Source organism: Schistocerca serialis, chromosome 3 (genome assembly GCF_023864345.2).
Source record: "Schistocerca serialis cubense isolate TAMUIC-IGC-003099 chromosome 3, iqSchSeri2.2, whole genome shotgun sequence".
Lineage (NCBI taxonomy): Eukaryota > Metazoa > Arthropoda > Insecta > Orthoptera > Acrididae > Schistocerca > Schistocerca serialis.
This window is the reverse complement of record NC_064640.1, coordinates 1,077,284,473-1,077,428,651: the sequence shown is the minus strand read 5'-3', so window position 1 is coordinate 1,077,428,651 and position 144,179 is coordinate 1,077,284,473.

Genomic DNA, 144,179 nt, shown 5'->3' with positions numbered 1-144,179 from the left:
GAGACAGTCTACTTGTACTTAAGTCGGCATTGAGCCTTTTGTATTTGATTCCGATTCAATTTCTGTGTTTGATCGTCAATATAAGGTCAGAGGGATACAGTAGACCTGAAGGGATGCATCAGAATCTATAACTAGTGTCACAGGAATGGTTCAAAACATAGACAGTAAGAAGAGTCAGTTTTCTTGTACAAAAGTCGGCATTGTGCCTTTTATATTTAATTCCGATGCAATTTCTGTGTTTCATCGTCAATAAGAAGGTCAGAGGTATACAGTAAACCTGAAGTGAAACATCGGAATCCATAACTAGGGTCACAGGAATGGTTGAAAACATAGACAGTAAGAAGAGCCAGTCCTCTTGTACTTGAGTCGGCATTGTGCCTTTTGTATTTAATTACGATGCAATATCTGTGTTACAACGTCAATAAGCAGGTCAGAGGGATACAGTAATACTGAAGTGAAGCATCGGAATCTATAACTAGTGTCACAGGAGTGGTTCAAATCATAGACAGTAAGAAGAGTAAGTTTTCTTGTACTTAAGTCGGCATAGTGCCTTTTGTATATAATTCCCATGCAATTTCTGTGTTTCATCGTCAATAAGAAGGTCAGAGGGATACAGTAAACCTGAAGTGAAGCATCAGAATCTATAACTAGCGTCACAGGAATGGTTCAGAACATAGACAGTAAGAAGAGTCAGTTTTCTTGTACTTGAGTCGGCATTGTGCCTTTTGTATTTAATTCCGATGCAATTTCTGTGTTTCATCGTCAATAAGAAGGTCACAGGGATACAGTAAACCTGAAGTGAAGCATCGAAATCTATAACTAGTGTCACAGGAAATGTGAAAAGCATAGTCAGTAAGAAGACTCAGTTTTTTTGTACTTAAATCGGCATTGTGCCTTTTGTATACAATTCCGATGCAATTTCTGTGTTACATCGTCAATAAGAAGGTCAGAGGGATACAGTAAACCTGAAGTCGAGCATCCGAATCCATAACTAGTGTCACAGGAATGGTTCAAAACATAGACAGTAAGAAGAGCCAGTCTTCTTGTACTTGAGTCGGAATTGTACCTTTTGTATTTAATTATGATGCAATTTCTGTGTTTCATCGTCAATAAGAGGGTCAGAGGGATACAGTAAACCCGAAGTGAAGCATCGGAATCAATAACTAGTGTCATAGGAATGGTTCAAAACATAGTGAGTAAAAAGAGACACTCTTCTTGTACTTAAGTTTGAATTGAGCCGTTTGTATTTAATTCCGATGGAATTTCTTGATTTTATCGTCAATAAGAAGGTCAGAGGGATACAGTAAACCTGAAGTGAAGGATCGGAATCTATAACTAGTGTCACAGGAATGGTTCAAAACATAGACAGTAAGAAGAGTCAGATTTCTTGTTCATAAGTCGGCATTGTGCCTTTTGTAGTTAATTCCGAAGCAGTTTCTGTGTTTCAACGTCAATAAGAAGGTCGGAGGGATACAGTAAACCGGAAGTGAAGCATCGGAATCTATATCTAGTGTCACAGGAATGGTTCAAAACATAGACAGTAAGTAGAGTCAGTTTTCTTGTACTTAAGTTGGCATTGTGCCTTTTCTATTTAATTCCGATGCAATTTCTGTGTTTAGTCGTCAATAAGAAGGTCCATGGGATACAGTAAACCTGAAGTGAAGCATCGGAATCTAAAACCGGTCTCACAGGAAATGTTCAAAACATAGACAGTATGAAGAGCCAGCCTTCTTGTACTTGAGTCGGCATTGTGCCTTTTGTATTTAATTCCGAAGCAATTTCTGTGTTTCATCGTCAATAAGAAGGTCAGAGGGATACAGTAAACCTGAAGTGAAGCATCGGAATCTATATCTAGTATAACAGGAATGGTTCAAAACATAGACAGTAAGTAGAGTCAGTTTTCTTGTACTTAAGTTGGCATTGTGCCTTTTGTATTTAATTCCGATGCAAATTCTGTGTTTCGTCGTCAATAAGAAGGTCCAAGGGATTCAGTAAACCTGAAGTGAAGCATCGGAATCTATAACTAGTGTCACATGAATGGTTCAAAACATAGACAGTAAGAAGAGTCAGTTTTCTTGTACTTAAGTTGGCATTGTCCCTTTTGTATTTAATTCCGATGCAATTTCTGTGTTTCATTGTCAATAAGAAGGTCAGAGGGTACAGTAAACCTGAAGTGAAGCATCGGAATCTATAACTAGTGTCACAGGAATGGTTCAAATCATAGACAGTAATAAGAGTGAGATTTCTTGTACTTAAGTCGGCATTGTGCCTTCTGTATATAATTCCGATGCAATTTCTGTGTTTCGTCGTCAATAAGAAGGTCCATGGAATACAGTAAACCTGAAGTGAGGCATCGGAATCTAAAACCGGTCTCACAGGAAAGGTTCAAAACATGGAAAGTATGCAGAGCCAGCCTTCTTGTACTTGAGTCGGCAATGTGCCTCTTGTATTTAATTCCGGTGCAATTTTTGTGTTTCATCGTCAATAAGAAGGTCAGAGGTATACAGTAAACCTGAAGTGAAGCATCGGAACCTATACCTAGTGTCAAAGAAATGGTTCAAAACATAGACAGTAAGAAGAGTCAGTTTTATTGTACTTTAGTCAGGATTGTGCATTTTATATTTAATTCCGATGTTATTTCTGTGTTTCATCGTCAATAGGGAGGTCAGAGGGATACAGTAAACCTGAAGTGAAGCATCGGAATCTATAGCTAGTGTCACAGGAATGGTTCAAAATATAGACAGTAAGAAGAGTCAGTGTTCTTGTACTTAAGTCGGAATTGTGCCCTTAGTATTTAATTCCGATGCAATCTCTGTGTTTCATCGTCAATAAGAAGGTCAGAGGGATACAGTAAACCTGAAGTGAAGCATCGGAATCTATAACTAGAGTGTCACATGAATGGTTCAAAACATAGACAGTAAGAAGGGTCAGTTATCTTTTACTTAAGTCGGCATTGTGCCTTTTCTATTTAGTTCCGATGCAATTTCTGTGTTTCATCGTAAATAAGAAGGTCAGAGTGATACAGTAAGCCTGAAGTGAAGCATCGGATTCTATAACTAGTGTTACAGGAATGGTCCAAAACATAGACAGTAAGAAGAGTCAGTTTTCTTGTACTTAAGTCGGCATTGTGCCTTTTGTATTTAATTCCGATGCAATATCTGTGTTTCATCGTCAATAAGAAGGTCAGAGGGATACAGTAAATCTCAAGTGAAGCATCGGAATCTATAACTAGTGTCACAGGAATGGTTCAAAACTTAGACAGTAAGAAGAGTCAGTTTTCTTGTACTTAAGTCGGCATTGTGTCTTTTGTATTTAATTCCGATGCAGGTTCTGTGTTTCATCGTCAATAAGAAGGTCAGAGGGATACAGTAAACTTGAGGTGAAGCATCGGAATCTATAACTAGTGTCACAGGATTGGTTCAAAAGATAGACAGTAAGAAGTGTGAGGTTTCTTGTACTGAAGTCGGCATTGTGCCTTCTGTATATATTTCCGATGCAATTTCTGTGTTTCGTCGTCAATAAGAAGGTTCATGGGATACAGTAAACCTGAAGTGAGGCATCGGAATCTATAACCGGTCTCACAGGAAAGGTTCAAAACATAGAAAGTATGAAGAGCCAGCCTTCTTGTACTTGAGTCGGCATTTTGCCTCTTGTATTTAATTCCATTGCAATTTCTGTGTTTCATCGTCAATAAGAAAGTCAGAGGGATACAGTAAACCTGAAGTGAAGCAACGGAATCTATAACTAGTGTCAAAGAAATTGTTCAAAACATAGACAGTAAGAAGAGACAGTTTTATTGTACTTAATTCAGCATTGTGCATTTTGTAGTTAATTCCGATGTTATTTCTGTGTTTCATCGTCAATAAGGAGGTCAGAGGGATACAGTAAACCTGAAGTGAAGCATCGGAATCTATAGCTAGTGTCACAGGAATGGTTCAAAATATAGACCGTAAGAAGAGTCAGTGTTCTTGTACTTAAGTCGGAATTGTGCCCTTAGTATTTAATTCCGATGCAATTTCTGTGTTTCATCGTCAATAAGAAGCTCAGAGGGATGCAGTAAACCTGAAGTGAAGCATCGGGATCTATAAGTAGAGTGTCACATGAATGGTTCAAAACATAGACAGTAAGAAGAGTCAGTTATCTTTTACTTAAGTCGGCATTGTGCCTTTTCTATTTAATTCCGATGCAGTTTCTGTGTTTCATCGTAAATGAAAAAGTCAGAGGGGTACAGTAAGATAGAAGTGAAGCATCGGAATCTATAACTAGTGTTACAGGAATGGTCCAAAACATAGACAGTAAGAAGAGTCAGTTTTCTTGTACTTAAGTCGGCATTGTGCCTTCTGTATTTAATTCTGAAGCAATATCTGTGTTTCATCGTCAATAAGAAGGCAGAGGGATACAGTAAATCTCAAGTGAAGCATCGGAATCTATAACTAGTGTCACAGGAATGGTTCAAAACTTAGACAGTAAGAAGAGTCAGTTTTCTTGTACTTAAGTTGGCATTGTCCCTTTTGTATTTAATTCCGATGCAATTTCTGTGTTTCATTGTCAACAAGAAGGTCATAGGGTACAGTAAACCTGAAGTGAAGCATCGGAATCTATAACTAGTGTCACAGGAATGGTTCAAAACATAGACAGTAAGAAGAGTCAGGTTTCTTGTACTTAAGTCGGCATTGTGCCTTCTGTATATAATTCCGATGCAATTTCTGTGTTTCGTCGTCAATAAGAAGGTCCATGGGATACAGTAAACCTGAAGTGAGGCATCGGAATCTAAAACCGGTGTCACAGTAAAGGTTCAAAACATAGAGAGTATGATGAGCCAGCCCTCTTGTACCTGAGTCGGCATTGTGCCTCTTGTATTTAATTTCGGTGCAATTTCTGTGTTTCATCGTCAATAAGAAGGACAGAGGGATACAGTAAACCTGAAGTAAAGCATCGGAATCTATAACTAGTGTCAAAGAAATGGTTCAAAACATAGACAGTAAGAAGAGTCAGTTTTCTTGTACTTACGTCGGCATTGTGCATTTTGTATTTAATTCCGATGTAATTTCTGTGTTTCATCGTCAATTAGGAGGTCAGAGGGATACAGTAAGCCTGAAGTGAAGCATCGGAATCTATAACTAGTGTTACAGGAATGGTCCAAAACATAGACAGTAAGAAGAGTCAGTTTTCTTGTACTTATGTCGGCATTGTGCCTTTTGTATTTAATTCCGATGCAATATCTGTGTTTCATCGTCAATAAGAAGGTCAGAGGGATACAGTAAATCTCAAGTGAAGCATCGGAATCTATAACTAGTGTCACAGGAATGGTTCAAAACTTAGACAGTAAGAAGAGTCAGTTTTCATGTACTTAAGTCGGCATTGTGTCTTTTGCATTTAATTCCGATGCAATTTCTGTGTTTCAACGTCAATAAGAAGGTCAGAGGGATACAGTAAACCTGAAGTGAAGCATCGGAATCTATAATTAGTGTTACAGGAATGGTTCAAAACATAGACAGTAAGAAGAGTCAGTTTTCTTGTACTTAAGTCGGCATTTCGCCTTTTGTATTTAATTCCGTTGCAGTTTCTGTGTTTCATCGTCCATAAGAAGGTCAGAGGGATACAGTAAACTTCAGGTGAAGCATCGGAATCTATAACTAGTGTCACAGGAATGGCTCAAAACATAGACAGTATGAAGAGTGATATTTCTTGTACTTAAGTCGGCATTGTGCCTTCTGTATATAATTCCGATGCAATTTCTGTGTTTCGTCGTCAATAAGAAGGTCCATGGGATACAATAAACCTGAAGTGAGGCATCGGAATCTATAACCGGTCTCACAGGAAAGGTTCAAACATAGAAAGTATGAAGAGCCAGCCTTCTTGTACTTGAGTCGGCATTGTGCCTCTTGTATTTAATTCCGGTGCAATTTCTGTGTTTCGTTGTCAATAAGAAGGACAGAGGGATACAGTAAACCTGAAGTGAAGCATCGGAATCTATAACTAGTGTCAAAGAAATGGTTCAAAACATAGACAGTAAGAAGAGTCAGTGTTCTTGTACTTAAGTCGGAATTGTGCCTTTAGTATTTAATTCCGATGCAATTTCTGTGTTTCATCGTCAATAAGAAGGTCAGAGGGATACAGTAAACCTGAAGTGAAGCATCGGAATCTATAACTAGAGTGTCACATGAATGGTTCAAAATATAGACAGTAAGAAGAGTCAGTTATCTTTTACTTAAGTCGGCATTGTGCCTTTTCTATTTAATTCCGTTGCAATATCTGTGTTTCATCGTAAATAAGCAGGTCAGAGGGATACAGTAAGCCTGAAGTGAAACATCGGAATCTATAACTAGTGTTACAGGAATGGTCCAAAACATAGACAGTAAGAAGAGTCAGTTTTCTTGTACTTAAGTCGGCATTGTGCCTTTTGTATTTAATTACGATGCAATATCTGTGTTTCATCGTCAATAAGAAGGTCAGAGGGATACAGTAAACCTCAAGTGAAGCATCGGAATCTATAACTAGTGTCACAGGAATGGTTCAAATCTTAGACAGTAAGAAGAGTCAGTTTTCTTGTACTTAAGTCGGCATTGTGCCTTTTGTATTTAATTCCGATGCAATTTCTGTGTTTCAACGTCAATAAGAAGGTCAGAGGGATACACTAAACCTGAAGTGAAGCATCGAAATCTATAACTAGTGTTACAGGAATGGTTCAAAACATAGACAGTAAGAAGAGTCAGGTTTCTTGTACTTAAGTCGGCATTGTGACTTTTGTATTTAATTCCGATGCAATTTCTGTGTTTCATCAACAATAACAAGGTCAGAGGGATACAGTAAACCTGAAGTGAAGCATCGGAATCTATAACTAGAGTGTCACATGAATGGTTCAAAATATAGACAGTAAGAAGAGTCAGTTTTCTTGTACTTAAGTTGGCATTGTACCTTTGCTACTTAATTCCGATTCAATTGCTGTGTTTCGTCTTCAATAAGAAGGTCCATGAAATACAGTAAAATTGAAGTGAAGCATCGGAATCTATAACTAGTGTCACAGGTATGGTTCAAAACATAGACAGTAAGAAGAGTCAGGTTTCTTGTACTTAAGTCGGCATTGTGCCTTTTGTATATAATTCCGATGCAATAACTGTGTTTTGTCGTCAATAAGAAGGTCCATGGGATACAGTAAACCTGAAGTGAAGCATCGGAATCTATAACTAGTGTTACAGGAATGGTTCAAAACATAGACAGTAAGAAGAGTAAGTTTTCTTGTACTCAAGTCGGCATTTCGCCTTTTGTATTTCATTGCGTTGGAATTTCTGAGTTTCATCGTCAATAGGAAGGTCAGAGGGATACAGAAAACCTAAAGTGAAGCATCGGAATCTATAACTAGTGTCACAGGAATGGTTCAAAACATAGACGGTAAGAAGAGTCAGTTTTCTTGTACTTAAGTCGGTATTGTGCCTTTTGTATTTAATTCCTATACTATTTCTGTGTTTCATCGTCAATAACAAGGTCAGAGGGATACAGTAAACCTGAAGTGAAGCATCGGAATCTATAACTAGTGTCACAGGAATGGTTCAAAACATAGACAGTAAGAAGAGTCAGTTTTCTTGTACTTAAGTCGGCATTGTGACTTTTGTATTTAATTCCGATGCAATTTCTGTGTTTCATCAACAATAACAAGGTCAGAGGGATACAGTAAACTTGAAGGGAAGCATCGGAATCTATCACTCGTGTCACAGGAATGGTTCAAAACATAGACAGTAAGAAGGGTCAGTTTTCTTGCACTTAAGTCGGCATTGTGTATTTTGTATTTAATTCCGAAGCAATTTCTGTGTTTCCTCGTCAATAAGAAGGTCAGAGGGATACAGTAAAGCTGAAGTGAAGCATCGGAAACTATATCTAGTGTCACAGGAATGGTTCAAAACATAGACAGTAAGAAGAGTCAGTTTTCTTGTACTTAAGTCAGCATTGTGCCTTTTGTATTTAATTCCGATGCAAATTCTGTGTTTCGTCGTCAATAAGAAGGTCCAAGGGATTCAGTAAACCTGAAGTGAAGCATCGGAATATATAACTAGTGTCACATGAATGGTTCAAAACATAGACAGTAAGAAGAGTCAGTTTTCTTGTACTTAAGATGGCATTGTACCTATTCAATTTAATTCCGATTCAATTTCTGTGTTTCATCGTCAATAAGAAGGTCAGAGGGTACAGTAAACCTGAAGTGAAGCATCGGAATCTATAACTAGTGTCACAGGTATGGTTCAAAGCAAAGACAGTAAGAAGAGTCAGGTTTCTTGTACTTAAGACTGCATTGTGCCTTTTGTATATAATTCCGATGCAATTTCTGTGTTTCGTCGTCAATAAGAAGGTCCATGGGATACAGTAAACCTGAAGTGAAGCATCGCAATCTAAAACCGGTCTCACAAAAAAGGTTCAAATCATAGACAGTATGAAGAGCCAGCCTTCTTGTACTTGAGTCGGCATTCTGCCACTTGTATTTAATTCCGGTGCAATTTCTGTGTTTCATCGTCAATAAGAAGGTCAGAGGGATACAGTAAGCCTGAAGTGAAGCATCGGAATCTATAACTAGTGTTACAGGAATGGTCCAAAACATAGACAGTAAGAAGAGTCAGTTTTCTTGTACTTAAGTCGGCATTGTGCCTTTTGTATTTAATTCCACTGCAATAACTGTGTTTCATCGTCAATAAGAAGGTCAGAGGGATACAGTAAATCTCAAGTGAAGCATCGGAATCTATAACTAGTGTCACAGGAATGGTTCTAAACTTAGACAGTAAGAAGAGTCAGTTTTCATGTACTTAAGTCGGCATTGTGTCTTTTGTATTTAATTCCGATGCAATTTCTGTGTTTCAACGTCAATAAGAAGGTCAGAGGGATACAGTAAACCTGAAGTGAAGCATCGGAATCTATAAATAGTGTTACAGGAATGGTTCAAAACATAGACAGTAAGAAGAGACAGTTTTCTTGTACTTAAGTCGGCATTTCGCCTTTTGTATTTAATTCCGTTGCAGTTTCTGTGTTTCATCGTCCATAAGAAGGTCAGAGGGATACAGTAAACTTCAGGTGAAGCTTCGGAATCTATAACTAGTGTCACAGGAATGGTTCAAAACATAGACAGTATCAAGAGTGAGGTTTCTTGTACTTAAGTCGGCATTGTGCCTTCTGTATATAATTCCGATGCAATTTCTGTGTTTCGTCGTCAATAAGAAGGTCCATGGGATACAATAAACCTGAAGTGAGGCATCGGAATCTATAACCGGTCTCACAGGAAAGGTTCAAACATAGAAAGTATGAAGAGCCAGCCTTCTTGTACTTGAGTCGGCATTGTGCCTCTTGTATTTAATTCCGGTGCAATTTCTGTGTTTCGTTGTCAATAAGAAGGACAGAGGGATACAGTAAACCTGAAGTGAAGCATCGGAATCTATAACTAGTGTCAAAGAAATGGTTCAAAACATAGACAGTAAGAAGAGTCAGTGTTCTTGTACTTAAGTCGGAATTGTGCCTTTAGTATTTAATTCCGATGCAATTACTGTGTTTCATCGTCAATAAGAAGGTCAGAGGGATACAGTAAACCTGAAGTGAAGCATCGGAATCTATAACTAGAGTGTCACATGAATGGTTCAAAATATAGACAGTAAGAAGAGTCAGTTATCTTTTACTTAAGTCTGCATTGTGCCTTTTCTATTTAATTCCGATGCAATTTCTGTGTTTCATCGTAAATAAGCAGGTCAGAGGGATACAGTAAGCCTGAAGTGAAACATCGGAATCTATAACTAGTGTTACAGGAATGGTCCAAAGCATAGACAGTAAGACGAGTCAGTTTTCTTGTACTTAAGTCGGCATTGTGCCTTTTGTATTTAATTACGATGCAATATCTGTGTTTCATCGTCAATAAGAAGGTCAGAGGGATACAGTAAACCTCAAGTGAAGCATCGGAATCTGTATCTAGTGTCACAGGAATGGTTCAAATCTTAGACAGTAAGAAGAGTCAGTTTTCTTGTACTTAAGTCGGCATTGTGCCTATTGTATTTAATTCCGATGCAATTTCTGTGTTTCAACGTCAATAAGAAGGTCAGAGGGATACACTAAACCTGAAGTGAAGCATCGAAATCTATAACTAGTGTTACAGGAATGGTTCAAAACATAGATAGTAAGAAGAGTCAGTTTTCTTGTACTTAAGTTGGCATTGTACCTTTTCTATTTAATTCCGATTCAATTGCTGTGTTTCGTCTTCAATAAGAAGGTCCATGAAATACAGTAAAATTGAAGTGAAGCATCGGAATCTATAACTAGTGTCACAGGTATGGTTCAAAACATAGACAGTAAGAAGAGTCAGGTTTCTTGTACTTAAGTCGGCATTGTGCCTTTTGTATATAATTCCGATGCAATATCTGTGTTTTGTCGTCAATAAGAAGGTCCATGGGATACAGTAAACCTGAAGTGAAGCATCGCAATCTAAAACCGGTCTCACAATAAAGGTTCAAATCATAGACAGTATGAAGAGCCAGCCTTCTTGTACTTGAGTCGGTATTGTGCCTCTTGTATTTAATTCCGGTGCAATTTCTGTGTTTCATCGTCAACAAGAAGGTCAGAGGTATACAGTAAACCTGAAGTGAAGCATCGGAATCTATAACTACTGTTACAGGAATGGTTCAAAACATAGACAGTAAGAAGAGTAAGTTTTCTTGTACTCAAGTCGGCATTTCGCATTTTGTATTTCATTCCGTTGGAATTTCTGAGTTTCATCGTCAATAGGAAGGTCAGAGGGATACAGAAAACCTAAAGTGAAGCATCGGAATCTATAACTAGTGTCACAGGAATGGTTCAAAACATAGACAGTAAGAAGAGTCAGTTTTCTTGTACTTAAGTCGGTATTGTGCCTTTTGTATTTAATTCCTATGCAACTTCTGTGTTTCATCGTCAATAACAAGGTCAGAGGGATACAGTAAACCTGAAGTGAAGCATCGGAATCTATAACTAGTGTCACAGGAATGGTTCAAAACATAGACAGTAAGAAGAGTCAGTTTTCTTGTACTTAAGTCGGCATTGTGACTTTTGTATTTAATTCCGATGCAATTTCTGTGTTTCATCAACAATAACAAGGTCAGAGGGATACAGTAAACTTGAAGGGAAGCATCGGAATCTATCACTCGTGTCACAGGAATGGTTCAAAACATAGACAGTAAGAAGTGTCAGTTTTCTTGTACTTAAGTCGGCATTGTGTATTTTGTATTTAATTCCGAAGCAAATTCTGTGTTTCCTCGTCAATAAGAAGGTCAGAGGGATACAGTAAAGCTGAAGTGAAGCATCGGAAACTATATCTAGTGTCACAGGAATGGTTCAAAACATAGACAGTAAGAAGAGTCAGTTTTCTTGTACTTAAGTCAGCATTGTGCCTTTTGTATTTAATTCCGATGCAAATTCTGTGTTTCGTCGTCAATAAGAAGGTCCAAGGGATTCAGTAAACCTGAAGTGAAGCATCGGAATATGTAACTAGTGTTACATTAATGGTTCAAAACATAGACAGTAAGAAGAGTCAGTTTTCTTGTACTTATGTTGGCACTGTACCTTTTCAATTTAATTCCGATTCAATTTCTGTGTTTCATCGTCAATAAGAAGGTCAGAGGGTACAGTAAACCTGAAGTGAAGCATCGGAATCTATAACTAGTGTCACAGGTATGGTTCAAAACAAAGACAGTAAGAAGAGTCAGGTTTCTTGTACTTAAGACTGCATTGTGCCTTTTGTATATAATTCCGATGCAATTTCTGTGTTTCGTCGTCAATAAGAAGGTCCATGGGATACAGTAAACCTGAAGTGGAGCATCGCAATCTAAAACCGGTCTCACAAAAAAGGTTCAAATCATAGACAGTATGAAGAGCCAGCCTTCTTGTACTTGAGTCGGCATTCTGCCACTTGTATTTAATTCCGGTGCAATTTCTGTGTTTCATCGTCAATAAGAAGGTCAGAGGGATACAGTAAACCTGAACTGAAGCATCGGAATCTATAACTAGTGTCAAAGGAATGGTTCAAAACATAGACAGTAAGAAGTGTCAGTTTACTTGAACTTAAGTCGGCATTGTGCCTTTTGAATTTAATTCCGATGCAATTTCTGTGTTTCAACGTCAATAAGAAGGTCAGAGGGATACACTAAACCTGAAGTGAAGCATCGAAATCTATAACTAGTGTTACAGGAATGGTTCAAAACATAGACAGTAAGAAGAGTCAGTTTTCTTGTACTTAAGTCGGCATTGAGCCTTTTGTATTTCATTCCGATGCAATTTCTGTGTTTCAACGTCAATAAGAAGGTCAGAGGGATACAGTAAACCTGAAGTGAAGCATCGGTATATATAACAAGTGTCACAGGACTGGTTCAAAACTTAGACAGTAAGAAGAGTCAGTTTTCTTGTACTAAGGTCGGCATTGTGCCTTTTGTATTTAATTCTGATGCAATTTCTATGTTTCGTCGTCAATAAGAAGGTCCATGGCATACAGTAAACGTGAAGTGAGGGATCGGAATGTAAAACCGGTCTCACAGGAAAGGTTCAAAACATAGACAGTATGAAGAGCCAGCCTTCTTGTACTTGAGTCGGCATTGTGCCTCTTGTATTTAATTCCGGTGCAATTTCTGTGTTTCATCGTCAATAAGAAGGTCAGAGGGATACAGTAAACCTCAAGTGAAGCATCGGAATCTATAACTAGTGTCAAAGAAATGGTTCAAAACATAGACAGTAAGAAGAGTCAGTTTTCTTGTACTTAAGTCGGCATTTTGCATTTTGTATTTAATTCCGATGTAATTTCTGTGTTTCATCGTCAATAAGGAGGTCAGAGGGATACAGTAAACCTGAAGTGGAGCATCGGAATCTATAGCTAGTGTCACAGGAATGGTTCAAAATATAGACAGTAAGAAGAGTCAGTGTTCTTGTACTTAAGTCGGAATTGTGCCTTTAGTATTGAATTCCGATGCAATTTCCGTGTTTCATCGTCAATAAGAAGGTCAGAGGGATACAGTAAACCTGAAGTGAAGCATCGGAACCTATAACTAGAGTGTCACATGAATGGTTCAAGACATAGACAGTAAGAAGTGTCAGTTATCATTTACTTAAGTCGGCATTGTGCCTTTTCTATTTAATTCCGACGCAATTTCTGTGTTTCATCGTAAATAAGAAGGTCAGAGGGATACAGTAAACATGAAGTGAAGCATCGGAATATATAACTAGTGTCACATGAATGGTTCAAGACATAGACAGTAAGAAGTGTCAGTTATCATTTACTTAAGTCGGCATTGTGCCTTTTCTATTTAATTCCGACGCAATTTCTGTGTTTCATCGTAAATAAGAAGGTCAGAGGGTACAGTAAACCTGAAGTGAAGCATCGGAATCTATAACTAGTGTCACAGGTATGGTTCAAACAAAGACAGTAAGAAGAGTCAGGTTTCTTGTACTTAAGACTGCATTGTGCCTTTTGTATATAATTCCGATGCAATTTCTGTGTTTCGTCGTCAATATGAATGTCCATGGGATACAGTAACCCTGAAGTGAAGCATCGCAATCTAAAACCGGTCTCACAAAAAAGGTTCAAATCATAGACAGTATGAAGAGCCAGCCTTCTTGTACTTGAGTCGGCATTCTGCCACTTGTATTTAATTCCGGTGCAATTTCTGTGTTTCATCGTCAATAAGAAGGTCAGAGGGATACAGTAAACCTGAACTGAAGCATCGGAATCTATAACTAGTGTCAAAGGAATGGTTCAAAACATAGACAGTAAGAAGAGTCAGTTTTCTTGTACTTAAGTCGGCATTGTGCCCTTTGTATTTAATTCCGATGCAATTTCTGTGCTTCATCGTCAATAAGAAGGTCAGAGGGATACAGTAAACCTGAAGTGAAGCATCGGAATCTACAGCTAGTGCAACAGGATTGGTTCAAAACATAGACAGTAACAAGAGTCAGGTTTTCTGTACTTAAGTCGGCATTGTGCCTTTAGTATTTAATTCCGATGCAATTTCTGTGTTTCATCGTCAATAAGAAGGTCTGAGGGATACAGTAAACCTGAAGTGAAGCATCGGAATCCATAACTAGTGTCACATGAATGGTTCAAAACTTAGACAGTAAGCAGAATCAGTTATCTTTTACTTAAGTCGGAATTGTGCCTTTTCTATTTAATTCCCATGTAATTTCTGTGTTTCATCGTCAATAAGAAGGTCAGAGGGATACAGTAAGCCGGAAGTGAAGCATCAGAATCTATAACTAGTGTCACAGGAATGGTTCAAAACATAGACAGTAAGAAGTGTCAGTTTACTTGAACTTAAGTCGGCATTGTGCCTTTTGTATTTAATTCCGATGCAATTTCAGTGTTTCATCAACATTAAGTAGGTCAGAGGGATACACTAAACCTGAAGTGAAGCATCGGAATTTATAACTAGTGTCTCAGGAATGGTTCAAATCATAGACGGTAAGAAGAGTCAGTTTTCTTGTACTTATGTCGGCATTGTGACTTTTGTATTTAATTCCGATGCAATTTCTGTTTCATCGTCGATAAGAAGGTCAGAGGAATACAGTAAACCTGAAGTGAAGCATCGGAATCTATATTTAGTGTCACAGGAATGGTTCAAATATAGGCAGTAAGAAAAGTCATTTTACTTGTACTTAAGTCGGCATTGTGCCTTTTCTATTTAATTCCGATGCAATTTCTGTGTTTCGTCGTCAATAAGAAGGTCCATGGGATACAGTAAACGTGAAGTGAAGCATCGGAATCTAAAACCGGTCTCACAGGAAAGGTTCAAAACATAGACAGTATGAAGAGCCAGCCTTCTAGTACTTGAGTCGGCATTGTGCCTTTTGTATTTAATTCCGAAGCAATTTCTGTGTTTCGTCGTCAATAAGAAGGTCCATGAAATACAGTAAACCTGAAGTGAAGCATCGGAATCTAAAACCGGTCTCACAGGATAGGTTCAAAACATGGACAGTATGAAGAGCCAGCCTTCTTGTACTTGAGTCGGCATTGTGCCTCTTGTATTTAATTCTACATCTATATCTACATCTATACTCCGCGAGCTACCTTACGGTGTGTGGCGGAGGGTACTTATTGTACCACTATCTGATCCCCCCTTCCCTGTTCCATTCACGAATTGTGCGTGGAAAGAACGACTGCTTGTAAGTCTCCGTATTTGCTCTAATTTCTCGGATCTTTTCGTTGTGATCATTACGCGAGATATATGTGGGCGGTAGTAATATGTTGCCCATCTCTTCCCGGAATGTGCTCTCTCGTAATTTCGATAATAAACCTCTCCGTATTGCGTAACGCCTTTCTTGAAGTGTCCGCCACTGGAGCTTGTTCAGCATCTCCGTAACGCTCTCGCGCTGAATAAATGTCCCCATGACGAATCGCGCTGCTTTTCGCTGGATCATGTCTATCTCTTCTATTAATCCAAACTGGTAAGGGTCCCATACTGATGAGCAATACTCAAGAATCGGACGAACAAGCGTTTTGTAAGCTACTTCTTTCGTCGATGAGTCACATTTTCTTAGAATTCTTCGTATGAATCTCAACCTGGCGCCTGCTTTTCCCACTATTCGTTTTATGTGATCATTCCACTTCAGATCGCTCCGGATAGTAACTCCTAAGTATTTTACGGTCGTTACCGCTTCCAATGATTTACCACCTATGGCATAATCGTACTGGAATGGATTTCTGCCCCTATGTATGCGCATTATATTACATTTATCTACGTTTAGGGAAAGCTGCCAGCTGTCGCACCATGCATTAATCCTCTGCAGGTCCTCCTGGAGTACGTACGAGTCTTCTGATGTTGCTACTTTCTTGTAGACAACCGTGTCATCTGCAAATAGCCTCACGGAGCTACCGATGTTGTCAACTAAGTCATTTATGTATATTGTAAACAATAAAGGTCCTATCACGCTTCCCTGCGGTACTCCCGAAATTACCTCTACATCTGCAGATTTTGAACCGTTAAGAATGACATGTTGTGTTCTTTCTTCTAGGAAATCCTGAATCCAATCACAAACCTGGTCCAATATTCCGTAAGCTCGTATTTTTTCACTAAACGTAAGTGCGGAACCGTATCAAATGCCTTCCTGAAGTCCAGGAATACGGCATCAATCTGCTCGCCAGTGTCTACGGCACTGTGAATTTCTTGGGGAAATAGGGCGAGCTGAGTTTCACATGATCTCTGTTTGCGGAATCCATGTTGGTTATGATGAAGGAGATTTGTATTATCTAAGAACGTGCAATTTCTCTGTTTCATCGTCAATAAGAAGGTCGGAGGGATACAGTAAACCTGAAGTGAAGCATCGGAATCTATAACTAGTGTCACATGAATGGTTCACAACATAGACAGTAAGAAGAGTCAGTTTTCTTGTACTTAAGTTGGCATTGTCCCTTTTGTATTTAATTCCGATGGAATTTCTGTGTTTCATCGTCAATAAGAAGGTCAGAGGGTACAGTAAACCTGAAGTGAAGCATCGGAATCTATAACTAGTGTCACAGGAAGGGTTCTAAACATAGACACTAAGAAGAGTCAGGTTTCTTGTACTTAAGTCGGCATTGTGCCTTTTGTATGTAATTTCGATGCAATTTCTGTGTTTCGTCGTCAATAAGAAGGTCCATGAAATACAGTAAACCGGAAGTGAAGCATCGGAATCTAAAACCGGTCTCACAGGAAAGGTTCAAAACATAGACAGTATGAAGAGCCAGCCTTCTTGTACTTGAGTCGGCATTGTGCCTCTTGTATTTAATTCCGGTGCAATTTCTCTGTTTCATCGACAATAATAAGGTCGGAGGCATACAGAAAAACCTGAAGTGAAGCATCGGAATCTATAACTAGTGTCAAAGGAATGGTTCAAAACATAGACAGTAAGAAGAGTCAGTTTTCTTGTACTTAAGTCGGCATTGTGCCCTTTGTATTTAATTCCGATGCAATTACTGTGTTTCATCGTCAATAAGAAGGTCAGAGGGATACAGGAAACCTGAAGTGAAGCATCGGAATCTATAACTAGTGTCACAGGAATGGTTCACAACTTAGACAGTAAGAAGAGTCAGTTATCTTGTACTTAAGTCGGCATTGTGCCTTTTGTATTTAATTCCGATGCAATTTCTGTGTTTCATCGTCAATAAGAAGGTCAGAGGGATACAGTAAACCTGAAGTGAAGCATCGGAATCTATAACTAGTGTCACAGGAATGGTTCAAAACATAGACAGTAAGAAGTGTCAGTTTTCATGTACTTAAGTCGGCATTTCGCCTTTTGTATTTAATTCCGTTGCAATTTCTGTGTTTCATCGTCAATAAGAAGGTCAGAGGGATACAGTTAACCTGAGGTGAAACATCGGAATCTATAACTAGTGTCACAGGAATGGTTCAAAACATAGACAGTAAGAAGAGTCAGTTTTCGTGTACTTAAGACGGCATTGTGCATTTTCTATTTAATTCCGATGCAGTTTCTGGGTTTCATCGCCAATACGAAGGTCAGAGGGATACAGTAAACCTGAAGTGAAGCATCGGAATCTATAACTAGTGTCACAGGAATGGATCAAAACATAGACAGTAAGAAGAGTCAGTTTTCTTGTACTTAAGTCGGCGTTGTTCATTTTGTATTTAATTCCGAAGCAATTTCTATGTTTCATCGTCAATAAGAAGGTCAGAGGGATACAGACTACCTGAAGTGAAGCATCGGAATCTATAACTAGTGTCAAAGGAATGGTTCAAAACATAGACAGTAAGAAGAGTGAGTTTTCTTGTACTTAAGTCGGCATTGTGCCCTTTGTATTTAATTCCGATGCAATTACTGTGTTTCATCGTCAATAAGAAGGTCAGAGGGATACAGTAAACCTGAAGTGAGCATCGGAATCTATAGCTAGTGTCACAGGAAAGGTTCATAACATAGACAGTAAGAAGAGTCAGTTTTCTTGTACTTAAGTCGGCATTGTGCCTTTAGTATTTAATTCCGATGCAATATCTGTGTTTAATCGTCAATAGGAAGGTCAGAGGGATACAGTATACCTGAAGTGAAGCATCGGAATCTATAACTAGTGTCACATGAATGGTTCAAAACATAGACAGTAAGAAGAGTCAGTTATCTTTTACTTAAGTCGGCATTGTGCCTTTTCAATTTAATTCCGATGCAATATCTGTGTTTCATCGTCAATAAGAAGGTCAGAGGGATACAGTAAGCCTGAAGTGAAGCATCGTAATCTATAACTAGTGTCACAGGAACGTTTCAAAGCATAGACAGTAAGAAGAGTCAGTTTTCTTGTACTTAAGTCGGCATTGTGCCTTTTGTATTTAAATCCATTGCAATTTCTGTGTTTCATCGTCAATAAGAAGATCAGAGGGATACAGAAAAACCACAAGTGAAGCATCGGAATCTATAACTAGTGTCACAGGAATGGTTCAAAACTTAGACAGTAAGAAGAGTCAGTGTTCTTGTACTTAAGTTGGCATTGTGCCTTTTGTATTTAATTCCGATGCAATTTCTGTGTTTCATCGTCAATAAGAAGGTCAGAAAGATGCAGTAAACCTGAAGTGTAGCATCGGAATCTATAACTGGTGTTACAGGAATGGTTCAAAACATAGACAGTAAGAAGTGTCAGTTTACTTGTACTTAAGTCGGCATTTCGCCTTTTGTATTTAATTCCGTTGCAATTTCTGAGTTTCATCGTCAATAAGAAGGTCAGAGGGATACAGAAAAACCACAAGTGAAGCATCGGAATCTATAACTAGTGTCACAGGAATGGATCAAAACATAGACAGTAAGAAGAGTCAGTTTTCTTGTACTTAAGTCGGCGTTGTACATTTTGTATTAAATTCCGATGCAATTTCTGTGTTTCATTGTCAATAAGAAGGTCAGAGGGATACAGTAAACCTGAAGTGAAGCATCGGAATCTATAACTAGTGTCACAGGAATGGTTCAAAACATAGACAGTAAGAAGAGTCAGTTTTCTTGTACATAAGTCGGTATTGTGACTTTTGTATTTAATTCCGATGCAACTTCTGTGTTTCATCGTCAATAACAAGGTCAGAGGGATACAGTAAACCTGAAGTGAAGCATCGGAATCTACAACTAGTGTCACAGGAACGGTTCAAAACATAGACAGTAAAAAGAGTCAGTTTTCTTGTACTTAAGTCGGCGTTGTACCTTTTGTATTTAATTCCGATGCAATTTCTGTGTTTCTTCGTCACTAAGAAGGTCAGAGGGATACAGTAAACCTGAAGTGAAGCATCGGAATCTATAACTAGTGTCACAGGAATGGTTCAAAACATAGACAGTAAGAAGAGATAGTTTTCTTGTACTTAAGTCGTTATTGTGCCTTTTGTATTTAATTCCGATGCCACTTCTGTGTTTCATCGTCAATAACAAGGTCAGAGGGATACAGTAAACCTGAAGTGAAGCTTCGGAATCTATAACTTGTGTCACAGGAATGGTTCAAAACATAGACAGTAAGAAGAGTCAGTTTTCTTGTACTTAAGTCGGTATTGTGCATTTTGTATTTAATTCCGAAGCAATTTCTGTGTTTCATCGTCAATAAGAAGGTCAGAGGGATACAGTAAACCTGAAGTGAATCATCGGAATCTATAAGTAGTGTCACATGATTGGTTCAAAACATAGACAGTAAGAAGAGTCAGTTATCTTTTACTTAAGTCGGCATTGTGCCTTTTCAATTTAATTCCGATGCAATTTCTGTGTTTCATCGTCAATAAGAAGGTCAGAGGGATACAGTAAGCCTGAAGTGAAGCATCGTAATCTATAACTAGTGTCACAGGAATGGTTCAAAACATAGACAGTAAGAAGAGTCAGTTTTCTTGTACATAAGTCGGTATTGTGCCTTTTGTATTTAATTCCGATGCAACTTCTGTGTTTCATCGTCAATAACAAGGTCAGAGGGATACAGTAAACCTGAAGTGAAGCATCGGAATCTACAACTAGTGTCACAGGAACGGTTCAAAACATAGACAGTAAAAAGAGTCAGTTTTCTTGTACTTAAGTCGGCGTTGTACCTTTTGTATTTAATTCCGATGCAATTTCTGTGTTTCATCGTCAATAACAAGGTCAGAGGGATACAGTAAACCTGAAGTGAAGCATCGGAATCTACAACTAGTGTCACAGGAACGGTTCAAAACATAGACAGTAAAAAGAGTCAGTTTTCTTGTACTTAAGTCGGCGTTGTACCTTTTGTATTTAATTCCGATGCCACTTCTGTGTTTCATCGTCAATAACAAGGTCAGAGGGATACAGTAAACCTGAAGTGAAGCTTCGGAATCTATAACTTGTGTCACAGGAATGGTTCAAAACATAGACAGTAAGAAGAGTCAGTTTTCTTGTACTTAAGTCGGCATTGTGCATTTTGTATTTAATTCCGAAGCAATTTCTGTGTTTCATCGTCAATAAGAAGGTCAGAGGGATACAGTAAACCTGAAGTGAATCATCGGAATCTATAAGTAGTGTCACATGATTGGTTCAAAACATAGACAGTAAGAAGAGTCAGTTTTCTTCTACTTAAGTCGGCATTGTGCCTTTAGTATTTAATTCCGATGCAATTTCTGTGTTTAATCGTCAATAGGAAGGTCAGAGGGATACAGTATACCTGAAGTGAAGCATCGGAATCTATAACTAGTGTCACATGAATGGTTCAAAACATAGACAGTAAGAAGAGTCAGTTATCTTTTACTTAAGTCGGCATTGTGCCTTTTCAATTTAATTCCGATGCAATTTCTGTGTTTCATCGTCAATAAGAAGGTCAGAGGGATACAGTAAGCCTGAAGTGAAGCATCGTAATCTATAACTAGTGTCACAGGAACGTTTCAAAGCATAGACAGTAAGAAGAGTCAGTTTTCTTGTACTTAAGTCGGCATTGTGCCTTTTGTATTTAATTCCATTGCAATTTCTGTGTTTCATCGTCAATAAGAAGGTCAGAGGGATACAGAAAAACCACAAGTGAAGCATCGGAATCTATAACTAGTGTCACAGGAATGGTTCAAAACTTAGACAGTAAGAAGAGTCAGTGTTCTTGTACTTAAGTTGGCATTGTGCCTTTTGTATTTAATTCCGATGCAATTTCTGTGTTTCATCGTCAATAAGAAGGTCAGAAAGATGCAGTAAACCTGAAGTGTAGCATCGGAATCTATAACTGGTGTTACAGGAATGGTTCAAAACATAGACAGTAAGAAGTGTCAGTTTACTTGTACTTAAGTCGGCATTTCGCCTTTTGTATTTAATTCCGTTGCAATTTCTGAGTTTCATCGTCAATAAGAAGGTCAGAGGGATACAGAAAAACCACAAGTGAAGCATCGGAATCTATAACTAGTGTCACAGGAATGGATCAAAACATAGACAGTAAGAAGAGTCAGTTTTCTTGTACTTAAGTCGGCGTTGTACATTTTGTATTAAATTCCGATGCAATTTCTGTGTTTCATTGTCAATAAGAAGGTCAGAGGGATACAGTAAACCTGAAGTGAAGCATCGGAATCTATAACTAGTGTCACAGGAATGGTTCAAAACATAGACAGTAAGAAGAGTCAGTTTTCTTGTACATAAGTCGGTATTGTGCCTTTTGTATTTAATTCCGATGCAACTTCTGTGTTTCATCGTCAATAACAAGGTCAGAGGGATACAGTAAACCTGAAGTGAAGCATCGGAATCTACAACTAGTGTCACAGGAACGGTTCAAAACATAGACAGTAAAAAGAGTCAGTTTTCTTGTACTTAAGTCGGCGTTGTACCTTTTGTATTTAATTCCGATGCAATTTCTGTGTTTCTTCGTCACTAAGAAGGTCAGAGGGATACAGTAAACCTGAAGTGAAGCATCGGAATCTATAACTAGTGTCACAGGAATGTTTCAAAACATAGACAGTAAGAAGAGATAGTTTTCTTGTACTTAAGTCGTTATTGTGCCTTTTGTATTTAATTCCGATGCCACTTCTGTGTTTCATCGTCAATAACAAGGTCAGAGGGATACAGTAAACCTGAAGTGAAGCTTCGGAATCTATAACTTGTGTCACAGGAATGGTTCAAAACATAGACAGTAAGAAGAGTCAGTTTTCTTGTACTTAAGTCGGTATTGTGCATTTTGTATTTAATTCCGAAGCAATTTCTGTGTTTCATCGTCAATAAGAAGGTCAGAGGGATACAGTAAACCTGAAGTGAATCATCGGAATCTATAAGTAGTGTCACATGATTGGTTCAAAACATAGACAGTAAGAAGAGTCAGTTTTCTTCTACTTAAGTCGGCATTGTGCCTTTTGTATTTAATTCCGATGCAATTTCTGTGTTTCATCCACATTAAGTAGGTCAGAGGGATACAGTAAACCTGAAGTGAAGCATCGGAATCTATAACTAGTGTCTCAGGAATGGTTCAAAACATAGACAGTAATAAGAGTCAGTTTTCTTGTACTTAAGTCGGCATTGTTCCTTTTCTATTTAATTCCGAAGCAATTTCTATGTTTCATCGTCAATAAGGCGGTCAGAGGGAAACAGTAGACCTGAAGTGAAGCATCGGAATCTATAACTAGTGTCACAGGAATGGTTCAAAGTATAGACAGTAAGAAGAGTCAGTTTTCTTGTACTTAAGTCGGCATTGTGCATTTTGTATTTAATTCCGAAGCAATTTCAGTGATTCATCGTCAATAAGAAGGTCAGAGGGATACAGTAGACCTGAAGTGAAGCATCGGAATCTATAACTAGTGTCACAGGAATGGTTCAAAGCAATGACAGTAAGAAGAGTCAGTTTCCTTGTACTTAAGTCGGCATTGTGACTTTTGTATTTAATTCCGATGCAATTTCTATGTTTCATCATCATTAAGTAGATCAGAGGGATACAGTAAACCTGAAGTGAAGCATCGGAATCTATAACTAGTGTCTCAGGAATGGTTCAAAACATAGACAGTAAGAAGAGTCAGTTTTCTTGTACTTAAGTCGGCATTGTTCCTTTTTTATTTAATTCCGAAGCAATTTCTATGTTTCATCGTCAATAAGGCGGTCAGAGGGAAACAGTAGACCTGAAGTGAAGAATCGGAATCTATAACTAGTGTCACAGGAATGGTTCATAACAAAGACAGTAAGAAGAGTCAGTTTTCTTGTACTTATGTCGGCATTGTGACTTTTGTATTTAATTTTGATGCTATTTCTGTGTTTCATCAACAATACGAAGGTCAGAGGGATACAGTAAACCTGACGTGAAGCATCTGAATCTATAACTAGTGTCACAGGAATGGTTCAGAACTTAGACAGTAATAAGAGTCAGTTTTCGTGTACTTAAGTCTGCATTGTGCATTTTGTATTTAATTCCGACGCAATTTCTGTGTTTCATCGTCAATAAGAAGGTCAGAGGGATACAGTAAGCCTGAAGTGAAGCATCGGAATCAATAACTAGTGTCACATGAATGGATCAAAACATAGACACTATGAGGAGTCAGTTTTCTTGTACTTAAGTCGGCATTGTGCTTTTTGTATTTAATTCTGATGCAATTTCTGTTTCATCGTCAATAAGAAGGTCAGAGGGATACAGTAAACCTGAAGTGAAGCATCGGAATCTATATTTAGTGTCACAGGAATGGTTCAAAACATAGGCAGTAAGAAGAGTCAGTTTACTTGTACTTAAGACGGCATTGTGCTTTTTCTATTTAATTCCGATGCAATTTCTGTGTTTCGTCGTCAATAAGAAGGCACATGGGATACAGTAAACCTGAAGTGAAGCATCGGAATCTAAAACCGGTCTCACAGGAAAGGTTCAAAACATAGACAGTATGAAGAGCCAGCCTTCTTGTACTTGAGTCGGCATTGTGCCTCTTGTATTTAATTCCGGTGCAATTTCTCTGTTTCATCGACAATAATAAGGTCGGAGGCATACAGAAAAACCTGAAGTGAAGCATCGGAATCTATAACTAGTGTCAAAGGAATGGTTCAAAACATAGACAGTAAGAAGAGTCAGTTTTCTTGTACTTAAGTCGGCATTGTGCCCTTTGTATTTAATTCCGATGCAATTACTGTGTTTCATCGTCAATAAGAAGGTCAGAGGGATACAGGAAACCTGAAGTGAAGCATCGGAATCTATAACTAGTGTCACAGGAATGGTTCACAACTTAGACAGTAAGAAGAGTCAGTTATCTTGTACTTAAGTCGGCATTGTGCCTTTTGTATTTAATTCCGATGCAATTTCTGTGTTTCATCGTCAATAAGAAGGTCAGAGGGATACAGTAAACCTGAAGTGAAGCATCGGAATCTATAACTAGTGTCACAGGAATGGTTCAAACATAGACAGTAAGAAGTGTCAGTTTTCATGTACTTAAGTCGGCATTTCGCCTTTTGTATTTAATTCCGTTGCAATTTCTGTGTTTCATCGTCAATAAGAAGGTCAGAGGGATACAGTTAACCTGAGGTGAAACATCGGAATCTATAACTAGTGTCACAGGAATGGTTCAAAACATAGACAGTAAGAAGAGTCAGTTTTCGTGTACTTAAGACGGCATTGTGCATTTTCTATTTAATTCCGATGCAGTTTCTGGGTTTCATCGCCAATACGAAGGTCAGAGGGATACAGTAAACCTGAAGTGAAGCATCGGAATCTATAACTAGTGTCACAGGAATGGATCAAAACATAGACAGTAAGAAGAGTCAGTTTTCTTGTACTTAAGTCGGCGTTGTTCATTTTGTATTTAATTCCGAAGCAATTTCTATGTTTCATCGTCAATAAGAAGGTCAGAGGGATACAGACTACCTGAAGTGAAGCATCGGAATCTATAACTAGTGTCAAAGGAATGGTTCAAAACATAGACAGTAAGAAGAGTGAGTTTTCTTGTACTTAAGTCGGCATTGTGCCCTTTGTATTTAATTCCGATGCAATTACTGTGTTTCATCGTCAATAAGAAGGTCAGAGGGATACAGTAAACCTGAAGTGAGCATCGGAATCTATAGCTAGTGTCACAGGAAAGGTTCATAACATAGACAGTAAGAAGAGTCAGTTTTCTTGTACTTAAGTCGGCATTGTGCCTTTAGTATTTAATTCCGATGCAATATCTGTGTTTAATCGTCAATAGGAAGGTCAGAGGGATACAGTATACCTGAAGTGAAGCATCGGAATCTATAACTAGTGTCACATGAATGGTTCAAAACATAGACAGTAAGAAGAGTCAGTTATCTTTTACTTAAGTCGGCATTGTGCCTTTTCAATTTAATTCCGATGCAATATCTGTGTTTCATCGTCAATAAGAAGGTCAGAGGGATACAGTAAGCCTGAAGTGAAGCATCGTAATCTATAACTAGTGTCACAGGAACGTTTCAAAGCATAGACAGTAAGAAGAGTCAGTTTTCTTGTACTTAAGTCGGCATTGTGCCTTTTGTATTTAAATCCATTGCAATTTCTGTGTTTCATCGTCAATAAGAAGGTCAGAGGGATACAGAAAAACCACAAGTGAAGCATCGGAATCTATAACTAGTGTCACAGGAATGGTTCAAAACTTAGACAGTAAGAAGAGTCAGTGTTCTTGTACTTAAGTTGGCATTGTGCCTTTTGTATTTAATTCCGATGCAATTTCTGTGTTTCATCGTCAATAAGAAGGTCAGAAAGATGCAGTAAACCTGAAGTGTAGCATCGGAATCTATAACTGGTGTTACAGGAATGGTTCAAAACATAGACAGTAAGAAGTGTCAGTTTACTTGTACTTAAGTCGGCATTTCGCCTTTTGTATTTAATTCCGTTGCAATTTCTGAGTTTCATCGTCAATAAGAAGGTCAGAGGGATACAGAAAAACCACAAGTGAAGCATCGGAATCTATAACTAGTGTCACAGGAATGGATCAAAACATAGACAGTAAGAAGAGTCAGTTTTCTTGTACTTAAGTCGGCGTTGTACATTTTGTATTAAATTCCGATGCAATTTCTGTAATTCATTGTCAATAAGAAGGTCAGAGGGATACAGTAAACCTGAAGTGAAGCATCGGAATCTATAACTAGTGTCACAGGAATGGTTCAAAACATAGACAGTAAGAAGAGTCAGTTTTCTTGTACATAAGTCGGTATTGTGACTTTTGTATTTAATTCCGATGCAACTTCTGTGTTTCATCGTCAATAACAAGGTCAGAGGGATACAGTAAACCTGAAGTGAAGCATCGGAATCTACAACTAGTGTCACAGGAACGGTTCAAAACATAGACAGTAAAAAGAGTCAGTTTTCTTGTACTTAAGTCGGCGTTGTACCTTTTGTATTTAATTCCGATGCAATTTCTGTGTTTCTTCGTCACTAAGAAGGTCAGAGGGATACAGTAAACCTGAAGTGAAGCATCGGAATCTATAACTAGTGTCACAGGAATGGTTCAAAACATAGACAGTAAGAAGAGATAGTTTTCTTGTACTTAAGTCGTTATTGTGCCTTTTGTATTTAATTCCGATGCCACTTCTGTGTTTCATCGTCAATAACAAGGTCAGAGGGATACAGTAAACCTGAAGTGAAGCTTCGGAATCTATAACTTGTGTCACAGGAATGGTTCAAAACATAGACAGTAAGAAGAGTCAGTTTTCTTGTACTTAAGTCGGTATTGTGCATTTTGTATTTAATTCCGAAGCAATTTCTGTGTTTCATCGTCAATAAGAAGGTCAGAGGGATACAGTAAACCTGAAGTGAATCATCGGAATCTATAAGTAGTGTCACATGATTGGTTCAAAACATAGACAGTAAGAAGAGTCAGTTATCTTTTACTTAAGTCGGCATTGTGCCTTTTCAATTTAATTCCGATGCAATTTCTGTGTTTCATCGTCAATAAGAAGGTCAGAGGGATACAGTAAGCCTGAAGTGAAGCATCGTAATCTATAACTAGTGTCACAGGAATGGTTCAAAACATAGACAGTAAGAAGAGTCAGTTTTCTTGTACATAAGTCGGTATTGTGCCATTTGTATTTAATTCCGATGCAACTTCTGTGTTTCATCGTCAATAACAAGGTCAGAGGGATACAGTAAACCTGAAGTGAAGCATCGGAATCTACAACTAGTGTCACAGGAACGGTTCAAAACATAGACAGTAAAAAGAGTCAGTTTTCTTGTACTTAAGTCGGCGTTGTACCTTTTGTATTTAATTCCGATGCAATTTCTGTGTTTCATCGTCAATAACAAGGTCAGAGGGATACAGTAAACCTGAAGTGAAGCATCGGAATCTACAACTAGTGTCACAGGAACGGTTCAAAACATAGACAGTAAAAAGAGTCAGTTTTCTTGTACTTAAGTCGGCGTTGTACCTTTTGTATTTAATTCCGATGCCACTTCTGTGTTTCATCGTCAATAACAAGGTCAGAGGGATACAGTAAACCTGAAGTGAAGCTTCGGAATCTATAACTTGTGTCACAGGAATGGTTCAAAACATAGACAGTAAGAAGAGTCAGTTTTCTTGTACTTAAGTCGGCATTGTGCATTTTGTATTTAATTCCGAAGCAATTTCTGTGTTTCATCGTCAATAAGAAGGTCAGAGGGATACAGTAAACCTGAAGTGAATCATCGGAATCTATAAGTAGTGTCACATGATTGGTTCAAAACATAGACAGTAAGAAGAGTCAGTTTTCTTCTACTTAAGTCGGCATTGTGCCTTTAGTATTTAATTCCGATGCAATTTCTGTGTTTAATCGTCAATAGGAAGGTCAGAGGGATACAGTATACCTGAAGTGAAGCATCGGAATCTATAACTAGTGTCACATGAATGGTTCAAAACATAGACAGTAAGAAGAGTCAGTTATCTTTTACTTAAGTCGGCATTGTGCCTTTTCAATTTAATTCCGATGCAATTTCTGTGTTTCATCGTCAATAAGAAGGTCAGAGGGATACAGTAAGCCTGAAGTGAAGCATCGTAATCTATAACTAGTGTCACAGGAACGTTTCAAAGCATAGACAGTAAGAAGAGTCAGTTTTCTTGTACTTAAGTCGGCATTGTGCCTTTTGTATTTAATTCCATTGCAATTTCTGTGTTTCATCGTCAATAAGAAGGTCAGAGGGATACAGAAAAACCACAAGTGAAGCATCGGAATCTATAACTAGTGTCACAGGAATGGTTCAAAACTTAGACAGTAAGAAGAGTCAGTGTTCTTGTACTTAAGTTGGCATTGTGCCTTTTGTATTTAATTCCGATGCAATTTCTGTGTTTCATCGTCAATAAGAAGGTCAGAAAGATGCAGTAAACCTGAAGTGTAGCATCGGAATCTATAACTGGTGTTACAGGAATGGTTCAAAACATAGACAGTAAGAAGTGTCAGTTTACTTGTACTTAAGTCGGCATTTCGCCTCTTGTATTTAATTCCGTTGCAATTTCTGAGTTTCATCGTCAATAAGAAGGTCAGAGGGATACAGAAAAACCACAAGTGAAGCATCGGAATCTATAACTAGTGTCACAGGAATGGATCAAAACATAGACAGTAAGAAGAGTCAGTTTTCTTGTACTTAAGTCGGCGTTGTACATTTTGTATTAAATTCCGATGCAATTTCTGTGTTTCATTGTCAATAAGAAGGTCAGAGGGATACAGTAAACCTGAAGTGAAGCATCGGAATCTATAACTAGTGTCACAGGAATGGTTCAAAACATAGACAGTAAGAAGAGTCAGTTTTCTTGTACATAAGTCGGTATTGTGCCTTTTGTATTTAATTCCGATGCAACTTCTGTGTTTCATCGTCAATAACAAGGTCAGAGGGATACAGTAAACCTGAAGTGAAGCATCGGAATCTACAACTAGTGTCACAGGAACGGTTCAAAACATAGACAGTAAAAAGAGTCAGTTTTCTTGTACTTAAGTCGGCGTTGTACCTTTTGTATTTAATTCCGATGCAATTTCTGTGTTTCTTCGTCACTAAGAAGGTCAGAGGGATACAGTAAACCTGAAGTGAAGCATCGGAATCTATAACTAGTGTCACAGGAATGTTTCAAAACATAGACAGTAAGAAGAGATAGTTTTCTTGTACTTAAGTCGTTATTGTGCCTTTTGTATTTAATTCCGATGCCACTTCTGTGTTTCATCGTCAATAACAAGGTCAGAGGGATACAGTAAACCTGAAGTGAAGCTTCGGAATCTATAACTTGTGTCACAGGAATGGTTCAAAACATAGACAGTAAGAAGAGTCAGTTTTCTTGTACTTAAGTCGGTATTGTGCATTTTGTATTTAATTCCGAAGCAATTTCTGTGTTTCATCGTCAATAAGAAGGTCAGAGGGATACAGTAAACCTGAAGTGAATCATCGGAATCTATAAGTAGTGTCACATGATTGGTTCAAAACATAGACAGTAAGAAGAGTCAGTTTTCTTCTACTTAAGTCGGCATTGTGCCTTTTGTATTTAATTCCGATGCAATTTCTGTGTTTCATCAACATTAAGTAGGTCAGAGGGATACAGTAAACCTGAAGTGAAGCATCGGAATCTATAACTAGTGTCTCAGGAATGGTTCAAAACATAGACAGTAATAAGAGTCAGTTTTCTTGTACTTAAGTCGGCATTGTTCCTTTTCTATTTAATTCCGAAGCAATTTCTATGTTTCATCGTCAATAAGGCGGTCAGAGGGAAACAGTAGACCTGAAGTGAAGCATCGGAATCTATAACTAGTGTCACAGGAATGGTTCAAAGTATAGACAGTAAGAAGAGTCAGTTTTCTTGTACTTAAGTCGGCATTGTGCATTTTGTATTTAATTCCGAAGCAATTTCAGTGATTCATCGTCAATAAGAAGGTCAGAGGGATACAGTAGACCTGAAGTGAAGCATCGGAATCTATAACTAGTGTCACAGGAATGGTTCAAAGCAATGACAGTAAGAAGAGTCAGTTTCCTTGTACTTAAGTCGGCATTGTGACTTTTGTATTTAATTCCGATGCAATTTCTATGTTTCATCATCATTAAGTAGATCAGAGGGATACAGTAAACCTGAAGTGAAGCATCGGAATCTATAACTAGTGTCTCAGGAATGGTTCAAAACATAGACAGTAAGAAGAGTCAGTTTTCTTGTACTTAAGTCGGCATTGTTCCTTTTTTATTTAATTCCGAAGCAATTTCTATGTTTCATCGTCAATAAGGCGGTCAGAGGGAAACAGTAGACCTGAAGTGAAGAATCGGAATCTATAACTAGTGTCACAGGAATGGTTCATAACAAAGACAGTAAGAAGAGTCAGTTTTCTTGTACTTATGTCGGCATTGTGACTTTTGTATTTAATTTTGATGCAATTTCTGTGTTTCATCAACAATACGAAGGTCAGAGGGATACAGTAAACCTGACGTGAAGCATCTGAATCTATAACTAGTGTCACAGGAATGGTTCAGAACTTAGACAGTAATAAGAGTCAGTTTTCGTGTACTTAAGTCTGCATTGTGCATTTTGTATTTAATTCCGACGCAATTTCTGTGTTTCATCGTCAATAAGAAGGTCAGAGGGATACAGTAAGCCTGAAGTGAAGCATCGGAATCAATAACTAGTGTCACATGAATGGATCAAAACATAGACACTATGAGGAGTCAGTTTTCTTGTACTTAAGTCGGCATTGTGCTTTTTGTATTTAATTCTGATGCAATTTCTGTTTCATCGTCAATAAGAAGGTCAGAGGGATACAGTAAACCTGAAGTGAAGCATCGGAATCTATATTTAGTGTCACAGGAATGGTTCAAAACATAGGCAGTAAGAAGAGTCAGTTTACTTGTACTTAAGACGGCATTGTGCTTTTTCTATTTAATTCCGATGCAATTTCTGTGTTTCGTCGTCAATAAGAAGGCACATGGGATACAGTAAACCTGAAGTGAAGCATCGGAATCTAAAACCGGTCTCACAGGAAAGGTTCAAAACATAGGCAGTATGAAGAGCCAGCCTTCTAGTACTTGAGTCTGCATTGTGCCTTTTGTATTTAATTCCGAAGCAATTTCTGTGTTTCATCGTCAATACGAAGGTCAGAGGGATACAGTAAACCTGAAGTGAAGCTTCGGAATCTATAACTAGTGTTACAGGAATGGTTCAAAACATAGACAGTAAGAAGAGTCAGTTCTCTTGTACTTAAGTCGGCATTTCGCTTTTTGTAGTTAATTCCGATGCAAATTCTGTGTTTCATCGTCAATAAGAAGGTCAGAGGGATACAGTAAACCTGAGGTGAAGCATCGGAATGTATAACTAGTGTCTCAGGAATGGTTCAAAACATAGACAGTAAGAAGAGTCAGTTTTCTTGTACTTAAGTCGGCATTGTTCTTTTCTATTTAATTCCGAAGCAATTTCTATGTTTCATCGTCAATAAGACGGTCAGAGGGATACAGTATACCTGAAGTGAAGCATCGGAATCTATAACTAGCGTCACAGGAATGGTTCATAACATAGACAGTAAGAAGAGTCAGTTTTCTTGTACTTAAGTCGGCATTGTGCCTTTGTATTTAATTCCGATGCAATTACTGTGCTTCATCGTCAATAAGAAGGTCAGAGGGATACAGTAAACCTGAAGTGAAGCATCGGGATCTATAGCTAGTGTCACAGGAATGGTTCATTACATAGACAGTAAGAAGAGTCAGTTTTCTTGCCTTTAGTATTATATCCGATGCAATTTCTGTGTTTCATCGTCAATAATGTCAGAGGGATACAGTAAACCTGAAGTGAAGCTTCGGAATCTATAACTAGTGTCACATGAATGGTTCAAAACATAGACAGTAAGAAGAGTCAGTTATCTTATAGTTAAGTCGGCATTGTGCCTTTTCTATTTAATTCCGATGCAATTTCTGTGTTTCATCGTCAATAAGACGGTCAGAGGGTTACAGTAAGCCTGAAGTGAAGCATCGGAATCTATAACTAGTGTCACAGGAATGGTTCAAAACATAGACAGTAAGAAGAGTCAGTTTTCTTGTACTTAAGTCGGCATTGTGCCTTTTGTATTTAATTCCGATGCAATTTCTGTGTTTCAACGTCAATAAGAAGGTCAGAGGGATACAGTAAACCACAAGTGAAGTATCGGAATCTATAACTAGTGTCACAGGAATGGTTCAAAACTTAGACAGTAAGAAGAGTCAGTTTTCTTGTACTAAAGCCGGCATTGTGCCTTTTGTATTTAATTCCGATGCAATTTCTGTGTTTCATCGTCAATAAGAAGGTCAGAAAGATACAGTAAAGCTGAAGTGTAGCATCGGAATCTATAACTAGTGTTACAGGAATGGTTCAAAACATAGACAGTAAGAAGTGTCAGTTTTCTTGTACTTAAGTCGGCATTTCGCTTTTTGTATTTAATTCCGTTGCAATTTCTGTGTTTCATCGTCAATAAGAAGGTCAGAGGGATACAGTAAACCTGAGGTGAAGCATCGGAATCTATAACTAGTGTCACAGGAATGGTTCAAAACATAGACATTAAGAAGATTCAGTTTTCGTGTACTTAAGTCGGCATTGTGCCTTTTCTATTTAATTCCGATGCAATTTCTGGGTTTCATCGCCAATAAGAAGGTCAGAGGGATACAGTAAACGTGAAGTGAAGCATCGGAATCTATAACTAGTGTCACAGGAATAGTTCAAAACATAGACAGTAAGAGGGGTCAGTTTACTTGTACTTAAGTCGGCGTTGTATCTTTTGTATTTAATTCCGATGCAATTTCTGTGTTTCATCGTCAATAAGAAGGTCAGAGGGATACAGTAAACCTGAGGTGAAGCATCGGAATCTATAACTAGTGTCACATGATTGGTTCAAAACATAGACACTAAAGAAGAGTCAGTTTCCTTGTACTTAAGTCGGCATTGTGACTCTTGTATTTAATTGCGATGCAATTTCTGTGTTTCATCAACATTATGTAGGTCAGAGGGATACAGTAAACCTGAAGTGAAGCATCAGAATCTATAACTAGTGTATCAGGAATGGTTCAAAACATAGACAGTAAGAAGAGTCAGTTTTCTTGTACTTAAGTCGGCATTGTTCCTTTTATATTTAATTCCGAAGCAATTTCTATGTTTCATAGTCAATAAGACGGTCAGAGGGATACAGCAAACCTGAAGTAGAGCATCGGAATCTATAACTAGTGTCACAGGAATGGTTTGTAACATAGACAGTAAGAAGAGTCAGTTTTCTTGTACTTATGTCGGCATTGTGACTTTTGTATTTAATTCCGATGCAATTTCTGTGTTTCATCAACAATAAGAAGGTCAGAGGGATACAGTAAACCTGAAGTGAAGCATCGGAATCTATAACTAGTGTCACAGGAATGGTTCAGAACTTAGACAGTAAGAAGAGTCAGTTTTCGTGTACTTAAGACGGCATTGTGCCTTTTCTATTTAATTCCGATGCAGTTTCTGGGTTTCATCGCCAATAAGAAGGTCAGAGGGATACAGTAAACCTGAAGTGAAGCATCGGAATCTATAACTAGTGTCACAGGAATGGATCAAAACATAGACAGTAAGAAGAGTCAGTTTTCTTGTACTTAAGTCGGCGTTGTACCTTTTGTATTTAATTCCGATGCAATTTCTGTGTTTCAACGTCACTAAGAAGGTCAGAGGGATACAGTAAACCTGAAGTGAAGCATCGGAATCTATAACTAGTGTCACAGGAATGGTTCAAAACATAGACAGTAAGAAGAGTCAGTTTTCTTGTACTTAAGTCGTTATTGTGCCTTTTGTATTTAATTCCGATGCCACTTCTGTGTTTCATCGTCAATAACAAGGTCAGAGGGATACAGTAAACCTGAAGTGAAGCTTCGGAATCTATAACTTGTGTCACAGGAATGGTTCAAAACATAGACAGTAAGAAGAGTCAGTTTTCTTGTACTTAAGTCGGCATTGTGCATTTTGTATTTAATTCCGAAGCAATTTCTGTGTTTCATCGTCCATAAGAAGGTCAGAGGGATACAGTAAACCTGAAGTGAATCATCGGAATCTATAAGTAGTGTCACATGATTGGTTCAAAACATAGACAGTAAGAAGAGTCAGTTTTCTTCTACTTAAGTCGGCATTGTGCCTTTTGTATTTAATTCCGATGCAATTTCTGTGTTTCATCAACATTAAGTAGGTCAGAGGGATACAGTAAACCTGAAGTGAAGCATCGGAATCTATAACTAGTGTCTCAGGAGTGGTTCAAAACATAGACAGTAAGAAGAGTCAGTTTTCTTGTACTTAAGTCGGCATTGTTCCTTTTCTATTTAATTCCGAAGCAATTTCTATGTTTCATCGTCAATAAGGCGGTCAGAGGGAAACAGTAGACCTGAAGTGAAGCATCGGAATCTATAACTAGTGTCACAGGAATGGTTCAAAATATAGACAGTAAGAAGAGTCAGTTTTCTTCTACTTAAGTCGGCATTGTGCATTTTGTATTTAATTCCGAAGCAATTTCAGTGATTCATCGTCAATAAGAAGGTCAGAGGGATACAGTAGACCTGAAGTGAAGCATCGAAATCTATAACTAGTGTCTCAGGAATGGTTCAAAACATAGACAGTAAGAAGAGTCAGTTTTCTTGTACTTAAGTCGGCATTGTTCCTTTTTTATTTAATTCCGAAGCAATTTCTATGTTTCATTGTCAATAAGGCGGTCAGAGGGAAACAGTAGAAATGAAGTGAAGCATCGGAATCTATAACTAGTGTCACAGGAATGGTTCATAACAAAGACAGTAAGAAGAGTCAGTTTTCTTGTACTTATGTCGGCATTGTGACTTTTGTATTTAATTTTGATGCAATTTCTGTGTTTCATCAACAATACGAAGGTCAGAGGGATACAGTAAACCTGACGTGAAGCATCTGAATCTATAACTAGTGTCACAGGAATGGTTCAGAACTTAGACAGTAATAAGAGTCAGTTTTCTTGTACTTAAGTCTGCATTGTGCATTTTGTATTTAATTCCGACGCAATTTCTGTGTTTCATCGTCAATAAGAAGGTCAGAGGGATACAGTAAGCCTGAAGTGAAGCATCGGAATCAATAACTAGTGTCACATGAATGGATCAAAACATAGACACTATGAGGAGTCAGTTTTCTTGTACTTAAGTCGGCATTGTGCTTTTTGTATTTAATTCCGATGCAATTTCTGTTTCATCGTCAATAAGAAGGTCAGAGGGATACAGTAAACCTGAAGTGAGGCATCGGAATCTATATTTAGTGTCACAGGAATTCTTCAAAACATAGGCAGTAAGAAGAGTCAGTTTACTTGTACTTAAGACGGCATTGTGCTTTTTCTATTTAATTCCGATGCAATTTCTGTGTTTCGTCGTCAATAAGAAGGTCCATGGGATACAGTAAACCTGAAGTGAAGCATCGGAATCTAAAACCGGTCTCACAGGAAAGGTTCAAAACATAGGCAGTATGAAGAGCCAGCCTTCTAGTACTTGAGTCTGCATTGTGCCTTTTGTATTTAATTCCGAAGCAATTTCTGTGTTTCATCGTCAATACGAAGGTCAGAGGGATACAGTAAACCTGAAGTGAAGCCTCGGAATCTATAACTAGTGTTACAGGAATGGTTCAAAACATAGACAGTAAGAAGAGTCAGTTCTCTTGTACACTAAGTCGGCATTTCGCCTTTTGTAGTTAATTCCGATGCAATTTCTGTGTTTCATCGTCAATAAGAAGGTCAGAGGGATACAGTAAACCTGAGGTGAAGCATCGAAATGTATAACTAGTGTCTCAGGAATGGTTCAAAACATAGACAGTAAGATGAGTCAGTTTTCTTGTACTTAAGTCGGCATTGTTCCTTTTCTATTTAATTCCGAAGCAATCTCTATGTTTCATCGTCAATAAGACGGTCAGAGGGATACAGTATACCTGAAGTGAAGCATCGGAATCTATAACTAGCGTCACAGGAATGGTTCATAACATAGACAGTAAGAAGAGTCAGTTTTCTTGTACTAAAGTCGGCATTGTGCCTTTGTATTTAATTCCGATGCAATTACTGTGATTCATCGTCAATAAGAAGGTCAGAGGGATACAGTAAACCTGAAGTGAAGCATCGGAATCTATAGCTAGTGTCACAGGAATGGTTCATAACATAGACAGTAAGAAGAGTCAGTTTTCTTGCCTTTAGTATTATATCCGATGCAATTTCTGTGTTTCATCGTCAATAATGTCAGAATGATACAGTAAACCTGAAGTGAAGCTTCGGAATCTATAACTAGTGTCACATGAATGGTTCAAAACATAGACAGTAAGAAGAGTCAGTTATCTTATAGTTAAGTCGGCATTGTGCCTTTTCTATTTAATTCCGATGCAATTTCTGTGTTTCATCGTCAATAAGAAGGTCAGAGGGTTACAGTAAGCCTGAAGTGAAGCATCGGAATCTATAACTAGTGTCACAGGAATGGTTCAAAACATAGACATTAAGAAGATTCAGTATTCGTGTACTTAAGTCGGCACTGTGCCTTTTCTATTTAATTCCGATGCAATTTCTGGGTTTCATCGCCAATAAGAAGGTCAGAGGGATACAGTAAACCTGAAGTGAAGCATCGGAATCTATAACTATTGTCACAGGAATGGTTCAAAACATAGACAGTAAGAGGGGTCAGTTTACTTGTACTTAAGTCGGCGTTGTAATTTTTGTATTTAATTCCGATGCTATTTCTGTGTTTCATCGTCAATAAGAAGGTCAGAGGGAAACAGTAAACCTGAGGTGAAGCATCGGAATCTACAACTAGTGTCATAGGAACGGTTCAAAACATAGACAGTAAGAAGAGTCAGTTTTCTTGTACTTAAGTCGGCATTGTGCATTTTGTATTTAATTCCGAAGCAATTTCTGTGTTTCGTCGTCAATAAGAAGGTCCATGGGATACAGTAAACCTGAAGTGAAACATCGGAATCTAAAATCGGTCTCACAGGAAAGGTTCAAAACATAGACAGTATGAAGAGCCAGCCTTCTAGTACTTGAGTAGGCATTGTGCCTTTTGTATTTAATTCCGAAGCAATTTCTATGTTTCATAGTCAATAAGACGGTCAGAGGGATACAGCTAACCTGAAGTAGAGCATCGGAATCTATAACTAGTGTCACAGGAATGGTTTGTAACATAGACAGTAAGAAGAGTTAGTTTTCTTGTACTTAAGTCGGCATTGTGCATTTTGTATTTAATTCCGAAGCAATTTCTGTGTTTCATCGTCAATAAGAAGGTCAGAGGGATACAGTAAACCTGAAGTGAATCATCGGAATCTATAAGTAGTGTCACATGATTGGTTCAAAACATAGACAGTAAGAAGGGTCAGTTTTCTTGTACTTAAGTCGGCATTGTTCCTTTTCTATTTAATTCCGAAGCAATTTCTATGTTTCATCGTCAATAAGGCGGCCAGAGGGAAACAGTAGACCTGAAGTGAAGCATCGGAATCTATAACTAGTGTCAAAGGAATGGTTCAAAATATAGACAGTAAGAAGAGTCAGTTTTCTTGTACTTAAGTCGGCATTGTGTATTTTGTATTTAATTCCGAAGCAATTTCAGTGATTCATCGTCAATAAGAAGGTCAGAGGGATACAGTAGACCTGAAGTGAAGCATCGGAATCTATAACTAGTGTCTCAGGAATGGTTCAAAACATAGACAGTAAGAAGAGTCAGTTTTCTTGTACTTAAGTCGGCATTGTTCCTTTTTTATTTAATTCCGAAGCGATTTCTATGTTTCATTGTCAATAAGGCGGTCAGAGGGAAACAGTAGACCTGAAGTGAAGCATTGGAATCTATAACTAGTGTCACAGGAATGGTTCATAACAAAGACAGTAAGAAGAGTCAGTTTTCTTGTACTTATGTCGGCATTGTGACTTTTGTATTTAATTTTGATGCAATTTCTGTGTTTCATCAACAATACGAAGGTCCGAGGGATACAGTAAACCTGACGTGAAGCATCTGAATCTATAACTAGTGTCACAGGAATGGTTCAGAACTTAGACAGTAATAAGAGTCAGTTTTCTTGTACTTAAGTCTGCATTGTGCATTTTGTATTTAATTCCGAAGCAATTTCTGTGTTTCATCGTCAATACGAAGGTCAGAGGGATACAGTAAACCTGAAGTGAAGCCTCGGAATCTATAACTAGTGTTACAGGAATGGTTCAAAACATAGACAGTAAGAAGAGTCAGTTCTGTTGTACACTAAGTCGGCATTTCGCCTTTTGTAGTTAATTCCGATGCAATTTCTGTGTTTCATCGTCAATAAGAAGGTCAGAGGGATACAGTAAACCTGAGGTGAAGCATCGGAATGTATAACTAGTGTCTCAGGAATGGTTCAAAACATAGACAGTAAGATGAGTCAGTTTTCTTGTACTTAAGTCGGCATTGTTCATTTTCTATTTAATTCCGAAGCAATTTCTATGTTTCATCGTCAATAAGACGGTCAGAGGGATACAGTATACCTGAAGTGAAGCATCGGAATCTATAACTAGCGTCACAGGAATGGTTCATAACATAGCCAGTAAGAAGAGTCAGTTTTCTTGTACTAAAGTCGGCATTGTGCCTTTGTATTTAATTCCGATGCAATTACTGTGCTTCATCGTCAATAAGAAGGTCAGAGGGATACAGTAAACCTGAAGTGAAGCATCGGAATCTATAGCTAGTGTCACAGGAATGGTTCATAACATAGACAGTAAGAAGAGTCAGTTTTCTTGCCTTTAGTATTATATCCGATGCAATTTCTGTGTTTCATCGTCAATAATGTCAGAGGGATACAGTAAACCTGAAGTGAAGCTTCGGAATCAATAACTAGTGTCACATGAATGGTTCAAAACATAGACAGTAAGAAGAGTCCGTTATCTTATACTTAAGTCGGCATTGTGCCTTTTCTATTTAATTCCGATGCAATTTCTGTGTTTCATCGTCAATAAGAAGGTCAGAGGGTTACAGTAAGCCTGAAGTGAAGCATCGGAATCTATAACTAGTGTCACAGGAATGGTTCAAAACATAGACAGTAAGAGGGGTCAGTTTACTTGTACTTAAGTCGGCGTTGTACCTTTTGTATTTAATACCGATGCTATTTCTGTGTTTCATCGTCAATAAGAAGGTCAGAGGGAAACAGTAAACCTGAGGTGAAGCATCGGAACCTACAACTAGTGTCACAGGAACGGTTCAAATCATAGACAGTAAGAAGAGTCAGTTTTCTTGTACTTAAGTCGGCATTGTGCATTTTGTATTTAATTCCGAAGCAATTTCTGTGTTTCGTCGTCAATAAGAAGGTCCATGGGATACAGTAAACCTGAAGTGAAGCATCGGAATCTAAAATCGGTCTCACAGGAAAGGTTCAAAACATAGACAGTATGAAGAGCCAGCCTTCTAGTACTTGAGTAGGCATTGTGCCTTTTGTATTTAATTCCGAAGCAATTTCTGTGTTTCATCAACATTATGTAGGTCAGAGGGATACAGTAAACCTGAAGTGAAGCATCGGAATCTATAACTAGTGTATCAGGAATGGTTCAAAACATAGACAGTAAGAAGAGTCAGTTTTCTTGTACTTAAGTCGGCATTGTTCCTTTTATATTTAATTCCGAAGCAATTTCTATGTTTCATAGTCAATAAGACGGTCAGAGGGATACAGCAAACCTGAAGTAGAGCATCGGAATCTATAACTAGTGTCACAGGAATGGTTTGTAACATAGACAGTAAGAAGAGTCAGTTTTCTTGTACTTAAGTCGGCATTGTGCATTTTGTATTTAATTCCGAAGCAATTTCTGTGTTTCATCGTCAATAAGAAGGTCAGAGGGATACAGTAAACCTGAAGTGAATCATCGGAATCTATAAGTAGTGTCACATGATTGGTTCAAAACATAGACAGTAAGAAGAGTCAGTTTTCTTCTACTTAAGTCGGCATTGTGCCTTTTGTATTTAATTCCGATGCAATTTCTGTGTTTCATCAACATTAAGTAGGTCAGAGGGATACAGTAAACCTGAAGTGAAGCATCGGAATCTATAACTAGTGTCTCAGGAGTGGTTCAAAACATAGACAGTAAGAAGAGTCAGTTTTCTTGTACTTAAGTCGGCATTGTTCCTTTTCTATTTAATTCCGAAGCAATTTCTATGTTTCATCGTCAATAAGGCGGTCAGAGGGAAACAGTAGACCTGAAGTGAAGCATCGGAATCTATAACTAGTGTCACAGGAATGGTTAAAAATATAGACAGTAAGAAGAGTCAGTTTTCTTGTACTTAAGTCGGCATTGTGCATTTTGTATTTAATTCCGAAGCAATTTCAGTGATTCATCGTCAATAAGAAGGTCAGAGGGATACAGTAAACCTGAAGTGAAGCATCGGAATCTATAACTAGTGTCACAGGAATGGTTCAAAACATAGACAGTAAGAAGAGTCAGTTTTCTTGTACTTAAGTCGGCATTGTGCATTTTGTATTTAATTCCGAAGCAATTTCTGTGTTTCGTCGTCAATAAGAAGGTCCATGGGATACAGTAAACCTGAAGTGAAACATCGGAATCTAAAATCGGTCTCACAGGAAAGGTTCAAAACATAGACAGTATGAAGAGCCAGCCTTCTAGTACTTGATTAGGCATTGTGCCTTTTGTATTTAATTCCGAAGCAATTTCTGTGTTTCATCAACATTATGTAGGTCAGAGGGATACAGTAAACCTGAAGTGAAGCATCGGAAACTATAACTAGTGTATCAGGAATGGTTCAAAACATAGACAGTAAGAAGAGTCAGTTTTCTTGTACTTAAGTCGGCATTGTTCCTTTTTTATTTAATTCCGAAGCGATTTCTATGTTTCATTGTCAATAAGTCGGTCAGAGGGAAACAGTAGACCTGAAGTGAAGCATCGGAATCTATAACTAGTGTCACAGGAATGGTTCATAACTTAGACAGTAATAAGAGTCAGTTTTCTTGTACTTAAGACTGCATTGTGCATTTTGTATTTAATTCCGACGCAATTTCTGTGTTTCATCGTCAATAAGAAGGTCAGAGGGATACAGTAAGCCTGAAGTGAAGCATCGGAATCAATAACTAGTGTCACATGAATGGATCAAAACATAGACACTATGAGGAATCAGTTTTCTTGTACTTAAGTCGGCATTGTGCTTTTTGTATTTAATTCCGATGCAATTTCTGTTTCATCGTCAATAAGAAGGTCAGAGGGATACAGTAAACCTGAAGTGAGGCATCGGAATCTATATTTAGTGTCACAGGAATTCTCCAAAACATAGGCAGTAAGAAGAGTCAGTTTACTTGTACTTAAGACGGCATTGTGCTTTTTCTATTTAATTCCGATGCAATTTCTGTGTTTCGTCGTCAATAAGAAGGTCCATGGGATACAGTAAACCTGAAGTGAAGCATCGGAATCTAAAACCGGTCTCACAGGGAAGGTTCAAAACATAGGCAGTATGAAGAGCCAGCCTTCTAGTACTTGAGTCTGCATTGTGCCTTTTGTATTTAATTCCGAAGCAATTTCTGTGTTTCATCGTCAATACGAAGGTCAGAGGGATACAGTAAACCTGAAGGGAAGCCTCGGAATCTATAACTAGTGTTACAGGAATGGTTCAAAACATAGACAGTAAGAACAGTCAGTTCTCTTGTACACTAAGTCGGCATTTCGCCTTTTGTAGTTAATTCCGATGCAATTTCTGTGTTTCATCGTCAATAAGAAGGTCAGAGGGATACAGTAAACCTGAGGTGAAGCATCGGAATGTATAACTAGTGTCTCAGGAATGGTTCAAAACATAGACAGTAAGATGAGTCAGTTTTCTTGTACTTAAGTCGGCATTGTTCCTTTTCTATTTAATTCCGAAGCAATTTCTATGTTTCATCGTCAATAAGACGGTCAGAGGGATACAGTATACCTGAAGTGAAGCATCGGAATCTATAACTAGCGTCACAGGAATGGTTCATAACATAGCCAGTAAGAAGAGTCAGTTTTCTTGTACTAAAGTCGGCATTGTGCCTTTGTATTTAATTCCGATGCAATTACTGTGCTTCATCGTCAATAAGAAGGTCAGAGGGATACAGTAAACCTGAAGTGAAGCATCGGAATCTATAGCTAGTGTCACAGGAATGGTTCATAACATAGACAGTAAGAAGAGTCAGTTTTCTTGCCTTTAGTATTATATCCGATGCAATTTCTGTGTTTCATCGTCAATAATGTCAGAGGGATACAGTAAACCTGAAGTGAAGCTTCGGAATCAATAACTAGTGTCACATGAATGGTTCAAAACATAGACAGTAAGAAGAGTCCGTTATCTTATACTTAAGTCGGCATTGTGACTTTTCTATTTAATTCCGATGCAATTTCTGTGTTTCATCGTCAATAAGAAGGTCAGAGGGTTACAGTAAGCCTGAAGTGAAGCATCGGAATCTATAACTAGTGTCACAGGAATGGTTCAAAACATAGACAGTAAGAAGAGTCAGTTTTCTTGTACTTTAGTCGGCATTGTGCCTTTTGTATTTAATTCCGATGCAATTTCTGTGTTTCAACGTCAATAAGAAGGTCAGAGGGATACAGTAAACCACAAGTGAAGTATCGGAATCTATAACTAGTGTCACAGGAATGGTTCAAAACTTAGACAGTAAGAAGAGTCAGTTTTCTTGTACTAAAGTCGGCATTGTGCCTTTTGTATTTAATTCCGATGCAATTTCTGTGTTTCATCGTCAATAAGAAGGTCAGAAAGATACAGTAAAGCTGAAGTGTAGCATCGGAATCTATAACTAGTGTTACAGGAATGTTTCAAAACATAGACAGTAAGAAGTGTCAGTTTTCTTGTACTTAAGTCGGCATTTCGCTTTTTGTATTTAATTCCGTTGCAATTTCTGTGTTTCATCGTCAATAAGAAGGTCAGAGGGATACAGTAAACCTGAGGTGAAGCATCGGAATCTATAACTAGTGTCACAGGAATGGTTCAAAACATAGACATTAAGAAGATTCAGTTTTCGTGTACTTAAGTCGGCATTGTGCCTTTTCTATTTAATTCCGATGCTATTTCTGGGTTTCATCGCCAATAAGAAGGTCAGAGGGATACAGTAAACCTGAAGTGAAGCATCGGAATCTATAACTAGTGTCACAGGAATGGTTCAAAACATAGACAGTAAGAGGGGTCAGTTTACTTGTACTTAAGTCGGCGTTGTAACTTTTGTATTTAATTCCGATGCTATTTCTGTGTTTCATCGTCAATAAGAAGGTCAGAGGGAAACAGTAAACCTGAGGTGAAGCATCGGAATCTACAACTAGTGTCACAGGAACGGTTCAAATCATAGACAGTAAGAAGAGTCAGTTTTCTTGTACTTAAGTCGGCATTGTGCATTTTGTATTTAATTCCGAAGCAATTTCTGTGTTTCGTCGTCAATAAGAAGGTCCATGGGATACAGTAAACCTGAAGTGAAGCATCGGAATCTAAAATCGGTCTCACAGGAAAGGTTCAAAACATAGACAGTATGAAGAGCCAGCCTTCTAGTACTTGAGTAGGCATTGTGCCTTTTGTATTTAATTCCGAGGCAATTTCTGTGTTTCATCAACATTATGTAGGTCAGAGGGATACAGTAAACCTGAAGTGAAGCATCGGAATCTATAACTAGTGTATCAGGAATGGTTCAAAACATAGACAGTAAGAAGAGTCAGTTTTCTTGTACTTAAGTCGGCATTGTTCCTTTTATATTTAATTCCGAAGCAATTTCTATGTTTCATAGTCAATAAGACGGTCAGAGGGATACAGCAAACCTGAAGTAGAGCATCGGAATCTATAACTAGTGTCACAGGAATGGTTTGTAACATAGACAGTAAGAAGAGTCAGTTTTCTTGTACTTAAGTCGGCATAGTGCATTTTGTATTTAATTCCGAAGCAATTTCTGTGTTTCATCGTCAATAAGAAGGTCAGAGGGATACAGTAAACCTGAAGTGAATCATCGGAATCTATAAGTAGTGTCACATGATTGGTTCAAAACATAGACAGTAAGAAGAGTCAGTTTTCTTCTACTTAAGTCGGCATTGTGCCTTTTGTATTTAATTCCGATGCAATTTCTGTGTTTCATCAACATTAAGTAGGTCAGAGGGATACAGTAAACCTGAAGTGAAGCATCGGAATCTATAACTAGCGTCTCAGGAGTGGTTGAAAACATAGACAGTAAGAAGAGTCAGTTTTCTTGTACTTAAGTCGGCATTGTTCCTTTTCTATTTAATTCCGAAGCAATTTCTATGTTTCATCGTCAATAAGGCGGTCAGAGGGAAACAGTAGACCTGAGGTGAAGCATCGGAATCTATAACTAGTGTCACAGGAATGGTTCAAAATATAGACAGTAAGAAGAGTCAGTTTTCTTGTACTTAAGTCGGCATTGTGCATTTTGTATTTAATTCCGAAGCAATTTCAGTGATTCATCGTCAATAAGAAGGTCAGAGGGATACAGTAGACCTGAAGTGAAGCATCGGAATCTATAACTAGTGTCTCAGGAATGGTTCAAAACATAGACAGTAAGAAGAGTCAGTTTTCTTGTACTTAAGTCGGCATTGTTCCTTTTTTATTTAATTCCGAAGCAATTTCTATGTTTCATTGTCAATTAGGCGGTCAGAGGGAAACAGTAGACCTGAAGTGAAGCATCGGAATCTATAACTAGTGTCACAGGAATGGTTCATAACAAAGACAGTAAGAAGAGTCAGTTTTCTTGTACTTATGTCGGCATTGTGACTTTTGTATTTAATTTTGATGCAATTTCTGTGTTTCATCAACAATACGAAGGTCAGAGGGATACAGTAAACCTGACGTGAAGCATCTGAATCTATAACTAGTGTCACAGGAATGGTTCAGAACTTAGACAGTAATAAGAGTCAGTTTTCTTGTACTTAAGTCTGCATTGTGCATTTTGTATTTAATTCCGACGCAATTTCTGTGTTTCATCGTCAATAAGAGGGTCAGAGGGATACAGTAAGCCTGAAGTGAAGCATCGGAATCAATAACTAGTGTCACATGAATGGATCAAAACATAGACACTATGAGGAGTCAGTTTTCTTGTACTTAAGTCGGCATTGTGCTTTTTCTATTTAATTCCGATGCAATTTCTGTGTTTCGTCGTCAATAAGAAGGTCCATGGGATACAGTAAACCTGAAGTGAAGCATCGGAATCTAAAACCGGTCTCACAGGAGAGGTTCAAAACATAGGCAGTATGAAGAGCCAGCCTTCTAGTACTTGAGTCTGCATTGTGCCTTTTGTATTTAATTCCGAAGCAATTTCTGTGTTTCATCATCAATACGAAGGTCAGAGGGATACAGTAAACCTGAAGTGAAGCCTCGGAATCTATAACTAGTGTTACAGGAATGGTTCAAAACATAGACAGTAAGAAGAGTCAGTTCTCTTGTACACTAAGTCGGCATTTCGCCTTTTGTAGTTAATTCCGATGCAATTTCTGTGTTTCATCGTCAATAAGAAGGTCAGAGGGATACAGTAAACCTGAGGTGAAGCATCGGAATGTATAACTAGTGTCTCAGGAATGGTTCAAAACATAGACAGTAAGATGAGTCAGTTTTCTTGTAATTAAGTCGGCATTGTTCCTTTTCTATTTAATTCCGAAGCAATTTCTATGTTTCATCGTCAATAAGACGGTCAGAGGGATACAGTATACCTGAAGTGAAGCATCGGAATCTATAACTAGCGTCACAGGAATGGTTCATAACATAGACAGTAAGAAGAGTCAGTTTTCTTGTACTTAAGTCGGCATTGTGCCTTTGTATTTAATTCCGATGCAATTACTGTGCTTCATCGTCAATAAGAAGGTCAGAGGGATACAGTAAACTTGAAGTGAAGCATCGGATTCTATAGCTAGTGTCACAGGAATGGTTCATAACATAGACAGTAAGAAGAGTCAGTTTTCTTGCCTTTAGTATTATATCCGATGCAATTTCTGTGTTTCATCGTCAATAATGTCTGAGGGATACAGAAAACCTGAAGTGAAGCTTCGGAATCTATAACTAGTGTCACATGAATGGTTCAAAACATAGACAGTAAGAAGAGTCAGTTATCTTATACTGAAGTCGGCATTGTGCCTTTTCTATTTAATTCCGATGCAATTTCTGTGTTTCATCGTCGATAAGAAGGTAAGAGGGTTACTGTAAGCCTGAAGTGAAGCATCGGAATCTATAACTAGTGTCACAGGAATGGTTCAAAACATAGACAGTAAGAAGAGTCAGTTTTCTTGTACTTAAGTCGGCATTGTGCCTTTTGTATTTAATTCCGATGCAATTTCTGTGTTTCAACGTCAATAAGAAGGTCAGAGGGATACAGTAAACCACAAGTGAAGTATCGGAATCTATAACTAGTGTCACAGGAATGGTTCAAAACTTAGACAGTAAGAAGAGTCAGTTTTCTTGTACTAAAGTCGGCATTGTGCCTTTTGTATTTAATTCCGAAGCAATTACTGTGTTTCATCGTCAATAAGAAGGTCTGAAAGATACTGTAAAGCTGAAGTGTAGCATCGGAATCTATAACTAGTGTTACAGGAATGTTTCAAAACATAGACAGTAAGAAGTGTCAGTTTTCTTGTACTTAAGTCAGCATTTCGCTTTTTGTATTTAATTCCGTAGCAATTTCTGTGTTTCATCGTCAATAAGAAGGTCAGAGGGATACAGTAAACCTGAGGTGAAGCATCGGAATCAATAACTAGTGTCACAGGAATGGTTCAAAACATAGACATTAAGAAGATTCAGTTTTCGTGTACTTAAGTCGGCATTGTGCCTTTTCTATTTAATTCCGATGCAATTTCTGGGTTTCATCGCCAATAAGAAGGTCAGAGGGATACAGTAAACCTGAAGTGAAGCATCGGAATCTATAACTATTGTCACAGGAATGGTTCAAAACATAGACAGTAAGAGGGGTCAGTTTACTTGTACTTAAGTCGGCGTTGTACCTTTTGTATTTAATTCCGATGCTATTTCTGTGTTTCATCGTCAATAAGAAGGTCAGAGGGAAACAGTAAACCTGAGGTGAAGCATCGGAATCTACAACTAGTGTCACAGGAACGGTTCAAAACATAGACAGTAAGAAGAGTCAGTTTTCTTGTACTTAAGTCGGCATTGTGCATTTTGTATTTAATTCCGAAGCAATTTCTGTGTTTCGTCGTCAATAAGAAGGTCAATGGGATACAGTAAACCTGAAGTGAAGCATCGGAATCTAAAATCGGTCTCACAGGAAAGGTTCAAAACATAGACAGTATGAAGAGCCAGCCTTCTAGTACTTGAGTAGGCATTGTGCCTTTTGTATTTAATTCCGAAGCAATTTCTGTGTTTCATCAACATTATGTAGGTCAGAGGGATACAGTAAACCTGAAGTGAAGCATCGGAATCTATAACTAGTGTATCAGGAATGGTTCAAAACATAGACAGTAAGAAGAGTCAGTTTTCTTGTACTTAAGTCGGCATTGTTCCTTTTATATTTAATTCCGAAGCAATTTCTATGTTTCATAGTCAATAAGACGGTCAGAGGGATACAGCAAACCTGAAGTAGAGCATCGGAATCTATAACTAGTGTCACAGGAATGGTTTGTAACATAGACAGTAAGAAGAGTCAGTTTTCTTGTACTTATGTCGGCATTGTGCTTTTTGTATTTAATTCCGATGCAATTTCTGGTTCATCGTCAATATGAAGGTCAGAGGGATACAGTAAACCTGAAGTGAAGCATCGGAATCTATATTTAGTCTCACTGGAATGGTTCAAAACATAAGTAATAAGAAGAGTCAGTTTACTTGTGCTTATGTCGGCATTGTGCATTTTCTATTTAATCCCGATGCAATTTCTGTGTTTCGTCGTCAATAAGAAGGTCCATGGGATACAGTAAACCTGAAGTGAAGCATCGGAATCTAAAATCGGTCTCACAGGAAAGGTTCAAAACATAGACAGTATGAAGAGCCAGCCTTCTAGTACTTGAGTAGGCATTGTGCCTTTTGTATTTAATTCCGAAGCAATTTCTGTGTTTCATCGTCATTAAGAAGGTCAGAGGGATACAGTAAACTTGAAGTGAAGCATCGGAATCTATAACTAGTGTTACAGGAATGGTTCAAAACATAGACAGTAAGAAGAGTCAGTTCTCTTGTACTTAAGTCGGCATTTCGCCTTTTGTATTTAATTCCGTTCAATTTCTGTGTTTCATCGTCAATAAGAAGGTCAGAGCGATACAGTAAACCTGAGGTGAAGCATCGGAATCTATAACTAGTGTCACAGGAAGGGTTCTAAACATAGACAGTCAGAAGAGTCACGTTACTTATACTTAAGTCGGCATTGTGCCTTTTGTATATATTTCCGATGCTATTTCTGTGTTTCGTCGTCATTAAGAAGGTCCATGAAATACAGTAAACCTGAAGTGAAGCATCGGAATCTAAAACCGGTCTCACAGGAAAGGTTCAAAACATAGACAATATGAAGAGCCAGCCTTCTTGTACTTGAGTCGGCATAGTGCCTCTTGTATTTAATTCCGGAGCAATTTCTCTGTTTCATCGTCAATAAGAAGGTCAGATGGATACAGTAAACCTGAAGTGAAGCATCGGAATCTATAACTAGTGTCAAAGGAATGGTTCAATACATAGACAGTAAGAAGAGTGAGTTTTCTTGTACTTAAGTCGGCATTGTGCACTTTGTATTTAATTCCGATGCAATTACTGTGTTTCATCGTCATTAAGAGGGTCAGAGGGATACAGTAAACCTGAAGTGAAGCATCGGAATCTATAGCTAGTGTCACAGGAATGGATCATAACATAGACAGTAAGAAGAGTCAGTTTTCTTGTACTTAAGTCGGCATTGTGCTTTTTGTATTTAATTCCGATGCAATTTCTGTGTTTCATCGTCAATAAGAAGGTCAGAGGGATACGGTAAACCTCAACTGAAGCATCGGAATATATAACTAGTGTCACAGGAATGGTTCAAATCTTAGACAGTAAGAAGAGTCAGTTTTCATGTACTTAAGTCGGCATTGTGCTTTTGTATTTCATTCCGATGCAATATCTGTGTTTCATCGTCAATAAGAAGGTCAGAAAGATACAGTAAACGTGAAGTGTAGCATCGGAATCTATAACTAGTGTTACAGGAATGGTTCAAAACATAGACAGTAAGAAGTGTCAGTTTACTTGTATTTAAGTCGGTATATCGCCTTTTGTATTTAATTCCGTTGCAATTTCTGTGTTTCATCGTCAATAAGAAGGTCAGAGGGATACAGTAAACCTGAGGTGAAGCATCTGAATCTATAACTAGTGTCACAAGAATGGTTCAAATCATAGACAGTAAAAAGAGTCAGTTTTCGTGTACGTAAGTCGGCATTGTGCCTTTTCTATTTAATTCCGATGCAATTTCTGGGTTTCATCGCCAATAAGAAGGTCAGAGGGATACCGTAAACCTAAGGTGAAGCATCGGAATCTATAACTAGTGTCACAGGAATGGTTCAAAACATAGACAGTAAGAAGGGTCAGTTTTCTTGTACTTAAGTCGGCGTTGTACCTTTTGTATTTCATTCCGATGCAATTTCTGTGTTTCATCGTCAATAAGAAGGTCAGAGGGATACTGTAAACCAGAAGTGAAGCATCGGAATCTATAACTAGTGTCAAAGGAATGGTTCAAAACATAGACAGTAAGAAGAGTCAGTTTTCTTGTACTTAAGTCGGCATTGTGCCCTTTGTATTTAATTCCGATGCAATTACTGTGTTTCATCGTCAATAAGATGGTCAGAGGGATACAGTAAACCTGAAGTGAAGCATTGGAATCTATAGCTAGTGTCACAGGAATTGTTCAAAAAATAGACAGTAAGAAGAGTCAGTTTTCTTGTACTTAAGTCGGCATTGTGCCTTTAGTATTTAATTCCGATGCCATTTCTGTGTTTCATCGTCAATAAGATGGTCAGAGGGAACAGTAAACCTGAAGTGAAGCATCGGAATCTATAACTAGTGTCACATGAATGGTTCAAAACATAGACAGTAAGAAGAGTCAGTTATCTTTTACTTAAGTAGGCATTGTGCCTTTTCTATTTAATTCCGATGCAATTTCTGGGTTTCATCGCCAATAAGAAGGTCAGAGGGAAACAGTAAACCTGAGGTGAAGCATCGGAATCTATAACTAGTGTCACAGGAATGGTTCAAAACATAGTAAGAAGAGTCAGTTTTCTTGTACTTAAGTGTGCGTTGTACCTTTTGTATTTAATTCCGATGCAATCTCTGTGTTTCATCGTCAATAAGAAGGTCAGAGGGATACAGAAGACCTGAAGTGAAGCATCGGAATCTATAACTAGTGTCACAGGAATTCTTCAAACATAGACAGTAAGAAGAGTCAGTTTTCTTGTACTTAAGTCGGTATTGTGCATTTTGTATTTAATTGCGATGCAACTTCTGTGTTTCATCGTCAATAACAAGGTCAGAGGGATACAGTAAACCTGAAGTGAAGCATCGGAATCTATAACTAGTGTCAAAGGAATGGTTCAAAACATAGACAGTAAGAAGAGTCAGTTTTCTTGTACTTAAGTCGGCATTGTGCCCTTTGTATTTAATTCCGATGCGATTACTGTGTTTCATCGTCAATATGAAGGTCAGAGGGATACAGTAAACCTGAAGTGAAGCATCGGAAACTATAGCTAGTGTCACAGGAATTGTTCAAAACATAGACAGTAAGAAGAGTCAGTTTTCTTGTACTTAAGTCGGCATTGTGCCTTTAGTATTTAATTCCGATGCAATTTCTGTGTTTCATCGTCAATAAGATGGTCAGAGGGAACAGTAAACCTGAAGTGAAGCATCGGATTCTATAACTAGTGTCACATGAATGGTTCAAAACATAGACAGTAAGAAGAGTCAGTTATCTTTTACTTAAGTCGGCATTGTGCCTTTTCAATTTAATTCCGATGCAATTTCTGTGGTTCATCGTCAATAAGAAGGTCAGAGGGATACAGTAAACCTGAAGTGAAGCATCGGAATCTATAACTAGTGTTACAGGAATGGTTCAAAACATAGACTGTAAGAAGTGTCAGTTTTATTGTACTTAAGTCGGCATTTCGCCATTTGTATTTAATTCCGTTGCAATTTCAGGGTTTCATCGTCAATAAGAAGGTCAGACGGATACAGTAAACCTGAAGGGAAGCATCGGAATCTATAACTAGTGTCACTGGAATGGTTCAAAGCATAGACAGTAAGAAGTGTCAGTTTTCTTGTACTTAAGCCGGCGTTGTAACTTTTGTATTTATTTCCGATGCAATTTCTGTGTTTCATCGTCAATAAGAAGGTCAGAGGGATACAGTAAGCCTGAAGTGAAGCATCGGAATCAATAACTAGTGTCACATGAATGGTTCCAAACATAGACACTAAGAGGAGTCAGTTTTCTTGTACTTAAGTCGGCATTGTGCTTTTTGTATTTAATTCCGATGCAATTTCTGTTTCATCGTCAATAAGAAGGTCAGGGGGATACAGTAAACCTGAAGTGAAGCATCGGAATCTATATTCAGTTTCACAGGAATGGTTCTAAACATAGGCAGTAAGAAGAGTCAGTTTACTTGTACTTAAGACGGCATTGTGCTTTTCCATTTAATTCCGATGCAATTTCTGTGTTTCGTCGTCAATAAGAAGGTCCATGGGATACAGTAAACCAGGAAGTGAAGCAACGGAATCTAAAACCGGTCTCACAGGAAAGGTTCAAAACATAGGCAGTATGAAGAGCCAGCCTTCTAGTACTTGAGTCGGCATTGTGCCTTTTGTATTTAATTCCGAAGCAATTTCTGTGTTTCATCGTCAATAAGAAGGTCAGAGGGAAACAGTAAACCTGAGGTGAAGCATCGGAATCTACAACTAGTGTCACAGGAACGGTTCAAAACATAGACAGTAAGAAGAGTCAGTTTTCTTGTACTTAAGTCGGCATTGTGCATTTTGTATTTAATTCCGAAGCAATTTCTGTGTTTCGTCGTCAATAAGAAGGTCAATGGGATACAGTAAACCTGAAGTGAAGCATCGGAATCTAAAATCGGTCTCACAGGAAAGGTTCAAAACATAGACAGTATGAAGAGCCAGCCTTCTAGTACTTGAGTAGGCATTGTGCCTTTTGTATTTAATTCCGAAGCAATTTCTGTGTTTCATCAACATTATGTAGGTCAGAGGGATACAGTAAACCTGAAGTGAAGCATCGGAATCTATAACTAGTGTATGAGGAATGGTTCAAAACATAGACAGTAAGAAGAGTCAGTTTTCTTGTACTTAAGTCGGCATTGTTCCTTTTATATTTAATTCCGAAGCAATTTCTATGTTTCATAGTCAATAAGACGGTCAGAGGGATACAGCAAACCTGAAGTAGAGCATCGGAATCTATAACTAGTGTCACAGGAATGGTTTGTAACATAGACAGTAAGAAGAGTCAGTTTTCTTGTACTTATGTCGGCATTGTGCTTTTTGTATTTAATTCCGATGCAATTTCTGGTTCATCGTCAATATGAAGGTCAGAGGGATACAGTAAACCTGAAGTGAAGCATCGGAATCTATATTTAGTGTCACTGGAATGGTTCAAAACATAAGTAATAAGAAGAGTCAGTTTACTTGTGCTTATGTCAGCATTGTGCATTTTCTATTTAATCCCGATGCAATTTCTGTGTTTCGTCGTCAATAAGAAGGTCCATGGGATACAGTAAACCTGAAGTGAAGCATCGGAATCTAAAATCGGTCTCACAGGAAAGGTTCAAAACATAGACAGTATGAAGAGCCAGCCTTCTAGTACTTGAGTAGGCATTGTGCCTTTTGTATTTAATTCCGAAGCAATTTCTGTGTTTCATCGTCATTAAGAAGGTCAGAGGGATACAGTAAACTTGAAGTGAAGCATCGGAATCTATAACTAGTGTTACAGGAATGGTTCAAAACATAGACAGTAAGAAGAGTCAGTTCTCTTGTACTTAAGTCGGCATTTCGCCTTTTGTATTTAATTCCGTTCAATTTCTGTGTTTCATCGTCAATAAGAAGGTCAGAGGGATACAGTAAACCTGAGGTGAAGCATCGGAATCTATAACTAGTGTCACAGGAAGGGTTCTAAACATAGACAGTCAGAAGAGTCACGTTTCTTATACTTAAGTCGGCATTGTGCCTTTTGTATATATTTCCGATGCTATTTCTGTGTTTCGTCGTCATTAAGAAGGTCCATGAAATACAGTAAACCTGAAGTGAAGCATCGGAATCTAAAACCGGTCTCACAGGAAAGGTTCAAAACATAGACAATATGAAGAGCCAGCCTTCTTGTACTTGAGTCGGCATAGTGCCTCTTGTATTTAATTCCGGGGCAATTTCTCTGTTTCATCGTCAATAAGAAGGTCAGATGGATACAGTAAACCTGAAGTGAAGCATCGGAATCTATAACTAGTGTCAAAGGAATGGTTCAAAACATAGACAGTAAGAAGAGTGAGTTTTCTTGTACTTAAGTCGGCATTGTGCCCTTTGTATTTAATTCCGATGCAATTACTGTGTTTCATCGTCAATAAGAGGGTCAGAGGGATACAGTAAACCTGAAGTGAAGCATCGGAATCTATAGCTAGTGTCACAGGAATGGTTCATAACATAGACAGTAAGAAGAGTCAGTTTTCTTGTACTTAAGTCGGCTTTGTGCTTTTTGTATTTAATTCCGATGCAATTTCTGTGTTTCATCGTCAATAAGAAGGTCAGAGGGATACGGTAAACCTCAAGTGAAGCATCGGAATATATAACTAGTGTCACAGGAATGGTTCAAAACTTAGACAGTAAGAAGAGTCAGTTTTCTTGTACTTAAGTCGGCATTGTGCCCTTTGTATTTAATTCCGATGCAATTACTGTGTTTCATCGTCAATAAGATGGTCAGAGGGATACAGTAAACCTGAAGTGAAGCATTGGAATCTATAGCTAGTGTCACAGGAATTGTTCAAAAAATAGACAGTAAGAAGAGTCAGTTTTCTTGTACTTAAGTCGGCATTGTGCCTTTAGTATTTAATTCCGATGCCATTTCTGTGTTTCATCGTCAATAAGATGGTCAGAGGGAACAGTAAACCTGAAGTGAAGCATCGGAATCTATAACTAGTGTCACATGAATGGTTCAAAACATAGACAGTAAGAAGAGTCAGTTATCTTTTACTTAAGTAGGCATTGTGCCTTTTCTATTTAATTCCGATGCAATTTCTGGGTTTCATCGCCAATAAGAAGGTCAGAGGGAAACAGTAAACCTGAGGTGAAGCATCGGAATCTATAACTAGTGTCACAGGAATGGTTCAAAACATAGACAGTAAGAAGAGTCAGTTTTCTTGTACTTAAGTGTGCGTTGTACCTTTTGTATTTAATTCCGATGCAATTTCTGTGTTTCATCGTCAATAAGAAGGTCAGAGGGATACAGAAGACCTGAAGTGAAGCATCGGAATCTATAACTAGTGTCACAGGAATTCTTCAAACATAGACAGTAAGAAGAGTCAGTTTTCTTGTACTTAAGTCGGTATTGTGCATTTTGTATTTAATTGCGATGCAACTTCTGTGTTTCATCGTCAATAACAAGGTCAGAGGGATACAGTAAACCTGAAGTGAAGCATCGGAATCTACAACTAGTGTCAAAGGAATGGTTCAAAACATAGACAGTAAGAAGAGTCAGTTTTCTTGTACTTAAGTCGGCATTGTGCCCTTTGTATTTAATTCCGATGCGATTACTGTGTTTCATCGTCAATATGAAGGTCAGAGGGATACAGTAAACCTGAAGTGAAGCATCGGAAACTATAGCTAGTGTCACAGGAATTGTTCAAAACATAGACAGTAAGAAGAGTCAGTTTTCTTGTACTTAAGTCGGCATTGTGCCTTTAGTATTTAATTCCGATGCAATTTCTGTGTTTCATCGTCAATAAGATGGTCAGAGGGAACAGTAAACCTGAAGTGAAGCATCGGATTCTATAACTAGTGTCACATGAATGGTTCAAAACATAGACAGTAAGAAGAGTCAGTTATCTTTTACTTAAGTCGGCATTGTGCCTTTTCTATTTAATTCCGATGCAATTTCTGTGGTTCATCGTCAATAAGAAGGTCAGAGGGATACAGTAAACCTGAAGTGAAGCATCGGAATCTATAACTAGTGTTACAGGAATGGTTCAAAACATAGACAGTAAGAAGTGTCAGTTTTATTGTACTTAAGTCGGCATTTCGCCGTTTGTATTTAATTCCGTTGCAATTTCAGGGTTTCATCGTCAATAAGAAGGTCAGACGGATACAGTAAACCTGAAGGGAAGCATCGGAATCTATAACTAGTGTCACTGGAATGGTTCAAAGCATAGACAGTAAGAAGTGTCAGTTTTCTTGTACTTAAGCCGGCGTTGTACCTTTTGTATTTATTTCCGATGCAATTTCTGTGTTTTATCGTCAATAAGAAGGTCAGAGGGATACAGTAAGCCTGAAGTGAAGCATCGGAATCAATAACTAGAGTCACATGAATGGTTCAAAACATAGACACTAAGAGGAGTCAGTTTTCTTGTACTTAAGTCGGCATTGTGCTTTTTGTATTTAATTCCGATGCAATTTCTGTTTCATCGTCAATAAGAAGGTCAGGGGGATACAGTAAACCTGAAGTGAAGCATCGGAATCTATATTTAGTTTCACAGGAATGGTTCTAAACATAGGCAGTAAGAAGAGTCAGTTTACTTGTACTTAAGACGGCATTGTGCTTTTCCATTTAATTCCGATGCAATTTCTGTGTTTCGTCGTCAATAAGAAGGTCCATGGGATACAGTAAACCAGGAAGTGAAGCAACGGAATCTAAAACCGGTCTCACAGGAAAGGTTCAAAACATAGGCAGTATGAAGAGCCAGCCTTCTAGTACTTGAGTCGGCATTGTGCCTTTTGTATTTAATTCCGAAGCAATTTCTGTGTTTCATCGTCAATAAGAAGGTCAGAGGGATACAGTAAACCTGAAGTGAAGCATCGGAATCTATAACTAGTATCACAGGAATGGTTCAAAACATAGACAGTAAGAAGAGTCAGTTTTCTTGTACTTAAGTCGGCGTTGTACCTTTTGAATTTAATTCCGATGCAATTTCTGTGTTTCATCGTCAATAAGAAGGTCAGAGGAATACAGTAAACATGAAGGGAAACATCGGAATCCATTACTAGTGTCACAGGAATGGTTCAAAACATAGACAGTAAGAAGAGTCAGTTTTTTTGTACTTAAGTCGGTATTGTGCCTTTTGTATTTAATTCCGATGCAACTTCTGTGTTTCATCGTCAATAACAAGGTCAGAGGGATACAGTAAACCTGAAGTGAAGCATCGGAATCTATAACTAGTGTCACAGGAACGGTTCAAAACATAGACAGTAAGAAGAGTCAGTTTTCTTGTACTTAAGTCGGCATTGTGCATTTTGTATTTAATTCCGAAGCAATTTCTGTGTTTCATCGTCAATAAGAAGGTCAGAGGGATACAGTAAACCTGAAGTGAATCATCGGAATCTATAACTAGTGTCACATGATTGGTTCAAAACATAGACAGTAAGAAGAGTCAGTTTCCTTGAACTTAAGTCGGCATTGTGACTTTTGTATTTAATTCCGATGCAATTTCTGTGTTTCATCAACATTAAGTAGATCAAAGGGATACAGTAAACCTGAAGTGAAGCATCGGAATCTATAACTAGTGTCTCAGGAATTGTTCAAAACATAGACAGTAAGAAGAGTCAGTTTTCTTGTACTTAAGTCGGCGTTGTTCCTTTTCTATTTAATTCCGAAGCAATTTTTATGTTTCATCTTCAATAAGACGGTCAGAGGGATACAGTAAACCTGAAGTGAAGCATCGGAATCTATAACTAGTGTCACAGTTATGGTTCATAACATAGACATTAAGAAGAGTCAGTTTTCTTGTACTTATGTCGGCATTGTGACTTTTGTATTTAATTCCGATGCAATTTCGGTGTTTCATCAACAATAAGAAGGTCAGAGGGATACAGTAAACCTGAAGTGGAGCATCGGAACCTATAACTAGTGTCACAGGAATCGTTCAGAACTTAGACAGTAAGAAGAGTGAGTTTTCTTGTACTTAAGTCTGCATTGTGCATTTTGTATTTAATTCCGAAGCAATTTCTGTGTTTCATCGTCAATAAGAAGGTCAGAGGGATACAGTAAACCTGAAGTGAAGCATCGGAATCTATAACTTGTGTCACAGGAATGGTTCAAAACATAGACAGTAAGAAGAGTCAGTTTTCTTGTACTTAAGTTGGCATTGACCCTTTTGTATTTAATTCCGATGCAATTTCTGTGATTCATCGTCAATAAGAAGGTCAGAGGGTACAGTAAACCTGAAGTGAAGCATCGGAATCTATAACTAGTGTCACAGGAAGGGTTCTAAACATAGACAGTAAGAAGAGTCAGGTTTCTTGTACTTAAGTCGGCAATGTGCCTTTTGTATATATTTCCGATGCAATTACTGTGTTTCGTCGTCATTAAGAAGGTCCATGAAATACAGTAAACCTGAAGTGAAGCATCGGAATCTAAAACCGGTCTCACAGGAAAGGTTCAAAACATAGACAGTATGAAGAGCCAGCCTTCTTGTTCTTGAGTCGGTATTGTGCATCTTGTATTTAATTCCGGTGCATTTTCTCTGTTTCATCGTCAATAAGAAGGTCAGAGGGATACAGTAAACCTGAAGTGAAGCATTGGAATCTATAACTAGTGTCACAGGAATGGTTCAAAACATAGAGAGTGAGAAGAGTCAGTTTTCTTGTACTTAAGTCGGCGTTGTACCTTTTGTATTTAATTCCGATGCAATTTCTGTGTTTCATCGTCAATAAGAAGGTCAGAGGGATACAGTAAACCTGAAGTGAAGCATCGGAATCTATAACTAGTGTCACAGGAATGGTTCAAAACATAGACAGTAAGAAGAGTCAGTTTTCTTGTACTTAAGTCGGTATTGTGCCTTTTGTATTTAATTCCGATGCAACTTCTGTGTTTCATCGTCAATAACAAGGTCAGAGGGATACAGTAAACCTGAAGTGAAGCATCGGAACCTATAACTAGTGTCACAGGAACGGTTCAAAGCATAGACAGTATGAAGAGTCAGTTTTCTTGTACTTAAGTCGGCATTGTGCATTTTGTATTTAATTCCGAAGCAATTTCTGTGTTTCATCGTCAATACGGAGGTCAGAGGGATACAGTAAACCTGAAGTGAAGCATCGGAATCTATAACTAGTGTCACAGGAACGGTTCAAAGCATAGACAGTAAGAAGAGTCAGTTTTCTTGTACTTAAGTCGGCATTGTGACTTTAGTATTTAATTCCGATGCAATTTCTGTGTTTCATCAACATTAAGTAGCTCAGAGGGATACAGTAAACCTGAAGTGAAGCATCGGAATCTATAACTAGTGTCTCAGGAATGGTTCAAAACATAGACAGTAAGAAGAGTCAGTTTTCTTGTACTTAAGTCGGCATTGTTCCTTTTCTATTTAATTCCGAAGCAATTTCTATGTTTCATCGTCAGTAAGACGGTCAGAGGGATACAGTAAACCTGAAGTGAAGCATCGGAATCTATAACTAGTGTCACAGTTATGGTTCATAACATAGACGGTAAGAAGAGTCAGTTTTCTTGTACTTATGTCGGCATTGTGCTTTTTGTATTTAATTCCGATGCAATTTCTGTTTCATCGTCAATAAGAAGGTCAGAGGGATACAGTAAACCTGAAGTGAAGCATCGGAATCAGTATTTAGTGTCACAGGAATGGTTCAAAACATAGACAGTAAGCAGAGTCAGTTTACTTGTACTTATGTCGGCATTGTGCCTTTTCTATTTAATTCCGATGCAATTTCTGTGTTTCGTCGTCAATATGAAGGTCCATGGGATACAGTAAACCTGAAGTGAGCATCGGAATCTAAGACCGGTCTCACAGGAAAGGTTCTAAACATAGACAGTATGAAGAGCCAGCCTTCTAGTACTTGAGTCGGAATAGTGCCTTTTGTATTTAATTGCGAAGCAATTTCTGTGTTTCATCGTCAATAAGAAGGTCAGAGGGATACAGTAAACCTGAAGTGAAGCATCGGAATCTATAACTGGTGTTACAGGAATGGTTCAAAACATAGACAGTAAGAAGAGTCAGTTTTCTTGTACTTAAGTCGGCATTGTGCCTTTTGTATATATTTCCGATGCAATATCTATGTTTCGTCGTCACTAAGAAGGTCCATGAAATACAGTAAACCTGAAGTGAAGCATCGGAATCTAAAACCGGTCTCATAGGAAAGGTTCAAAACATAGACAGTATGAAGAGCCAGCCTTCTTGTACTTGAGTCGGCATTGTGTCTCTTGTATTTAATTCCGCTGCAATTTCTCTGTTTCATCGTCAATAAGAAGGTCAGAGGGATGCAGTAAACCTGAAGTGAATCATCGGAATCAATAACTAGTGTCACATAATTGGTTCAAAACATAGACAGTAAGAAGAGTCAGATTTCTTCTACTTAAGTCGGCATTGTGCCTTTTGAATTTAATTCCGATGCAATTTATGTGTTTCATCGTCAATAAGAAGGTCAGAGGGATGCAGTAGACCTGAAGTGAAGCATCGGAATCTATAACTAGTGTCACAGGAATGGTTCAAAACATAGACAGTAAGAAGAGTCAGCTTCCTTGTACTTAAGTCGGCATTGTGACTTTTGTATTTAATTCCGATGCAATTTCTGTGTTTCATCGTCAATAAGATGGTCAGAGGGATACAGTAAGCCTGAAGTGCAGCATCGGAATCTATAAGTAGGGTCACAGGAATGGTTCAAAACATAGGCAGTAAGAAGAGTCAGTTTTCTTGTACTTAAGTCGGCATTGTGCCTTTTGAATTTAATTCCGATGCAATTTCTGTGTTTCATCGTCAATAAGAAGGTCAGAGGGATACAGTAAGCCTGAAGTGAAGCATCGGAATCAATAACTAGTGTCACAGGAATGGTTCAAAACTTAGACAGTAAGAAGAGTCAGTTTACTTGTACTTAAGTCGGCATTGTGCCTTTTGTATTTAATTCCGATGCAATTTCTGTGTTTCATCGTCAATAAGAAGGTCAGAAAGATACAGTAAACCTGAAGTGAAGCATCGGAATCTATAACTAGTGTTACAGGAATGGTTCAAAGCATAGACAGTAAGAAGTGTCAGTTTTCTTGTACTTATGTCGGCATTTCGCCATTTGTATTTAATTCCGTTGCTATTTCTGTGTTTCATCGTCAATAAGAAGGTCAGAGGGATACAGTAAACCTGAGGAGAAGCATCGGAATCTATAACTAGTGTCACAGGGAGGGTTCAAAACATAGACAGTAAGAAGAGTCAGTGTTCGTGTACTTAAGTCGGCATTGTGCCTTTTCTATTTAATTCAGATGCAACTTCTGGGTTTCATCGCCAACAAGAAGGTCAGAGGGATACAGTAAACCTGAAGTGAAGCATCGGAATCTATAACTAGTGTCACAGGAATTGTTCAAAACATAGACAGTAAGAAGAGTCAGTTTTCTTGTACTTAAGTCGGTATCGTGCCTTTTGTATTTAATTCCGATGCAACTTCTGTCTTTCATCGTCAATAACAAGGTCAGAGGGATACAGTAAACCTGAAGTGAAGCATCGGAATCTACAACTAGTGTCACTGGAACGGGTCAAAACATAGACAGTAAGAAGAGTCAGTATTCTTGTACTTAAGTCGGCATTGTGCATTTTGTATTTAATTCCGAAGCAATTTCTGTGTTTCATCGTCAATAAGAAGGTCAGAGGGATACAGTAGACCTGAAGTGAAGCATCGGAATCTATAACTAGTGTCACAGGAATGGTTCAAAACACAGACAGTAAGAAGAGTCAGTTTTCTTGTACTTAAGTCGGCATTGTTTTTTTCTATTTAATTCCGAAGCAATTTCTATGTTTCATCGTCAATAAGACGGTCAGAGGGATACAGTAAACCTGAAGTAAAGCATCGGAATCTATAACTAGTGTCACAGGAATGGTTCATAACATAGACAGTAAGAAGAGTCGGTTTTCTTGTACTTATGTCGGCATTGTGACTTTTGTATTTAATTATGATGCCATTTCTGTGTTTCATCAACAATAAGAAGGTCAGAGGGATACAGTAAACCTGAAGTGAAGCATTGGAATCTATAACTAGTGTCAGAGGAATGGTTCAGAACTTAGACAGTAAGAAGAGTCAGTTTTCTTGTACTTAAGTCTGCATTGTGAATTTGTATTTAATTCCGAAGCAATTTCTGTGTTTCATCGTCAATAAGAAGGTCAGAGGGATACAGTAAGCCTGAAGTGAAGCATCGGAATCAATAACTAGTGTCACATGAATGGTTCAAAGTAAGAGGAGTCAGTTTTCTTGTACCTAAGTCGGCATTGTGCTTTTTGTATTTAATTCCGATGCAATTTCTGTTTCATCGTCAATAAGAAGGTCAGAGGGATACAGTAAACCTGAAGTGAGGCATGGGAATCTTTATTTAGTGTCGCAGGAATGGTTCAAAACATAGACAGTATGAAGAGTCAGTTTACTTGTACTTAAGTCGGCATTGTGCCTTTTCTAATTAATTCCGATGCAATTTCGGTGTTTTGTCGTCAATAAGAAGGTCCATGGGATACAGTAAACCTGAAGTGAAGCATCGGAATCTAAAACCGGTCTCACAGGAAAGTTTCAAGACATAGACAGTATGAAGAGCCAGCCTTCTTGTACTTGAGTCGGCATTGTGCCTCTTGTGTTTAATTCCGGTGCAATTTCTATGTTTCATCGTCAATAAGAAGGTCAGAGGGATACAGTAAACCTGAAGTGAAGCATCGGAATCAATAACTAGTGACAAAGGAATGGTTCAAAACATAGACAGTAAGAAGAGTGAGTATTCGTGTACATAAGTCGTCATTGTGCCTTTTCTATTTAATTCCGATGCAATTTCTGGGTTTCATCGTCAATAAGCAGGTCAGAGGGATACAGTAAACCTGAAGTGAAGCATCGGAATCTATAACCAGTGTCACAGGAATGGTTCAAATTATAGACAGTAAGATGAGTCAGTTTACTTGTACTTAAGTCGGTATTGTGCCTTTTGTATTTAATTCCGATGCAACTTCTGTGTTTCATCGTCAATAACAAGGTCAGAGGGATACAGTAAACCTGAAGTGAAGCATCGGAATTTGTAACTAGTGTCACAGGAACGGTTCAAAACAAAGACAGTAAGAAGAGTCAGTTTTCTTGTACTTAAGTCGGCATTGTGCATTTTGTATTTAATTCCGAAGCAATTTCTGTGTTTCATCGTCAATAAGAAGGTCAGAGGGATACAGTAAACCAGAAGTGAATCATCGGAATCTATAACTAGTGTCACATGATTGGTTCAAAACATAGACAGTCAGAAGAGTCAGTTTTCTTGTACTTAAGTCGGCATTGTGCCTTTTGTATTTAATTCCGATGCAATTTCAGTGTTTCATCGTCAATAAGAAGGTCAGAGGGATACAGTAGACCTGAAGTGAAGCATCGGAATCTATAACTAGTGTCACAGGAATGGTTCAAAACATAGACTATAAAAAGAGTCAGTTTCCTTGTACTTAAGTCGGCATTGTGACTTTTGTATTTAATTCCGATGCAATTTCTGTGTTTCATCAACATTAAGTAGGTCAGAGGGATACAGTAAACCTGAAATGAAGCATCGGAATCTATAACTAGTGTCTCAGGAATGGTTCATAACATAGACAGTAAGAAGAGTCAGTTTTCTTGTACTTAAGTCGGCATTGTTCCTTTTCTATTTAATTCCGAAGCAATTTCTATGTTTCATCGTCAATAAGACGGTCAGAGGGATACAGTAAACCTGAAGTGAAGCATCGGAATCTATAACTAGTGTCACAGGAATGGTTCATAACATAGACAGTAAGAAGAGTCCGTTTTCTTGTACTTATGTCGGCATTGTGACTTTTGTATTTAATTCCGATGCAATTTCTGTGTTTCATCAACAATAAGAAGGTCAGAGGGATACAGTAAACCTGAAGTGAAGCATCGGAATCTATAACTAGTGTCACAGGAATGGTTCAGAACTTAGACAGTAAGAAGAGTGAGTTTTCTTGTACTTAAGTCTTCATTGTGCATTTTGTATTTAATTCCGAAGCAATTTCTGTGTTTCATCGTCAATAAGAAGGTCAGAGGGATACAGTAAGCCTGAAGTGAAGCATCGGAATCAATAACTAGTGTCACATGATGGTTCAAAACATAGACAGTAAGAGGAGTCAGTTTTCTTGTACTTAAGTCGGCATTGTGCTTTCTGTATTTATTTCCGATGCACTTTCTGTTTCATCGTCAATAAGAAGGTCAGAGGGATACAGTAAACCTGAAGTGAAGCATCGGAATCTATAACTATTGTCACAGGAATGGTTCAAAGCATAGTTAGTAAGAAGAGTCAGTTTTCTTGTACTTAAGTCTTCATTGTGCATTTTGTATTTAATTCCGAAGCAATTTCTGTGTTTCATCGTCAATAAGATGGTCAGAGGGATACAGTAAACCTGAAGTGAAGCATCGGAATCTATAACTAGTGTTACAGGAATGGTTCAAAACATAGACAGTAAGAAGAGTCAGTTCTCTTGTACTTAAGTCGGCATTTCGCCTTTTGTATTTCATTCCGTTGCAATTTCTGTGTTTCATCGTCAATAAGAAGGTCAGAGGGATACAGTAAACCTGAGGTGAAGCATCGGAATCTATAACTACTGTCAAAGGAAGGGTTCTAAACATAGACAGTAAGTAGAGTCAGCTTTCTTGTACTTAAGTCGGCATTGTGCCTTTTGTATATATTTCCGATAAAATTTCTGTGTTTCGTCGACATTAAGAAGGTCCATGAAATACAGTAATCCTGAAGTGAAGCATCGGAATCTAAAACCGGTCTCACAGGAAAGGTTCAAAACATAGACAGTATGAAGAGCCAGCCTTCTTGTACTTGAGTCGGCATTGTGTCTCTTGTATTTAATTCCGGTGCAATTTCTCTGTTTCATCGTCAATAAGAAGGTCAGAGGGATACAGTAAACCTAAAGTGAAGCATCGGAATCTAGAACTAGTGTCAAAGGAATGGTTCAAAACGTAGACAGTAAGAAGAGTGAGTTTTCTTGTACTTAAGTCGGCCTTGTGCCCTTTGTATTTAATTCCGATGCAATTACTGTGTTTCATCGTCAATAAGAAGGTCAGAGGGATACAGTAAACCTGAAGTGAAGCATCGGAATCTATAACTAGTGTTACAGAAATGGTTCAAAACATAGACAGTAAGAAGAGTCAGCTTCCTTGTAATTAAGTCAGCATTGTGGCTTTTGTATTTAATTACGATGCAATTTCTGTGTTTCATCGTCAATAAGAAGGTCAGAGGGATACAGTAAGCCTGAAGTGAAGCATCGGAATCTATAACTAGTGTCACAGGAATGGTTCAAATCATAGGCAGTAGGAAGAGTCAGTTTTCTTGTACTTAAGACGGCATTCTGCCTTTTGTATTTAATTCCGATGCAATTTCTGTGTGTCATCGTCAATACGAAGGTCAGAGGGATACAGTAAACCTCAAGTGAAGCATCGGAATCTATAACTAGTGTCACAGGAATGGTTCAAAACTTAGACAGTAAGAAGAGTCAGTTTTCTTGTACTTAAGTCGGCATTGTGCCATTTGTATTTAATTCCGATGCAATTTCTGTGTTTCATCGTCAATAAGAAGGTCAGAAAGATACAGTAAACCTGAAGTGAAGCATCGGAATCTATAACTAGTGTTACAGGAATGGTTCAAAACATAGACAGTAAGAAGTGTCAGCTTTCTTGTACTTAAGTCGGCATTTCGCCATTTGTATTTAATTCCGTTGCAATTTCTGTGTTTCATCGTCAATAAGAAGGTCAGAGGGATATAGTAAACCTGAGGTGAAGCATCGGAGTCTATAACTAGTGTCACAGGAATGGTTCAAAACATAGACAGTAAGAAGAGTCAGATATCGTGTACATAAGTCGGCATTGTGCCTTTTCTCTTTAATTCAGATACAATTTCTGGGTTTCATCGCCAACAAGAAGGTCAGAGGGATACAGTAAACCTGAAGTGAAGCATCGGAATCTATAACTAGTGTCACAGGAATGGTTCAAAACATAGACGGTAAGAAGAGTCAATTTTCTTGTACTTAAGTCGGTATCGTGCCTTTTGTATTTAATTCCGATGCAACTTCTGTCTTTCATCGTCAATAACAAGGTCAGAGGGATACAGTAAACCTGAAGTGAAGCATCGGAATCTACAACTAGTGTCACTGGAACGATTCAAAACATAGACAGTAAGAAGAGTCAGTTTTCTTGAACTTAAGTCGGCATTGTGCATTTTGTATTTAATTCCGAAGCAATTTCTGTGTTTCATCGTCAATAAGAAGGACAGAGGGATACAGTAAACCTGAAATGAATCATCGGAATCTATAACTAGTGTCACATGATTGGTTTAAAACATAGACAGTAAGAAGAGTCAGTTTTCTTCTACTTAAGTCGGCATTGTGCCTTTTGTATTTAATTCCGATGCATTTTCAGTGTTTCATCGTCAATAAGAAGGTCAGAGGGATACAGTAGACCTGAAGTGAAGCATCGGAATCTATAACTAGTGTCACTGGAATGGTTCAAAACATAGACAGTAAGAAGAGTCAGTTTCCTTGTACTTAAGTCGGCATTGTGATTTTTGTATTTAATTTCGATGCAATTTCTGTGTTTCATCAACATTAAGTATGTCAGAGGGATACAGTAAACCTGAAGTGAAGCATCGGAATCTATAACTAGTGTCTCAGGAATGGTTCAAACCATAGACAGTAAGAAGAGTCAGTTATCTTGTACTTAAGTCGGCATTGTTCCTTTTCTATTTAATTCCGAAGCAATTTCTATGTTTCATCGTCAATAAGACGGTCAGAGGGATACAGTAAACCTGAAGTGAAGCATCGGAATCAATAACTAGTGTCACATGAATGGTTCAAAGTAAGAGGAGTCAGTTTTCTTGTACTTAAGTCGGCATTTCGCCTTTTGTATTTAATTCCGTTGCAATTTCTGTGTTTCATCGTCAATAAGAAGGTCAGAGGGATACAGTAAACCTGAGGTGAAGCATCGGAATCTATAACTAGTGTTACAGGATTGGTTCAAGACATAGACAGTAAGAAGTGTCAGTTTTCTTGTACTTAAGTCGGCATTTCGCCTTTTGTATTTAATTCCGTTGCAATTTCTGTGTTTCATCGTCAATAAGAAGGTCAGAGGGATACAGTAAACCTGAGGTGAAGCATCGGAATCTATAACTAGTGTCACAGGAATGGTTCAAAACATAGACAGTAAGAAGAGTGAGTATTCGTGTACATAAGTCGTCATTGTGCCTTTTCTATTTAATTCCGATGCAATTTCTGGGTTTCATCGTCAATAAGCAGGTCAGAGGGATACAGTAAACCTGAAGGGAAGCATCGGAATTTGTAACTAGTGTCACAGGAACGGTTCAAAACAAAGACAGTAAGAAGAGTCAGTTTTCTTGTACTTAAGTCGTCATTGTGCATTTTGTATTTAATTCCGAAGCAATTTCTGTGTTTCATCGTCAATAACAAGGTCAGAGGGATACAGTAGACCAGAAGTGAATCATCGGAATCTATAACTAGTGTCACATGATTGGTTCAAAACATAGACAGTAAGAAGAGTCAGTTTTCTTGTACTTAAGTCGGCATTGTGCCTTTTGTATTTAATTCCGATGCAATTTCAGTGTTTCATCGTCAATAAGAAGGTCAGAGGGATACCGTAGACCTGAAGTGAAGCATCGGAATCTATAACTAGTGTCACAGGAATGGTTCAAAACATAGACAGTAAGAAGAGTCAGTTTCCTTGTACTTAAGTCGGCATTGTGACTTTTGTATTTAATTCCGATGCAATTTCTGTGTTTCATCACATTAAGTAGGTCAGAGGGATACAGTAAACCTGAAATGAAGCATCGGAATCTATAACTAGTGTCTCAGGAATGGTTCAAAACATAGACAATAAGAAGAGTCAGTTTTCTTGTACTTAAGTCGGCATTGTTCCTTTTCTATCTAATTCCGAAGCAATTTCTATGTTTCATCGTCAATAAGACGGTCAGAGGGATACAGTAAACCTGAAGTGAAGCATCGGAATCTATAACTAGTGTCACAGGAATGGTTCATAACATAGACAGTAAGAAGAGTCCGTTTTCTTGTACTTATGTCGGCATTGTGACTTTTGTATTTAATTCCAATGCAATTTCTGTGTTTCATCAACAATAAGAAGGTCAGAGGGATACAGTAAACCTGAAGTGAAGCATCGGAATCAATAACTAGTGTCACATGAATGGTTCAAAGTAAGAGGAGTCAGTTTTCTTGTACCTAAGTCGGCATTGTGCTTTTTGTATTTAATTCCGATGCAATTTCTGTTTCATCGTCAATAAGAAGGTCAGAGGGATACAGTAAACCTGAAGTGAGGCATGGGAATCTATAACTAGTGTCACAGGAATGGTTGAAAACATAGACAGTAAGAAGAGTCAGTTTACTTGTACTTAAGTCGGCATTGTGCCTTTTCTATTTAATTCCGATGCAATTTCGGTGTTTCGTCGTCAATAAGAAGGTCCATGGGATACAGTAAACCTGAAGTGAAGCATCGGAATCTAAAACCGGTCTCACAGGAAAGGTTCAAAACATAGACAGTATGAAGAGCCAGCCTTCTAGTACTTGAGTCGGCTTTGTGCCATTTGTATTTAATTCCGAAGCAATTTCTGTGTTTCATCGTCAATAAGAAGGTCAGAGGGATACATTAAACCTGAAGTGAAGCATCGGAATCTATATCTAGTGTCACAGGAATGTTTCAAAACATAGACAGTAAGAAGAGTCAGTTTTCTTGTACTTAAGTCGGCATTGTGCCTTTTGTATTTAATTCCGATGCAAATTCTGTGTTTCGTCGTCAATAAGAGGGTCCAAGGGATTCAGTATACCTGAAGTGAAACATCGAAATCTATAACTAGTGTCACATGAATGGCTCAAAACATAGAGAGTCAGAAGAGTCACTTTTCTTGTACTTAAGTTGGCATTGTCCCTTTTGTATTTAATTCCGATGCAATTTCTGTGTTTCATCGTCAATAAGGAGGTCAGAGGGTTACGTAAACCTGAAGTGAAGCATCGTAATCTGTAACTAGTGTCACAGGAAGGGTTCTAAACATAGACAGTAAGAAGAGTCAGGTTGCTTGTACTTAAGTAGGCATTGTGCCTTTTGTATATAATTCCGATGCTAATTCTGTGTTTCGTCGTCAATAAGAAGGTCCATGAAATACATTAAACCTGAAGTGATGCATAGGTATGTAAAACCGGTCTCACAGGAAAGGTTCAAAACATAGACAGTATGAAGAGCCAGCCTTCTTGTACTTGAGTCGGCATTGTGCCTCTTGTATTTAATTCCGGTGCAATTTATGTGTTTCATCGTCAATAAGAAGGTCTGAGGGATACAGTAAACCTGAAGTGAAGCATCGGAATCTATAACTAGTGTTACAGGAATGGTTCAAGACATAGACTGTAAGAAGTGTCAGTTTTCTTGTACTTAAGTCGGCATTTCGCCTTTTGTATTTAATTCCGTTGCAATTTCTGTGTTTCATCGTCAATAAGAAGGTCAGAGGGATACAGTAAACCTGAGGTGAAGCATCGGAGTCTATAACTAGTGTTACAGGAATGGTTCAAGACATAGACAGTAAGAAGTGTCAGTTTTCTTGTACTTAAGTCGGCATTTCGCCTTTTGTATTTAATTCCGTTGCAATTTCTGTGTTTCATCGTCAATAAGAAGGTCAGAGGTATACAGTAAACCTGAGGTGAAGCATCGGAATCTATAACTAGTGTCACAGGAATGGTTCAAAACATAGACAGTAAGAAGAGTGAGTATTCGTGTACATAAGTCGTCATTGTGCCTTTTCTATTTAATTCCGATGCAATTTCTGGGTTTCATCGTCAATAAGCAGGTCAGAGGGATACAGTAAACCTGAAGTGAAGCATCGGAATTTGTAACTAGTGTCACAGGAACGGTTCAAAACAAAGACAGTAAGAAGAGTCAGTTTTCTTGTACTTAAGTCGTCATTGTGCATTTTGTATTTAATTCCGAAGCAATTTCTGTGTTTCATCGTCAATAACAAGGTCAGAGGGATACAGTAGACCAGAAGTGAATCATCGGAATCTATAACTAGTGTCACATGATTGGTTCAAAACATAGACAGTAAGGAGAGTCAGTTTTCTTGTACTTAAGTCGGCATTGTGCCTTTTGTATTTAATTCCGATGCAATTTCAGTGTTTCATCGTCAATAAGAAGGTCAGAGGGATACCGTAGACCTGAAGTGAAGCATCGGAATCTATAACTAGTGTCACAGGAATGGTTCAAAACATAGACAGTAAGAAGAGTCAGTTTCCTTGTACTTAAGTCGGCATTGTGACTTTTGTATTTAATTCCGATGCAATTTCTGTGTTTCATCAACATTAAGTAGGTCAGAGGGATACAGTAAACCTGAAATGAAGCATCGGAATCTATAACTAGTGTCTCAGGAATGGTTCAAAACATAGACAATAAGAAGAGTCAGTTTTCTTGTACTTAAGTCGGCATTGTTCCTTTTCTATCTAATTCCGAAGCAAATTCTATGTTTCATCGTCAATAAGACGGTCAGAGGGATACAGTAAACCTGAAGTGAAGCATCGGAATCTATAACTAGTGTCACAGGAATGGTTCATAACATAGACAGTAAGAAGAGTCCTTTTTCTTGTACTTATGTCCGCATTGTGACTTTTGTATTTAATTCCGATGCAATTTCTGTGTTTCATCAACAATAAGAAGGTCAGAGGGATACAGTAAACCTGAAGTGAAGCATCGGAATCTATAACTAGTGTCACAGGAATGGTTCAGAACTTAGACAGTAAGAAGAGTCAGTTTTCTTGTACTTAAGTCTTCATTGTGCATTTTGTATTTAATTCCGAAGCAATTTCTGTGTTTCATCGTCAATAAGAAGGTCAGAGGGATACAGTAAGCCTGAAGTGAAGCATCGGAATCAATAACTAGTGTCACATGATGGTTCAAAACATAGACAGTAAGAGGAGTCAGTTTTCTTGTACTTAAGTCGGCATTGTGCATTCTGTATTTAATTCCGATGCACTTTCTGTTTCATCGTCAATAAGAAGGTCAGAGGGATACAGTAAACCTGAAGTGAAGCATCGGAATCTATATTTAGTGTCACAGGAATGGTTCAAAACATAGGCAGTAAGATGAGTCAGTTTACTTGTACTTAAAATGGCATTGTGCGTTTTCTATTTAATTCCGATGCAATTTCTGTGTTTAGTCGTCAATAAGAAGGTCCATGGGATACAGTAAACCTGAAGTGAAGCAAGGAATCTAAAACCGGTCTCACAGGAAAGGTTCAAAACATAGACAGTATGAAGAGCCAGCCTTAAAGTACTTGAGTCGGCATAGTGCCTTTTGTATTTAATTCCGAAGCAATTTCTGTGTTTCATCGTCAATAAGAAGGTCAGAGGGATACAGTAAACCTGAAGTGAAGCATCGGAATCTATAACTAGTGTTACAGGAATGGTTCAAAACATAGACAGTAAGAAGAGTCAGTTCTCTTGTACTTAAGTCGGCATTTCGCCTTTTGTATTTAATTCCGTTGCAATTTCTGTGTTTCATCGTCAATAAGAAGGTCAGAGGGATACAGTAAACCTGAGGTGAAGCATCGGAATCTATAACTAGTGTCACAGGAAGGGTTCTAAACATAGACTGTAAGAAGAGTCAGCTTTCTTGTACTTAAGTCGGCATTGTGCCTTTTGTATATATTTCCGATGCAATTTCTGTGTTTCGTCGACATTAAGAAGGTCCATGAAATACAGTAATCCTGAAGTGAAGCATCGGAATCTAAAACCGGTCTCACAGGGAAGGTTCAAAACATAGACAGTATGAAGAGCCAGCATTCTTGTACTTGAGTCGGCATTGTATCTCTTGTATTTAATTCCGGTGCAATTTCTCTGTTTCATCGTCAATAAGAAGGTCAGAGGGATACAGTAAACCTAAAGTGAAGCATCGGAATCTAGAACTAGTGTCAAAGGAATGGTTCAAAACGTAGACAGTAAGAAGAGTGAGTTTTCTTGTACTTAAGTCGGCCTTGTGCCCTTTGTATTTAATTCCGATGCAATTACTGTGTTTCATCGTCAATAAGAAGGTCAGAGGGATACAGTAAACCTGAAGTGAAGCATCGGTATCTATAGCTAGTGTCACAGGAATGGTTCATAACATAGACAGTAAGAAGAGTCAGTTTTCTTGTACTTAAGTCGGCATTGTGCCTTTAGTATTTAATTCCGATGCAACTTCTGTGTTTCATGGTCAATAACAGGGTCAGAGGGATACAGTAAACCTGAAGTGAAGCATCCGAATCTATAACTAGTGTCACAGGAACGGTTCAAAACATAGACAGTAAGAAGAATCAGTTTTCTTGTACTTAAGTCGGCATTGTGCATTTTGTATTTAATTCCGAAGCAATTTCTGTGTTACATCGTCAATAAGAAGGTCAGAGGAATACAATAAACCTGAAGTGAATCATCGGAATCAATAACTAGTGTCACATGATTGGTTCAAAACATAGGCAGTAAGAAGAGTCAGATTTCTTCTACTTAAGTCGGCATTGTGCCCTTTGTATTTAATTCCGATGCCATTTCAGTGTTTCATCGTCAATAAGAAGGTCAGAGGGATACAGTAGACCTGAAGTGAAGCATCGGAATCTATAACTAGTGTTACAGGAATGGTTCAAAACATAGACAGTAAGAAGAGTCAGCTTCCTTGTACTTAAGTCGGCATTGTGGCTTTTGTATTTAATTCCGATGCAATTTCTGAGTTTCATCGTCAATAAGAAGGTCAGAGGGATACAGTAAGCCTGAAGTGAAGCATCGGAATCTATAACTAGTGTCACAGGAATGGTTCAAAACATAAGCAGTAGGAAGAGTCAGTTTTCTTGTACTTAAGTCGGCATTCTGCCTTTTGTATTTAATTCCGATGCAATTTCTGTGTCTCATCGTCAATAAGAAGGTCAGAGGGATACAGTAAACCTCAAGTCAAGCATCGGAATCTATAACTAGTGTCACAGGAATGGTTCAAAACTTAGACAGTAAGAAGAGTCAGTTTTCTTGTACTTAAGTCGGCATTGTGCCTTTTGTATTTAATTCCGATTCAATTTCTGTGTTTCATCGTCAATAAGAAGGTCAGAAAGATACAGTAAACCTGAAGTGAAGCATCGGAACTTATAACTAGTGTTACAGGAATGGTTCAAAACATAGACAGTAAGAAGTGTCAGTTTTCTTGTACTTAAGTCGGCATTTCGCCATTTGTATTTAATTCCGTTGCAATTTCTGTGTTTCATCGTCAATAAGAAGGTCAGAGGGATATAGTAAACCTGAGGGGAAGCATCGGAATCTATAACTAGTGTCATAGGAATGGTTCAAAACATAGACAGTAAGAAGAGTCAGTGTTCGTGTACTGAAGTCGGCATTGTGCCTTTTCTGTTTAATTCAGATACAATTTCTGAGTTTCATCGCCAACAAGAAGGTCAGAGGGATACAGCAAACCAGAAGTGAAGCATCGGAATCTATAACTAGTGTCACAGGAATGGTTCAAAACATAGACAGTAAGAAGAGTCAGTTTTCTTGTACTTCAATCGGTATCGTGCCTTTTGTATTTAATTCCGATGCAACTTCTGTCTTTCATTGTCAATAACAAGGTCAGAGGGATACAGTAAACCTGAAGTGAAGCATCGGAATCTACAACTAGTGTCACTGGAACGGTTCAAAACATAGACAGTAAGAAGAGTCAGTTTTCTTGTACTTAAGTCGGCATTGTGCATTTTGTATTTAATTCCGAAGCTATTTCTGTGTTTCATCGTCAATAAGAAGGTCAGAGGGATACAGTAAACCTGAAATGCATCATCGGAATCTATAACTAGTGTCACATGATTGGTTTAAAACATAGACAGTAAGAAGAGTCAGTTTTCTTCTACTTAAGTCGGCATTGTGCCTTTTGTATTTAATTCCGATGCATTTTCAGTGTTTCATCGTCAATAAGAAGGTCAGAGGGATACAGTAGACCTGAAGTGAAGCATCGGAATCTATAACTAGTGTCACAGGAATGGTTCAAAACATAGACAGTAAGAAGAGTCAGTTTCCTTGTACTTAAGTCGGCATTGTGACGTTTGTATTTAATTTCGATGCAATTTCTGTGTTCCATCAACATTAAGTATGTCAGAGGGATACAGTAAACCTGAAGTGAAGCATCGGAATCTATAACTAGTGCCTCAGGAATGGTTCAAAACATAGACAGTAAGAAGAGTCAGTTTTCTTGTACTTAAGTCGGCATTGTTCCTTTTCTATTTTATTCCGAAGCAATTTCTATGTTTCATCGTCAATAAGACGGTCAGAGGGATACAGTAAACCTGAAGTGAAGCATCGGAATCAATAACTAGTGTCACATGAATGGTTCAAAGTAAGAGGAGTCAGTTTTCTTGTACCTAAGTCGGCATTGTGCTTTTTGTATTTAATTCCGTTGCAATTTCTGTTTCATCGTCAATAAGAAGGTCAGAGGGATACAGTAAAAATGAAGTGAGGCATGGGAATCTATAACTAGTGTCACAGGAATGGTTCAAAACATAGACAGTAAGAAGAGACAGTTTACTTGTACTTAAGTCGGCATTGTGCCTTTTCTATTTAATTCCGATGCAATTTCGGTGTTTCGTCGTCAATAAGAAGGTCCATGGGATACAGTAAACCTGAAGTGAAGCATCGGAATCTAAAACCGGTCTCACAGGAAAGGTTCAAAACATAGACAGTATGAAGAGCCAGCCTTCTAGTACTTGAGTCGGCTTTGTGCCATTTGTATTTAATTCCGAAGCAATTTCTGTGTTTCATCGTCAATAAGAAGGTCAGAGGGATACAGTAAACCTGAAGTGAAGCATCGGAATCTATATCTAGTGTCACAGGAATGTTTCAAAACATAGACAGTAAGAAGAGTCAGTTTTCTTGTACTTAAGTCGGCATTGTGCCTTTTGTATTTAATTCCGATGCAAATTCTGTGTTTCGTCGTCAATAAGAGGGTCCAAGGGATTCACTATACCTGAAGTGAAACATCGAAATCTATAACTAGTGTCACATGAATGGCTCAAAACATAGAGAGTCAGAAGAGTCACTTTTCTTGTACTTAAGTTGGCATTGTCCCTTTTGTATTTAATTCCGATGCAATTTCTGTGTTTCATCGTCAATAAGAAGGTCAGAGGGTACAGTAAACCTGAAGTAAAGCATCGGAATCTGTAACTAGTGTCACAGGAAGGGTTCTAAACATAGACAGTTAGAAGAGTCAGGTTTCTTGTACTTAAGTCGGCATTGTGCCTTTTGTATTTAATTCCGATGCTATTTCTGTGTTTCGTCGTCAATAAGAAGGTCCATGAAATACAGTAAACCTGAAGTGATGCATAGCTATCTAAAACCGGTCTCACAGGAAAGGTTCAAAACATAGACAGTATGAAGAGCCAGCCTTCTTGTACTTGAGTCGGCATTGTGCCTCTTGTATTTAATTCCGGTGCAATTTCTGTGTTTCATCGTCAATAAGAAGGTCAGAGGGATACAGTAAACCTGAAGTGAAGCATCGGAATCTGTAACTAGTGTTTCAGGAATGGTTCAAGACATAGACTGTAAGAAGTGTCAGTTTGCTTGTACTTAAGTCGGCATTTCGCCTCTTGTATTTAATTCCATTGCAATTTCTGTGTTTCATCGTCAATAAGAAGGTCAGAGGGATAAAGTAAACCTGAGGTGAAGCATCGGAATCTATAACTAGTGTCACAGGAATGGTTCAAAACATAGACAGTAAGAAGAGTCAGTTTTCGTGTACATAAGTCGGCATTGTGCCTTTTCTATTTAATTCCGATGCAATTTCTGGGTTTCATCGTCAATAAGCAGGTCAGAGGGATACAGTAAACCTAAAGTGAAGCATCGGAATCTATAACCAGTGTCACAGGAATGGTTCAAATTATAGACAGTAAGAAGAGTCTGTTTTCTTGTACTTAAGTCGGCGTTGTACCTTTTGTATTTAATTCCGATGCAATTTCTGTGTTTCATCGTCAATAAGAAGGTCAGAGGGATACAGTAAACCTGAAGTGAAGCATCGGAATCAATAACTAGCGTCACATGAATGGTTCAAAACATAGACAGTAAGAGGAGTCAGTTATCTTGTACTTAAGTCGGCATTGTTCCTTTTCTATTTAATTCCGGAGCAATTTCTATGTTTCATCGTCAATAAGACGGTCAGAGGGATACAGTAAACCTGAAGTGAAACATCGAAATCTATAACTAGTGTCACAGAAATGGTTCATAACATAGACAGTAAGAAGAGTCAGTTTTCTTCTACTTAAGTCGGCATTGTGCCTTTTGTATTTAATTCCGATGTATTTTCAGTGTTTCATCGTCAATAAGAAGGTCAGAGGGATACAGTAGACCTGAAGTGAAGCATCGGAATCTATAACTAGTGTCACAGGAATGGTTCAAAACATAGACAGTAAGAAGGGTCAGTTTCCTTGTACTTAAGTCGGCATTGTGACTTTTGTATTTAATTTCGATGCAATTTCTGTATTTCATCAACATTAAGTAGGTCAGAGGGATACAGTAAACCTGAAGTGAATCATCGGAATCTATAACTAGTGTCTCAGGAATGGTTCGAAACATAGACAGTAAGAAGAGTCAGTTTTCTTGTACTTAAGTCGGCATTGTTCCTTTTCTATTTAATTCCGAAGCAATTTCTATGTTTCATCGTCAATAAGACGGTCAGAGGGATACAGTAAACCTGAAGTAAAGCATCGGAATCTATAACTAGTGTCACAGGAATGGTTCATAACATAGACAGTAAGAAGAGTCGGTTTTCTTGTACTTATGTCGGCATTGTGACTTTTGTATTTAATTATGATGCAATTTCTGCGTTTCATCAACAATAAGAAGGTCAGAGGGATACAGTAACCCTGAAGTGAAGCATTGGAATCTATAACTAGAGTCAGAGGAATGGTTCAGAACTTAGACAGTAAAAAGAGTCAGTTTTCTTGTACTTAAGTCTGCATTGTGCATTTTGTATTTAATTCCGAAGCAATTTCTGTGTTTCATCGTCAATAAGAAGGTCAGAGGGATACAGTAAGCCTGAAGTGAAGCATCGGAATCAATAACTAGTGTCACATGAATGGTTCAAAGTAAGAGTTTTCAGTTTTCTTGTACCTAAGTCGGCATTGTGCTTTTTGTATTTAATTCCGATGCAATTTCTGTTTCATCGTCAATAAGAAGGTCAGAGGGATACAGTAAACCTGAAGTGAGGCATGGGAATCTATAACTAGTGTCACAGGAATGGTTCAAAACATAGACAGTAAGAAGAGTCAGTTCTCTTGTACTTAAGTCGGCATTTCGCCTTTTGTATTTAATTCCGTTGCAATTTCTGTGTTTCATCGTCAATAAGAAGGTCAGAGGGATACAGTAAACCTGAGGTGAAGCATCGGAATCTATAACTAGTGTCACAGGAAGGGTTCTAAACATAGACAGTAAGAAAGGTCAGCTTTCTTGTACTTAAGTCGGCATTGTGCCTTTTGTATATATTTCCGATGCAATTTCTGTGTTTCGTCGACATTAAGAAGGTCCATGAAATACAGTAATCCTGAAGTGAAGCATTGGAATCAATAACCGGTCTCACAGGAAGGGTTCAAAACATAGTCAGTATGAAGAGCTAGCCTTCTTGTACTTGAGTCGGCATTGTGTCTCTTGTATTTAATTCCGGTGCAATTTCTCTGTTTCATCGTCAATAAGAAGGTCAGAGGGATACAGTAAACCTAAAGTGAAGCATCGGAATCTAGAACTAGTGTCAAAGGAATGGTTCAAAACGTAGACAGTAAGAAGAGTGAGTTTTCTTGTACTTAAGTCGGCCTTGTGCCCTTTGTATTTAATTCCGATGCAATTACTGTGTTTCATCGTCAATAAGAAGGTCAGAGGGATACAGTAAACCTGAAGTGAAGCATCGGAATCTATAGCTAGTGTCACAGGAATGGTTCATAACATAGTCAGTAAGAAGAGTCAGTTTTCTTGTACTTAAGTCGGCATTGTGCCTTTTGTATTTAATTCCGATGCAACTTCTGTGTTTCATCGTCAATAACAGGGTCAGAGGGATACAGTAAAGCTGAAGTGAAGCATCCGAATCTATAACTAGTGTCACAGGAACGGTTCAAAACATAGACAGTAAGAAGAATCAGTTTTCTTGTACTTAAGTCGGCATTGTGCATTTTGTATTTAATTCCGAAGCAATTTCTGTGTTTCATCGTCAATAAGAAGGTCAGAGGAATACAATAAACCTGAAGTGAATCATCGGAATCAATAACTAGTGTCACATGATTGGTTCAAAACATAGACAGTAAGAAGAGTCAGATTACTTCTACTTAAGTCGGCATTGTGCCTTTTGTATTTAATTCCGATGCAATTTCAGTGTTTCATCGTCAATAAGAAGGTCAGAGGGATACAGTAGACCTGAAGTGAAGCATCGGAATCTATAACTAGTGTTACAGGAATGGTTCAAAACATAGACAGTAAGTAGAGTCAGCTTCCTTGTACTTAAGTCGGCATTGTGGCTTTTGTATTTAATTCCGATGCAATTTCTGTGTTTCATCGTCAATAAGAAGGTCAGAGGGATACAGTAAGCCTGAAGTGAAGCATCGGAATCTATAACTAGTGTCACAGGAAGGGTTCTAAACATAGACAGTAAGAAGAGTCAGGTTTCTTGTACTTAAGTCGGCATTGTGCCTTTTGTATATAATTCCGATGCTATTTCTGTGTTTCGTCGTCAATAAGAAGGTCCATGAAATACAGTAAACCTGAAGTGATGCATAGGTATCTGAAACCGGTCTCACAGGAAAGGTTCAAAACATAGACAGTATGAAGAGCCAGCCTTCTTGTACTTGAGTCGGCATTGTGCCTCTTGTATTTAATTCCGGTGCAATTTCTGTGTTTCATCGTCAATAAGAAGGTCAGAGGGATACAGTAAACCTGAAGTGAAGCATCGGAATCTATAACTAGTGTTACAGGAATGGTTCAAGACATAGACTGTAAGAAGTGTCAGTTTTCTTGTACTTAAGTCGGCATTTCGCCATTTGTATTTAATTCCGTTGCAATTTCTGTGTTTCATCGTCAATAAGAAGGTCAGAGGGATACAGTAAACCTGAGGTGAAGCATCGGAATCTATAACTAGTGTCACAGGAATGGTTCAAAACATAGACAGTAAGAAGAGTCAGTTCTCGTGTACATAAGTCGGCATTGTGCCTTTTCTATTTAATTCCGATGCAATTTCTGGGTTTCATCGTCAATAAGCAGGTCAGAGGGATACAGTAAACCTGAAGTGAAGCATCGGAATCTATAACCAGTGTCACAGGAATGGTTCAAATTATAGACAGTAAGAAGAGTCTGTTTTCTTGTACTTAAGTCGGCGTTGTACCTTTTGTATTTAATTCCGATGCAATTTCTGTGTATCATCGTCAATAAGAAGGTCATAGGGATACAGTAAACCTGAAGTGAAGCATCGGAATCAATAACTAGCGTCACATGAATGGTTCAAAACATAGACAGTAAGAGGAGTCAGTTTTCTTGTACTTAAGTCGGCATTGTGACTTTTGTATTTAATTTCGATCCAATTTCTGTGTTTCATCAACATTAAGTAGGTCAGAGGGATACAGTAAACCTGAAGTGAAGCATCGGAATCTATAACTAGTGTCTCAGGAATGGTTCGAAACATAGACAGTAAGACGAGTCAGTTTTCTTGTACTTAAGTCGGCATTGTTCCTTTTCTATTTAATTCCGTAGCAATTTCTATGTTTCATCGTCAATACGACGGTAAGAGGGATACAGTAAACCTGAAGTAAAGCATCGGAATCTGTAACTAGTGTCACAGGAATGGTTCATAACATAGACAGTAAGAAGAGTCGGTTTTCTTGTACTTATGTCGGCATTGTGACTTTTGTATTTAATTATGATGCAATTTCTGCGTTTCATCAACAATAAGAAGGTCAGAGGGATACAGTAACCCTGAAGTGAAGCATTGGAATCTATAACTAGAGTCAGAGGAATGGTTCAGAACTTAGACAGTAAAAAGAGTCAGTTTTCTTGTACTTAAGTCTGCATTGTGCATTTTGTATTTAATTCCGAAGCAATTTCTGTGTTTCATCGTCAATAAGAAGGTCAGAGGGATACAGTAAGCCTGAAGTGAAGCATCGGAATCAATAACTAGTGTCACATGAATGGTTCAAAGTAAGAGGAGTCAGTTTTCTTGTACCTAAGTCGGCATTGTGTTTTTTGTATTTAATTCCGATGCAATTTCTGTTTCATCGTCAATAAGAAGGTCAGAGGGATACAGTAAACCTGAAGTGAGGCATGGGAATCTATAACTAGTGTCACAGGAATGGTTCAAAACATAGACAGTAAGAAGAGTCAGTTTACTTGTACTTAAGTCGGCATTGTGCCTTTTCTATTTAATTCCGATGCAATTTCGGTGTTTCGTCGTCAATAAGAAGGTCCATGGGATACAGTAAACCTGAAGTGAAGCATCGGAATCTAAAACCGGTCTCACAGGAAAGGTTCAAAACATAGACAGTATGAAGAGCCAGCCTTCTAGTACTTGAGTCGGCATTGTGCCATTTGTATTTAATTCCGAAGCAATTTCTGTGTTTCATCGTCAATAAGAAGGACAGAGGGATACAGTAAACCTGAAGTGAAGCATCGGAATCTATAACCAGTGTCACAGGAATGGTTCAAATGATAGACAGTAAGAAGTGTCTGTTTTCTTGTACTTAAGTCGGCGTTGTACCTTTTGTATTTAATTCCGATGCAATTTCTGTGTTTCATCGTCAATAAGAAGGTCAGAGGGATACAGTAAACCTGAAGTGAAGCATCGGAATCAATAACTAGCGTCACATGAATGGTTCAAATTATAGACAGTAAGAAGAGTCAGTTTTCTTGTACTTATGTCGGCATTGTGACTTTTGTATTTAATTCCGATGCAATTTCTGTGTTTCATCAAAAATAAGTAGGTCAGAGGGATACAGTAAACCTGAAGTGAAGCATCGGAATCTATAACTAGTGTCACAGGAATGGTTCAGAACTTAGACAGTAAGAAGAGTCAGTTTTCTTGTACTTAAGTCTGCATTGTGCATTTTGTATTTAATTCCGAAGCAATTTCTGTGTTTCATCGTCAATAAGAAGGTCAGAGGGATCCAGTAAGCCTGAAGTGAAGCATCGGAATCAATAACTAGCGTCACATGAATGGTTCAAAACATAGACAGTAAGAGGAGTCAGTTTTTTTGTATTTAAGTCTGCATTGTGCTTTTTGTATTTAATTCCATTGCAATTTCTGTGTTTCATCGTCAATCAGAAGGTCAGAGGGATACAGTAATCCTGAGGTGAAGCATCGGAAACTATAACTAGTGTCACAGGAAGGGTTCTAAACATAGACAGTAAGAGGAGTCAGGTTTTTTGTACTTAAGTCGGCATTGTGCCTTTTGTATATGTTTCCGATGTAATTTCTGTGTTTCGTCGTCATTAAGAAGGTCCATGAAATACAGTAAACCTGAAGTGAAGCATCGGAATCTAAATCCGGTCTCACAGGAAAGGTTCAAATCATAGACAGTATGAAGAACCAGCCTTCTTGTACTTGAGTCGGCATTGTGCCTCTTGTATTTAATTCCGGTGCAATTTCTCTGTTTCATCGTCAATAAGAAGGTCAGAGGGATACAGTAAACCTGAAGTGAAGCATCGGAATCTATAAATAGTGTCAAAGGAATGGTTAAAACATAGACAGTAAGAAGAGTGAGTTTTCTTGTACTTAAGTCGGCATTGTGCACTTTGTATTTAATTCCGATGCAATTCCTGTGTTTCATCGTCAATACGAAGGTCAGAGGGATACAGTAAACCTGAAGTGAAGCATCGGAATCTGTAGCTAGTGTCACAGGAATGGTTCATAACATAGACAGTAAGAAGAGTCAGTTTTCTTGTACTTAAGTCGGCATTGTGCCTTTTGTATTTAATTCCGATGCATTTTCTGTGTTTCATCGTCAATAACAGGGTCAGAGGAATACAGTAAACCTGAAGTGAAGCATCCGAATCTGTAACTAGTGTCACAGGAACGGTTCAAAACATAGACAGTAAGAAGAGTCAGTTTTCTTGTACTTAAGTCGGCATTGTGCATTTTGTATTTAATTCGGAAGCAATTTCTGTGTTTCATCGTCAATATGAAGGACAGAGGGGTACAGTAAACCTGAAGTGAATCATCGGAATCTATAACTAGTGTCACATGATTGGTTCAAAGCATAGACAGTAAGAAGAGTCAGTTTTCTTCTACTTAAGTCGGCATTGTGCCTTTTGTATTTAATTCCGATGCAATTTCAGTGTTTCATCGTCAATAAGAAGGTCAGAGGGATACAGTAGACCTGAAGTGAACCATCCTAATCTATAGCTAGTGTCACAGGAATGGTTCATAACATAGACAGTAAGAAGGGTCAGTTTTCTTGTACTTAAGTCGGCATTGTGCCTTTTGTATTTAAATCCGATGCATTTTCTGTGTTTCATCGTCAATAACAGGGTCAGAGGAATACAGTAAACCTGAAGTGAAGCATCCGAATCTGTAACTAGTGTCACAGGAACGGTTCAAAACATAGCCAGTAAGAAGAGTCAGTTTTCTTGTACTTAAGTCGGCATTGTGCATTTTGTATTTAATTCCGAAGCAATTTCTGTGTTTCATCGTCAATATGAAGGACAGAGGGATACAGTAAACCTGAAGTGAATCATCGGAATCTATAACTAGTGTCACAGGAATGGTGCAAACCATAGACAGTAAGAAGAGTTAGTTTCCTTGTACTTAAGTCGGCATTGTGACTTTTGTATTTAATTCCGATGCAATTTCTGTGTTTCATCAACATTAAGTAGGTCAGAGGGATACAAAAAAACCTGAAGTGAAGCATCGGAATCTATAACTAGTGTCTCAGGAATGGTTCAAAACATAGACAGTAAGAAGAGTCAGTTTTCTTGTACTTAAGTCAGCATTGTCCCTTTTCTATTTAATTCCGAAGCAATTTCTATGTTTCATCGTCAATAAGACGGTCAGAGGGATACAGTATACCTGAAGTGAAGCATCGGAATCTATAACTAGTGTCACAGGAATGGTTCATAACATAGACAGTAAGAAGAGTCAGTTTTCTTGTACTTATGTCGGCATTGTGACTTTTGTATTTAATTCCGATGCAATTTCGTTGTTTCATCAACAATAAGAAGGTCAGAGGGATACAGTAAACCTGAAGTGAAGCATCGGAATCTATAACTAGTGTCACAGGAATAGTTCAGAACTGAAACAGTAAGAAGAGTCAATTTTCTTGTACTTAAGTCTGCATTGTGCATTTTGTATTTAATTCCGAAGCAATTTCTGCGTTTCATCGTCAATAAGAAGGTCAGAGGGATACAGTAAGCCTGAAGTGAAGCATCGGAATCAATAACTAGTGTCACATGAATGGTTCAAAACATAGACAGTAAGAGGAGTCAGTTTTCTTGTACTTAAGTCGGCATTGTGCTTTTTGTATTTAATTCCGATGCACTTTCTGTTTCTTCGTCAATACGATGGTCAGAGGGATACAGTAAACCTGAAGTCAAGCATCGGAATCTAAAACCGGTCTCACAGGAAAGGTTCAAACATAGACAGTATGAAGAGCCAGCCTTTTAGTACTTGAGTCGGCATAGTGCCTTTTGTATTTAATTCCGAAGCAATTGCTGTGTTTCATTGTCAATAAGAAGGTCAGAGGGATACAGTAAACCTGAAGTGAAGCATCGGAATCTATAACTAGTGTTACAGGAATGGTTCAAAACATAGACAATAAGAAGAGTCAGTTCTCTTGTACTTAAGTCGGCATTTCGCCTTTTGTATTTAATTCCGCTGCAATTTCTGTGTTTCATCGTCAATAAGAAGGTCAGAGGGATACAGTAAACCTGAGGTGAGGCATCGGAATCTATAACTAGTGTCACAGGAAGGGTTCTAAACATAGACAGTAAGAAGAGTCAGGTTTCTTGTACTTAAGTCGGCATTGTGCCTTTTCTATTTATTTCCGATGCAATTTCTGTGTTTCGTCGTCATTAAGAAGGTCCATGAAATACAGTAAACCTGAAGTGAAGCATCCGAATCTAAAACCGGTCTCACAGGAAAGTTTGAAAACATAGACAGTATGAAGAGCCAGCCTTCTTGTACTTGAGTCGGCATTGTGTCTCTTGTATTTAATTCCGGTGCAATGTCTCTGTTTCATCGTCAATAAGAAGGTCAGAGGGATACAGTAAACCTGAAGTGAAGCATCGGAATCTACAACTAGTGTCAAAGGAATGGTTCAAAACATAGACAGTAAGAAGAGTGAGTTTTCTTGTACTTAAGTCGGCATTCTGCCCTTTGTATTTAATTCCGATGCAATTACTGTGTTTCATCGTCAATAAGAAGGTCAGAGGGATACAGTAAACCTGAAGTGAAGCTTCGGAATCTATAGCTAGTGTCACAGGAATGGTTCATAACATAGACAGTAAGAAGAGTCAGTTTTCTTGTACTTAAGTCGGCATTGTGCTTTTAGTATTTAATTCCGATACAATATCTGTGTTTCATCGTCAATAAGAAGGTCAGAGGGATACAGTAAACCTGAAGTGAGCATCGGAATCTATAACTAGTGTCACATGAATGGTTGAAAACATAGACAGTAAGAAGAGTCAGTTATCTTTTACTTAAGTCGGCATTGTGCCTTTTCTATTTAATTCCAATGCAATTTCTGTGTTTCATCGTCAATAAGAAGGTCAGAGGGATACAGTAAGCCTGAAGTGAAGCATCGAAATCTATAACTAGTGTCACAGGCATGGTTCAAAACATAGACAGTAAGAAGAGTCAGTTTTCTTGTACTTAAGTCGGCATTGTGCCTTTTGTATTTAATTCCGATGTAATTTCTGTGTTTCATCGTCAATAAGAAGGTCAGAGGGATACAGTAAACCTCAAGTGAAGCATCGGAATCTATAACTAGTGTCACAGGAATGGTTCAAAACTTAGACAGTAAGAAGAGTCAGTTTTCTTGTACTTAGGTCGGCATTGTGCCTTTTGTATTTAATTCCGATGCAATTTCTGTGTTTCATCGTCAATAAGAAGGACTGAAAGATACAGTAAACCTGAAGTAAAGCATCGGAATCTATAACTAGTGTTACAGGAATGGTTCAAAACATAGACAGTAAGAAGTGTCAGTTTTCTTGAACTTAAGTCGGCATTTCGCTTTTTGTATTTAATTTCGTTGCAATTTCTGTGTTTCATCGTCAATAAGAAGGTCAGAGGGATACAGTAAACCTGAGGTGAAGCATCGGAATCTATAACTAGTGTCACAGGAATGGTTGAAAACATAGGCAGTAAGAAGAGTCAGTGTTCGTGTACTTAAGTCGGCATTGTCCTTTTTCTATTTAATTCCGATGCAATTTCTGGGTTTCATCGCCAATAAGAAGGTCAGAGGGATACAGTAAACCTGAAGTGAAGCATCGGAATCTATAACTAGTGTCACAGGAATGGTTCAAAACATAGACAGTAAGAAGAGTCATTTTTCTTGTACTTTAGTCGGTATTGTGCCTTTTTTATTTAATTCCGATGCAACTTCTGTGTTTCATCGTCAATAACAAGGTCAGAGGGATACAGTAAACCTGAAGTGAAGCATCGGAATCTACAACTAGTGTCACTGGAACGGTTCAAAACATAGACAGTAAGAAGAGTCAGTTTTCTTGTACTTAAGTCGGCATTGTGCATTTTGTATTTAATTCCGAAGCAATTTCTGTGTTTCGTCGTCAATAAGAAGGTCAGAGGGATACAGTGAACCTGAAATGAATCATCGGAATCTATAACTAGTGTCACATGATTGGTTCAAAATATAGACAGTAAGAAGAGTCAGTTTTCTTGTACTTAAGTCGGCATTGTGCCTTTTGTATTTAATTCCGATGCATTTTCAGTGTTTCATCGTCAATAAGAAGGTCAGAGGGATACAGTAGACCTGAAGTGAAGCATCGGAATCTATAACTAGTGTCACAGGAATGGTTCAAAACATAGACAGTAAGAAGAGTCAGTTTCCTTGTACTTAAGTCGGCATTGTGACTTTTGCATTTAATTCCGATGCAATTTCTGTGTTTCATCGTCAATAAGAAGGTCAGGAAGATACAGTAAACCTGAAGTGAAGCATCGGAATCTATAACTAGTGTTACAGGAACGGTTCAAAACATAGAAAGTAAGAAGAGTCAGTTTTCTTGTACTTAAGTCGGCATTTCGCCATTTGTATTTAATTCCGTTGCAATTTCTGTGTTTCATCGTCAATAAGAAGGTCAGAGGGATACAGTATACCTGAGGTGAAGCATCGGAATCTATAACTAGTGTCACAGGAATGGTTCAAAACATAGACAGTAAGAACAGTCAGTGTTCGTGTACTTATGTCGGCATTGTGCCTTTTCTATTTAATTCAGATGCAATTTCTGGGTTTCATCGCCAACAAGAAGGTCAGAGGGATACAGTAAACCTGACGTGAAGCATCGGAATCTATAACTAGTGTCACAGGAATGGTTCAAAACATAGACAGTAAGAAGAGTCAGTTTTCTTGTACTTAAGTCGGTATCGTGCCTTTTGTATTTAATTCCGATGCAACTTCTGTCTTTCATCGTCAATAACAAGGTCAGAGGGATACAGTAAACCTGAAGTGAAACATCGGAATCTACAACTAGTGTCACTGGAACGGTTCAAAGCATAGACAGTAAGAAGAGTCAGTTTTCTTGTACTTAAGTCGGCATTGTGCATTTTGTATTTAATTCCGAAGCAATTTCTGTGTTTCCTCGTCAATAAGAAGGTCAGAGGGATACAGTAAACCTGAAATGAATCATCGGAATCTATAACTAGTGTCACATGATTGGTTCAAAACATAGACAGTAAGAAGAGTCAGTTTTCTTCTACTTAAGTCGGCATTGTGCCTTTTGTATTTAATTCCGATGCATTTTCAGTGTTTCATCGTCAATAAGAAGGTCAGCGGGATACAGTAAACCTGAAATGAATCATCGGAATCTATAACTAGTGTCACATGATTGGTTCAAAACATAGACAGTAAGAAGAGTCAGTTTTCTTGTACTTAAGTCGGCATTGAGCCTTTTGTATTTAATTCCGATACAATTTCTTTGTTTCATCGTCAATAAGAAGGTCTGAGGGATACAGTAAACCTGAAGTGAAGCATCGGAATCTATAACTAGTGTCACAGGAGTGGTTCAAAACATAGACAATAAGAAGAGTCAGTTCTCTTGTACTTAAGTCGGCATTTCGCCTTTTGTATTTAATTCCGCTGCAATTTCTGTGTTTCATCGTCAATAAGAAGGTCAGAGGGATACAGTAAACCTGAGGTGAAGCATCGGAATCTATAACTAGTGTCACAGGAAGGGTTCTAAACATAGACAGTAAGAAGAGTCAGGTTCCTTGTACTTAAGTCGGCATTGTGCCTTTTCTATATATTTCCGATGCAATTTCTGTGTTTCGTCGTCATTAAGAAGGTCCATGAAATACAGTAAACCTGAAGTGAAGCATCCGAATCTAAAACTGGTCTCACAGGAAAGGTTCATAACATAGACAGTATGAAGAGCCAGCCTTCTTGTACTTGAGTCGGCATTGTGTCTCTTGTATTTAATTCCGGTGCAATGTCTCTGTTTCATCGTCAATAAGAAGGTCAGAGGGATACAGTAAACCTGAAGTGAAGCATCGGAATCTACAACTAGTGTCAAAGGAATGGTTCAAAACATAGACAGTAAGGAGAGTGAGTTTTCTTGTACTTAAGTCGGCATTGTGCCCTTTGTATTTAATTCCTATGCAATTACTGTGTTTCATCGTCAATAAGAAGGTCAGAGGGATACAGTAAACATGAAGTGAAGCATCGGAATCTATAGCTAGTGTCACAGGAATGGTTCATAACATAGACAGTAAGAAGAGTCAGTTTTCTTGTACTAAAGTCGGCATTGTGCCTTTAGTATTTAATTCCGATGCAATATCTGTGTTTCATCGTCAATAAGAAGGTCAGAGGGATACAGTAAACCTGAAGTGAAGCATCGGAATCTATAACTAGTGTCACATGAATGGTTGAAACATAGACAGTAAGAAGAGTCAGTTATCTTTTACTTAAGTCGGCATTGTGCCTTTTCTATTCAATTCCAATGCAATTTCTGTGTTTCATCGTCAATTTGAAGGTCAGAGGGATACAGTAAGCCTGAAGAGAAGCATCGAAATCTATAACTAGTGTCACAGGGATGGTTCAAAACATAGACAGTAAGGAGAGTCAGTTTTCTTGTACTTAAGTCGGCATTGTGCCTTTTGTATTTAATTCCGATGTAATTTCTGTGTTTCATCGTCAATAAGAAGGTCAGAGGGATACAGTAAACCTCAAGTGAAGCATCGGAATCTATAACTAGTGTCACAGGAATGGTTCAAAACTTAGACAGTAAGAAGAGTCAGGTTTCTTGTACTTAAGTCGGCATTGTGCCTTTTGTATTTAATTCCGATGCAATTTCTGTGTTTCATCGTCAATAATAAGGTCAGAGGGATACAGTAAACCTGAGGTGAAGCATCGGAATCTATAACTAGTGTCACAGGAATGGTTCAAATCATAGACAGTAAGAAGAGTCAGTGTTCGTGTACTTAAGTCGGCATTGTGCTTTTTCTATTTAATTCCGATGCAACTTCTGTGTTTCATCGTCAATAACAAGGTCAGAGGGATACAGTAAACCTGAAGTGAAGCATCGGAATCTACAACTAGTGTCACTGGAACGGTTCAAAACATAGACAGTAAGAAGAGTCAGTTTTCTTGTACTTAAGTCGGCATTGTGCATTTTGTATTTAATTCCGAAGCAATTTCTGTGTTTCAACGTCAATAAGAAGGTCAGAGGGATACAGTAAACCTGAAATGAATCATCGGAATCTATAACTAGTGTCACATAATTGGTTCAAAACATAGACAGTAAGAAGAGTCAGTTTTCTTGTACTTAAGTCGGCATTGTGCCTTTTGTATTTAATTCCGATGCATTTTCAGTGTTTCATCGTCAATAAGAAGGTCAGAGAGATACAGTAGACCTGAAGTGAAGCATCGGAATCTATAACTAGTGTCACAGGAATGGTTCAAAACATAGACAGTAAGAAGAGTCAGTTTCCTTGTACTTAAGTCGGCATTGTGACTTTTGCATTTAATTCCGATGCAATTTCTGTGTTTCATCGTAAATAAGAAGGTCAGGAAGATACAGTAAAAATGAAGTGAAGCATCGGAATCTATAACTAGTGTTACAGGAATGGTTCAAAACATAGAAAGTAAGAAGTGTCAGTTTTCTTGTACTTAAGTCGGCATTTCGCCATTTGTATTTAATTCCGTTGCAATTTCTGTGTTTCATCGTCAATAAGAAGGTCAGAGGGATACAGTATACCTGAGGTGAAGCATCGGAATCTATAACTAGTGTCACAGGAATGGTTCAAAACATAGACAGTAAGAAGAGTCAGTGTTCGTGTACTTAAGTCGGCATTGTGCCTTTTCTATTTAATTCAGATGCAATTTCTGGGTTTCATCGCCAACAAGAAGGTCAGAGGGATACAGTAAACCTGAAGTGAAACATCGGAATCTACAACTAGTGTCACTGGAACGGTTCAAAACATAGACGGTAAGAAGAGTCAGTTTTCTTGTACTTAAGTCGGCATTGTGCATTTTGTATTTAATTCCGAAGCAATTTCTGTGTTTCATCGTCAATAAGAGGGTCAGAGGGATACAGTAAACCTGAAGTGAGGCATCGGAATCTATAACTAGTGTCAAAGGAATGGTTCAAAACATAGAAAGTAAGAAGAGTGAGTTTTCTTGTACTTAAGTCGGCATTGTGCCCTTTGTATTTAATTCCGAAGCAATTTCTGTGTTTCATCGTCAATAAGAAGGTCACAGGGATACAGTAAACCTGAAGTGAATCATCGGAATCTATAACTAGTGTCACATGATTGGTTCAAAACATAGACAGTACGAAGAGTCAGTTTTCTTGTACTTAAGTCGGCATTGAGCCTTTTGTATTTATTTCCGATACAATTTCTTTGTTTCATTGTCAATAAGAAGGTCTGAGGGATACAGTAAACCTGAAGTGAAGCATCGGAATCTATAACTAGTGTCACAGGAGTGGTTCAAAACATAGACAGTAAGAAGAGTCAGTTTCCTTGTACTTAAGTCGGCATTGTGAATTTTGTATTTAATTTCGATGCAATTTCTGTGTTTCATCAACATTAAGTAGGTCAGAGGGATACAGTAAACCTGAAGTGAGGCATGGGAATCTATAACTAGTGTCACAGGAATGGTTCGAAACATAGACAGTACGAAGAGTCAGTTTTCTTGTACTTAAGTCGGCATTCTGCCTTTTCTATTTAATTCCGATGTAATTTCTGTGTTTCATCGTCAATAAGAAGGTCCATGGGATATAGTAAACCTGAAGTGAAGCATCGGAATCTAAAACCGGTCTCACAGGAAAGGTTCAAAACATAGACAGTATGAAGAGCCAGCCATCTAGTACTTGAGTTGGCATTGTGCCTTTTGTACTTAATTCTGAAGCAATTTCTGTGTTTCATCGTCAATAAGAAGGTCAGAGGGATACAGTAAACCTGAAGTGAAGCATCGGAATCTATATCTAGTGTCACAGGAATGTTTCAAAACATAGACAGTAAGACGAGTCAGTTTTCTTGTACTTAAGTCGGCATTGTGTCTTTTGTATTTAATTCGGATGCAAATTCTGTGTTTCGTCGTCAATGAGAAGGTCCAAGGGATTCAGTAAACCTGAAGTGAAGCATCGAAATCTATAACTAGTGTCACATGAATGGCTCAAAACATAGACAGTCAGAAGAGTCATTTTTCTTGTACTTAAGTTGCCTTTGTCCCTTTTGTATTTAATTCCGATGCAATTTCTGTGTTTCATCGTCAATAAGAAGGTCAGAGGGTACAGTAAACCTGAAGTGAAGCATCGGAATCTGTAACTAGTGTCACAGGAAGTGTTCTAAACATAGACAGTAAGAAGAGTCAGGTTTCTTGTACTTAAGTCGGCATTGGGCTTTTTGTATATAATTCCGATGCAATTTTTGTGTTTCGTCGTCAATAAGAAGGTCCATTAAATACAGTAAACCTGAAGTGAAGCTTAGGTATCTAAAACCGGTCTCACAGGAAAGGTTCAAAACAAATACAGTATGAAGAGCCAGCCTTCTTGTACTTGAGTCGGCATTGTGCCTCTTGTATTTAATTCCGGTGCAATTTCTGTGTTGCATCGTCAATAAGAAGGTCAGAGGGATACAGTAAACCTGAAGTGAAGCATCGCAATCTATAACTAGTGTTACAGGAATGGTTAAAGAAATAGACTGTAAGAAGTGTCAGTTTTCTTGTACTTAAGTCGGCATTTCGCCTTTTGTATTTAATTCCGTTGCAATTTCTGTGTTTCATCGTCAATAAGAAGGTCAGAGGGATACAGTAAACCTGAGGTGAGGCATCGGAATCTATAACTAGTGTCACAGGAATGGTTCAAAACATAGACAGTAAGAAGAGTCAGTTTTCTTGTACTTAAGTCGGTATTGTGCCTTTTGTATTTAATTCCGAAGCAATTTCGGTGTTTCATCGTCAATAAGAAGGTCAGAATCGATACAGTAAGCCTGAAGTGAAGCATCGGAATCAATAACTAGTGTCACAGGAATGGTTCAAAACATAGGCAGTAAGAGGAGTCAGTTTTCTTGTACTTAAGTCGGCATTGTGCTTTTTGTATTAAATTCCGATGCACTTTCTGTTTCATCGTCAATACGATGGTCAGAGGGATACAGTAAACCTAAAGTGAAGCATCAGAATCTATATTTAGTGTCACAGGAATGGTTCAAATCATAGGCAGTAAGAAGTGTCAGTTTACTTGTACTTAAGTCGGCATTGTGCCTTTACTATTTAATTCCGATGCAATTTCTGTGTTTCGTCGTCATTAAGAAGGTCCATGGGATACAGTAAACCTGAAGTGAAGCATCGGAATCTAAAACCGGTCTCACAGGAAAGGTTCAAAACATAGACAGTATGAAGAGCCGGCCTTCTAGTACTTGAGTCGGCATTGTGCCATTTGTATTTAATTCCGAAGCAATTTCTGTGTTTCATCGTCAATAAGAAGGTCAGAGGGATACAGTAAACCTGAGGTGAAGCATCGGAATCTATAACTAGTGTCACAGGAAGGGTTCTAAACATAGACAGTAAGAAGAGTCAGGTTTCTCGTACTTAAGTCGGCATTGTGCCTTTTGTATATATTTCCGATTCAATTTCTGTGTTTCGTCGTCATTAAGAAGGTCCATGAAATACAGTAAACCTGAAGTGAAGCATCGGAATGTAAAACCTGTCTCACAGGAAAGGTTCAAAACATAGACAGTATGAAGAGCCAGCCTTCTTGTACTTGAGTCGGCATTGTGTCTCTTGTATTTAATTCCGGTGCAATTTCTCTGTTTCATCGTCAATAAGAAGGTCAGAGGGATACAGTAAACCTGAAGTGAGGCATCGGAATCTATAACTAGTGTCAAAGGAATGGTTCAAAACATAGAAAGTAAGAAGAGTAAGTTTTCTTGTACTTAAGTCGGCATTGTGCCCTTTGTATTTAATTCCGAAGCAATTTCTGTGTTTCATCGTCAATAAGAAGGTCACAGGGATACAGTAAACCTGAAGTGAATCATCGGAATCTATAACTAGTGTCACATGATTGGTTCAAAACATAGACAGTAAGAAGAGTCAGTTTTCTTGTACTTAAGTCGGCATTGAGCCTTTTGTATTTAATTCCGATACAATTTCTTTGTTTCATCGTCAATAAGAAGGTCTGAGGGATACAGTAAACCTGAAGTGAAGCATCGGAATCTATAACTAGTGTCACAGGAGTGGTTCAAAACATAGACAGTAAGAAGAGTCAGTTTCCTTGTACTTAAGTCAGCATTGTGAATTTTGTATTTAATTTCGATGCAATTTCTGTGTTTCATCAACATTAAGTAGGTCAGAGGGATACAGTAAACCTGAAGTGAGGCATGGGAATCTATAACTAGTGTCACAGGAATGGTTCGAAACATAGACAGTACGAAGAGTCAGTTTACTTGTACTTAAGTCGGCATTCTGCCTTTTCTATTTAATTCCGATGCAATTTCGGTGTTTCGTCGTCAATAAGAAGGTCCATGGGATACAGTAAAACTGAAGTGAAGCATCGGAATCTAAAACCGGTCTCACAGGAAAGGTTCAAAACATAGACAGTATGCAGAGCCAGCCTTCTAGTACTTGAGTCGGCATTGTGCCTTTTGTATTTAATTCTTAAGCAATTTCTGTGTTTCATCGTCAATAAGAAGGTCAGAGGGATACAGTAAACCTGAAGTGAAGCATCGGAATCTATATCTAGTGTCACAGGAATGTTTCAAAACATAGACAGTAAGACGAGTCAGTTTTCTTGTACTTAAGTCGGCATTGTGACTTTTGTATTTAATTCCGATGCAAATTCTGTGTTTCGTCGTCAATAAGAAGGTCCAAGGGATTCAGTAAACCTGAAGTGAAGCATCGAAATCTATAACTAGTGTCACATGAATGGCTCAAAACATAGACAGTCAGAAGAGTCACTTTTCTTGTACTTAAGTTGCCATTGTCCCTTTTGTATTTAATTCCGATGCAATTTCTGTGTTTCATCGTCAATAAGAAGGTCAGAGGGTACAGTAAACCTGAAGTGAAGGATCGGAATCTGTAACTAGTGTCACAGGAAGTGTTCTAAACATAGACAGTAAGAAGAATCAGGTTTCTTTTACTTAAGTCGGCATTGGGCTTTTTGTATATAATTCCGATGCAATTTTTGTGTTTCGTCGTCAATAAGAAGGTCCATGAAATACAGTAAACCTGAAGTGAAGTATATGTATCTAAAACCGGTCTCACAGGAAAGGTTCAAAACAAATACAGTATGAAGAGCCAGCCTTCTTGTACTTGAGTCGGCATTGTGCCTCTTGTATTTAATTCCGGTGCAATTTCTGTGTTGCATCGTCAATAAGAAGGTCAGAGGGATACAGTAAACCTGAAGTGAAGCATCGGAATCTATAACTAGTGATACAGGAATGGTTCAAGAAATAGACTGTAAGAAGTGTCAGTTTTCTTGTACTTAAGTCGGCATTTCGCCTTTTGTATTTAATTCCGTTGCAATTTCTGTGTTTCATCGTCAATAAGAAGGTCAGAGGGATACAGTAAACCTGAGGTGAGGCATCGGAATCTATAACTAGTGTCACAGGAATGGTTCAAAACATAGACAGTAAGAAGAGTCATTTTTCGTGTACATAAGTCGGCATTGTGCCTTTTCTATTTAATTCCGATGCAATTTCTGGGTTTCATCGTCAATAAGCAGGTCAGAGGGATACAGTAAACCAGAAGTGAAGCATCGGAATCTATAACCAGTGTCACAGGAATGGTTCAAATAATAGACTGTAAGAAGAGTCTGTTTTCTTGTACTTAAGTCGGCGTTGTACCTTTTGTATTTAATTCCGATGCAATTTCTGTGTTTCATCGTCAATAAGAATGTCAGAGGGATACAGTAAACCTGAAGTGAAGCATCGGAATCTATTACTAGTGTCACAGGAATGGTTCAAAACATAGACAGTAAGATGAGTCAGTTTTCTTGTACTTAAGTCGGTATTGTGCCTTTTGTATTTAATTCCGAAGCAATTTCGGTGTTTCATCGTCAATAAGAAGGTCAGAATCGATACAGTAAGCCTGAAGTGAAGCATCGGAATCAATAACTAGTGTCACAGGAATGGTTCAAAACATAGGCAGTAAGAGGAGTCAGTTTTCTTGTACTTAAGTCGGCATTGTGCTTTTTGTATTAAATTCCGATGCACTTTCTGTTTCATCGTCAATACGATGGTCAGAGGGATACAGTAAACCTAAAGTGAAGCATCAGAATCTATATTTAGTGTCACAGGAATGGTTCAAATCATAGGCAGTAAGAAGTGTCAGTTTACTTGTACTTAAGTCGGCATTGTGCCTTTACTATTTAATTCCGATGCAATTTCTGTGTTTCGTCGTCATTAAGAAGGTCCATGGGATACAGTAAACCTGAAGTGAAGCATCGGAATCTAAAACCGGTCTCACAGGAAAGGTTCAAAACATAGACAGTATGAAGAGCCGGCCTTCTAGTACTTGAGTCGGCATTGTGCCATTTGTATTTAATTCCGAAGCAATTTCTGTGTTTCATCGTCAATAAGAAGGTCAGAGGGATACAGTAAACCTGAGGTGAAGCATCGGAATCTATAACTAGTGTCACAGGAAGGGTTCTAAACATAGACAGTAAGAAGAGTCAGGTTTCTCGTACTTAAGTCGGCATTGTGCCTTTTGTATATATTTCCGATTCAATTTCTGTGTTTCGTCGTCATTAAGAAGGTCCATGAAATACAGTAAACCTGAAGTGAAGCATCGGAATGTAAAACCTGTCTCACAGGAAAGGTTCAAAACATAGACAGTATGAAGAGCCAGCCTTCTTGTACTTGAGTCGGCATTGTGTCTCTTGTATTTAATTCCGGTGCAATTTCTCTGTTTCATCGTCAATAAGAAGGTCAGAGGGATACAGTAAACCTGAAGTGAGGCATCGGAATCTATAACTAGTGTCAAAGGAATGGTTCAAAACATAGAAAGTAAGAAGAGTAAGTTTTCTTGTACTTAAGTCGGCATTGTGCCCTTTGTATTTAATTCCGAAGCAATTTCTGTGTTTCATCGTCAATAAGAAGGTCACAGGGATACAGTAAACCTGAAGTGAATCATCGGAATCTATAACTAGTGTCACATGATTGGTTCAAAACATAGACAGTAAGAAGAGTCAGTTTTCTTGTACTTAAGTCGGCATTGAGCCTTTTGTATTTAATTCCGATACAATTTCTTTGTTTCATCGTCAATAAGAAGGTCTGAGGGATACAGTAAACCTGAAGTGAAGCATCGGAATCTATAACTAGTGTCACAGGAGTGGTTCAAAACATAGACAGTAAGAAGAGTCAGTTTCCTTGTACTTAAGTCAGCATTGTGAATTTTGTATTTAATTTCGATGCAATTTCTGTGTTTCATCAACATTAAGTAGGTCAGAGGGATACAGTAAACCTGAAGTGAGGCATGGGAATCTATAACTAGTGTCACAGGAATGGTTCGAAACATAGACAGTACGAAGAGTCAGTTTACTTGTACTTAAGTCGGCATTCTGCCTTTTCTATTTAATTCCGATGCAATTTCGGTGTTTCGTCGTCAATAAGAAGGTCCATGGGATACAGTAAAACTGAAGTGAAGCATCGGAATCTAAAACCGGTCTCACAGGAAAGGTTCAAAACATAGACAGTATGCAGAGCCAGCCTTCTAGTACTTGAGTCGGCATTGTGCCTTTTGTATTTAATTCTTAAGCAATTTCTGTGTTTCATCGTCAATAAGAAGGTCAGAGGGATACAGTAAACCTGAAGTGAAGCATCGGAATCTATATCTAGTGTCACAGGAATGTTTCAAAACATAGACAGTAAGACGAGTCAGTTTTCTTGTACTTAAGTCGGCATTGTGACTTTTGTATTTAATTCCGATGCAAATTCTGTGTTTCGTCGTCAATAAGAAGGTCCAAGGGATTCAGTAAACCTGAAGTGAAGCATCGAAATCTATAACTAGTGTCACATGAATGGCTCAAAACATAGACAGTCAGAAGAGTCACTTTTCTTGTACTTAAGTTGCCATTGTCCCTTTTGTATTTAATTCCGATGCAATTTCTGTGTTTCATCGTCAATAAGAAGGTCAGAGGGTACAGTAAACCTGAAGTGAAGGATCGGAATCTGTAACTAGTGTCACAGGAAGTGTTCTAAACATAGACAGTAAGAAGAATCAGGTTTCTTTTACTTAAGTCGGCATTGGGCTTTTTGTATATAATTCCGATGCAATTTTTGTGTTTCGTCGTCAATAAGAAGGTCCATGAAATACAGTAAACCTGAAGTGAAGTATATGTATCTAAAACCGGTCTCACAGGAAAGGTTCAAAACAAATACAGTATGAAGAGCCAGCCTTCTTGTACTTGAGTCGGCATTGTGCCTCTTGTATTTAATTCCGGTGCAATTTCTGTGTTGCATCGTCAATAAGAAGGTCAGAGGGATACAGTAAACCTGAAGTGAAGCATCGGAATCTATAACTAGTGATACAGGAATGGTTCAAGAAATAGACTGTAAGAAGTGTCAGTTTTCTTGTACTTAAGTCGGCATTTCGCCTTTTGTATTTAATTCCGTTGCAATTTCTGTGTTTCATCGTCAATAAGAAGGTCAGAGGGATACAGTAAACCTGAGGTGAGGCATCGGAATCTATAACTAGTGTCACAGGAATGGTTCAAAACATAGACAGTAAGAAGAGTCATTTTTCGTGTACATAAGTCGGCATTGTGCCTTTTCTATTTAATTCCGATGCAATTTCTGGGTTTCATCGTCAATAAGCAGGTCAGAGGGATACAGTAAACCAGAAGTGAAGCATCGGAATCTATAACCAGTGTCACAGGAATGGTTCAAATAATAGACTGTAAGAAGAGTCTGTTTTCTTGTACTTAAGTCGGCGTTGTACCTTTTGTATTTAATTCCGATGCAATTTCTGTGTTTCATCGTCAATAAGAATGTCAGAGGGATACAGTAAACCTGAAGTGAAGCATCGGAATCTATAACCAGTGTCACATTAACGGTTCAAAACAAAGACAGTAAGAAGAGTCAGTTTTCTTGTACTTAAGTCGGCATTGTGCATTTTGTATTTAATTCCGAAGCAATTTCTGTGTTTCATCGTCAATAAGAAGGTCAGAGGGATACAGTAAACCAGAAGTGAATAATCGGAATCTATAACTAGTGTCACATGATTGGTTCAAAACATAGACAGTAAGAAGAGTCAGTTTTCTTCTACTTAAGTCGGCATTGTGCCTTTTGTATTTAATTCCGATGCAATTTCAGTGTTTCATCGTCAATAAGAAGGTCAGAGGGATACAGTAGACCTGAAGTGAAGCATCGGAATCTATAACTAGTGTCACAGGAATAGTTCAATACATAGACAATAAGAAGAGTCAGTTTCCTTGTCCTTAAGTCGGCATTGTGACTTTTGTATTTAATTCCGATGCAATTTCTGTGTTTCATCAACATTAAGTAGATCAGAGGGATACAAAAAAACCTGAAGTGAAGCATCGGAATCTATAACTAGTGTCTCAGGAATGGTTCAAAACATAGACAGTAAGAAGAGTCAGTTTTCTGGTACTTAAGTCGGCATTGTCCCTTTTCTATTTAATTCCGAAGCAATTTCTATGTTTCATCGTCAATAAGACGGTCAGAGGGATACAGTATATCTGAAGTGAAGCATCGGAATCTATAACTAGTGTCACAGGAATGGTTCATAACATAGACAGTAAGAAGAGTCAGTTTTCTTGTACTTATGTCGGCATTGTGACTTTTGTATTTAATTCCGATGCAATTTCTTTGTTTCATCAACAATAAGAAGGTCAGAGGGATACAGTAAACCTGAAGTGTAGCATCGGAATCTATAACTAGTGTCACAGGAATGGTTCAGAACTTAGACAGTAAGAAGAGTCAGTTTTCTTGTACTTAAGTCTGCGTTGTGCATTTTGTATTTAATTCCGAAGCAATTTCGCTGTTTCATCGTCAATAAGAAGGTCAGAAGGGATACAGTAAGCCTGAAGTGAAGCATCGGAATCAATAACTAGTGTCACATGAATGGTTCAAAACATAGACAGTAAGAGGAATCAGTTTTCTTGTACTTAAGTCGGCATTGTGCTTTTTGTATTTAATTCCGATGCACTTTCTGTTTCATCGTCAATACGATGGTCAGAGGGATACAGTAAACCTGAAGTGAAGCATCAGAATCTATATTTAGTGTCACTGGAATGGTTCAAATCATAGGCAGTAAGAAGTGTCAGTTTACTTGTACTTAAGTCGGCATTGTGCCTTTACTATTTAATTCCGATGCACTTTCTGTGTTTCGTCGTCAATAAGAAGGTCCATGGGATACAGTAAACCTGAAGTGAAGCATCGGAATCTAAAACCGGTCTCACAGGAAAGGTTCAAAACATAGACAGTATGAAGAGCCAGCCTTCTAGTACTTGAGTCGGCATAGCGCCTTTTGTATTTAATTCCGAAGCAATTTCTGTGTTTCATCGTCAATAAGAAGGTCATAGGGATACAGTAAACCTGAAGTGAATCATCGGAATCTATAACTAGTGTCACATGATTGGTTCAAAACATAGACAGTAAGAAGAGTCAGTTTTCTTCTACTTAAGTCGGCATTGTGTCTTTTGTATTTAATTCCGATGCAATTTCAGTGTTTCACCGTCAATAAGAAGGTCAGAGGGATACAGTAGACCTGAAGTGAAGCATCGGAATCTATAACTAGTGTCACAGGAATGGTTCAAAACATAGACAGTAAGAAGAGTCAGTTTCCTTGTACTTAAGTCGGCATTGTGACTTTTGTATTTAATTCCGATGCAATTTCTGTGTTTCATCAACATTAAGTAGGTCAGAGGGATACAGAAAAACCTGAAGTGAAGAATCGGAATCTATAACTAGTGTCTCAGGAATGGTTCAATACATAGACAGTAAGAAGAGTCAGTTTTCTTGTACTTAGGTCGGCATTGTTCCTTTTCTATTTAATTCCGAAGCAATTTCTATGTTTCATCGTCAATAAGACGGTCAGAGGGATACAGTATACCTGAAGTGAAGCATCGGAATCTATAACTAGTGTCACAGCAAAGGTTCATAACATAGACAGTAAGAAGAGTCAGTTTTCTTGTACTTATGTCGGCATTGTGACTTTTGTATTTAATTCCGATGCAATTTCTGTGTTTCATCAACAATAAGAAGGTCAGAGGGATACAGTAAACCTGAAGTGAAGCATCGGAATCTATAACTAGTGTCACAGGAATGGTTCAGAACTTATACAGTGAGAAGAGTCAGTTTTCTTGTACTTAAGTCTTAATTGTGCATTTTGTATTTAATTCCGAAGCAATTTCTGTGTTTCATCGTCAATAAGAAGGTCAGAGGGATACAGTTAGCCTGAAGTGAAGCATCGGAATCAATAACTAGTGTCACATGAATGGTTCAAAACATAGACAGTAAGAGTAGTCAGTTTTCTTGTACTTAAGTCGGCATTGTGCTTTTTGTATTTAATTCCGATGCACTTTCTGTATCATCGTCAATAAGAAGGTCAGAGGGATACAGTAAACCTGAAGTGAGGCATCGGAATCTATATTTAGTGTCACATTAATGGTTCAAAACATAGGCAGTAAGAAGGGTCAGTTTACTTGTACTTAAGTCGGCATTGTGCCTTTTCTATTTAATTCCGATGCAATTTCTGTGTTTCGTCGTTAATAAGAAGGTCCATGGGATACAGTAAACCTGAAGTCAAGCATCGGAATCTAAAACCGGTCTCACAGGAAAGGTTCAAACATAGACAGTATGAAGAGCCAGCCTTCTAGTACTTGAGTCGGCATAGTGCCTTTTGTATTTATATCCGAAGCAATTGCTGTGTTTCATCGTCAATAAGAAGGTCAGAGGGATACAGTAAACCTGAAGTGAAGCATCGGAATCTATAACTAGTGTTACAGGAATGGTTCAAAACATAGACAATAAGAAGAGTCAGTTCTCTAGTACTTAAGTCGGCATTTCGCCTTTTGTATTTAATTCCTTTGCAATTTCTGTGCTTCATCGTCAATAAGAAGGTCAGAGGGATACAGTACACCTGAGGTGAAGCATCGGAATCTATAACTAGTGTCACAGGAAGGGTTCTAAACATAGACAATAAGAAGAGTCAGGTTTCTTGTACTTAAGTCGGCTTTGTGCCTTTTGTATATATTTCCGATGCAATTTCTGTGTTTCATCGTCAATAAGAAGGTCGGAGGGATACAGTAAACCTGAGGTGAAGCTTCGGAATCTATAACTAGTGTCACAGGAATGGTTCAAAACATAGACAGTAAGAAGAGTCAGTGTTCGTGTACTTAAGTCGGCATTGTGCTTTTGCTATTTAATTCCGATGCAATTTCTGGGTTTCATCGCCAATAAGAAGGTCAGAGGGATACAGTAAACCTGAAGTGAAGCATCGGAATCTATAACCAGTGTCACATTAACGGTTCAAAACAAAGACAGTAAGAAGAGTCAGTTTTCTTGTACTTAAGTCGGCATTGTGCATTTTGTATTTAATTCCGAAGCAATTTCTGTGTTTCATCGTCAATAAGAAGGTCAGAGGGATACAGTAAACCAGAAGTGAATCATCGGAATCTATAACTAGTGTCACATGATTGGTTCAAAACATAGACAGTAAGAAGAGTCAGTTTTCTTCTACTTAAGTCGGCATTGTGCCTTTTGTATTTAATTCCGATGCAATTTCAGTGTTTCATCGTCAATAAGAAGGTCAGAGGGATACAGTAGACCTGAAGTGAAGCATCGGAATCTATAACTAGTGTCACAGGAATAGTTCAATACATAGACAATAAGAAGAGTCAGTTTCCTTGTCCTTAAGTCGGCATTGTGACTTTTGTATTTAATTCCGATGCAATTTCTGTGTTTCATCAACATTAAGTAGATCAGAGGGATACAAAAAAACCTGAAGTGAAGCATCGGAATCTATAACTAGTGTCTCAGGAATGGTTCAAAACATAGACAGTAAGAAGAGTCAGTTTTCTGGTACTTAAGTCGGCATTGTCCCTTTTCTATTTAATTCCGAAGCAATTTCTATGTTTCATCGTCAATAAGACGGTCAGAGGGATACAGTATATCTGAAGTGAAGCATCGGAATCTATAACTAGTGTCACAGGAATGGTTCATAACATAGACAGTAAGAAGAGTCAGTTTTCTTGTACTTATGTCGGCATTGTGACTTTTGTATTTAATTCCGATGCAATTTCTTTGTTTCATCAACAATAAGAAGGTCAGAGGGATACAGTAAACCTGAAGTGTAGCATCGGAATCTATAACTAGTGTCACAGGAATGGTTCAGAACTTAGACAGTAAGAAGAGTCAGTTTTCTTGTACTTAAGTCTGCGTTGTGCATTTTGTATTTAATTCCGAAGCAATTTCGCTGTTTCATCGTCAATAAGAAGGTCAGAAGGGATACAGTAAGCCTGAAGTGAAGCATCGGAATCAATAACTAGTGTCACATGAATGGTTCAAAACATAGACAGTAAGAGGAATCAGTTTTCTTGTACTTAAGTCGGCATTGTGCTTTTTGTATTTAATTCCGATGCACTTTCTGTTTCATCGTCAATACGATGGTCAGAGGGATACAGTAAACCTGAAGTGAAGCATCAGAATCTATATTTAGTGTCACTGGAATGGTTCAAATCATAGGCAGTAAGAAGTGTCAGTTTACTTGTACTTAAGTCGGCATTGTGCCTTTACTATTTAATTCCGATGCACTTTCTGTGTTTCGTCGTCAATAAGAAGGTCCATGGGATACAGTAAACCTGAAGTGAAGCATCGGAATCTAAAACCGGTCTCACAGGTAAGGTTCAAAACATAGACAGTATGAAGAGCCAGCCTTCTAGTACTTGAGTCGGCATAGTGCCTTTTGTATTTAATTCCGAAGCAATTTCTGTGTTTCATCGTCAATAAGAAGGTCATAGGGATACAGTAAACCTGAAGTGAATCATCGGAATCTATAACTAGTGTCACATGATTGGTTCAAAACATAGACAGTAAGAAGAGTCAGTTTTCTTCTACTTAAGTCGGCATTGTGTCTTTTGTATTTAATTCCGATGCAATTTCAGTGTTTCACCGTCAATAAGAAGGTCAGAGGGATACAGTAGACCTGAAGTGAAGCATCGGAATCTATAACTAGTGTCACAGGAATGGTTCAAAACATAGACAGTAAGAAGAGTCAGTTTCCTTGTACTTAAGTCGGCATTGTGACTTTTGTATTTAATTCCGATGCAATTTCTGTGTTTCATCAACATTAAGTAGGTCAGAGGGATACAGAAAAACCTGAAGTGAAGAATCGGAATCTATAACTAGTGTCTCAGGAATGGTTCAATACATAGACAGTAAGAAGAGTCAGTTTTCTTGTACTTAGGTCGGCATTGTTCCTTTTCTATTTAATTCCGAAGCAATTTCTATGTTTCATCGTCAATAAGACGGTCAGAGGGATACAGTATACCTGAAGTGAAGCATCGGAATCTATAACTAGTGTCACAGCAAAGGTTCATAACATAGACAGTAAGAAGAGTCAGTTTTCTTGTACTTATGTCGGCATTGTGACTTTTGTATTTAATTCCGATGCAATTTCTGTGTTTCATCAACAATAAGAAGGTCAGAGGGATACAGTAAACCTGAAGTGAAGCATCGGAATCTATAACTAGTGTCACAGGAATGGTTCAGAACTTATACAGTGAGAAGAGTCAGTTTTCTTGTACTTAAGTCTTAATTGTGCATTTTGTATTTAATTCCGAAGCAATTTCTGTGTTTCATCGTCAATAAGAAGGTCAGAGGGATACAGTTAGCCTGAAGTGAAGCATCGGAATCAATAACTAGTGTCACATGAATGGTTCAAAACATAGACAGTAAGAGTAGTCAGTTTTCTTGTACTTAAGTCGGCATTGTGCTTTTTGTATTTAATTCCGATGCACTTTCTGTATCATCGTCAATAAGAAGGTCAGAGGGATACAGTAAACCTGAAGTGAGGCATCGGAATCTATATTTAGTGTCACATTAATGGTTCAAAACATAGGCAGTAAGAAGGGTCAGTTTACTTGTACTTAAGTCGGCATTGTGCCTTTTCTATTTAATTCCGATGCAATTTCTGTGTTTCGTCGTTAATAAGAAGGTCCATGGGATACAGTAAACCTGAAGTCAAGCATCGGAATCTAAAACCGGTCTCACAGGAAAGGTTCAAACATAGACAGTATGAAGAGCCAGCCTTCTAGTACTTGAGTCGGCATAGTGCCTTTTGTATTTATATCCGAAGCAATTGCTGTGTTTCATCGTCAATAAGAAGGTCAGAGGGATACAGTAAACCTGAAGTGAAGCATCGGAATCTATAACTAGTGTTACAGGAATGGTTCAAAACATAGACAATAAGAAGAGTCAGTTCTCTAGTACTTAAGTCGGCATTTCGCCTTTTGTATTTAATTCCTTTGCAATTTCTGTGTTTCATCGTCAATAAGAAGGTCAGAGGGATACAGTACACCTGAGGTGAAGCATCGGAATCTATAACTAGTGTCACAGGAAGGGTTCTAAACATAGACAGTAAGAAGAGTCAGGTTTCTTGTACTTAAGTCGGCTTTGTGCCTTTTGTATATATTTCCGATGCAATTTCTGTGTTTCATCGTCAATAAGAAGGTCGGAGGGATACAGTAAACCTGAGGTGAAGCTTCGGAATCTATAACTAGTGTCACAGGAATGGTTCAAAACATAGACAGTAAGAAGAGTCAGTGTTCGTGTACTTAAGTCGGCATTGTGCTTTTGCTATTTAATTCCGATGCAATTTCTGGGTTTCATCGCCAATAAGAAGGTCAGAGGGATACAGTAAACCTGAAGTGAAGCATCGGAATCTATAACCAGTGTCACAGGAATGGTTCAAATAATAGACTGTAAGAAGAGTCTGTTTTCTTGTACTTAAGTCGGAGTTGTACCTTTTGTATTTAATTCCGATGCAATTTCTGTGTTTCATCGTCAATAAGAATGTCAGAGGGATACAGTAAACCTGAAGTGAAGCATCGGAATCTATTACTAGTGTCACAGGAATGGTTCAAAACATAGACAGTAAGATGAGTCAGTTTTCTTGTACTTAAGTCGGTATTGTGCCTTTTGTATTTAATTCCGATGCAACTTCTGTGTTTCATCGTCAATAACAAGGTCAGAGGGATACAGTAGACCTGAAGTGAAGCATCGGAATCTATAACTAGTGTCACAGGAATGGTTCAAAACATAGACAGTAAGAAGAGTCAGTTTCCTTGTACTTAAGTCGGCATTGTGACTTTTGTATTTAATTCCGATGCAATTTCTGTGTTTCATCAACATTAAGTAGGTCAGAGGGATACAGAAAAACTTGAAGTGAAGAAACGGAATCTATAACTAGTGTCTCAGGAATGGTTCAATACATAGACAGTAAGAAGAGTCAGTTTTCTTGTACTTAGGTCGGCATTGTTCCTTTTCTATTTAATTCCGAAGCAATTTCTATGTTTCATCGTCAATAAGACGGTCAGAGGGATACAGTATACCTGAAGTGAAGCATCGGAATCTATAACTAGTGTCACAGGAATGGTTCATAACATAGACAGTAAGAAGAGTCAGTTTTCTTGTACTTATGTCGGCATTGTGACTTTTATATTTAATTCCGATGCAATTTCTGTGTTTCATCAACAATAAGAAGGTCAGAGGGATACAGTAAACCTGAAGTGAAGCATCGGAATCTATAACTAGCGTCACTGGAATGGTTCAGAACTTATACAGTGAGAAGAGTCAGTTTTCTTGTACTTAAGTCTTAATTGTGCATTTTGTATTTAATTCCGAAGCAATTTCTGTGTTTCATCGTCAATAAGAAGGTCAGAGGGATACAGTTAGCCTGAAGTGAAGCATCGGAATCAATAACTAGTGTCACATGAATGGTTCAAAACATAGACAGTAAGAGTAGTCAGTTTTCTTGTACTTAAGTCGGCATTGTGCTTTTTGTATTTAATTCCGATGCACTTTCTGTATCATCGTCAATAAGAAGGTCAGAGGGATACAGTAAACCTGAAGTGAAGCATCGGAATCTATAACCAGTGTCACAGGAATGGTTCAAATAATAAACTGTAAGAAGATTCTGTTTTCTTGTACGTAAGTCGGCGTTGTACCTTTTGTATTTAATTCCGATGCAATTTCTGTGTTTCATCGTCAATAAGAATGTCAGAGGGATACAGTAAACCTGAAGTGAAGCATCGGAATCTATTACTAGTGTCACAGGAATGGTTCAAAACATAGACAGTAAGATGAGTCAGTTTTCTTGTACTTAAGTCGGTATTGTGCCTTTTGTTTTTAATTCCGATGCAACTTCTGTGTTTCATCGTCAATAACAAGGACAGAGGGATACAGTAAACCTGAAGTGAAGCATCGGAATCTATAACCAGTGTCACATTAACGGTTCAAAACAAAGACAGTAAGAAGAGTCAGTTTTCTTGTACTTAAGTCGGCATTGTGCATTTTGTATTTAATTCCGAAGCAATTTCTGTGTTTCATCGTCAATAAGAAGGTCAGAGGGATACAGTAAACCAGAAGTGAATCATCGGAATCTATAACTAGTGTCACATGATTGGTTCAAAACATAGACAGTAAGAAGAGTCAGTTTTCTTCTACTTAAGTCGGCATTGTGCCTTTTGTATTTAATTCCGATGCAATTTCAGTGTTTCATCGTCAATAAGAAGGTCAGAGGGATACAGTAGACCTGAAGTGAAGCATCGGAATCTATAACTAGTGTCACAGGAATGGTTCAATACATAGACAGTAAGAAGAGTCAGTTTCCTGGTACTTAAGTCGGCATTGTGACTTTTGTATTTAATTCCGATGCAATTTCTGTGTTTCATCAACATTAAGTAGATCAGAGGGATACAAAAAAACCTGAAGTGAAGCATCGGAATCTATAACTAGTGTCTCAGGAATGGTTCAAAAATAGACAGTAAGAAGAGTCAGTTTTCTGGTACTTAAGTCGGCATTGTCCCTTTTCTATTTAATTCCGAAGCTATTTCTATGTTTCATCGTTAATAAGACGGTCAGAGGGATACAGTATATCTGAAGTGAAGCATCGGAATCTATAACTAGTGTCACAGGAATGGTTCATAACATAGACAGTAAGAAGAGTCAGTTTTCTTGTAGTTATGTCGGCATTGTGACTTTTGTATTTAATTCCGATGCAATTTCTTTGTTTCATCAACAATAAGAAGGTCAGAGGGATACAGTAAACCTGAAGTGAAGCATCGGAATCTATAACTAGTGTCACAGGAATGGTTCAGAACTTAGACAGTAAGAAGAGTCAGTTTTCTTGTACTTAAGTCTGCATTGTGCATTTTGTATTTAATTCCGAAGCAATTTCGCTGTTTCATCGTCAATAAGAAGGTCAGAAGGGATACAGTAAGCCTGAAGTGAAGCATCGGAATCAATAACTAGTGTCACATGAATGGTTCAAAACATAGACAGTAAGAGGAATCAGTTTTCTTGTACTTAAGTCGGCACTGTGCTTTTTGTATTTAATTCCGATGCACTTTCTGTTTCATCGTCAATACGATGGTCAGAGGGATACAGTAAACCTGAAGTGAAGCATCAGAATCTATATTTAGTGTCACAGGAATGGTTCAAAACATAGGCAGTAAGAAGTGTCAGTTTACTTGTACTTAAGTCGGCATTGTGCCTTTACTATTTAATTCCGATGCACTTTCTGTGTTTCGTCGTCAATAAGAAGGTCCATGGGATACAGTAAACCTGAAGTGAAGCATCGGAATCTAAAACCGGTCTCACAGGAAAGGTTCAAAACATAGACAGTATGAAGAGCCAGCCTTCTAGTACTTGAGTCGGCATAGTGCCTTTTGTATTTAATTCCGAAGCAATTTCTGTGTTTCATCGTCGATAAGAAGGTCAGAGGGATACAGTAAACCTGAAGTGAAGCATCGGAATCTAAAACTAGTGTTACAGGAATGGTTCAAAACATAGACAGTAAGAAGAGTCAGTTCTCTTGTACTTAAGTCGGCATTTCGCCTTTTGTATTTACTTCCGTTGCAATTTCTGTGTTTCATTGTCAATAAGATGGTCAGAGGGATACAGTAAACCTGAGGTGAAGCATCGGAATCTATAACTAGTGTCACAGGAAGGGTTCTAAACATAGACAGTAAGAAGAGTCAGGTTTCTTGTACTTAAGTCGGCATTGTGCCTTTTGTATATATTTCCGATTCAATTCCTGTGTTTCGTCGTCATTAAGAAGGTCCATGAAATACAGTAAACCTGAAGTGAAGCATCGGAATGTAAAACCGGTCTCACAGGAAAGGTTCAAAACATAGACAGTATGAAGAGCCAGCCTTCTTGTACTTGAGTCGGCATTGTGTCTCTTGTATTTAATTCCGGTGCAATTTCTCTGTTTCATCGTCAATTAGAAGGTCAGAGGGATACAGTAAACCTGAAGTGAGGCATGGGAATCTATAACTAGTGTCACAGGAATGGTTCGAAACATAGACAGTACGAAGAGTCAGTTTACTTGTACTTAAGTCGGCATTCTGCCTTTTCTATTTAATTCCGATGCAATTTCGGTGTTTCGTCGTCAATAAGAAGGTCCATGGGATACAGTAAAACTGAAGTGAAGCATCGGAATCTAAAACCGGTCTCACAGGAAAGGTTCAAAACATAGACAGTATGAAGAGCCAGCCTTCTAGTACTTGAGTCGGCATTGTGCCTTTTTGTATTTAATTCTGAAGCAATTTCTGTGTTTCATCGTCAATAAGAAGGTCAGAGGGATACAGTAAACCTGAAGTGAAGCATCGGAATCTATATCTAGTGTCACAGGAATGTTTCAAAACATAGACAGTAAGACGAGTCAGTTTTCTTGTACTTAAGTCGGCATTGTGACTTTTGTATTTAATTCCGATGCAAATTCTGTGTTTCGTCGTCAATAAGAAGGTCCAAGGGATTCAGTAAACCTGAAGTGAAGCATCGAAATCTATAACTAGTGTCACATGAATGGCTCAAAACATAGACAGTCAGAAGAGTCACTTTTCTTGTACTTAAGTTGCCATTGTCCATTTTGTATTTAATTCCGATGCAATTTCTGTGTTTCATCGTCAATAAGAAGGTCAGAGGGTACAGTAAACCTGAAGTGAAGCATCGGAATCTGTAACTAGTGTCACAGGAAGTGTTCTAAACATAGACAGTAAGAAGAATCAGGTTTCTTGTACTTAAGTCGGCATTGGGCTTTTTGTATATAATTCCGATGCAATTTTTGTGTTTCGTCGTCAATAAGAAGGTCCATGAAATACAGTAAACCTGAAGTGAAGCATATGTATCTAAAACCGGTCTCACAGGAAAGGTTCAAAACAAATACAGTATGAAGAGCCAGCCTTCTTGTACTTGAGTCGGCATTGTGCCTCTTGTATTTAATTCCGGTGCAATTTCTGTGTTGCATCGTCAATAAGAAGGTCAGAGGGATACAGTAAACCTGAAGTGAAGCATCGGAATCTATAACTAGTGATACAGGAATGGTTCAAGAAATAGACTGTAAGAAGTGTCAGTTTTCTTGTACTTAAGTCGGCATTTCGCCTTTTGTATTTAATTCCGTTGCAATTTCTGTGTTTCATCGTCAATAAGAAGGTCAGAGGGATACAGTAAACCTGAGGTGAGGCATCGGAATCTATAACTAGTGTCACAGGAATGGTTCAAAACATAGACAGTAAGAAGAGTCAGTTTTCGTGTACATAAGTCGGCATTGTGCCTTTTCTATTTTATTCCGATGCAATTTCTGGGTTTCATCGTCAATAAGCAGGTCAGAGGGATACAGTAAACCTGAAGTGAAGCATCTTAATCTATAACCAGTGTCACAGGAATGGTTCAAATAATAGACTGTAAGAAGAGTCTGTTTTCTTGTACTTAAGTCGGCGTTGTACCTTTTGTATTTAATTCCGATGCAATTTCTGTGTTTCATCGTCAATAAGAATGTCAGAGGGATACAGTAAACCTGAAGTGAAGCATCGGAATCTATTACTAGTGTCACAGGAATGGTTCAAAACATAGACAGTAAGATGAGTCAGTTTTCTTGTACTTAAGTCGGTATTGTGCCTTTTGTATTTAATTCCGATGCAACTTCTGTGTTTCATCGTCAATAACAAGGTCAGAGGGATACAGTAAACCTGAAGTGAAGCATCGGAATCTATAACCAGTGTCACATTAACGGTTCAAAACAAAGACAGTAAGAAGAGTCAGTTTTCTTGTACTTAAGTCGGCATTGTGCATTTTGTATTTAATTCCGAAGCAATTTCTGTGTTTCATCGTCAATAAGAAGGTCAGAGGGATACAGTAAACCAGAAGTGAATCATCGGAATCTATAACTAGTGTCACATGATTGGTTCAAAACATAGACAGTATGAAGAGTCAGTTTTTTTCTACTTAAGTCGGCATTGTGCCTTTTGTATTTAATTCCGATGCAATTTCAGTGTTTCATCGTCAATAAGAAGGTCAGAGGGATACAGTAGACCTGAAGTGAAGCATCGGAATCTATAACTAGTGTCACAGGAATAGTTCAATACATAGACAGTAAGAAGAGTCAGTTTCCTTGTCCTTAAGTCGGCATTGTGACTTTTGTATTTAATTCCGATGCAATTTCTGTGTTTCATCAACATTAAGTAGATCAGAGGGATACAAAAAAACCTGAAGTGAAGCATCGGAATCTATAACTAGTGTGTCAGGAATGGTTCAAAACATAGACAGTAAGAAGAGTCAGTTTTCTGGTACTTAAGTCGGCATTGTCCCTTTTCTATTTAATTCCGAAGCAATTTCTATGTTTCATCGTCAATAAGACGGTCAGAGGGATACAGTATATCTGAAGTGAAGCATCGGAATCTATAACTAGTGTCACAGGAATGGTTCATAACATAGACAGTAAGAAGAGTCAGTTTTCTTGTACTTATGTCGGCATTGTGACTTTTGTATTTAATTCCGATGCAATTTCTTTGTTTCATCAACAATAAGAAGGTCAGAGGGATACAGTAAACCTGAAGTGTAGCATCGGAATCTATAACTAGTGTCACAGGAATGGTTCAGAACTTAGACAGTAAGAAGAGTCAGTTTTCTTGTACTTAAGTCTGCGTTGTGCATTTTGTATTTAATTCCGAAGCAATTTCGCTGTTTCATCGTCAATAAGAAGGTCACAAGGGATACAGTAAGCCTGAAGTGAAGCATCGGAATCAATAACTAGTGTCACATGAATGGTTCAAAACATAGACAGTAAGAGGAATCAGTTTTCTTGTACTTAAGTCGGCATTGTGCTTTTTGTATTTAATTCCGATGCACTTTCTGTTTCATCGTCAATACGATGGTCAGAGGGATACAGTAAACCTGAAGTGAAGCATCAGAATCTATATTTAGTGTCACAGGAATGGTTCAAAACATAGGCAGTAAGAAGTGTCAGTTTACTTGTACTTAAGTCGGCATTGTGCCTTTACTATTTAATTCCGATGCACTTTCTGTGTTTCGTCGTCAATAAGAAGGTCCATGGGATACAGTAAACCTGAAGTGAAGCATCGGAATCTAAAACCGGTCTCACAGGAAAGGTTCAAAACATAGACAGTATGAAGAGCCAGCCTTCTAGTACTTGAGTCGGCATAGTGCCTTTTGTATTTAATTCCGAAGCAATTTCTGTGTTTCATCGTCAATAAGAAGGTCAGAGTGATACAGTAAACCTGAAGTGAAGCATCGGAATCTAAAACTAGTGTTACAGGAATAGTTCAAAACATAGACAGTAAGAAGAGTCAGTTCTCTTGTACTTAAGTCGGCATTTCGCCTTTTGTATTTACTTCCGTTGCAATTTCTGTGTTTCATTGTCAATAAGAAGGTCAGAGGGATACAGTAAACCTGAGGTGAAGCATCGGAATCTATAACTAGTGTCACAGGAAGGGTTCTAAGCATAGACAGTAAGAAGAATCAGGTTTCTTGTACTTAAGTCGGCATTGTGCCTTTTGTATATATTTCCGATTCAATTTCTGTGTTTCGTCGTCATTAAGAAGGTCCATGAAATACTGTAAACCCGAAGTGAAGCATCGGAATGTAAAACCGGTCTCACAGGAAAGGTTCAAAATATAGACAGTATGAAGAGCCAGCCTTCTTGTACTTGAGTCGGCATTGTGTCTCTTGTATTTAATTCCGGTGCAATTTCTCTGTTTCATCGTCAATAAGAAGGTCAGAGGGATACAGTAAACCTGAAGTGAGGCATCGGAATCTATAACTAGTGTCAAAGGAATGGTTCAAAACATAGAAAGTAAGAAGAGTGAGTTTTCTTGTACTTAAGTCGGCATTGTGCCCTTTGTATTTAATTCCGAAGCAATTTCTGTGTTTCATCGTCAATAAGAAGGTCACAGGGATACAGTAAACCTGAAGTGAATCATCGGAATCTATAACTAGTGTCACATGATTGGTTCAAAACATAGACAGTAAGAAGAGTCAGTTTTCTTGTACTTAAGTCGGCATTGTGTCTTTTGTATTTAATTCCGATGCAATTTCAGTGTTTCACCGTCAATAAGAAGGTCAGAGGGATACAGTAGACCTGAAGTGAAGCATCGGAATCTATAACTAGTGTCACAGGAATGGTTCAAAACATAGACAGTAAGAAGAGTCAGTTTCCTTGTACTTAAGTCGGCATTGTGACTTTTGTATTTAATTCCGATGCAATTTCTGTGTTTCATCAACATTAAGTAGGTCAGAGGGATACAGAAAAACCTGAAGTGAAGAATCGGAATCTATAACTAGTGTCTCAGGAATGGTTCAATACATAGACAGTAAGAAGAGTCAGTTTTCTTGTACTTAGGTCGGCATTGTTCCTTTTCTATTTAATTCCGAAGCAATTTCTATGTTTCATCGTCAATAAGACGGTCAGAGGGATACAGTATACCTGAAGTGAAGCATCGGAATCTATAACTAGTGTCACAGCAATGGTTCATAACATAGACAGTAAGAAGAGTCAGTTTACTTGTACTTATGTCGGCATTGTGACTTTTGTATTTAATTCCGATGCAATTTCTGTGTTTCATCAACAATAAGAAGGTCAGAGGGATACAGTAAACCTGAAGTGAAGCATCGGAATCTATAACTAGTGTCACAGGAATGGTTCAGAACTTATACAGTGAGAAGAGTCAGTTTTCTTGTACTTAAGTCTTAATTGTGCATTTTGTATTTAATTCCGAAGCAATTTCTGTGTTTCATCGTCAATAAGAAGGTCAGAGGGATACAGTTAGCCTGAAGTGAAGCATCGGAATCAATAACTAGTGTCACATGAATGGTTCAAAACATAGACAGTAAGAGTAGTCAGTTTTCTTGTACTTAAGTCGGCATTGTGCTTTTTGTATTTAATTCCGATGCACTTTCTGTATCATCGTCAATAAGAAGGTCAGAGGGATACAGTAAACCTGAAGTGAGGCATCGGAATCTATATTTAGTGTCACATTAATGGTTCAAAACATAGGCAGTAAGAAGAGTCAGTTTACTTGTACTTAAGTCGGCATTGTGCCTTTTCTATGTAATTCCGATGCAATTTCTGTGTTTCGTCGTTAATAAGAAGGTCCATGGGATACAGTAAACCTGAAGTCAAGCATCGGAATCTAAAACCGGTCTCACAGGAAAGGTTCAAACATAGACAGTATGAAGAGCCAGCCTTCTAGTACTTGAGTCGGCATAGTGCCTTTTGTATTTATATCCGAAGCAATTGCTGTGTTTCATCGTCAATAAGAAGGTCAGAGGGATACAGTAAACCTGAAGTGAAGCATCGGAATCTATAACTAGTGTTACAGGAATGGTTCAAAACATAGACAATAAGAAGAGTCAGTTCTCTAGTACTTAAGTCGGCATTTCGCCTTTTGTATTTAATTCCTTTGCAATTTCTGTGTTTCATCGTCAATAAGAAGGTCAGAGGGATACAGTACACCTGAGGTGAAGCATCGGAATCTATAACTAGTGTCACAGGAAGGGTTCTAAACATAGACAGTAAGAAGAGTCAGGTTTCTTGTACTTAAGTCGGCTTTGTGCCTTTTGTATATATTTCCGATGCAATTTCTGTGTTTCATCGTCAATAAGAAGGTCGGAGGGATACAGTAAACCGGAGGTGAAGCTTCGGAATCTATAACTAGTGTCACAGGAATGGTTCAAAACATAGACAGTAAGAAGAGTCAGTGTTCGTGTACTTAAGTCGGCATTGTGCTTTTGCTATTTAATTCCGATGCAATTTCTGTGTTTCATCAACATTAAGTAGGTCAGAGGGATACAGAAAAACTTGAAGTGAAGAATCGGAATCTATAACTAGTGTCTCAGGAATGGTTCAATACATAGACAGTAAGAAGAGTCAGTTTTCTTGTACTTAGGTCGGCATTGTTCCTTTTCTATTTAATTCCGAAGCAATTTCTATGTTTCATCGTCAATAAGACGGTCAGAGGGATACAGTGTACCTGAAGTGAAGCATCGGAATCTATAACTAGTGTCACAGGAATGGTTCATAACATAGACAGTAAGAAGAGTCAGTTTTCTTGTACTTAAGTCGGCATTGTGCATTTTGTATTTAATTCCGAAGCAATTTCTGTGTTTCATCGTCAATAAGAAGGTCAGAGGGATACAGTAAACCAGAAGTGAATCATCGGAATCTATAACTTGTGTCACATGATTGGTTCAAAACATAGACAGTAAGAAGAGTCAGTTTTCTTCTACTTAAGTCGGCATTGTGCCTTTTGTATTTAATTCCGATGCAATTTCAGTGTTTCATCGTCAATAAGAAGGTCAGAGGGATACAGTAGACCTGAAGTGAAGCATCGGAATCTATAACTAGTGTCACAGGAATGGTTCAATACATAGACAGTAAGAAGAGTCAGTTTCCTGGTACTTAAGTCGGCATTGTGACTTTTGTATTTAATTCCGATGCAATTTCTGTGTTTCATCAACATTAAGTAGATCAGAGGGATACAAAAAAACCTGAAGTGAAGCATCGGAATCTATAACTAGTGTCTCAGGAATGGTTCAAAACATAGACAGTAAGAAGAGTCAGTTTTCTGGTACTTAAGTCGGCATTGTCCCTTTTCTATTTATTTCCGAAGCAATTTCTATGTTTCATCGTTAATAAGACGGTCAGAGGGATACAGTATATCTGAAGTGAAGCATCGGAATCTATAACTAGTGTCACAGGAATGGTTCATAACATAGACAGTAAGAAGAGTCAGTTTTCTTGTACTTATGTCGGCATTGTGACTTTTGTATTTAATTCCGATGCAATTTCTTTGTTTCATCAACAATAAGAAGGTCAGAGGGATACAGTAAACCTGAAGTGAAGCATCGGAATCTATAACTAGTGTCACAGGAATGGTTCAGAACTTAGACAGTAAGAAGAGTCAGTTTTCTTGTACTTAAGTCTGCATTATGCATTTTGTATTTAATTCCGAAGCAATTTCGCTGTTTCATCGTCAATAAGAAGGTCAGAAGGGATACAGTAAGCCTGAAGTGAAGCATCGGAATCAATAACTAGTGTCACATGAATGGTTCAAAACATAGACAGTAAGAGGAATCAGTTTTCTTGTACTTAAGTCGGCACTGTGCTTTTTGTATTTAATTCCGATGCACTTTCTGTTTCATCGTCAATACGATGGTCAGAGGGATACAGTAAACCTGAAGTGAAGCATCAGAATCTATATTTAGTGTCACAGGAATGGTTCAAAACATAGGCAATAAGAAGTGTCAGTTTACTTGTACTTAAGTCGGCATTGTGCCTTTACTATTTAATTCCGATGCACTTTCTGTGTTTCGTCGTCAATAAGAAGGTCCATGGGATACAGTAAACCTGAAGTGAAGCATCGGAATCTAAAACCGGTCTCACAGGAAAGGTTCAAAACATAGACAGTATGAAGAGCCAGCCTTCTAGTACTTGAGTCGGCATAGTGCCTTTTGTATTTAATTCCGAAGCAATTTCTGTGTTTCATCGTCAATAAGAAGGTCAGAGGGATACAGTAAACCTGAAGTGAAGCATCGGAATCTAAAACTAGTGTTACAGGAATGGTTCAAAACATAGACAGTAAGAAGAGTCAGTTCTCTTGTACTTAAGTCGGCATTTCGCCTTTTGTATTTACTTCCGTTGCAATTTCTGTGTTTCATTGTCAATAAGATGGTCAGAGGGATACAGTAAACCTGAGGTGAAGCATCGGAATCTATAACTAGTGTCACAGGAAGGGTTCTAAACATAGACAGTAAGAAGAGTCAGGTTTCTTGTACTTAAGTCGGCATTGTGCCTTTTGTATATATTTCCGATTCAATTTCTGTGTTTCGTCGTCATTAAGAAGGTCCATGAAATACAGTAAACCTGAAGGGAAGCATCGGAATGTAAAACCGGTCTCACAGGAAAGGTTCAAAACATAGACAGTATGAAGAGCCAGCCTTCTTGTACTTGAGTCGGCATTGTGTCTCTTGTATTTAATTCCGGTGCAATTTCTCTGTTTCATCGTCAATAAGAAGGTCAGAGGGATACAGTAAACCTGAAGTGAGGCATCGGAATCTATAACTAGTGTCAAAGGAATGGTTCAAAACATAGAAAGTAAGAAGAGTGAGTTTTCTTGTACTTAAGTCGGCATTGTGCCCTTTGTATTTAATTCCGAAGCAATTTCTGTGTTTCATCGTCAATAAGAAGGTCACAGGGATACAGTAAACCTGAAGTGAATCATCGGAATCTATAACTAGTGTCACATGATTGGTTCAAAACATAGACAGTAAGAAGAGTCAGTTTTCTTCTACTTAAGTCGGCATTGTGTCTTTTGTATTTAATTCCGATGCAATTTCAGTGTATCACCGTCAATAAGAAGGTCAGAGGGATACAGTAGACCTGAAGTGAAGCATCGGAATCTATAACTAGTGTCACAGGAATGGTTCAAAACATAGACAGTAAGAAGAGTCAGTTTCCTTGTACTTAAGTCGGCATTGTGACTTTTGTATTTAATTCCGATGCAATTTCTGTGTTTCATCAACATTAAGTAGGTCAGAGGGATACAGAAAAACCTGAAGTGAAGAATCGGAATCTATAACTAGTGTCTCAGGAATGGTTCAATACATAGACAGTAAGAAGAGTCAGTTTTCTTGTACTTAGGTCATCATTGTTCCTTTTCTATTTAATTCCGAAGCAATTTCTATGTTTCATCGTCAATAAGACGGTCAGAGGGATACAGTATACCTGAAGTGAAGCATCGGAATCTATAACTAGTGTCACAGGAATGGTTCATAACATAGTCAGTAAGAAGAGTCAGTTTTCTTGTACTTATGTCGGCATTGTGACTTTTGTATTTAATTCCGATGCAATTTCTGTGTTTCATCAACAATAAGAAGGTCAGAGGGATACAGTAAACCTGAAGTGAAGCATCGGAATCTATAACTAGTGTCACAGGAATGGTTCAGAACTTATACAGTGAGAAGAGTCAGTTTTCTTGTACTTAAGTCTTAATTGTGCATTTTGTATTTAATTCCGAAGCAATTTCTGTGTTTCATCGTCAATAAGAAGGTCAGAGGGATACAGTTAGCCTGAAGTGAAGCATCGGAATCAATAACTAGTGTCACATGAATGGTTCAAAACATAGACAGTAAGAGTAGTCAGTTTTCTTGTACTTAAGTCGGCATTGTGCTTTTTGTATTTAATTCCGATGCACTTTCTGTATCATCGTCAATAAGGTCAGAGGGATACAGTAAACCTGAAGTGAGGCATCGGAATCTATATTTAGTGTCACATTAATGGTTCAAAACATAGGCAGTAAGAAGAGTCAGTTTACTTGTACTTAAGTCGGCATTGGGCTTTTTCTATTTAATTCCGATGCAATTTCTGTGCTTCGTCGTTAATAAGAAGGTCCATGGGATACAGTAAACCTGAAGTCAAGCATCGGAATCTAAAACCGGTCTCACAGGAAAGGTTCAAACATAGACAGTATGAAGAGCCAGCCTTCTAGTACTTGAGTCGGCATAGTGCCTTTTGTATTTATATCCGAAGCAATTGCTGTGTTTCATCGTCAATAAGAAGGTCAGAGGGATACAGTAAACCTGAAGTGAAGCATCGGAATCTATACCTAGTGTTACAGGAATGGTTCAAAACATAGACAATAAGAAGAGTCAGTTCTCTTGTACTTAAGTCGGCATTTCGCCTTTTGTATTTAATTCCTTTGCAATTTCTGTGTTTCATCGTCAATAAGAAGGTCAGAGGGATACAGTACACCTGAGGTGAAGCATCGGAATCTATAACTAGTGTCACAGGAAGGGTTCTAAACATAGACAGTAAGAAGAGTCAGGTTTCTTGTACTTAAGTCGGCTTTGTGCCTTTTGTATATATTTCCGATGCAATTTCTGTGTTTCATCGTCAATAAGAAGGTCGGAGGGATACAGTAAACCTGAGGTGAAGCTTCGGAATCTATAACTAGTGTCACAGGAATGGTTCAAAACATAGACAGTAAGAAGAGTCAGTGTTCGTGTACTTAAGTCGGCATTGTGCTTTTGCTATTTAATTCCGTTGCAATTTCTGGGTTTCATCGCCAATAAGAAGGTCAGAGGGATACAGTAAACCTGAAGTGAAGCATCGGAATCAATAACTAGTGTCACAGGAATGGTTTCGAAACATAGACAGTAAGAAGAGTCAGTTTTCTTGTACTTAAGTCGGTATTGTGCCTATTCTATTTAATTCCGATGCAACTTCTGTGTTTCTTCGTCAATAACAAGGTCACAGGGATACAGTAAACCTGAAGTGAAGCATCGGAATCTACAACTAGTGTCACTGGAACGGTTCAAAACATAGACAGTAAGACGAGTCAGTTTTCTTGTACTTAAGTCGGCATTGTGCATTTTGTATTTAATTCCGAAGCATTTCTGTGTTTTATCGTCAATAAGAAGATCAGAGGGATACAGTAAACCTGAAATGAATCATCGGAATCTATAACTAGTGTCACATGATTGGTTCAAAACATAGACAGTAAGAAGGGTCAGTTTACTTGTACTTAAGTCGGCATTGTGCCTTTTCTATTTAATTCCGATGCATTTTCAGTGTTTCATCGTCAATAAGAAGGTCAGAGGGATACAGTAGACCTGAAGTGAAGCATCGGAATCCATAACTAGTGTCAAAGGAATGGTTCAAAACATAGACAGTAAGAAGAGTCAGTTTCCTTGTACTTAAGTGGGCATTGTGACTTTTGTATTTAATCCCGATGCAATTTCTGTGTTTCATCAACATTAAGTAGGTCACAGGGATACAGTAAACCTGAAGTGAAGCATCGGAATCTATAACTAGTGTCTCAGGAATGGTTCAAAACATAGACAGTAATAAGAGTCAGTTTTCTTGTTCTTAAGTCGGCATTGTTCCTTTTCTATTTAATTCCGAAGCAATGTCTATGTTTCATCGTCAATAAGACGGTCAGAGGTATACAGTAAACCTGAAGTAAAGCATCTGAATCTATAACTAGTGTCACAGGAATGGTTCATATCATAGACAGTAAGAAGAGTCGCTTTTCTTGTACTTAAGTCTGCATTGAGACTTTTGTATTTAATTCCGATGCAACTTCTGTGTGTCGTCGACAATAAGAAGGTCCATGAAATACAGTAAACCTGAAGTGAAGCATAGGAATCTAAAACCGGTCTCACAGGAAAGGTTCAAAACATCGAGAGTGAGAAGAGCCAGTCATCTTGTATTTGAGTCGTCAGTGTGCCTTTTGTATTTAATTCCGATGCATTTTCTGTGTTTCATCGTCAATAAGAAGGTCAGAGGGATACAGTAAACCTGAAGTGAAGCATCGGAATCTCTATCTAGTGTCACAGGAATGGTTCAAATCATAGACAGTAAGAAGAGTCAGTTTTCTTGTACTTAAGTCGGCATTGTGCCTTTTGTATTTAATTCCGATGCAAATTCTGTGTTTCGTCGTCAATAAGACGGTCCAAGGGCTTCAGTAAACCTGAAGTGAAGCATCGAAATCTATAACTAGTGTCACATGAATGGCTCAAAACATAGACAGCCAGAAGAGTCACTTTTCTTGTACTTAAGTTGGCATTGTCCCTTTTGTATTTAATTCCGATGCAATTTCTGTGTTTCATCGTCAATAAGAAGGTCAGAGGGTACAGTAAACCTGAAGTGAGCATCGGGATCTGTAACTAGTGTCACAGGAAGGGTTCTAAACATAGACAGTAAGAAGAGTCAGGTTTCTTGTACTTAAGTCGGCATTGTGCCTTTTGTATATAATTCCGATGCAATTTCTGTGTTTCGTCGTCAATAAGAAGGTCCATGAAATACAGTAAACCTGAAGTGAAGCATAGGAATCTAAAACCGGTCTCACAGGAAAGGTTAAAATCATTGACAGTATGAAGAGCCAGCCTTCTTGTACTTAAGTCGGCATTGTGCCTTTTGTATTTAATTCCGATGCAATTACTGTGTTTCATCGTCAATAAGAAGTTCAGAGGGATACAGTATACCTGAAGTGAAGCATCGGAATCTATAACTAGTGTTACAGGAATGGTTCAAAACATAGAGAGTAAGAAGTGTCAGTTTTCTTGTACTTAAGTCGGCATTTCGCCTTTTGTATTTAATTCCGTTGCAATTTCTGTGTTTCATCGTCAATAAGAAGTTCAGAGGGATACAGTAAACCTTGAGGTGAAGCATCGGAATCTATAACTAGGGTCACAGGAATGGTTCAAAACATAGACAGTAAGAAGAGTCAGTTTTCGTGTACATAAGTCTTCATTGTGCCTTTTCTATTTATTTCCGATGGAATTTCTGGGTTTCATCGTCAATAAGAAGGTCAGAGGGATACAGTAAACCTGAAGTGAAGCATCGGAATCTATAACTAGTGTCACAGGAATGGTTCAAAACATAGACAGTAAGAACAGTCAATTTTCTTGTACTTAAGTCGGCGTTGTACATTTTGTATTTAATTCCCATGCAATTTCTGTGTTTCATCGTCAATAAGAAGGTCAGGGGGATACAGTAAACCTGAAGTGAAGCATCGGAATCTATTACTAGTGTCACAGGAATGGTTAAAAACATAGACAGTAAGAAGAGTCAGTTTTCTTGTACTTAAGTCGGTATTGTGGATTTTGTATTTAATTCCGATGCAACTTCTCTGTTTCACCGTCAATAACAAGGTCAGAGTTATACAGTAAACCTGAAGTGAATCATCGGAATCTATAACTAGTGTCACAGGAACGGTTCAAAACAAAGACAGTAAGAAGAGTCAGTTTTCTTGTACTTAAGTCGGCATTGTGCATTTTGTATTTAATTCCGAAGCAATTTCTGTGTTTCGTCGTCAATAAGAGGGTCAGAGGGATACAGTAAACCAGAAGTGAATCATCGGAATCTATAACTAGTGTCACATGATTGGTTCAAAACATAGACAGTAACAAGAGTCAGTTTTCTTGTACTTAAGTCGGCGTTGTGCCTTTTGTATTTAATTCCGATGCAATTTCAGTGTTTCATCGTCAATAAGAGGGTCAGAGGGATACAGTAGACCTGAAGTGAAGCATCGGATTCTATAACTAGTGTCACAGGAATGGTTCAAATCATTGACAGTAAGAAGAGTCAGTTTCCTTGTACTTAAGTCGGCATTGTGACTATTGTATTTAATTCCGATGCAATTTCTGTGTTTCATCAACATTAAGTAGGTCAGAGGGATACAGTGAACCTGAAGTGAAGCATCGGAATCTATAACTAGTGTATCAGGAATGGTTCAAAACATAGACAGTAAGAAGAGTCAGTTTTCTTGTACTTAAGTCGGCATTGTTCCTTTTCAATTTAATTCCGAAGCAATTTCTATGTTTTATCGTCAATAAGACGGTCAGAATGATACAGTAAACCTGAAGTGAAGCATCGGAATCTATAACTAGTGTCACAGGAATGGTTCATAACATAGACAGTAAGAAGAGTCAGTTTTCTTGTACTTATGTCGGCATTGAGACTTTTGTATTTAATTCCGATGCAATTTCTGTGTTTCATCAACAATAAGAAGTTCAGAGGGATACAGTAAACCTGAAGTGAAGCATCGGAATCTATAACTAGTGTCACAGGAATGGTTCAGAACTAGACAGTAAGAAGTGTCAGTTTTCTTGTACTTAAGTCTGCATTGTGCATTTTGTATTTAATTCCGAAGCAATTTCTGTGTTTCATCGTCAATAAGAAGGTCAGAGGGATACAGTAAGCCTTAAGTGAAGCATCGGAATCAATAACTAGTGTCACATGAATGGTTCAAAACATAGACAGTAAGAGGAGTCAGTTTTCTTGTACTTAAGTCTGCATTGTGCATTTTGTATTTAATTGCGATGCAATTTCTGTTTCATCGTCAATAAGAAGGTCAGAGTGATACAGTAAACCTGAAGTGAAGCATCGAAATCTATAGCTAGTGTCACAGGAATGGTTCATTACATAGTCAGTAAGAAGAGTCAGTTTTCTTGTACTTAAGTCGGCATTGTGCCTTTAGTATTTAATTCCGATGCAATTTCTGTGTTTCATCGTCAATAAGAAGGTCAGAAGGATACAGTAAGTCTGAAGTGAAGCATCGGAATCTATAACCAGGAATGGTTCAAAACATAGACAGTAAGAAGAGTCAGTTTCCTTGTACTTAAGTCGGCATTGTGCCTTTTGTATTTAATTCCAATGCAATTTCTGTGTTTCATCGTCAATAAGAGGGTCAGAGGGATACAGTAAACCACAAGTGAAACATCGGAATCTTTAACTAGTGTCACAGGAATTGTTCAAAACTTATACAGTAAGAAGAGTCAGTTTTCTTGTACTTAGGTCGGCATTGTGCCTTTTGTATTTAATTCCGATGCAATTTCTGTGTTTCATCGTCAATAAGAGGGTCAGAAGGATACAGTAAACCTGAAGCGAAGCATCGGAATCTATAACTAGTGTTACAGGAATGGTTCAAAACATAGACAGTAAGAAGTGTCAGTTTTCTTGTACTTAAGTCGGCATTTCGCCTTTTGTATTTAATTCCGTTGCAATTTCTGTGTTTTATCGTCAATAAGAAGGTCAGAGGGATACAGTAAACCTGGGGTGAAGCATCGGAATCTATAACTAGTGTCACAGGAATGGTTCAAAACATAGGCAGTAAGAAGAGTCAGTTTTCGTGTACTTAAGTCGGCATTGTGCCTTTTTATTTAATTCCGATGCAATTTCTGGGTTTCATCGTCAATAAGAAGGTCAAATGGATACAGTAAACCGGAAGTGAAGCATCGGAATCTATAACTAGTGTCACAGGAATGGATCAAAACATAGACAGTAAGAAGAGTCAGTTTTCTTGTACTTAAGTCGGCGTTGTACCTTTTGTATTTAATTCCGATGGAATTTCTGTTTTTCATCGTCAATAAGAAGGTAAGAGGGATAGAGTATACCGGAAGTGAAGCATCGGAATTTATAACTAGTGTCACAGGAATGGTTCAAAACATAGACAGTAAGAAGAGTCAGTTTTCTTGTGCTTATGTCGGTATTGTGCCATTTGTATTTAATTCCGATGCAACTTCTGTGTTTCATCGTCAATAACAAGGTCAGAGGGATACAGTAAACCTGAAGTGAAGCATCGGAATCTATAACTAGTGTCACAGGAACGGTTCAAAACATAGAGAGTAAGAAGAGTCAGTTTTCTTGTACTTATGTCGGCATTGTGCCTTTTGTATTTAATTCCGATGCAATTTCTGTGTTTCATCGTCAATAAAAAGGTCAGAGGGATACAGTAAACCTGAAGTGAATCATCGGAATCTATAACTAGTGTCACATGATTGGTCCAAATCATAGACAGTAAGAAGTGTCAGTTTTCTTGTACTTAAGTCTGCATTGTGCCTTTTGTATTTAATTCCGATGCATTTTCAGTGTTTCATCGTGAATAAGAAGGTCAGAGTGATACAGTAGACCTGAAGTGAAGCATCGGACTCTGTAACTAGTGTCACAGGAATGGTTCAAAACATAGACAGTAAGAAGAGTCAGTTTCCTTGTACTTAAGTCGGCATTGTGACTTTTGTATTTAAGTCCGATGCAATTTCTGTGTTTCATCATCATTAAGTAGGTCAGAGGGATACAGTAAACCTGAAGTGAAGCATCTGAATTTATAACTAGTGTCTCAGTAATGGTTCAAAACATAGTCAGTAAGAAGAGTCAGTTTTCTTGTACTTAAGTCGGCATTGTGACTTTTGTATATAATTCCGATGCAGTTTCTGTGTTTCGTCGTCAATAAGAAGGTCCATGAAATACAGTAAACCTGAAGTGAAGCATCGGAATCTAAAACCGGTCTCACAGGAAAGGTTCAAAACATAGACAGTATGAAGAGCCAGCCTTCTAGTACTTGAGTAGGCATTGTGCCTTTGGTATTTAATTCTGAAGCAATTTCTGTGTTTCATCGTCAAGAAGAAGGTCAGAGGGTACAGTAAACCTGAAGTGAAGCATCGGAATCTATAACTAGTGTCACAGGAAGGGTTCTAAACATAGACAGTAAGAAGAGTCAGGTTTCTTGTACTTAAGCCGGCATTGTGCTTTTGTATATAATTCCGATGCAATTTCTTTGTTTCGTCGTCAATAAGATGGTCCATGAAATACAGTAAACCTGAAGTGAAGCATCGGAATCTATAACTAGTGTTACAGGAATGGTTCAAAACATAGAGAGTAAGAAGTGTCAGTTTTCTTGTACTTAAGTCGGCATTTCGCCTTTTGTATTTAATTCCGTTGCAATTTCTGTGTTTCATCGTCAATAAGAAGTTCAGAGGGATACAGTAAACCTGAGGTGAAGCATCGGAATCTATAACTTGGGTCACAGGAATGGTTCAAAACATAGACAGTAAGAAGAGTCAGTTTTCGTGTACATAAGTCTTCATTGTGCCTTTTCTATTTAATTCCGATGGAATTTCTGGGTTTCATCGTCAATAAGAAGGTCAGAGGGATACAGTAAACCTGAAGTGAAGCATCGGAATCTATTACTAGTGTCACAGGAATGGTTAAAAACATAGACAGTAAGAAGAGTCAGTTTTCTTGTACTTAAGTCGGTATTGTGGCTTTTGTATTTAATTCCGATGCAACTTCTGTGTTTCACCGTCAATAACAAGGTCAGAGTTATACAGTAAACCTGAAGTGAAGCATCGGAATCTATAACTAGTGTCACAGGAACGGTTCAAAACAAAGACAGTAAGAAGAGTCAGTTTTCTTGTACTTAAGTCGGCATTGTGCATTTTGTATTTAATTCCGAAGCAATTTCTGTGTTTCGTCGTCAATAAGAAGGTCAGAGGGATACAGTAAACCAGAAGTGAATCATCGGAATCTATAACTAGTGTCACATGATTGGTTCAAAACATAGACAGTAAGAAGAGTCAGTTTTCTTGTACTTAAGTCGGCGTTGTGCCTTTTGTATATAATTCCGATGCAATTTCAGTGTTTCATCGTCAATAAGAGGGTCAGAGGGATACAGTAGACCTGAAGTGAAGCATCGGATTCTATAACTAGTGTCACAGGAATGGTTCAAATCATTGACAGTAAGAAGAGTCAGTTTCCTTGTACTTAAGTCGGCATTGTGACTATTGTATTTAATTCCGATGCAATTTCTGTGTTTCATCAACATTAAGTAGGTCAGAGGGATACAGTGAACCTGAAGTGAAGCATCGGAATCTATAACTAGTGTCTCAGGAATGGTTCAAAACATAGACAGTAAGAAGAGTCAGTTTTCTTGTACTTAAGTCGGCATTGTTCCTTTTCAATTTAATTCCGAAGCAATTTCTATGTTTTATCGTCAATAAGACGGTCAGAATGATACAGTAAACCTGAAGTGAAGCATCGGAATCTATAACTAGTGTCACAGGAATGGTTCATAACATAGACAGTAAGAAGAGTCAGTTTTCTTGTACTTATGTCGGCATTGAGACTTTTGTATTTAATTCCGATGCAATATCTGTGTTTCATCAACAATAAGAAGTTCAGAGGGATACAGTAAACCTGAAGTGAAGCATCGGAATCTATAACTAGTGTCACAGGAATGGTTCAGAACTAGACAGTAAGAAGTGTCAGTTTTCTTGTACTTAAGTCTGCATTGTGCATTTTGTATTTAATTCCGAAGCAATTTCTGTGTTTCATCGTCAATAAGAAGGTCAGAGGGATACAGTAAGCCTGAAGTGAAGCATCGGAATCAATAACTAGTGTCACATGAATGGTTCAAAACATAGACAGTAAGAGGAGTCAGTTTTCTTGTACTTAAGTCTGCATTGTGCATTTTGTATTTAATTGCGATGCAATTTCTGTTTCATCGTCAATAAGAAGGTCAGAGTGATACAGTAAACCTGAAGCGAAGTATCGAAATCTATAGCTAGTGTCACAGGAATGGTTCATTACATAGTCAGTAAGAAGAGTCAGTTTTCTTGTACTTAAGTCGGCATTGTGCCTTTAGTATTTAATTCCGATGCAATTTCTGTGTTTCATCGTCAATAAGAAGGTCAGAAGGATACAGTAAGTCTGAAGTGAAGCATCGGAATCTATAACCAGGAATGGTTCAAAACATAGACAGTAAGAAGAGTCAGTTTCCTTGTTCTTAAGTCGGCATTGTGCCTTTTGTATTTAATTCCAATGCAATTTCTGTGTTTCATCGTCAATAAGAAGGTCAGAGGGATACAGTAAACCACAAGTGAAGCATCGGAATCTATAACTAGTGTCACAGGAATTGTTCAAAACTTATACATTAAGAAGAGTCAGTTTTCTTGTACTTAGGTCGGCATTGAGCCTTTTGTATTTAATTCCGATGCAATTTCTGTGTTTCATCGTCAATAAGAAGGTCAGAAGGATACAGTAAACCTGAAGCGAAGCATCGGAATCTATAACTAGTGTTACAGGAATGGTTCAAAACATAGACAGTAAGAAGTGTCAGTTTTCTTGTACTTAAGTCGGCATTTCGCCTTTTGTATTTAATTCCGTTGCAATTTCTGTGTTTTATCGTCAATAAGAAGGTCAGAGGGATACAGTAAACCTTGGGTGAAGCATCGGAATCTATAACTAGTGTCACAGGAATGGTTCAAAACATAGGCAGTAAGAAGAGTCAGTTTTCGTGTACTTAAGTCGGCATTGTGCCTTTTTATTTAATTCCGATGCAATTTCTGGGTTTCATCGTCAATAAGAAGGTCAAATGGATACAGTAAACCGGAAGTGAAGCATCGGAATCTATAACTAGTGTCACAGGAATGGATCAAAACATAGACAGTAAGAAGAGTCAGTTTTCTTGTACTTAAGTCGGCGTTGTACCTTTTGTATTTAATTCCGATGGAATTTCTGTTTTTCATCGTCAATAAGAAGGTAAGAGGGATAGAGTATACCGGAAGTGAAGCATCGGAATTTATAACTAGTGTCACAGGAATGGTTCAAAACATAGACAGTAAGAAGAGTCAGTTTTCTTGTGCTTATGTCGGTATTGTGCCATTTGTATTTAATTCCGATGCAACTTCTGTGTTTCATCGTCAATAACAAGGTCAGAGGGATACAGTAAACCTGAAGTGAAGCATCGGAATCTATAACTAGTGTCACAGGAACGGTTCAAAACATAGAGAGTAAGAAGAGTCAGTTTTCTTGTACTTATGTCGGCATTGTGCCTTTTGTATTTAATTCCGATGCAATTTCTGTGTTTCATCGTCAATAAAAAGGTCACAAGGGATACAGTAAACCTGAAGTGAATCATCGGAATCTATAACTAGTGTCACATGATTGGTCCAAATCATAGACAGTAAGAAGTGTCAGTTTTCTTGTACTTAAGTCTGCATTGTGCCTTTTGTATTTAATTCCGATGCATTTTCAGTGTTTCATCGTGAATAAGAAGGTCAGAGTGATACAGTAGACCTGAAGTGAAGCATCGGACTCTGTAACTAGTGTCACAGGAATGGTTCAAAACATAGACAGTAAGAAGAGTCAGTTTCCTTGTACTTAAGTCGGCATTGTGACTTTTGTATTTAAGTCCGATGCAATTTCTGTGTTTCATCAACATTAAGTAGGTCAGAGCGATACAGTAAACCTGAAGTGAAGCATCTGAATTTATAAGTAGTGTCTCAGTAATGGTTCAAAACATAGTCAGTAAGAAGAGTCAGTTTTCTTGTACTTAAGTCAGCATTGTGACTTTTGTATATAATTCCGATGCAATTTCTGTGTTTCGTCGTCAATAAGAAGGTCCATGAAATAAAGTAAACCTGAAGTTAAGCATCGGAATCTAAAACCGGTCTCACAGGAAAGGTTCAAAACATAGACAGTATGAAGAGCCAGCCTTCTAGTACTTGAGTAGGCATTGTGCCTTTGGTATTTAATTCTGAAGCAATTTCTGTGTTTCATCGTCAAGAAGAAGGTCAGAGGGTACAGTAAACCTGAAGTGAAGCATCGGAATCTATAACTAGTGTCACAGGAAGGGTTCTAAACATAGACAGTAAGAAGAGTCAGGTTTCTTGTACTTAAGCCGGCATTGTGCTTTTGTATATAATTCCGATGCAATTTCTTTGTTTCGTCGTCAATAAGATGGTCCATGAAATACAGTAAACCTGAAGTGAAGCATCGGTATCTAAAACCGGTTTCACAGGAAAGGTTCAAAACATAGACAGTATGAAGAGCCAGCCTTCCTGTACTTGAGTCGGCATTGTGCCTCTTGTATATAATTCCGGTGCAATTTCTGTGTTTCATCGTCAATATGAAGGTCAGAGGGATACAGCAAACCTGAAGTGAAGCATCGGAATCTATAACTAGTGTCAAAGGAATGGTTCAAAACATAGACAGTAAGAAGAGTAAGTTTTCTTGTACTTAAGTCGGCATTGTGCCTTTAGTATTTAATTCCGATGCAATTTCTGTGTTCCATCGTCAATAAGAAGGTGAGACGGATACAGTAAACCTGAAGTGAAGCATCGGTTCCTATAACTAGTGTCACATGAATGGTTCAAAACATAGACAGTAAGAAGAGTCAGTTATCTTTTACTTAAGTCGGCATTGTGCCTTTTTTTATTTAATTCCGATCCAATTTCTGGGTTTCATCGTCAATAAGAAGGTCAGAGGGATACAGTAAGCCTGAAGTGAAGCATCGGAATCTATAACTAGTGTCACAGGAATGGTTCAAAACACAGAGAGTAAGAAGAGTCAGTTTTCTTGTACTTAAGTCGGCATTGTGCCTTTTCTATTTAATTCCGAAGCAATTTCTATGTTTCATCGTCAGTAACACGGCCAGAGGGATACAGTAAACCTGAAGTGAAGCATCGGAATCTATAACTAGTGTCACAGGAATGGTTCATAACATAGACAGTAAGAAGAGTCAGTTTTCTTGTACTTATGTCGGCATTGTGACTTTTGTATTTAATTCAGATGCAATTTCTGTGTTTCATCAACAATAAGAAGGTCAGAGGGATACAGTAAACCTGAAGTGAAGCATCGGAATCTATAACTAGTGTCACAGGAAAGGTTCAGAACTTAGACAGAAAGAAGAGTCAGTTTTCTTGTACTTAAGTCGGCATTGTGCATTTTGTATTTAATTCCGAAGCAATTTCTGTGTTTCATCGTCAATAAGAGGGTCAGAGGGATACAGTAAGCCTGAAGTGAAGCAGCGGAATCAATAACTAGTGTCACATGAATGGTTCAAATCATAGACAGTAAGAGTCGACATTGTGCTTTTTTTATTTAATTCCGATGCAATTTCTGTTTCATCGTCAATAACAAGGTCAGAGGGATACAGTAAACCTGAAGTAAAACATGGGAATCTATATTTAGTGTCACAGGAATGGTTCAAAACATAGACAGTAAGATGAGTCAGTTTACTTGTACTTAAGTCGGCATTGTGCCTTTTCTATTTAATTCCGATGCAATTTCTGTGTTTCGCCGTCAATAAGAAGGTCCATGGGATACAGTAAACCTGAAGTGAAGCATTGGAATCTAAAACCGGTCTCACAGGATAGGTTCAAAACATAGAGAGTATGAAGAGCCAGCCTACTATTACTTGAGTCGGCATTGTGCCTTTTGTATTTTATTCCGAAGCAATTTCTGTGTTTCATCGTCAATAAGAAGGTCAGAGGGATACAGTAAACCTGAAGTGAAGCATCGGAATCAATATCTAGTGTCACAGGAATGGTTCAAAACATAGACAGTTAGATGAGTCAGTTTTCTTGTACTTAAGTCGGCATTGTGCAATTTGTATTTAATTCCGATGCAAATTCTGTATTTCGTCGTCAAAAAGAAGGTCCAAGGGATTCAGTAAACCTGAAGTGAAGCATCGAAATCTATAACTAGTGTCACATGAATGGTTCAAAACATAGACAGTAAGAAGAGTCAGTTTTCTTGTACTTAAGTTGGCATTGTCCCATATGTATTTAATTCCGATGCAATTTCTGTGTTTCATCGTCAATAAGAAGGTCAGAGGGTACAGTAAACCTGAAGTGAAGCATCGGATTCTATAACTAGTGTCACAGGAAGGGTACTAAACATAGACAGTAAGAAGAGTCAGTTTCCTTGTACTTAAGTCGGCATTGTGACTTTTGTATTTAATTCGGATGCAATTTCTGTGTTTCATCAACAATAAGTATGTCAGAGGGATACAGTAAACCTGAAGTGAAGCGTCGTAATCTATAACTAGTGTCTCAGGAATGGTTCAAAACATAGACAGTAAGAAGAGTCAGTTTTCTTGTACTTAAGTCGGCATTGTGCCTCTTGTATTTAATTCCGGTGCAATTTCTGTGTATCATCGTCAATAAGAAGGTCAGAGGGTACAGTAAACCTGAAGTGAAGCATCGGAATCTATAACTAGTGTCACAGGAAGGGTTCTAAACATAGACAGTAAGAAGAGTCAGGTTTCTTGTACTTAAGTCGGCATTGTGCCTTTTGTATATAATTCCGATGCAATTTCTGTGTTTCGTCGTCAAAAAGAAGGTCCATGAAATACAGTAAACCTGAAGTGACGCATCGGAATCTAAAACCGGTCTCACAGGAAAGGTTCAAAACATAGACAGTATGAAGAGCCAGCCTTCTTGTACTTGAGTCGGCATTGTGCCTCTTGTATTTAATTCCGGTGCAATTTCTGTGTTTCATCGTCAATAAGAAGGTCAGAGGGAAACAGTAAACCTGAAGTGAAGCATCGGAATCTATAACTAGTGTCAAAGGAATGGTTCAAAACATAGACAGTAAGAAGAGTCAGTTTTCTTGTACTTAAGTCGGCATTGTGCCCTTTGTATTTAATTCCGATGCAATTACTGTGTTTCATCGTCAATAAGAAGGTCAGAGGGATACAGTAAACCTGAAGTGAAGCATCGTAATCTATAGCTAGTGTCACAGGAATTGTTCAAAACATAGAGAGTAAGAAGAGTCAGTTTTCTTGTACTTAAGACGGTATTGTGCCTTTTCTATTTAATTCCGAAGCAATTTCAGTGTTGCATCGTCAATAAGACGGTCAGAGGGATACAGTAAACCTGAAGTGAAGCATCGGAATCTATAACTAGTGTCACATGATTGGTCCAAAACATAGACAGTAAGAAGTGTCAGTTTTCTTGTACTTAAGTCTGCATTGTGCCTTTTGTATTTAATTCCGATGCATTTTCAGTGTTTCATCGTGAATAGGAAGGTCAGAGTGATACAGTAGACCTGAAGTAAAGCATCGGACTCTATAACTAGTGTCACAGGAATGGTTCAAAACATAGACAGTAAGAAGAGTCAGTTTCCTTGTACTTAAGTCGGCATTGTGACTTTAGTATTTAAGTCCGATGCAATTTCTGTGTTTCATCAACATTAAGTAGGTCAGAGGGATACAGTAAACCTGAAGTGAAGCATCGGAATTTATAACTAGTGTCTCAGTAATGGTTCAAAACATAGACAGTAAGAAGAGTCAGTTTTCTTGTACTTAAGTCGGCATTGTGACTTTTGTATATAATTCCGATGCAATTTCTGTGTTTCGTCGTCAATTAGAAGGTCCATGAAATACAGTAAACCTGAAGTGAAGCATCGTAATCTAAAACCGGTCTCACAGGAAAGGTTCAAAACATAGACAGTATGAAGAGCCAGCCTTCTAGTACTTGAGTAGGCATTGTGCCTTTGGTATTTAATTCCGAAGCAATTTCTGTGTTTCATCGTCAAGAAGAAGGTCAGAGGGTACAGTAAACCTGAAGTGAATCCTCGGAATCTATAACTAGTGTCACAGGAAGGGTTGTAAACATAGACAGTAAGAAGAGTCAGGTTTCTTGTACTTAAGCCGGCATTGTGCTTTGTATACAATTCCGATGCAATTTCTGTGTTTCGTCGTCAATAAGATGGTCCATGAAATACAGTAAACCTGAAGTGAAGCATCGGTATCTAAAACCGGTTTCACAGGAAAGGTTCAACACATAGACAGTATGAAGAGCCAGCCTTCCTGTACTTGAGTCGGCATTGTGCCTCTTGAATATAATTCCGGTGCAATTTCTGTGTTTCATCGTCAATATGAAGGTCAGAGGGATACAGTAAACCTGAAGTGAAGCATCGGAATCTATAACTAGTGTCAAAGGAATGGTTCAAAACTTAGACAGTAAGAAGAGTAAGTTTTCTTGTACTTAAGTCGGCATTGTGCCTTTAGTATTTAATTCCGATGCAATTTCTGTGTTCCATCGTCAATAAGAAGGTGAGACGGATACAGTTAACCTGAAGTGAAGCATCGGTTCCTATAACTAGTGTCACATGTATGGTTCAAAACATAGACAGTAAGAAGAGTCACTTATCTTTTACTTAAGTCGGCATTGTGCCTTTTTTTATTTAATTCCGATGCAATTTCTGGGTTTCATCGTCAATAAGAAGGTCAGAGGGATACAGTAAGCCTGAAGTGAAGCATCGGAATCTATAACTAGGGTCACAGGAATGGTTCAAAACATAGAGAGTAAGAAGAGTCAGTTTTCTTGTACTTAAGTCGGCATTGTGCCTTTTCTATTTAATTCCGAAGCAATTTCTATGTTTCATCGTCAGTAACACGGCCAGAGGGATACAGTAAACCTGAAGTGAAGCATCGGAATCTATAACTAGTGTCACAGGAATGGTTCATAACATAGACAGTAAGAAGAGTCAGTTTTCTTGTACTTATGTCGGCATTGTGACTTTTGTATTTAATTCAGATGCAATTTCTGTGTTTCATCAACAATAAGAAGGTCAGAGGGATACAGTAAACCTGAAGTGAAGCATCGGAATCTATAACTAGTGTCACAGGAAAGGTTCAGAACTTAGACAGAAAGAAGAGTCAGTTTTCTTGTACTTAAGTCGGCATTGTGCATTTTGTATTTAATTCCGAAGCAATTTCTGTGTTTCATCGTCAATAAGAGGGTCAGTGGGATACAGTAAGCCTGAAGTGAAGCAGCGGAATCAATTCCTAGTGTCACATGAATGGTTCAAATCATAGACAGTAAGAGTCGACATTGTGCTTTTTTTATTTAATTCCGATGCAGTTTCTGTTTCATCGTCAATAAGAAGGTCAGAGGGATACAGTAAACCTGAAGTAAAACATGGGAATCTAAATTTAGTGTCACAGGAATGGTTCAAAACATAGACAGTAAGATGAGTCAGTTTACTTGTACTTAAGTCGGCATTGTGCCTTTTCTATTTAATTCCAATGAATTTCTGTGTTTCGTCGCCAATAAGAAGGTCCATGGGATACAGTAAACCTGAAGTGAAGCATTGGAATCTAAAACCGGTCTCACAGGATAGGTTCAAAACATAGAGAGTATGAAGAGCCAGCCTTCTATTACTTGAGTCGGCATTGTGCCTTTTGTATTTTATTCCGAAGCAATATCTGTGTTTCATCGTCAATAAGAAGGTCAGAGGGATACAGTAAACCTGAAGTGAAGCATCGGAATCAATATCTAGTGTCACAGGAATGGTTCAAAACATAGACAGTTAGATGAGTCAGTTTTCTTGTACTTAAGTCGGCATTGTGCAATTTGTATTTAATTCCGATGCAAATTCTGTATTTCGTCGTCAAAAAGAAGGTCCAAGGGATTCAGTAAACCTGAAGTGAAGCATCGAAATCTATAACTAGTGTCACATGAATGGTTCAAAACATAGACAGTAAGAAGAGTCAGTTTTCTTGTACTTAAGTTGGCATTGTAGAATATGTATTTAATTCCGATGCAATTTCTGTGTTTCATCGTCAATAAGAAGGTCAGAGGGTACAGTAAACCTGAAGTGAAGCATCGGATTCTATAACTAGTGTCACAGGAAGGGTTCTAAACATAGACAGTAAGAAGAGTCAGTTTCCTTGTACTTAAGTCGGCATTGTGACTTTTGTATTTAATTCGGATGCAATTTCTGTGTTTCATCAACATTAAGTATGTCAGAGGGATACAGTAAACCTGAAGTGAAGCATCGTAATCTATAACTAGTGTCTCAGGAATGGTTCAAAACATAGACAGTAAGAAGAGTCAGTTTTCTTGTTCTTAAGTCGGCATTGTTCCTTTTCTATTTAATTCCGAAGCAATTTCTGTGTTACATCGTCAATTAGAAGGTCAGAGGGTACAGTAAACCTGAAGTGAAGCATCGGAATCTATAACTAGTGTCACAGGAAGGGTTCTAAACATAGACAGTAAGAAGAGTCAGGTTTCTTGTACTTAAGTCGGCATTGTGCCTTTTGTATATAATTCCGATGCAATTTCTGTGTTTCGTCGTCAATAAGAAGGTCCATGAAATACAGTAAACCTGAAGTGACGCATCGGAATCTAAAACCGGTCTCACAGGAAAGGTTCAAAACATAGACAGTATGAAGAGCCAGCCTTCTTGTACTTGAGTCGGCATTGTGCCTCTTGTATTTAATTCCGGTGCAATTTCTGTGTTTCATCGTCAATAAGAAGGTCAGAGGGAAACAGTAAACCTGAAGTGAAGCATCGGAATCTATAACTGGTGTCAAAGGAATGGTTCAAAACATAGACAGTAAGAAGAGTCAGTTTTCTTGTACTTAAGTCGGCATTGTGCCCTTTGTATTTAATTCCGATGCAATTACTGTGTTTCATCGTCAATAAGAAGGTCAGAGGGATACAGTAAACCTGAAGTGAAGCATCGTAATCTATAGCTAGTGTCACAGGAATTGTTCAAAACATAGAGAGTAAGAAGAGTCAGTTTTATTGTACTTAAGTCGGCATTGTGCCTTTTCTATTTAATTCCGAAGCAATTTCTATGTTTCATCGTCAATAAGACGGTCAGAGGGATACAGTAAACCTGAAGTGAAGCATCGGAATCTATAACTAGTGTCACAGGAATGGTTCATAACATAGACAGTAAGAAGAGTCAGTTTTCTTGTACTTATGTCGGCATTGTGACTATTGTATTTAATTCAGATGCAATCTCTGTGTTTCATCAACAATAAGAAGGTCAGAGGGATACAGTAAACCTGAAGTGAAGCATCGGAATCTATAACTAGTGTCACAGAAATGGTTCAGAACTTAGACAGAAAGAAGAGTCAGTTTTCTTGTACTTAAGTCGGCATTGTGCATTTTGTATTTAATTGCGAAGCAATTTCTGTGTTTCATCGTCAATAAGAGGGTCAGAGGGATACAGTAAGCCTGAAGTGAAGCAGCGGAATCAATAACTAGTGTCACATGAATGGTTCAAATCATAGACAGTAAGAGGAGTCAGTTTTCTTGTACTTAAGTCTGCATTGTGCTTTTTGTATTTAATTCCGATGCAATTTCTGTTTCATCGTCAATAAGAAGGTCAGAGGGATACAGGAAACCTGAAGTGAAACATGGGAATCGATATTTAGTGTCACAGGAATGGTTCAAAACATAGACAGTAAGATGAGTCAGTTTACTTGTACTTAAGTCGGCATTGTGCCTTTTCTATTTAATTCCGATGCAATTTCTGTGTTTCGTCGTCAATAAGAATGGCCATGGGATACTGTAAACCTGAAGTGAAGCATTGGAATCTAAAACCGGTCTCACAGGAAAGGTTCAAAACATAGAGAGTATGAAGAGCCAGCCTTCTATTACTTGAGTCGGCATTGTGCCTTTTGTATTTAATTCCGAAGCAATTTCTGTGTTTCATCGTCAATAAGAAGGTCAGAGGGATGCAGTAAACCTGAAGTGAAGCATCGGAATCAATATCTAGTGTCACAGGAATGGTTCAAAACATAGACAGTAAGAAGAGTCAGTTTTCTTGTACTTATGTCGGCATTGTGACTATTGTATTTAATTCAGATGCAATCTCTGTGTTTCATCAACAATAAGAAGGTCAGAGGGATACAGTAAACCTGAAGTGAAGCATCGGAATCTATAACTAGTGTCACAGGAATGGTTCAGAACTTAGACAGAAAGAAGAGTCAGTTTTCTTGTACTTAAGTCGGCATTGTGCCTTTTCTATTTAATTCCGAAGCAATTTCTATGTTTCATCGTCAATAAGACGGTCAGAGGAATACAGTAAACCTGAAGTGAAGCATCGGAATCTATAACTAGTGTCACAGGAATGGTTCATAACATAGACAGTAAGAAGAGTCAGTTTTCTTGTACTTATGTCGGCATTGTGACTATTGTATTTAATTCAGATGCAATCTCTGTGTTTCATCAACAATAAGAAGGTCAGAGGGATACAGTAAACCTGAAGTGAAGCATCGGAATCTATAACTAGTGTCACAGGAATGGTTCAGAACTTAGACAGAAAGAAGAGTCAGTTTTCTTGTACTTAAGTCGGCATTGTGCATTTTGTATTTAATTCCGAAGCAATTTCTGTGTTTCATCGTCAATAAGAGGGTCAGAGGGATACAGTAAGCCTGAAGTGAAGCAGCGGAATCAATAACTAGTGTCACATGAATGGTTCAAATCATAGACAGTAAGAGGAGTCAGTTTTCTTGTACTTAAGTCGGCATTGTGCTTTTTGTATTTAATTCCGATGCAATTTCAGTTTCATCGTCAATAAGAAGGTCAGAGGGATACAGGAAACCTGAAGTGAAACATGGGAATCTATATTTAGTGTCACAGGAATGGTTCAAAACATAGACAGTAAGATGAGTCAGTTTACTTGTACTTAAGTCGGCATTGTGCCTTTTCTATTTAATTCCGATGCAATTTCTGTGTTTCTTCGTCAATAAGAATGGCCATGGGATACAGTAAACCTGAAGTGAAGCATTGGAATCTAAAACCGGTCTCACAGGAAAGGTTCAAAACATAGAGAGTATGAAGAGCCAGCCTTCTATTACTTGAGTCGGCATTGTGCCTTTTGTATTTAATTCCGAAGCAATTTCTGTGTTTCATCGTCAATAAGAAAGTCAGAGGGATGCAGTAAACCTGAAGTGAAGCATCGGAATCAATATCTAGTGTCACAGGAATGGTTCAAAACATAGACAGTAAGAAGAGTCAGTTTTCTTGTACTTATGTCGGCATTGTGACTATTGTATTTAATTCAGATGCAATCTCTGTGTTTCATCAACAATAAGAAGGTCAGAGGGATACAGTAAACCTGAAGTGAAGCATCGGAATCTATAACTAGTGTCACAGGAATGGTTCAGAACTTAGACAGAAAGAAGAGTCAGTTTTCTTGTACTTAAGTCGGCATTGTGCCTTTTCTATTTAATTCCGAAGCAATTTCTATGTTTCATCGTCAATAAGACGGTCAGAGGAATACAGTAAACCTGAAGTGAAGCATCGGAATCTATAACTAGTGTCACAGGAATGGTTCATAACATAGACAGTAAGAAGAGTCAGTTTTCTTGTACTTATGTCGGCATTGTGACTATTGTATTTAATTCAGATGCAATCTCTGTGTTTCATCAACAATAAGAAGGTCAGAGGGATACAGTAAACCTGAAGTGAAGCATCGGAATCTATAACTAGTGTCACAGGAATGGTTCAGAACTTAGACAGAAAGAAGAGTCAGTTTTCTTGTACTTAAGTCGGCATTGTGCATTTTGTATTTAATTCCGAAGCAATTTCTGTGTTTCATCGTCAATAAGAGGGTCAGAGGGATACAGTAAGCCTGAAGTGAAGCAGCGGAATCAATAACTAGTGTCACATGAATGGTTCAAATCATAGACAGTAAGAGGAGTCAGTTTTCTTGTACTTAAGTCGGCATTGTGCTTTTTGTATTTAATTCCGATGCAATTTCAGTTTCATCGTCAATAAGAAGGTCAGAGGGATACAGGAAACCTGAAGTGAAACATGGGAATCTATATTTAGTGTCACAGGAATGGTTCAAAACATAGACAGTAAGATGAGTCAGTTTACTTGTACTTAAGTCGGCATTGTGCCTTTTCTATTTAATTCCGATGCAATTTCTGTGTTTCTTCGTCAATAAGAATGGCCATGGGATACAGTAAACCTGAAGTGAAGCATTGGAATCTAAAACCGGTCTCACAGGAAAGGTTCAAAACATAGAGAGTATGAAGAGCCAGCCTTCTATTACTTGAGTCGGCATTGTGCCTTTTGTATATAATTCCGAAGCAATTTCTGTGTTTCATCGTCAACAAGAAGGTCAGAGGGATACAGTAAACCTGAAGTGAAGCATCGTAATCTATAGCTAGTGTCACAGGAATTGTTCAAAACATAGAGAGTAAGAAGAGTCAGTTTTATTGTACTTAAGTCGGCATTGTGCCTTTTCTATTTAATTCCGAAGCAATTTCTATGTTTCATCGTCAATAAGACGGTCAGAGGGATACAGTAAACCTGAAGTGAAGCATCGGAATCTATAACTAGTGTCACAGGAATGGTTCATAACATAGACAGTAAGAAGAGTCAGTTTTCTTGTACTTATGTCGGCATTGTGACTATTGTATTTAATTCAGATGCAATCTCTGTGTTTCATCAACAATAAGAAGGTCAGAGGGATACAGTAAACCTGAAGTGAAGCATCGGAATCTATAACTAGTGTCACAGAAATGGTTCAGAACTTAGACAGAAAGAAGAGTCAGTTTTCTTGTACTTAAGTCGGCATTGTGCATTTTGTATTTAATTGCGAAGCAATTTCTGTGTTTCATCGTCAATAAGAGGGTCAGAGGGATACAGTAAGCCTGAAGTGAAGCAGCGGAATCAATAACTAGTGTCACATGAATGGTTCAAATCATAGACAGTAAGAGGAGTCAGTTTTCTTGTACTTAAGTCTGCATTGTGCTTTTTGTATTTAATTCCGATGCAATTTCTGTTTCATCGTCAATAAGAAGGTCAGAGGGATACAGGAAACCTGAAGTGAAACATGGGAATCGATATTTAGTGTCACAGGAATGGTTCAAAACATAGACAGTAAGATGAGTCAGTTTACTTGTACTTAAGTCGGCATTGTGCCTTTTCTATTTAATTCCGATGCAATTTCTGTGTTTCGTCGTCAATAAGAATGGCCATGGGATACTGTAAACCTGAAGTGAAGCATTGGAATCTAAAACCGGTCTCACAGGAAAGGTTCAAAACATAGAGAGTATGAAGAGCCAGCCTTCTATTACTTGAGTCGGCATTGTGCCTCTTGTATTTAATTCCGAAGCAATTTCTGTGTTTCATCGTCAATAAGAAGGTCAGAGGGATGCAGTAAACCTGAAGTGAAGCATCGGAATCAATATCTAGTGTCACAGGAATGGTTCAAAACATAGACAGTAAGAAGAGTCAGTTTTCTTGTACTTATGTCGGCATTGTGACTATTGTATTTAATTCAGATGCAATCTCTGTGTTTCATCAACAATAAGAAGGTCAGAGGGATACAGTAAACCTGAAGTGAAGCATCGGAATCTATAACTAGTGTCACAGGAATGGTTCAGAACTTAGACAGAAAGAAGAGTCAGTTTTCTTGTACTTAAGTCGGCATTGTGCCTTTTCTATTTAATTCCGAAGCAATTTCTATGTTTCATCGTCAATAAGACGGTCAGAGGAATACAGTAAACCTGAAGTGAAGCATCGGAATCTATAACTAGTGTCACAGGAATGGTTCATAACATAGACAGTAAGAAGAGTCAGTTTTCTTGTACTTATGTCGGCATTGTGACTATTGTATTTAATTCAGATGCAATCTCTGTGTTTCATCAACAATAAGAAGGTCAGAGGGATACAGTAAACCTGAAGTGAAGCATCGGAATCTATAACTAGTGTCACAGGAATGGTTCAGAACTTAGACAGAAAGAAGAGTCAGTTTTCTTGTACTTAAGTCGGCATTGTGCATTTTGTATTTAATTCCGAAGCAATTTCTGTGTTTCATCGTCAATAAGAGGGTCAGAGGGATACAGTAAGCCTGAAGTGAAGCAGCGGAATCAATAACTAGTGTCACATGAATGGTTCAAATCATAGACAGTAAGAGGAGTCAGTTTTCTTGTACTTAAGTCGGCATTGTGCTTTTTGTATTTAATTCCGATGCAATTTCAGTTTCATCGTCAATAAGAAGGTCAGAGGGATACAGGAAACCTGAAGTGAAACATGGGAATCTATATTTAGTGTCACAGGAATGGTTCAAAACATAGACAGTAAGATGAGTCAGTTTACTTGTACTTAAGTCGGCATTGTGCCTTTTCTATTTAATTCCGATGCAATTTCTGTGTTTCTTCGTCAATAAGAATGGCCATGGGATACAGTAAACCTGAAGTGAAGCATTGGAATCTAAAACCGGTCTCACAGGAAAGGTTCAAAACATAGAGAGTATGAAGAGCCAGCCTTCTATTACTTGAGTCGGCATTGTGCCTTTTGTATTTAATTCCGAAGCAATTTCTGTGTTTCATCGTCAATAAGAAGGTCAGAGGGATGCAGTAAACCTGAAGTGAAGCATCGGAATCAATATCTAGTGTCACAGGAATGGTTCAAAACATAGACAGTAAGAAGAGTCAGTTTTCTTGTACTTAAGTCGGCATTGTGCAATTTGTATTTAATTCCGATGCAAATTCTGTATTTCGTCGTCAAAAAGAAGGTCCAAGGGATTCAGTAAACCTGAAGTGAAGCATCGAAATCTATAACTAGTGTCACATGAATGGTTCAAAACATAGACAGTAAGAAGAGTCAGTTTTCTTGTACTTAAGTTGGCATTGTGCCTTTTGTATTTAATTCCGATGCAATTTCTGTGTTTCATCGTCAATAAGAAGGTCAGAGGGTACAGTAAACCTGAAGTGAAGCATCGGATTCTATAACTAGTGTCACAGGAAGGGTTCTAAACATAGACAGTAAGAAGAGTCAGTTTCCTTGTACTTAAGTCGGCATTGTGACTTTTGTATTTAATTCCGATGCTGTTTCTGTGTTTCATCAACATTAAGTAGGTCAGAGGGATTCAGTAAACCTGAAGTGAAGCATCGTAATCTATAACTAGTGTCTCAGGAATGGTTCAAAACATAGACAGTAAGAGGAGTCAGTTTTCTTGTACTTAAGTCGGCATTGTTCCTTTTCTATTTAATTCCGAAGCAATTTCTATGTTTCATCGTCAATAAGACGATCAGAGGGAAACAGTAAACCTGAAGTAAAGCATCGGAATCTATAACTAGTGTCACAGGAATGGTTCATAACATAGACAGTAAGAAGGGTCAGTTTTCTTGTACTTATGTCGGCATTGTGACTTTTGTATATAATTCCGATGCAATTTCTGTGTTTCATCAACAATAAGAAGGTCAGAGGGATACAGTAAACCTGAAGTGAAGCATCGGAATCTATAACTAGTGTCACAGGAATGGTTCAGATCTTAGACTGTAAGTAGAGTCAGATTTCTTGTACTTAAGTCTGCATTGTGCATTTTGTATTTAATTCCGAGGCAATTTCTGTGTTTCATCGTCAATAAGAAGGTCAGAGGGATACAGTAAACCTGAAGTGAAGCATCGGAATCTATAACTAGTGTCAAAGGAATGGTTCTAAACATAGACAGTAAGAAGAGTCAGGTTTTATTTACTTAAGTCGGCATTGTGCCTTTTCTATTTAATTCCGATGCAATTTCGGTGTTTCGTCGTCAATAAGAAGGTCCATGGGATACAGTAAACCTGAAGTGAAGCATCGGAATCTAAAACCGGTCTCACAGGAAAGGTTCAAAACATAGACAGTATGAAGAGCCAGCCTTCTAGTTTTTGAGTCTGCATTGTGCATTTTGTATTTAATTCCGAAGCAATTTCTGTGTTTCATCGTCAATAAGAAGGTCAGAGGGATACAGTAAACCTGAAGTGAAGCATCGGAATCTATAACTAGTGTCAAAGGAATGGTTCTAAACATAGACAGTAAGAAGAGTCAGGTTTCTTTTACTTATGTCGGCATTGTGCCTTTTGTATTTAATTCCGAAGCAATTTCTGTGTTTCATCGTCAATAAGAAGGTCAGAGGGTACAGTAAACCTGAAGTGAAGCATCGGAATCTATAGCTAGTGTCACAGGAATTGTTCACTACATAGAGAGTAAGAAGAGTCAGTTTTCTTGTACTTAAGTCGGCATTGTGCCTTTTGTATTTAATTCCGAAGCAATTTCAGTGTTTCATCGTCAATAAGACGGTCAGAGGGATACATTAAACCTGAAGTGAAGCATCGGAATCTATAACTAGTGTCACAGGAATGGTTCATAACATAGACAGTAAGAAGAGTCAGTTTTCTTGTACTTATGTCGGCATTGTAACTTTTGTATTTAATTCAGATGCAATTTCTGTGTTTCATCAACAATAAGAAGGTCAGAGGGATACAGTAAACCTGAAGTGAAGCATCGGTATCTATAACTAGTGTCACAGGAACGGTTCAGAACTCAGACAGAAAGAAGAGTCAGTTTTCTTGTACTTAAGTCGGCATTGTGCATTTTGTATTAAATTCCGAAGCAATTTCTGTGTTTCATCGTCAATAAGAGGGTCAGAGGGATACAGTAAGCCTGAAGTGAAACATCGGAATCAATAACTAGTGTCACATGAATGGTTCAAAACATAGACAGTAAGAAGAGTCACTTTTCTTGTACTTAAGTCGGCATTGTTCCTTTTCAATTTAATTCCGAAGCAATTTCTATGTTTCATCGTCAATAAGAAGGTCAGAGGGATACAGTATACCTGAAGTGAAGCATGGGAATCTATATTTAGTGTCACAGGAATGGTTCAAAACATAGACAGTAAGAAGAGTCAGTTTACTTGTACTTATGTCGGCATTGTGACTTTTGTATATAATTCCGATGCAATTTCTGTGTTTCATCAACAATAAGAAGGTCAGAGGGATACAGTAAACCTGAAGTGAAGCATCGGAATCTATAACTAGTGTCACAGGAATGGTTCAGAACTTAGACAGTAAGAAGAGTCTGTTTTCTTGTACTTAAGTCTGCATTGTGCATTTTGTATTTAATTCCGAAGCAATTTCTGTGTTTCATCGACAATAAGAAGGTCAGAGGGATACAGTAAACCTGAAGTGAATCATCGGAATCTATAACTAGTGTCAAAGGAATGGTTCTAAACATAGACAGTAAGAAGAGTCAGGTTTCTTGTACTTAAGTCGGCATTGTGCCTTTTCTATTTAATTCCGATGCATTTTCGGTGTTTCGTCGTCAATAAGAAGGTCCATGGGATACATTAAACCTGAAGTGAAGCATCGGAATCTAAAACCGGTCTCACAGGAAAGGTTCAAAACATAGACAGTATGAAGAGCCAGCCTTCTAGTATTTGAGTCGGCATTGTGCCTTTTGTATTTAATTCCGAAGCAATTTCTGTGTTTCATCGTCAATAAGAAGGTCAGAGGGTACAGTAAACCTGAAGTGAAGCATCGGAATCTATAACTAGTGTCACAGGAAGGGTTCTAAACATAGACAGTAAGAAGAGTCAGGTTTCTTGTACTTAAGTCGGCATTGTGCCTTTTGTATATAATTCCGATGCAATTTCTATGTTTCGTCGTCAATAAGACGGTCCATGAAATACAGTAAACCTGAAGTGAAGCATCGGAATCTAAAACCGGTCCCACAGGAAAGGTTCAAAACACAGACAGTATGAAGAGCCAGCCTTCTTGTACTTGAGTCGGCATTGTGCCTCTTGTATTTAATTCCGGTGCAATTTCTGTGTTTCATCGTCAATAAGAAGGTCAGAGGGATACAGTAAACCTGAAGTGAAGCATCGGAATCTATAACTAGTGTCAAAGGAATGGTTCAAAACATAGACAGTAAGAAGAGTCAGTTTTCTTGTACTTAAGTCGGCATTGTGCCCCATGTATTTAATTCCGATGCAATTACTGTGTTTCATCGTCAATAAGAAGGTCAGAGGGATACAGTAAACCTGAAGTGAAGCATCGCAATCTATAGCTAGTGTCACAGGAATTGTTCAAAACATAGACAGTAAGAAGAGTCAGTTTTCTTGTACTTAAGTCGGCATTGTGCCTTTAGTATTTAATTCAGATACAATCTCTGTGTTTCATCAACAATAAGAAGGTCAGAGGTATACAGTAAACCTGAAGTGAAGCATCGGAATCTATAACTAGTGTCACAGGAATGGTTCAAAACATAGAGAGTAAGAAGAGTCAGTTTTCGTGTACTTAAGTCGGCATTGTGCCTTTTCTACTTAATTCCGAAGCAATTTGTATGTTTCATCGTCAATAAGACGGTCAGAGGGATACAGTAAACCTGAAGTGAAGCATCGGAATCTATAACTAGTGTCACAGGAATGGTTCATAACATAGACAGTAAGAAGAGTCAGTTTTCTTGTACTTATGTCGGCATTGTGACTATTGTATTTAATTCAGATACAATCTCTGTGTTTCATCAACAATAAGAAGGTCAGAGGGATACAGTAAACCTGAAGTGAAGCATCGGAATCTATAACTAGTGTCACAGGAATGGTTCAGAACTTAGACAGTAAGAAGAGTCAGTTTTCTTGTACTTAAGTCGGCATTGTGCATTTTGTATTGAATTCCGAAGCAATTTCTGTGTTTCATCGTCAATAGGAGGGTCAGAGGGATACAGTAAGCCTGAAGTGTAACATCGGAATCAATAACTATTGTTGTGGTGTCACCGCCAGACACCACACTTGCTAGGTGGTAGCTTAAATCGGCCGCGGTCCATTTAGTACATGTCGGACCCGCGTGTCGCCACTGTGATCGCAGACCTAGCGCCACCACCAAGGCAGGTCTCGTCATACGAGAGAGCACTCGCCCCAGTTGTACGAGAACCTAGCAACCGCCCAGTTGTACGAGAACCTAGCTACCGCCCAGTTGTACGAAGCCTTTCTCTCTCATTAGCCGAGAGACAGAATAGCCATCAGCTAAGTTAATGGCTATGAACTAGCAAGGCGCCATTGGTATCAGTGCCTATAGCTTACGAGTATTCAAGAGAGATGTATTCCAAGGACTAATAAAAAGATAAGTAATAAGCATCTACATACTTTTCTTCTTATTCATTTATAAGTTCTCATGTTCCAGACTTCACGCCCGTCTGCTTTAGCCGTGCGTGCACTATCGGCTACAGCGTTAGTCTAGAGTTCATTTTCAGCAATCTCAACTTCACGGTGTCGGCCCAGCTACCGACACAACAATTGTCACATGAATGGTTCAAAACATAGACAGTAAGAGGAGTCAGTTTTCTTGTACTTAAGTCGGCATTGTTCTTTTTGTATTTAATTCCGATGCAATTTCTGTTTCATCGTCAATAAGAAGGTCAGAGGGATACAGTAAACCTGAAGTGAAGCATGGGAATCTATATTTAGTGTCACAGGAATGGTTCAAAACATAGACAGTAAGAAGAGTCA